The sequence below is a fragment of the Oryx dammah genome, unplaced genomic scaffold (genome assembly GCF_014754425.2).
Source record: "Oryx dammah isolate SB20612 unplaced genomic scaffold, SCBI_Odam_1.1 HiC_scaffold_11, whole genome shotgun sequence".
NCBI classification, from domain to species: domain Eukaryota; kingdom Metazoa; phylum Chordata; class Mammalia; order Artiodactyla; family Bovidae; genus Oryx; species Oryx dammah.
The window spans coordinates 4,781,315-4,925,493 of NW_024070195.1; positions in this window are offsets into that span (position 1 = coordinate 4,781,315).

A 144,179-nucleotide genomic window follows, 5' to 3' on the forward strand; every position below is an offset into this window, starting at 1 on the left:
GTTGCTCATTAAAAAAAAAACTTGACAATTTGATTTTGTGAAATGGAACCCTTCTCTAATCTGCTGCTGTCCTAGTCAAGTTTTAAATCTACAGTACCTGAGGATACAAATTAAACGTCAAAGGAAATTAATTTGTCCAGTGGAACACGAACCGGCTGATTTTCTTTTCTGGAGCAGGCCTGACAGCTTTCTGTCTGTCATCTTGGCATCTGTTAAAACGAGCTGCATGTGCCAGAAACCGTTACTGTATCAGATCGCTCTTAGCGGTGCCTGTCTGAAAAGGTTCAGTTCTAGAACTTCACTTTCTATAGCAGAAGACGCTGGGATCTTAAACCCGTGTTTAAACCCATGTTTCATCGCCATCAACCGCGTGGTAAATAAGGTGATCCAGGTGAGTGCCTGCTGTGATATCGAGCACGAAACTCCCACATCCACGTCTGTCTTGCATTTATCCCAAGGGTTCATTAAGCCATTACTGTGCACCAGCCCTGAATGAAGCGCTAGGGCCACATGGACAAACAATAGCTCCGGTGTAGGAAGCCTTGAGGGAAGAGGCTTGAAGACAGGATTAGAATTGTGTGGGAAGAATAAAGAATCGTGTGGGAGACAAGGAGCAGACACAGAGAGAAAGGCAAGAGAAGCCCTGCCTCTGGAACTGGGGAAGGTCAGCGAAGGGCCCCTGGAGGTCAAGGTGTCTGAGCTGAGACTGGAGGGAAGAAAAGGTGCTTTTTAGGTGACAGGTGAGACGGAGCGGTGGTGCAGAGGTTGGCGGGGTTGGGGATCTCACAGGCTGCTGCTCACCTGCTCAGTTGTGTTCGACTCTCTGCGACCCCGTGGACTGTAGCCCACCAGGCTCCTCTGTCGATGGAATTCTCCAGGCAAGAATACTGGCATGGGTTGCCGTGTACCTCCTCCAGGGGATCTCCCTGACACAAGGATCAAGCCTGCATCTCCTGCTTGGCAGGTGGATTCTTTACCACTGAGCCAGCAGGGAAGCCTGGGATCGCACATACAGAGGCTGTACATTGAGCAGAACACTATTCTTACAGGAGCTGTTCTGGGTCAGTGGGGGAGAGGGAAGCTGGGCAAGCAGGCAGGTGTCTCGTCAACTGCGTTAAGAAATCTTTGCTTCAAGGGAACCTGCTTACAGTATTGGTGGGAATGTAAATCGGTACAGCCTCCGTGGAGAAGAATACGGAGGCCCCTCAGAAAACTAAAAAAGAATTGCCACGTAATCCAGCAATCCCCCTGCTGGGCATATATCAAGAGATGAGTGGATAAAGATGTGGTACACGTGTACAGAGGAACATCATTCAGCCACAAAGAGGATGAAGTAACGAAGCATCGCTAATGGGTGAGCCTCAAGATGATCATACCCGGGAAATGTCCTGGAAGCCTAGTGGTTAGGACTTGGCATTTTTTTTTTTTTCACTGCCGAGGACCTGGGTTCAATTCCTGGTCGCAGAACTGAGTTCTTGGAAACCGTGCTGCAGCCCCCCACCTCACATCGCCCCTGACCCAAAAAAGAGAGATACAAATGAACTTATTTACAAAGCAGAAACAACGTCACAGATGTAGGAAACAAATTTATGGTTATCATAAATGGGGATAAATTAGAGGGTCACATTAGGGATTATAATAAATTAGAATAAACACTACTATGGATAAACAAGTTCCTACTGTATAGCACGGGAAAGTGAAGTCGCTCAGTCGCTCAGTCGTGTCCGACTCTTTGCGACCCGATGGACTGCAGCCTACCAGGCTCCTCTGTCCATGAGATTTTCCAGGCAATAGTACTGGAGTGGATTGCCATTTCCTTCTCCAGGGGATCTTCCCAACCCAGGGATCGAACCCAGGTCTCCCGCCTTGTAGACAGACGCTTTACCGCCTGAACCACCAGGGAAGTCCGTACAGCATGGGGGACTATATTAAATAACCTTGTAATAACCTACAATGGAAAAGGATATGAAAATGAATGCATGTTCATTTATAACTGAGTCACTTTGCTGTACATCAGAAACCACCACAGCATTGTAAATCAACTATACCTCACTTGCTGCTTGGAATTCCATAAATGACCTGGCTGCCTGTATATTAGTCTCAGTTTTTGCTTTAAATTAGGCAACTAAAACTCATGTTTCTCTACTTTGTTTGATTTCATATCAAACATCCTCCCAATTGAGAGGCATTTTTCAAATTCCCTTAAAGTTTGTGAACAAGAATCTCCAAGGAGGTTTGCTGTCTTTGCTCTTGATTTGTGGGCTCTCACTAGCTTGGAGCTCTTTCCAGGCTCTCTGGTGTTAAATTAATAACAAATGATGTGGAGCTGACAGGTAGGTGAAGATATGGGGAGCTATGATATTAAAAAAAAATCTCAATCTATTATGTAGCACAGTGTGCAACACTTTGTCAGGTTTTGCCTGTAGGTATCCTAATTTTCCTTAAATATTTTGCTCACATCTTTTGAGCCCAGAGGGTGGGAACACAGCCCCGAGCAGCTCTCTAACAGACTCGCATACATGGGTGTGATCCTGAATACTGAACGGTGCCAGTGTGGGGGATTATATGAAACCGCACTGAATAAAACAAAAACGATAACTGTACTTTCTTGGTGGAGGAATTGTCTGATTTTCACCGGAAGTTATAAGGGGTCCTATTTTGGATCCATTTCAACATTATTTCCTTACCAGCAGAGCCATCCGACTCTGACTGCCCCAAATGAGTGCACTCCTTGTCATCATAAGCATTGAAGCAGTGCCAGACCATCTACCGAGAGGTCCTTGGAAATGATTCTCAGCAAGAACGCAGAATATTGACAGAATTAATTTGGCGGTGTTTCAACTGAATGCATTCAGTTTGTTTCGTCTATTCAACTTCAGTGCGATCTTTCTTTAAAAAGAGTTAATAAGGAACATTTCAGACATACACACAAGTAGAGAGAGTAATATGATAAATCCTCATTGATGATCACACAGTTTCAACACATAAAATTTCTTTTGAGAAGTGCGTTTGGGTGAACTCCGGGAGTTGGTGATGGGCAGGGAGGCCTGGCGTGCTGCAGTCCATGGGGTTGCAAAGAATTGGATATGACTGAGCGACTGAACTGAACTATGAAAAGTGAATGGAGAAACTGATGGATAATGTCTGAGGGTTCTATGACTCCATTTTATAGGTAACGTTTGCCTCCCTCTCTTGAAGGGTCATTCTCTCTGTATTCAGTTCAGTCACTCAGTCGTGTCCGACTCTTTGCGACCCCATGGACTGCAGCACACCAGGCCTCCCTGTCCATCATCAACTCCCAGAGCTTGCTTAAACTCATGTCCAATGAGTCGGTGATGCCATCCAACCATCTCATCCTCTGTCATCCCCTTCTCCTCCTGCCTTCAATCTTTGCCAGCATCAGGGTCTTTTCCAATGAGTCAGTTCTTCCCATCAGGTGGCCCAAGTATTGGAGTTTCAGCTATTTTAAAAAAAATATATTTATTTATTTGGCTGTGCTGAGTTTTAGTTGCAGCACACCAGATCTTCAGTTGTGGCATGCAACTTTTAATTTTGGCACATGGGATCTAGTTCCCTGACCAGGGATCAACCAGCCCCCATGCACTGGGAGTGCAAAATCTTAGCTACTGGACCACCAGGGAAGTCACTCTCCATATAAGTTGAAAGAGAAGAGTTTGATGTGTGCTCTTCCTGAGCTGTCCTTCTAGCCATTGGCCCTCTTCATCTCTTCTCCCAGCTTCAGTTTGCTGTGCTTAGTCGCTCAGTCACAGCCGACTCTTTGCGACCCCATGGACTGTGGCCCGCCAGGCTCCTCTGTCCATGGGGATTCTCTAGGTAAGAACACTGAAGTGGGTTGCCATGCCCTCCTCCAGGGGATCTTCCTAACCCAGGGATGGGACCGAGGTCTCCCTCATTGCAGGTGGATTCTTCACCATCTGAGCCACCAGGGCAGCCCCACAGCTTCGGTGTGGACAACGATTATTCATTTCTCTGCTGACTGCAAAAAGCATTGCTTGCTGCCGTGTGCCTGTGGAGTAAGGGTGGGCAGGCTCCACACCCATTTCTGCCTTCTTCCTTTGTTTTCTTGCACATGGCCTGAAGGGTCAAGGCAACAACAGTAAATTACAAGTGAAAGAAGCCTAAAATTATGTTGCAAATTTGTTTCATTTGCTTCAAGAACTGGTCTGTATCCCAGAACCTATGCCCTTCCATGGAGAATGTTTGGGATACCCTCATGGGTATTCCCAGATCCTAATCTCATTTCTGCCACCCAGACATTTATGCAAGTGTGCAAAGGTACTCCCCTCCCCGCAACTTTTAAACTTCCATGATGTGGCTGTCCATCGACCTCCCAGAAAACTCCATCCTATATGCCCTGAGATTGGTCTCTCTCTTCTGACTGGTGTATTTCCCTGAGACTGAGTTATTCAGTCTAGGACACGATCCCAAGGGGAAGGGCTCCAGGAGGATCCTACATTTACACGGCTAATTCCATGGAGGGATTCCATACGGAGGCTCCAAATTCAATACTCACCAGGTGTCCGCTACACGTCTTTACTCTCCATTTTGTCTAGAGAGTCGCTGCTAAAGCATATACAACGATTCATTTCCTAAGGCTAAACTTGCATCCTGTAAATGTAAGGTGTAAGCTGTATAGGGGAAACAAAAGGGCCACAAATTTGCAGCCAGCAGATCTGCCTTAATCTATAGACGTGCTGGTTTATCCAGCAGGATGTTGAACTGTACAGTTTCAGAGGATAAATTAGTAGCCAAATGTTGAATTAGTAGCCAACATTTAAAATCAAGAAATTTTACATAAAAATCCAGATTTCTGGCTTAAAAAAATTATGTATTTATTTGGCTTGCATTATCTTTGCTGCTTCGACTAGGCTTCCTCTAGCTGCTGTGCGCGGGGCTGCTCTTCATTTCGGGGTGCAGGCTTCCCGCTGTAGTGGTTTCTCTTGCTGCAGGGCATGAGCGCAGACTCGAGGCACACGGGCTTCAGCATTGCAGCACTTGGGCTCAGTAGCTGTTGGCACACAGGCTTAGTTGCTCTGAGGCATGTGGAATCTTCCCCGACCAGGGGTGAAACCCACGTACCCTGCACTGGCAGGCAGATTCTCTCTTATGCCGCCTGGGAAATCCACACACCCTCTCTGTCCTGAGTTTCTCCCATCTCCTTCCATGAGTCCACACTTTAATGCCTCCACAGCTGTGGCAGGGGCTCCTAGTATCTGCTATTAGAGACATTTGTGTTCAAAAAAGGTGAAGACACACAGCAGTTACAGGTTGGTAAAATTCTGGAGTTCATCTGGGCATGTGTGGCCAGGTCCATGATTAGGGTGCAATTCCGATGCCTGGGAACGATTCCCAGCAGCTCTTGGCTTCACCCTCTGAAATAGGCTTCCTTTTCCATGAAATGTGCCCTTGTTTGAAGCTGAATAATTTCTCAATCTAGTTTCTAACCATAGAAATCTGAGCATTCAAAGGCATTGTTTCATGTTTACTGTCTGTGCTCTCAATTCAAGTTAGTGTAATTCCTTAAAAAATTCGTAGTTTGTGTGTGTGTGTGAATTCATCTGTAATCCCTTCCATTATCTAAAAGAAACACTTGAAATCTCTCAACTAAACCTTTCTGCAGCTTAGATTGCCTGTAAGGCAGCGTCTGAGGAACTGAAGCTTTAAGACTCTTAGATTTGTCTATTTGAAATGAGTGCTGCCTTATGCAGAGAAGGTGATGGCACCCCACTCCAGTACTCTTGCCTGGAAAATCCCATGGACGGAGGAGCCTGGTGGGCTGCAGTCCATGGGGTCGCTGAGTCAGACACGACTGAGCGACTTCACTTTCACTTTTCACTTTCATGCATTGGAGAAGGAAATGGCAACCCACTCCAGTGTTCTTGCCTGGAGAATCCCAGGGACGGGGGAGCCTGGTGGGCTGCCGTCTATGGGGTCGCACAGAGTCAGACACGACTGAAGTGACTTAGCAGCAGCAGCAGCAGCTGCCTTATAAGATCTTCACAAAAGGTTTACAATCACATCCTTGGCTTCATCTGTAGACAGTGATTTCCTGACATACTTTGGGTTTAATTTTTGTCTGAAAGGCGTTTCTTAATCTTAGCATGGTTTGCTACTTGGAAAGCTGGCAGGAGAGTTTTATTTTTGAGCCTAAGAAGTCCTGATTTCTTTGTATCTAGCAGTTCTTTAGTTTACTGAGTCTGAGTCTGTTTCTTTACTCACCTTCCCTATAGTGGCAAATAGAGGCAGGCAGTGTCTTCCATACTCTGCTTGGAAGTCTCCTTAGCTAGACTATCCTTTTCAGAAGTACACATTCTACTTCCACGTTCCCATAGCCACGGTGTTACTGCATTGTCAGCTACGGAGTTGCCCCTTTCCTCTGGTCTCCTAGAACATTTTCTTTTCTTTTGAGCTCTCACCAACAGTCTCCTTGGGGCCGTCATCAAGGTTCTGCCAAGTCTCCCTAAGGCCTTCAGGGCTCCTACCAAGCTCTCAGGCCTGAAAACTGGCGTATTTCTAGGATTTAGTTGGGGGTAGCATCCCATATCCAGGGATCCAAATCCTTGGTCGTGGAGACCTCAGTTCAATTCAGTCGCTCAGTCGTGTCCGATTCTCTGTGACCCCATGGACTGTAGCACATTCTTTGTGACCCCATGGACTGCCTCCCTGTCCATCACCAACTCCCGGAGTTTGCTCAAACTGATCTCATCCTCTGTCATCCCCTTCTCCTCCCACCTTCAGTCTTTCCCAGCATCAGGGCCTTTTCCAATGAGTCAGTTTTTCCCATCAGGTGGCCAAAGTAATGGAGGTTCAGCTTCAGCATCAGTCCTTCCAGTAAATGGGGAGAACTGCAGGACAAAAATTCACTCACAGCCCTTGAATTTCCAAAATAGGTGATAAATAAGGCAATCACATAACCATTATTTTTCTGTCATACATTATTTATGAGGATGGCTTTCTTTAATAGTGTTAAAATGGTTGGTATTTGTTTTTAAAAAAAACCAGCAGCACATTTAAAACTTTTTATTACAGTATAACTTGCCTACCAAAAAGCTCACTCAGCATAAACACACAACTCAGTGAAATTTCATCAATAGAACACACTTGTGTAGCTCTGACTTGCATTTTCAGCTCAAAGGCAACATCACCTGTATCCTTATAATCCTTCTGGTCAGGACCTAGCCCAGAGTAACCACCAGAGATTAATTTTGCCTGTTTGTTGAACTTCATATAATCATGTAATAAGCACTCTTCACTCCCTGGTGGCTCAGACGGTAAAGTGTCTCCCTGCAACGCAGGAGACCCGGGTTCATCCCCTGGGTTGGGAGGATCCCCTGGAGAAGGAAATGGCAACCCACTCCAGTATTCTTGCCTGGGAAATCCCATGGACAGAGAAGCCTGGTAGGCTACAGTCCATGTGGTTGAAAAGAGTCGGACACCACTGAGAGACTTCACTTTCACTTTCAAGCACTCTTTAAAAAGTACTTTCACTGTTTTATTGAGGCCTAATTGACACACAATAAATTGCATATATTTGGAGTTACAGTTTGATGGGTTTTGACAGATGAATACACCCATGAAATCATCACCACGATCAAGATAATTAACATATTCATTGCCCCCAAAGTTCCCTTATCTACTCTCTCCACCACCCTGACGTCTCCTTTCCCCAGGTCACCACGTTCTGTCATCACGGATTAGTTTGCTTTTCCTAGAATTTTATATGAGTGGAATCATACAGAATGTACTCTTTTTTTCTGGTCTTTCATTGCCCATCATTATTTTGAGACTTGCCCACGCTACTGTGCGTATCGATGCGTGCGTGCTCAGTCGCGTCTAACTCTGCAGCTCCATGAACTGTGGTCCACTATGCTCTTCTGTCCATGGGTTTTCCCAGGCAAGAATACTGGGGTGGGCTGCCGTTCCCTCCTCCAGGGATTGAGCCTGAGTCTCTTGCGTCTCCTGCGTTGGCAGGCGGATCCTGCGCCACTACTGGCAGATTATATTAGTGTTATTGTCCTGGTGTTACTATTACTCAGTCCTACCCACATGGGTTGCAGTGTCTCCCGTACGTGAGGATTATATGACTACTTCTCTGCCCGCAGACGTCAGGGATGCACATTTGGCTTATTTCGGTCAATGCCTGGTGAGTGGAAGCTTGAAGAGCCACTGTGTGGTTTTGTCTTAGCTCTTTTCTTTGCCACTAGGTTGCTATGTCCCAGACACGGGGCATTTCTTCAGCATGAATCTGAAGGCACGTTAAACAATTGCTGACCTACAGCTTAAATGGATAACGAGCAAGAAATCATTGTTATTGTGGGCAGTAGTTACATATACGCACTTCTTCATATGTGAGAAAATCAACTAGAAATACTGAGTCATTGGTTGTGTTTTTATAATAACACATTCCAATTGCCAATATCTAATTCTAGTGTCTAAATTTTTAAGGCTTCTTCCATTTTAATCAGCCTTCTTATTCTTTCTTTACCAGTATATTTCCTTTTGGAGAAGGAAATGGCAACCCATTCCAGTGTTCTTGCCTGGAGAATCCCATAGACAGAGGAACCTGGAGGGCTACAGTCCATGGGGTCGCAAGAGTTGGACACGACTCAACGACTAAATCACCATATCTCCTTTACCTTTAAAATGAGTTTACCTTGAATCAAGAAAGAAATTTCACAGCATTCTAAAGCAGCTCTACTCCAATAAAAAGTAGTTTAGAAATAACAAAAAAAGAGAGAGAAATCATTCTGTGAGTGCCTGCTGCTGTTGCTGCTAAGTCGCTTCAGTTGCGTCTGACTCTGTGCGACTCCATAGACGGCAGCCCATGAGGCTCCCCCATCCCTGGGATTCTCCAGGTGAGAACACTGGAGGGAGTTGCCATTTCCTTTTCCACTGAGTGCCTAGGTTATCTCATTTAATCTTTGCTCATCCAGTTTCTCCTCTTCAGAACACTGTTACATTATAGACAGTTGCTTCCAAACTCAGTTGGTAAAGACTCTGCCTGCAATGCAGGAGACCTGGGTTAGATCCCTGAGTTGGAAAGATCCCCTGGAGAAGGGAAAGGCTACCCACTCCAGTATTCTGGCCTGGAGAATTCCATGGACTGAATAGTCCATAGGATCGCAAAGAGACGGACACAACTGAGTGACTTTCACTTTCCAAATTGTGCTCTGTGAATCCCAAGAATATTTTTTCTCCTCCACTCGGCTCCATGCTGTGAATTAGAGACATGATGCTCAGAACCTTCTTCCAACCCTCCTCTCAATCATCTGTACCTGCATTCTTGTTCTGCTTCATCCACAGAATCTCCTGTATGGCTAAAAAAAAAAAAAAAAAAAAGCAAACAGTAGGGTTAAGGAGCCTTCAGCACCACGCTAAAATTCCTGCCCAAAGCCCTCTTTCTGGTAACCCAATAAAAGGGGTCTAACTAAGATAGACTCGACTCGGTTCTCTTATGACCATTCCCCTGAATTGTTCATTTTCTTGTATTTCTGTGTGTTCTCTGTCGCTCAGTTGTATCCAACTCTTTGCAGCCCCATGGACTGGCCCGCCAAGTTCCGCTGTCCATGGGATTCTCTGGCAAGAATACTGGAGTGAGTTGCCACTTCCTACTACAGGGGCTCTTCCTGACCCCAGAAAATGAACCCACATCTCTTGCATTGGCAGGAGGGTTCTTTACCACTAGCGCCATCTGGGAAGCCCCATTCATGCTGGGCCTGGGCTAGTTGGCAAAATTGTAACTCTCCAAAAGAGTCACTTTTTGTCTTAATATTGTCTGAAAATCCATCTCAAACTGTGCTTGAATTCCACTCTATACGTAAAATCCATTCTTGATCTACAAAATTCATGTACTTTATTTGGGCTGATTATTATACTTGTTGTCCCTGGAAGGTTTTAAATTCCCATTTCTGAAAGCTTACTTCTACATTTGTTGTTACTACCAGTTATTGATATTACCTAGGTGGAAGAATCATTATAAAAGACACTTTGAAAATCGAGTTATTGTGCAGGTGTTGAAAAATACCTTTACCCGATGATTCTTGTCTGTAGCTGACTTTTAAAGGCTTTCAAGCCTGTTCCTCCCTGGCTGGGCTGTTGTTTGGGAACTGACCAGCTGATGTCACTATGGGACCGTGAATGCAGGCATGGTTCCCAGTCCTTGGCTTAGAGGAACTTTGGACTGGCATCTTGGCAGCCTTGGGAAAGATAACCTCCCCCCCACCCAGTGCCAGCCTCCGCCCAATCTCCTCTCTCCCACTGCCTGCGTAGTTTATAAAATTGAGAACGAGCTGACAGATTTAATTTTGATGGAGAATTACCTGTAGGCAAGAGGGCAATCAAACCCATACTGTTAAGGAGAGGGGGCTGAGATAATGAATCTATTATCTCTGTTTTGTGAATGGTGAGGGTCAGGCTAATAATCCCTCAGTTTCTTCTTGCTTCCGCTTTCTTAGGTACAACTAACTTGAAAAGTGAAAACTGAAGTCGCTCAGTCGTGTCCCACTCTTTGCAACCACATGGACTGCAGCCCACCAGGCTCTTCCATCCCTGGGATTCTCCAGGCAAGAGTACTGGGGTGGGGTGCCATTTCCTTCTCCGGGGGATCTTCCCAAACCAGGGATCAAACCTGGGTCTCCTGCATCGCAGGCAGACGCTTTACCGTCTGAGCCTCCAGGGAAGCCCTGCAACTACCTTAGAATGACCTCTAATGGGGATTAACTGGGTGGTGTATTTTCCAGACTTCTTATTTGCCGTGTCCTTTTCTGTGCCTGCTCTTGATCCCAGCTGGACTTGAGATTTCAGATCAGTCTCTTGGTCACAGTTTTTTGCAAATCTTGGAGGTGAGGTACAGGGGGGAAGGTTAGGAGTAAGACCTAATAAGAATCTTGAAAATTTCTGTAGGTAGAAGGTATTTATGCCACTGTTTGCTATCATGCACAGGCTCTCAGAGGCCACAGATAAGCCTTCCCGAGTTTAAAGGTTAAAGTTGTATTAAACCGAAACATTACTAATCAATTATACTTCAATTAAATGCACACACACAGACACATATACAAAACAGTTTATTTGGAATCATAAAAGTGCACACAGTTGCTTAAAACAAAAAAATAAAGTGTTTGAAGGACAGACCTGCTCACTTGGGGTCACTAACTGTGTTCGCTACACTGGTCCATTCAGGCTGCCATAATAAACATCAGGACTGGGTGACTTAAGCAGCAGAAGTTCATTTTCTCATAATTCTGAAGGCTGGAAGTTCAAGATCGAGGTGGAGGAAGGTTCCCTTGGAGGGCAGGACTGGTTCCTTCTGAGGCTCCTGTCTTCCCCAGCTTGTGGATGGCCATCTTTGCCCTGAGTCCTCACATGACCACCCCCTGGGCTTGTGAGCATCCAGCCTTCTGCCCCTCTGTCTGCACTTCCTTTTCACAAAAGAACACTAGTCAGATTGGATTAGGACCCACCCTAAGGACCTCATTTTAATTTAATCACCTTTAAAGACCCATCTCTAAAGGCAGACACATTCGGAGGTGCTGGGGGTTTAGTACTTCAGCAGATGATTGGGGTGGGGGGCACCATTCAGTCCATAACGCCTCTTCCACCCCCTCTCTGGTCTAGAAATGAGCTGAGCAGTCTGAGATGTTGATTTATTTGACTGAAATATGTTCCCTCGCTGCTGCTCTCTGATTGTGGTGCGAGGGCTTCTCGCTGCGGCGGCTTCTCCTGTTCCGGAGCACAGACTCTGGGCACGTGGGCTCGGTAGCTGTGGCACGTAGGCTTACGTGCCCTGCAGCACGTGGGGTCTTCCCAGAACACAGACTGAACCCGTGTTGCCAGCATTGGCAGGGGGATTCTTAAGCACTGGACCACCAGGGAAGTCCCTCTCTCTCTTTTCTTAAAAAAAAAAAAAAGTGTTTATTTATTTGGCTGTACCGGGTCTTACTCTCAGCATAGGAGATCTCCGATCTTCATTGCAGCCTGTGGGATCTAGTTCCCTGACTCAGGCCCCCTGCATCGGGAGCACGAGTCATAGCCATGGGACCATCAGCGAAGTTCCAGCAAAATCCCTTATTTTATGCCACGGGTTGGTGTCCAGATCATTATGCAGACTGTAAAAAAAATATATATATGTATAAATCATTGTTATAAATATATTTTATATAATAAAATATACTATAAAATATAAACTATAGTATATAAAATTTATAAATTTTAACAAACATTCATAAATATATACTAAACTATAAAATATCAAATTTTATTTCAAAAGAATTCTATTTTAACTTAACTGAGAATTGTATATATGCTATGGCTTCTTTTCTAGCCACATTCCATTAAAAAATAAATTATGATATAAAAATATCTCAGTGAGTTAGTGACTTAAAAATTAAAACACATCCATTTAAAATGTTGTCAACTGGCTCATCACTGCTGTAGATCTTATTATTGTTTACAATTATGCATGGCCCTTCTGGGGGTGGAATCCTAATCTCCCATGTTCATGTGACATGGTGTGGACAATAAAAATGACCAGAAGGCACATATGATACTTTAAGACACTGAAATGTGGGAGATATTTTGTTACCCAGCATAACCTCATCTGATAACTATAAGTCTATGATGTCATAAAATAATATTATACCAAACATGGGATTTAAAAATATCTCAACTTTGCATGACAGTGGAAAACTTAAAAACAATAATTAATTTGGTTTTTATCCAAGTGATTTCTGGATGAAAATGGATACTTCCTGGGCTTTTAGATAAGAAAACTGAGGATGAGGGGGCAGCCAAAGAGAAAAAGGAGAGAGGACTTTCTCCAGATGGAGATCTGATCCGGGGAACTTGCCTCTCAGATCTCTTCTTATATTTGACCTCTCTGTCTCCTTTCTCCAATTTTCTATTTCACCTTCATTAAGCTCAGTGGGAGACATGTTAAGAACCTCCCTTCAAGATGAATTAATTCATTACTTTCCAATAAATAGATTGAGATGAATTGAGCACCTGGACAGTTTTGTTTTAAGATGCTTATCAACTTGAGCTTGTGCAAGTTCTGTGCAGTATGCAGGGAGGAAACTCTGAAACTGGTTGAAAGGAGCTTGGATGACATCATCATGTCATTTTGTGACACCGAACAGAAAACTCAGTAAAAGTCTACAAAACTCATGCAAACAAAAAGTTTTTTTTCTTAAGTAGCAATGTATCAATATATTTGTCCTATTTATGGGGCTGTAACATTTAGATTCTGTTATCTAACTGGTGTCAGTATGCTCTGGATGCTGTTTGTTAAAATTCCCTTCATGTTACTCTTTACCATCTTATGTGTGTTAGTTCTTGATAGTGATTATCAAAGGGCTCCCCTGATGGGTCAGATGGTAAAAGAGACCCATGCAGGAGACTCAAGAGATGTGGGTTCAGTCCCTGGGTGGATAAGATCCCCTGGAGAAGGAAATGGCAACCCACTCCAGTATTCTTGCCTGGTGAATCCATGGACAGAAGAGCCTGGCAGGATACAGTCCCTGGAGTCACAAAGAGTTGGCTACCACTCTGTGCGCGCGTGCGCACACACACACACACACACACACACACACACACACACACACACACGCTCGGTGATTATAAAATGCTTCCTCCTTATTTTATGCTTTTTTGTTTCTTTGCATGCATGCTTGTGCTATGTTGTTTCATCTGTAGAATGCTACTGGAATGGTTATTGAAGGGAGTAGCAGCTAAAGACATAGGTTTATGTCATGTGACAGGGGCCTGGTTCTTATGATAGCAGTAACTGTGAGTTTATAAAGCAAGGTCTGCACAACTGGCACATTGATCAGAAAGACAGGGAAGGTGGGCACAAAAGAGGCCAAAACATCTATTGCTGAAGAATCAGCAAAGAGGATTTGGGATCACGATTCCTTACATAAGGAGAAAGGCTTACTGTCTTTGCTGCAAATGTCACTAGTCTCAGAAAATAAAATAGTAGATTAGAGGAATGATGTTTACTGCTACATGTTACTTATAATTACCTAAATTTATATGGGAGATTGAATGGTTTCCTTAAATTCTTAAGAGGGAAGCCTACAGTTAAATTTATGAAATGGAAACATGGTCTCCAAGGAATCATCTTTCCCATATCACAGAGAAGCAGGTTTTCTCCCAGAGATCTTGCTTTCCATTGTCTTTCCATTTTAGATATTCCATTTATTTATCTATTTACCATTGTCAAACTATTTCAAGCAGTTTATGAATACTGGGTCTATAGATTTTTCATAAACTGAATACTGGGTCTATAGATTTTTAAAAAAGCAACCCTGCATGGTTGTGGCATGAGAATTAAAAATGAGGATCCAGGCTTTCCAAACTGCTGCCTTATTCAATCAGCTTTAGCCCCTCAATGTATGCACAGAAGGTACATTAGTATAATTTCAAATGTTAATGGAATTTGCCTAGGGTTCTCATCCATAGATGAATACAGCCAAATGCTACCTTTAAAAGGAAGAAAGATTGAAGGCAAGAGGGTGACAGAGGATGAGATGGTTAGATAGCATCCTGGACTCAATGGATATGAATCTGAACAAACTCTGGGGGGGGGGGGATAGTGAAGGACAGGGAAGCTTGGCGTGCGGCACAAAGAGACAGCAGGACTTAGCGACTGAATAACATCTTGCAGTCAATTTTTTGGTCTCCCACCCCCCAGGCCAGACCCTGCTTAGCTTTGGGATCAAACAAGATTGGGCACATTTAAGGTCAATTCATTGGAATGCCTGTTGGGCTGGCTTAAGGGGGTCTCATAGTTTTTACTTACAATCCCCTAGTGGGGTTAACTATTCAATCATCTATTTTGTCTCTCTCATTAGCACTCACCCTAGTCACTCAATAAATATCCATTCTCTTTCACTTTTTTTTTTTTCTGACATACTCTTCAAGAAACCCCTACATTGGCCTCATAGTAAATGAAATAGAATGAATGAAGAATGGGGAAAGAAAGAGACAAAGAGAACAACAAAAAAGAGTAAAGGAATGGTATCAACACAATATGAAAGTTAGTACAGAAGCACAGCTTTAGTTAAGATGATTATTTGGGATTGTGCTAACGGAAAGAATTAACTCAGGGTTTAAGAAAACGAGTTGTGCTGACTTCCCTGCAGTCCAGTGGTTAAGACTCTGTGCTTTCACTGCAGGGGTGTGGGCTTGATCTCTGATTGGGGAGCTATGATCCCACATGCCTCATGGCACGGCCAAGAAAAATGATTGATTGTGCAACACTCATTGAGCACCTGTTAATTGCCAGGGACTAGGATAAGCCCTCGGAGAAGGCAATGTCACCCCACTCCAGTACTCTTGCCTGGAAAATCCCATGGACAGAGGAGCCTGGTAGGCTGCGGTCCATGGGGTCGCTAAGAGTTGGATACGACTGAGCGACTTCACTTTCACTTTTCACTTTCATGCATTGGAGAAGGAAATGGCACCCCACTCTAGTGTTCTTGCCTGGGGAATCCCAGGGACCGGGGAACCTGGTGGGCTGCCGTCTATGGGGTCGCGCAGAGTTGGACACGACTGAAGCGACTTAGCAGCAGCAGCAGCAGCAGCTGCAGAATAAGCCCTAGGGTTATATGGTGAACAGGGTGATTCCAGCCCTCTTGAAGCTCAAATTCATGTGGGGGCACAGACACAAAAATAATGATCTCAAATAAGATATGCTACAATCAGTAATAGAGAAGTGTGCACATTGGTGAGTAAATGGTTGATGTCATTACTCTAAAAGGTTACTTGGATTGACACCTATGAGCTCCCATAGTTTCTAACACATTACGGGGAATTTCATGCAATACTTTCTTCCCATGAAAATTCCTTCCCTTTAGATGGACAGGTGGGATAATTCATTGCTCAGTATCAGAATCAATTACTTTGTCTTCTATCGAAATTACCTGAGTAGTGAGGCAAAAATGCTCGAGTATCAGGGAAAGCCACATGCACGTAATTGCCTCAAGGGCTGAGAAATTTTATCATTTATGTTTCATTCTGTAGCAAAACAAACAAATGCACAGGAGACCAAGGCTCAAGTGGAGCGTCTCAGCCCTTTGCCCTCTAAAATAAGCTGGCATCTCTGATGAGAAGGTACAGGCTGGAAAGAGGTCCCTGTCGCTCACAGCTTTAAGCGGATCTGACAGTTTCTTATTTAGAGAGAATGTGTTCTACACTTGACATGAAAAGTTTTGATGACTCATCGCCCTAATTATCTCCTACTCTCTGGGAGAGTGGCATCTACAATCCAATTCCGGGTGACATATTTCTGCCTTTCTTGGGATTATCAGTCTCTACTAACTGGTCATCACATGAAGGCAGCCTGCAAATACAACCTCCAGAGTGGTTTAACGAGGTCCTGATCTACAGCCAACTTTCTGTTGAACTCCCCCCATCTCCGCTTCCGACGAGAAACATCAAATAATGCTTCCCTGGAAATAAATGCATCTTTGTTAGAGATGTCAGGTTAGGGGTGCCTGGCTTCTGAAGCTGGCTGAGGCATGACTCCTTTCCTAGGATGGAGTAGAGGGCTCACTGAAGCGCTTAGAGCAATTATTCAGAGCTGCCTGTCAGGGCTCATCAGCTCCGACTGCCTGATGGAAGAGGTAGCCCAGCCCTGCCTTCTCAGACCAAGTTCTGCTATCAGATAGCATCTTTGCCTCCAGCATCTCCTTAGATGCACTCAAGTTTCAAACATTTATTGGCACAACCTAACTTTCTCATTTCTCTGCTCTATTTTGTAGTCTTCCTACTCAGAGGGGGTCATCTGAGGCTTATTATGATTTCGTTTTCTTCTGCAATTTCTCCTTTCCCCCACCTGACATTAGATTGCTGAACTTCCTTGTGATAAAGCAAGAGTTTTTCTGAGTTACAGAAAATTTCTCATTTTCTTTCACCTGGCTAAATCGTGCTGAAGAGCCGGTAAGTCTTTTAGGGAAACGTGGTGTCTCTGAAGAGGAAAGACACTTGAAAGCCATAGGAAAATGGCTTGTGGAAGTCACTGGAGAGGAAGGATTTTTCATCAATCACGGTGAACCTCGTCAGCATCTTCATCCTCGCCATCACCAACATCAGGGCTTCCCTGGCGGCTCAGTGGTAAAGAATCTGCCTGCGAACGCAGGAGGTATGGGTTCAACCCTGGGTCGGGAAGATCCCCTCTAGGAGGAAATGGCAACCCGCTCCAGTATTCCTGCCTGGAGAATCCCATGGACAGAGGAGCCTGGCGAGCTACAGTCCCTGGGGTTGCAAAAGAGATGGACGCGACTCAGCAGCTCAACAACAATCACTGTTGTCATCGTCTCAATTAACAGCATCTTCGCAGGACCCTCCTTTTCACTGCCATTAAGTTCTTATGTGAAGCAGCGTGAGAATGCCATAAAAATGGAATTAAACGTACAGTCTTGCTTCTCTAAGTCATCCAATATAAGGGAACTATGATTCAAACAAATATTAAAATAAAATATGAAAACAAGTGAAAAATAAATAAGAGCTTGGATTACAAAAATAACTGAAACAGTGCTTTTACATATAACACTTCTTTAAAAAAATATGAGAAGTAAAGGAAAGCTGCGAATGCTGTGTGTTTCATCCAGAGCTGCTGCTGCTAAGTCACTTCAGTCGTGTCCGACTCTGCAACCCCATAGACGGCAGCCCACCAGGCTCCCCTGTCCCTGGGATTCTCCAGGCAAGGACACTGGAGTGGGTTGCCATTTCTTTCTCCAGAGCAAGGTCACGAAAATATTTTTACCCCCTCCTCTTATTTGTCAGAGAGAGAATTAGGAAAGAGGTGGGATATTATTTTAGGAATTACTTTAGAAAAGTCTTGTCTTGCTTGATAGGGTATTTCAGCTCTACTAAGACTTTCACTAAAATTATCCTCGTAACTTTTATAAAATTAGGAGTATTTTGTTTGATTCCTAATAATAGTAATGAGAAGCAGTATTAAGACTGGGATAGTCATTTCCTTGGTGATCACAAGTAGCCCTGGATACATGACAAGGTGTTTGACTTGATCTGGGTAAGTGAGAGATTTCTCTCCTCTTGATGATTTCTGTTTATCCTAAGTTCAGTTCAGTTCAGTTCAGTCATGTCCAACTCTTTTCGACCTCATGGACTGCAATACGGCAGGCCTCCCTGTCCATCACCAACTCCCGGACTTTACTCACATTCATGTCTATTGAGTTGGTGATGCCATCCAACCATCTCATCCTTTGTGGTCCCCTTCTCCTCCTGCCCTCAATCTTTCCCAGCATCAGGGTCTTTTCCAATGAGTCAGCTCTTTGCATCAGGTGGCCAAAGTATTGGAGTTTCAGCTTCAACATCAGTCCTTCCAATGAACATCCAGGACTGATCTCCTTTAGAATGGACTGGTTGGATCTCCTTGCAGTCCAAGGGACTCTCAAGAGTCTTCTCCAACACCACAGTTCAAAAGCATCAATTCTTCGGTGCTCAGCTTTCTTTATAGTCCAACTCTCACAACCATACATGACTACAGGAAAAACCATAGTCTTGACTAGACGGACCTTTGTTGGCAAAGTAACGTCTCTACTTTTTAATATGCTGTCTACCTTGGTCATAACTTTTTTTTCTAGGGAGCAAGCAGCGTCTTTTAATTTCATAGCTGCAGTTACCATCTGCAGTGATTTTGGAGCCCCTAAAAAAAAGTCTGTCACTGTTTCCACTGTTTCCCCATCTATTTGCCATGAAGTGATGGGACCAGATGCCATAATCTTAGTTTTCTGAATGTTGAGTTTTAAGCCAACTTTTTGACACTCCTCTTTCACTTTCATCAAGAGGCTCTTTAGTTCTTCTTTGCTTTCTGCCATGACAGTGGTGTCATCTGCATTTCTGAGGGTATTGATATTTCTCCTGGCAATCTTGATTCCAGCTTGTGTTTCATCCAACCCAGCATTTGTTATGATATACTCTGCATCTAAGTTAAATAAGTAGGTGACAATATACAACCTTGACATACTCCTTCCCCAATTTGGAACCAGTTTGTTGTTCCATGTCCAGTTCTAACTGCTGCTTCCTGACCTGCATACAGATTTCTCAAGAGGCAGGTCAGATGGTCTGGTATTCCCATCTCTCTCAGAATTTTCCACAGTTTATTGTGATCCACACAGTCAAAGGCCTTGACATAGTCAGTAAAGCAGAAATAGATGTTTTTCTGGAACTCTCTTGCTTTTTAGATGATCCAGTGGATGTTGGCAATTTGATCTCTGGTTCCTCTGCCTTTTCTAAAACCAGCTTGAACATCTGGAACATCTGTACTTAGTTATCCTAAGTACCGACTGATTTTGGAACTCACTGGACGTATTTCTTATTTATGGTCCAGCAATCACATCAAACAGTTACCTCTTACGTAAATAACAAGGTCCTACTGTATAGCAAGGGAACTAGATTCTATACCTTTGATAACCTATAATGGAAAAGAATCTGAAAAATAAAATATATATATCTGACTCACTTTGCTGTACATCAGAAACTAACACCACATTGTAAATCACCTACACTGCAATTTTAAAAAAGAGTTGAGAAAAACTGAGATGCAAATTCGAATTGGGTTATTTATTATTAATGTTGTTGCTATTATTTGTTTTTTTTTTTTTTCTGAAAAAAAAAAGTTACCCTTTACCTTTCTGAAATCAACTTGTTTCCCAGTAGAATTGAAAGCAAGGTCCTGTGTCCAGTACAGATCTGAGAAAATGATAATTACACATGAGATCTTTGCTCACACTATTTTCCTTGTTGCAGATCGCTTTGGGGTCACCATCATTTACTAAAATTTGCTTTTTCATTCTGGTCTGGCCCCTCCATGGGGAGGTATTTTTTTTAAACTAAAGTCCTCCTAGTTTGGGGTTTGGGACGGTGGAATGGTTCTTCTGAATTCCCAGAGTACTTACCTTACAAAGCAATGATTACTTTTTTATCAGGTTCTCCTCCCCCACTTCTTCTTCTTTTTATTTTTTTGGTATGAATTCTCTTTCAGAGTCACAGGACTTGGTGGAATAATTTCATCTCACTGAGCTTTAGCATTCCCATCTAAGATATGGGAGCTAGGAAGAGTAGCTTCCTGACCTACCCCACAGGCTGTTTTGAAGCTAAAGATGAGATAATATGTATTGAATGGGTGAATGAAAGTATGTTGAAAAGTATACAGTGCTATGCAAATTTAAGTCCGTAGGTAAATAGGAGTGGCAGATCTCTTAGACTCCACCCAATCCAACTGACATCCTTGATGGTAAAGGTCATCGGGCTGGTTGGAGTGGACGAGCCTGGTTGCAGGTCTCTGGACTCAGCCTGGGGTGCTCTGTTTTCCTCCCTGCTTCTCTTACTAGGTGGGGCCGTGCACTCACTGGACACTGAATAATTGTTCGGTCAGTAGACAAAGCACAACTTGGTTTCAACACAGGGCTGTTAAGAATTGATAGCACATCCTTTCTTGAAAGTAGAAGAGGATAGAAAGTTGAAGGATCGGCAGTAAGGCAATGAGAGTTTGGTGCCTGCAAGAGAGGTGGGGAGAGGCAGGGCTTCGGAGGACCGAAGGGAGCATGGAAGGGGGGAGGCTGGCCGCTGGGCCCATGGCGGCGAGTTTTGCTGAGTCTGCATGTTAGCCAGGTGGGCCTGGCTACTTCAGTGGGTAGGGAAACCTTGTGCGGATTGACTGACTGATTGATTGATTTTGAAGCTTTTTTTTTTTGATGTGGATCTTTATTGAAGTTGTTACTGTATTGCTTCTGTCTTATGTTTTGCTTTTTTTGGCCACGAGGCTTGTGGGATCTGAGCTCTCCAACCAGGGCCTGAACCTGCACCCTCTGCTTTGGAAGGCAAGGTCTCAGCCACTGGACCACCAGGGAAGTCCCTGTTGTGTGGATTTATGCTTGGTTGGGAAAAGTCACTTTTCTCCTCCTGATAGTCCACGACTTTCCACTGTGTGACCACGCACATCATCTACTGTCCAAAGGGTGAGTGACTTCTGAAAGGAGCTACCTGCAAGCTTAGTAGGTGATTTTAAGCAGTGAGGTCATTATTGGTCTTAGTTCGTGCTGGGGGAGATGGGAGACCAGAAGTCAAAGGGCTGGGGTGATGGCCATTTTCGACATCAAGCTTGGGGCAGAGGGATGGGCTTGAGAAGGGCAACTGGCGAATGAATGGCCATCTGAAACAGACAAGACAGGGAGCAGGTGCAGCTGAGTGAATGTGGCTGTTCTGGACCAAAGTGCATAAAGATTGGAAAACTGGCAGGCATTCCTTTTACGTCAGCCTGGTTCACTGCTGAGCGGGCTTGGTGAAGCGGTCCAGCTGGTCATTCTGGATACGAGCACTGAAACTTCCCAGGAGGAGGGGCTGGGAAGGGGCTGGGGGTGTCGAGATAAACCTACCTGCATTTTTCCTTGGGAGATTGCTGGGGGAGCCAGAAGCTCTGTCTCATTGCAGGTGAGCAAACTGTCCCGTCATTCCCGCTGCCTTCAGAATACAGCTGCTCCTTCCTTGCCGCTCACGATAGAAGGGAAAACATTTCTTGGAACCAACAGAGGGTTCAAGTTTCCCCCTGTGCACTAGAGGTGACTGGAACAATGCTGCTGTTCTCCCAGAAGACAAAAAAGTGCCTGCCGCCAAGCTTCTGAAATTAAAGGTGTGATGCAAATCTACCAAACTGGAAAGCAAACACTGATGGGAGGAGACACGGCCACTTCTATCCTGGGTCCCGCTGTTTGCTAAGAGACAGAATCAGTCTCTTAATGTTTCAACACATTGCATCAAAATCCCTTTGGATTAGCAGATAAAGGTTCAGCTTTTGACAAATGGCACGTTTGCTCCTGTGGTTAAAACAAACAAAAAAACTTTGCCAGTGGTCACCTCATCATTTTGGGAGGTTTAGACACCCCTCTATCCCCTTCGTCTAGAATGAGCAGAGTCCTCACAGGTGTGCAGCCTCACTCAGCGCCATCACTTGTGATAGCAGCAGAATGGTGATGCTTGTGAGTGGTGGGATTTTACAGGCCCGGGGCTCAGGAGTCAGAGTTACTGGCTGGTCTAATTGCTTCATCACGCAGCAAGCTGATCCTAGCCACCATGCAAAAGTAAGAGACCTTGGGGGTCACTGCCTCTCCCCAGCTGTATTTTAACATGCTGTGCTTAGAAACAGCACCCTTCACAGCTTGGTGAGGGAGAAAGACATTTGGTTCATCAGAAGAGAGAAAGTCCAAACCAATTGTGAATGACTGAAGGAGTGCCAGGCATCCTGCCAGTGGTATGACCACTCAGTGTGATGTTTCAAAACCACCTGTGTAGGGAAAAGACGGTTGAGTTGGTAAGCTTCACAGTAGACTCAGCCTGGGAATGACAGCCTTCTTATTGCTACACAGTGAGAGGATTTTAATGTGTGATATTTATGTGGTATCAATTTTAGAGCTATCATACAATAGCTCTGGCAGGCAAGTTTTCTTTTCTTTTTTTTTTTTTTAATATTTATTTGACTGCACCAGATCTTAGTTGCAACGTGTGGGATCTAGTTCCCTGGCAAGGGATCGAACCTGGGTCCTCTTAATTGGGAGCATGGAGTCTTAGCCACTGGACCACCAGGAAAGTCCTCAAGTTTTCTATTTCTGAAATTGCTTTTGGGCTTTGGCTGTATACAATATTTGCCTAAGTTAAAGTTTTTCCTGAGTGGAGAGTTGGAAAGGTTTTTTTTTTCTTTTTTGGTCTTGCCATGTAGCTTGTGGAATCTTAGTTCCCTGACCAGGAATTGAACCTGGTCCACGGCAGTGAAAGTACCAAGTCCTAACCACTGGACTGCTGGGGAATTTTAAAAAAGCATTTCTAAATGGTGTGAAGTTTAGACACGCCAGGGTTATTATTGGTTCTCCAGAGAGACGGAGCCAACGGGATGCATTTCCATAGGGAAAGAGATTTATTGTAAAGAACTGGCTTATGAGATTATGGAATAAGATCTGCAGTCACCAAGCTGGAGACCCAGGAAAGCCAAAGATGATGTTCTAGGCTGAGATGGAAGGAAGAGCTCATATTTCAGTTTGAGTCTGAAGGCCGGTAAACGCCAACGTCCTGGTTCAAAAGCAGCCAAGCAGGAGGCTTCCCTGTAACTAAGAGGAGGGTCAACCTTCCTGTTCTGTTCAGGCTGCCGCCTGATTGCCATACCACACCACCTGTCATTGTGGTTTAGTTGTTAAGTCGTGTCTGGCTCTTTGCAACCCCATGGACTGTAGGCCGGGCTCCTCTGTCTGTAGGATTTCCCAGGCAAGAATACTGGAGTGGGTTGCTGTTTCTTCCTCCAGGGGATCTTCACAACCCAGGGACTGAACTCGTGTCTCCTGTTGGCAGGCAGATTCTTTACTGCTGAGCCGCCACACCATATCTTAAAGATTTTGGAAAAGAATCCTATTTCTTTCTACAGTAATAAAAGCACATTCTGTGGAAATGCTTGACACTCTATGAGATTCTAATTGTTAGCTCATGCCTTGTTAAGTTATCGATTTTATAGCTCAAGGCCCCAAATCAAGCTTGTTCTTTCCTCAGTCAGCTTTGAATTCAATGACAGTCGATCCCAAGAAGACCTTCAAGAATGTCAGTTCGCATGTGAGCACTTTCCTATTCAATAAAACTTTTGCGTTTATTCTGATTGGATTATAGAACACGGCATAGAAGACATACTTCCTTTTGCTCTTTTGTTTTTGTAGGGAAGGCAAATTAGCAACTGCTTTAGTGATAAGACTGCCAACCTCATAACATCGCTCTTGAAATCGTCTCCATCTCTTTCCTGCCTCAGTGTGCCGATGACAGAGACAAGGCTGTTGATGGAGAGCCTTTCAGAATGCCGCCCACATACTTCACAGAATCATGGCTGACAGGGTAATATGCTATATGTTTTCCCAGTGACGTGGAGGTTGGAAATGGAAAAGTTAAATATAAATCTTCATGGAAGTTTCAGTAATTTTTAATAATTTGTTCTTTTGTCGCTTGCATATGTGAATGATATATTTGTCCTAGAGCAATGTGAATTCATTTCCCCACATCTGTAATATCTGCGGTAAGCTAAATTAAAAATGCATTTGTACTTGTACAGTTAAATGATCATATTTAATGAAATGTCAGAGATGAATCTTAGCAAATAGTCAGGAAATTATTTTAGAGGGTGCAGCATTTCATTACCAGCAGTCAGGGAAAAGCAAAGTGATTAAGCAAATGGTTTACTGTTCAAAGGTGATGATGGCTGTCCAGGAAGAATGGAGAGCCAGGGTGTGGGGTTGATAGATGCTGGCTTTCCAAGTCTTTGTCCTTTCTCTTTTCCTCCTCGTGAAGTCCGAAGGTAGCTCACATCTGGAGTTTTGGAAGTTTTCTCCATGGAGGGAGGAAAATGAGCCTCCAGAAGGTAGAAATGAGGCATGAGAATCTCACATGAGGTCTCCACAACCCGACATTAGCAAAATTAGGAGGCTCAGATTCACTGAATGAGAACAGATGGAACTAGTCAAAGAATGACGAACTATGAAGACCACAGGCTCTTCATCCATGGGGCAGTGGGATGTGGAGTGGAACTTGGAGGAGGCAGGAGGTCAGGAAGCTGTGCCGGGTATCAGGACCGAGGGAGAGCAGAGAGGTGTTAACACACAGCGGGTCAGAGCAGAGAAGGCGGGGTGCGTGAGTAGGCGGGGCCTGATGGGAGGGCCCTGAGTGACTGACAGGGGGCGGGGCCATCGGGTGGCCATGGAGACCTTCCTTGGTCACCAACACGGGGTCACACCCCCCACACAAGCAGCTTGGCATGCTGGCAGGCCAAGTACTTAAATAAGAGTTATCACCTGCTCTGGTGGGTACTAGAGGTTGAATTGCGTCCTCCAAAAAAAGTGTGTTGAAGCCTTAACCCTCAAGGCCTCAGTCAGATGAGGTCATCCTGGAGAAGGGTAGGACCTTGTTATGTCTGTGGACTTTCCAAGGAGACGTCGGGAAGGCACAGAAGGAGAAGGCCGGGTGATGATGGACAGAAAGTGAAGCGAGGCGGCTGCAAGCTCAGAGTGCGGCCCCACTACAAGCCAGGAAGACAAAGGACTCACCCCTGGAATCCTTCAGAGAGAGCCAGGCGATGCAGACATCTTGATTTCAGACTTCCGGTCTCTAGGACTGTGAGCCACTATGGTTCTGCTTTGTTTTTTTAATAGATTTATTTTTGGTGGTGCTTGGCCTTCTCATTGTGGTGGCTTCTCTTGTCGCGGAACTCCAGAGTTGTGGCTCACAGGCTTAGTTGCTTCTCGGTGTGTGGAATCTTCGCAGACCAGGGTGGAAACTGTGTCCCCTGCATTGGCAGATGGATTCTTAACCGCTGGACCACCAGGGAAGACCCCATTTCTCTTGTTTTTAAACTATGCAGTTTGTAGTACTTTGTAATGGCAGCATTAGGAAATGAATACAGTGGGTAGGACACAATTCTGAATGGCAGAATGAATAAGCTATGCTTTTTAGTCTTGCATTTTTTCTTAAGGCGATTCCGTTACATGCCATTAGCATTTTGTTTTTGTACTGGGACCAGGTTGAGGTTAAGTCATTTTCCTCAGCTGCAAACTGTAAGGAGCTGCCAAAACAGTAATTAAGATAAATAATATTCTAAGACAATATATTTTTAAAATTAATGCAAAAAATCTATGATGAACAAAATATTAAAATTTTGAAGATGGGATCAGTGTTATTGATTTTTCCTTTTGCCTCAATATGGTCTGGCATGGCACTGTCATCAGTATCTGAACAACACAAGTTTAAAAATGTTTATAGTGAGGAACACAGATGTAAACAGATTCACATAAAAAAGCACTGTATTTTGATTTTATCTCAGGCAGACACCAGAAGAGATCACAAGGTAGAGGCATGATGTCTTAGGTTAAACTCACTCTTTTTCATGTGAGTTCTCAGACAGTGGGAAGACCAGACGAACGACACCATGTAACAATGAGAACCTGGTGAAGCATGTTTGAAATAGGAAGTCTGCCTAAGAAAGACATGCTGCTACAATCCCGGTAGCAAAGGGAAGTAGATCCTTCGGCCTTTACCACGTGACAGTAAATGACAGCATCGTAAATAAAGTTGGAATGACTCCTGACTTATACTTTTCACATCGTAACATGGAAGTGCTTTGCTATTGTTACAAGTACATTACATGTTGGTCTGATTATGTCCCAGGGAGAGCTGACAAGAAGCGTATTCTGGAACAGAGAGATGCTGGTCTATGTATGGTTGTTGTTGTTGTTGTTGTTCAGTAGCTAAGTTGTGTCCAATTCTTTGTGACCCCATGGACTGTAGCCCGCCAGGCTCCTCTGTCCATGGGATTTTCTAGGCAAGAATCCTGGAGAGGATTGCCATTTCCCCTTACGGACCCAGGGACTGAACTCGCGTCTCCTACAGACAGGCAGATTCTTTACCTCTGAGCCACCTGGGAAGCCAACTTTACATATAACGAGACTTATTCTCTGCCTTGACCTTAGTTAGGAGTCTACCATTCATGCTCAGGACGACACAATGGAGCAGAAGAGTTTGGTTCCAATTAAACAAGATCGTCGCTCATGGCTTTCAACAGCTGATGGTTGAAATTAGCTGATGGGCTCAGTTTCTCATTCTTCGGATGTTGTAAAGGAAAAGTCTGTGGTTTTGTCTTTTTAGCTGAGCCATGTGGGTTGTGGGATCTTAATTCCTGGACCAGGGATTGAACCTGTGCCCTTGGCAGTGAAAGCCCAGACTGTTAAACACTGGACTCCAGGGAATTCAAGAAACATATTATTTTTGATTCACGACTTTAGTATAGTCACATTTATTTATATTTTAAATATTGATGATATTTTAAAATTTAAAAAACCCCACAAAATTTAAAGAGATCATAGAAATAAATTTTCAGAAAACTGGATATTTTAGTTGCATTTGAAGTGTTGTTTATATGACTGCTGAACAAATTAGGAGAGAAAAATTCAGTCAATTCACAAGTGTATGCAAAGACAGGTGATATTTTGACATTTCCCACTGTTGAATTAATGAAATAACCAATTGCTTTGATTTCTCTTACACAGAGCCCCAATGCTGTCAAGAACTTAAAAGGGGCACAGTTAGCTTTATTTGCTATTTTACAGGAAATGAGGGGCCACAAAATATTGGGAATATTGAAGGCAGTCATTGGGAAACTTCTTAAACTTCCTTGTAAGCAGATGCAGATGCCTTTAATTACACACAGAGAGTAAAATGGAAGGCAAATCTTTGCTTCAGGGAATTTTCTCATTTATTAATTGAGCATAGATAGTTCATATAGGTTTTTCTTACAATGCACATTCTTTGTTATTGATTCATTCTTTCAACAAGTATTTTTCAAGCTCTTGAGCTGTGCCCAGGAACAAGATGCAGATGGATACTTCACCCTTAGAGAATTCACTTGGGGTGATTGAACTGAGAGCCATGATTATATACTCAATGTGAAGAGTTTCCAGAAGGCCAAAGACCAGGTAGCTCAGAGGGCAGGCGGTCGTCTCTTGTGCGCAGAGGCAAGGCTTTCCGGGAAAGATGGTGTTAAACTTGAGCTTTGAAGAATGAGCAAGATTTGGATATTTAGGAACCGAAAAGGGCACTTCAGGCAGAGGGCACCGTGCAAGCCGAGCCAAGGAGAGGGATGAGAGCCTTGAAGGGAGCCCTTGGTCTGAGTGGGAAGCTGGATGGAAGGAGGGGTGGTTGTGGAGGGAAGCTGGAAGTCATTAAAATTAATCTAGTTCCTGCTTAGTTTCTAAAAAACTTTAGCTAATATCTGTTTGGCCACACCCATGTGATAGATACAGTGCCTGATGAACTATGGACTGAGGTTCCTGACATTGTACAGGAGACAGGGATCAAGACCATCCCCATAAAAAAGAAATGCAAAAAAGCAAAATGGCTGTCTGGGGAGGCCTTACAAATAGCTGTGAAAAGAAGAGAAGCAAAAAGCAAAGGAGAAAAGGAAAGACATAAGCATCTGAATGCAGAGTTCCAAAGAATAGCAAGAAGAGATAAGAAAGCCTTCTTCAGTGATCAGTGCAAAGAAATAGAGGAAAACAACAAAATGGGAAAGACTAGAGATCTCGTCAAGAAAATTAGAGATACCAAGGGAACATTTCATGCAAAGATGGGCTCGATAAAGGACAGAAATGGTATGGACCTAACAGAAGCAGAAGGTATTAAGAAGAGGTGGCAAGAATACACAGAAGAACTGTACAAAAAAGAGCTTCACGACCAAGATAATCACGATGGTATGATCACTCACCAAGAACCAGACATCCTGGAATGTGAAGTCAAGTGGGCCTTAGAAAGCATCACTACGAACAAAGCTAGTGGAGGTGATGGAATTCCAGTGGAGCTTTTTCAAATCCTGAAAGATGATGCTGTGAAGGTGCTGCACTCAATATGCCAGCAAATTTGGAAAACTTAGCAGTGGCCACAGGACTAGAAAAAGTCAGTTTTCATTCCAATCCTCAAAAAAGGCAATGCCAAAGAATGCTCAAACTACCACACAATTGCACTCATTTCACATGCTAGTAAAGTAATGCTCAAAATTCTCCAAGCCAGGCTTTAGCAATATGTGAACCGTGAACTTCCAGATGTTCCAGCTGGCTTTAGAAAAGGCAGAGGAACCAGAGATCAAATTGCCAACATCCACTGGATCATGGAAAAAGCAAGAGAGTTCCAGAAAAACATCTATTTCTGCTTTATTGACTATGCCAAAGCCTTTGACTGTGTGGATCACAATCAACTGTGGAAAATTCTGAGAGAGATGGGAATACCAGACCATCTGACCTGCCTCTTGAGAAACCTATATGCAGGTCAGGAAGCAACAGTTAGAACTGGACATGGAACAACAGACTGGTTCCAAATAGGAAAAGGAGTACATCAAGGCTGTATATTGTCACCCTGCTTATTTAACTTACATGCAGAGTACATCATGAGAAACACTGGGCTGGAAGAAGCACAAGCTGGAATCAAGATTGCCAGGAGAAAATCAATAACCTCAGATATGCATATGATACCACCCTTATGGCAGAAAGTGAAGAGGAACTGAAAAGCCTCTTGATGAAAGTGAAAGAGGAGAGTGAAAAAGTTGGCTTTTCAACATTCAGAAAATGAAGATCATGGCATCCGGTCCCATCACTTCATGGGAAATAGATGGGGAAACAGTGGAAACAGTGTCAGACTTTATTTTTCTGGGCTTCAGAATCACTGTAGATGGTGACTGCAGCCATGAAATTAAAAGATGCTTGTTTTTTGGAAGAAAAACTCTGACCAACCTAGACAGCATATTAAAAAGCAGAGACATTACTTTGCTGACAAGGTAATAGTCCATCTAGTCAAAGCTATGGTTTTTCCAGTAGTCATGTGTGGACGTGAGAGTTGGACTGTGAAGAAAGCTGAGCACCAAAGAATTGATGCTTTTGAACTGTGGTGTTGGAGAAGACTCTTGAAAGTCCCTTGGACTGCAAGGAGATCCAACCAGTCCATTCTGAAGATCAGCCCTGGGTGTTCTTTGGAAGGAATGATGCTAAAGCTGAAACTCCAGTACTTTGGCCACCTCATGCGAAGAGTTGACTCATTGGAAAAGACTCTGATGCAGGGAGGGATTGGGGGCAGGAGGAGAAGGGGATGACAGAGGATGAGATGGCTGGATGGCATCACCGACTCGATGGACGTGAGTTTGAGTGAACTCCGGGAGGTGGTGATGGACAGGGAGGCCTGGTGTGCTGCAATTCATGGGGTCGCAAAGAGGTGGACATGAATGAGCGAGTGAACTAAACTGAACTGAGAGCCAGACATCCTGGAATGTGAAGTCAAGTGGGCCTTAGGAAGCATCACTACGAACAAAGCTAGTGGAGGTGATGGAATTCCAGTTGAGCTCTTTCAAGTCCTAAAAGATGATGCTGTGAAGGTGCTGCACTCAATATGCCAGCAAATTTGGAAAACTCAGCAGTGGCCACAGGACTGGAAAAGGGGAAAGAGCATGCTGGTCAGGAATACAATAGACGGTTTGATGGCTTTGTCATAGTTGCTTCTCCTTCTGTTTTTACCCCTCGGTAATTATCCTAATATCTGGTTTGTACTACCATCTCAAAATGCATAATTAGGTTTGATGTTTTTACGGAGTGACTGCTATGTACAAAGTGCTGTCTAGGTGTCCTAACTAGTGCAAAGAGTCACTATCATGAAGATTTAAAGACAGTGATGACTATGTGAGTGAATGAGATATGGAATATCTTGCTTCCTATTTTCTTTTTAAATATTTATTTGGCTTCACTGGGTCTCAGTTGTGGCATGTAGGATCTAGTTTCCTGACCAGGGATCGAACCCAGGTCCCCTGCACTGGGAGTACAGTCTTAGCCCCTGGACTACCAGGAAGTCCCACCTCCTGTATTTTTCACATAGGTGCTGGCTCCTTGAAATAACATGCACAGCAGTCCTCATGTTAAGCTGGAGAAGAGCCAGATGGTAAAGAAAAATGAGAGTGAAAGTGTTAGTCGTGTCCAGCTGTTTGGGACCCCATGGACTGTAGCCCTTCAGGTTCTTCTGTCCATGGAATTCTCCAGGCAAGAATTCTAGAGTGGGTTGCCATTCCTTTCTCCAAGGGATCGAACCCGCGTCTCTTGCAATGGCAGCCAGATTCTTTACCATTTGAGCTACCAGGGAAGCCCACAACTATGGTAGGTCCTTGGCAATTCATAGCACTACTTACTGCTGATACTAATGGTACAATGGGTTCATCATAAATCCTTAGAATTCCATTTTATTATGGTCCAATTAAAGTGTATGCCATGGAGCTTGGATGTCTGACACTTGCTAAGGGCCCATGGATGAGGCCAGCACTGGATAGCATGCCTTATGGTGACTGATATCCAGATATTTCCATAAATAACCCTTATTTTGGCCAATCTTAGAAAGAGTATAGGGAGAAGAATTATATTGTTATTAAGGAGCCATCTTTCCTCATTCTTGCCAAGTTCTTTTTTGGCTGGCTCTAGTGATTAGGGAGAAGTTGAAAACAGTGATTTTCTAATCCATTATTTAAGGTTGGAAAAGCATAGCTATTATTATAAATTTATGTTAGGAAAATTAAACAAAATGCTTACAGTACAGAAAATTAAGCTTAATGAAATTTCCTCATCTGAAAGGAACGGGCTGAGGGTTGTCTTTATTTGGCTTTGGTGACTGGAGCTGGTAAACAGTTCTTTTTCCCATCCTAGGGTTATGTTGGTTTGTGGGGCCTTGAATTTTTATGTTTCTCTTAAAGTTTCTTTTGTTTCTTAATGTTTCTTTTGTGTTTCTTTAAAGTTCTCTTTCAGAACTTCCCTGGTGGTGCAGTGGATAAGAATCCGCCTGCCAGTGCAGAGGACGCAGGTTTGATCCCTGGTTTGAGAAGATTCCTTGTGCCTCGAAGCATCTAAGCTGGTGCACCACGAGTGCAGAGGTGGGGCCTCGAGCTCAGCAAGAGAAGCTACTGCAGCGAGAAGCCTGTGCGCCGCCATGAGGAGCAGCCCCTGCTCCCTGCAGCTAGAGAAAGCCTGAGTGCAGCTTTCACGAAGATACAGTGAAGCCAGAAATAAACCCAAAATTCAAAAAATAAAAAAGGGAAATTAATTTTTTAAAGGGCTGTGTTTTCAAAAAAAATATTGTTGAGTTTTGGGTTCAGTTCAGTTCAGTTCAGTCGCTCAGTCGTGTCCGACTCTTCGCGACCCCATGGACTGCAGCATGCCAGGCCTCCCTGTTCATCACCAACTCGCGGAGCTTGCTCAAACTCATGTCCTTTGAGTTGGTGAACCAAAGAATAAACTTAATTCTTTGGGTAACTTTGCATTTTCTGTGAAGACCAGGAGTGGACAAAACTGATTCTAGAATTGCTGAAAAACCCAGGACTTTGCAAGTTTTAGATCGAGGGCTGTATTCGTTTCCTGTGGCTGCTATTAACAATTTTTCACTATCTGGGTAGCTCAAAACAACAGGTATTATTCTATCACTGTTCTGGAGGCCGGAAGTCTGAAACTGATTCATCAGGAGAGCCCTGCTCCCTACAGTCTCCAGGGAGAATCCATTCCTTCCCCTTCTAGTGGCTCCGGGTGTTCACTGACCAGATCGCTGGCCAGATCACTCCAGCCTCTGCCTACATGGTCACATTGCCTCCTCCTCTTGATTCTGTTTCAAATTTCCCTTTGCCTTTCCTTTTTTTTTGACTGTGCCACATGGCATGCGGGCTATTAGTTCCCCAACCTGGGATCGAACGTGAGACCCTTGCACTGGAAGCTAGGAGTCTTAACCATGGGGCTGCCATGGAAAGTGAAAGTCACTCAGTCATGTCCAACTCTTTGTGACCCCATGAACTATACAGTTCGTGGGATTCTCCAGGCCAGAATACTGGAGTGGATAGCCTTTCCTACTCCAGGGCATCTTCCCAACCCAGGGATCAAACCCAGGTCTCCAGCATTGCAGGCAGATTCTTTATGAGCTGAGCCACAAGGGAAGCCCAAGAATATTGGAGTGGGTAGCCTATTCCTTTTCCAGCAGATCTTCCCAATCCAGGATTCGAACCGGGGTCTCCTGCATTATAGGCGGAATCTTTACTAACTGAGCTATCAGGGAAGCCCAGACCTCCAGGGAAGTCCTACTTTTTCTTATAGGGACACTTGCCATTGGAATTTGAACCCACCTGTGTAATCCAGAATGATGTCTTCATCCTGATATCCTCAACTTTATTGCATCTGCAAAGACCCTTTCTCCAAATAATGTAACAGTTCACAGGTTCTGGGGATTCGGGTATGAACATACCTTTTTGGGAGCTTCCATTCAACTTACTACCATGGCTCTCAAACTTGTTTTGAACTGTAGGAAGAAATACTGTTGCAACACAACCTAGCTCCCATGTATCCCGGGAAACAGAATTGTAACAAACAGTGCTTTCTCTTACCAGAGGGAGATGCAATCTGTTCCATCTGTTCTATAACACCACATTCCACTCCAACAAAATCCTGTTTGGTGAGCTACTAAATTGATCTCATGACCAATAATGGTGGCTGCTGCTGCTAAGTCGCTTCAGTCGTGTCCGTCTCTGTGCGACCCCATAGACGGCAGCCCACCTGGCTCTCCCGTCCCTGGGATTCTCCAGGCAAGAACACTGGAGTGGGTTGCCATTTCCTTCTCCAATGCATGAAAGTGAAACGGGAAAGTGAAGTCGCTCAGTCGGGTCCAACTCTTAGCAACCTCGTGGACTGCGGCCTACCAGGCTCCTCCGCCCATGGGACTGAACTGTATTAAATTCAAGTTATCAATATTTACTGACATCTTTCCATGTACCTAGCATTGTGTTAGATATGAGAACCACAAAAATGAATTATTTAAGCCCACACCAGGCATTCCTTAAATTTTCTTCTATGTTGCATCATAAAAATTGTATTAAATATATATTCTTAATCACCATTTTCTTTACAAAGGTAAATAGCTGTTTATAAGTGGACCTTCAGGCCCACTTATTTACTTTTCTCATGTTTTCTTAAGTATTGAAAATATGGTGTCCCACTGAAGCACCTAAATCCATGCCTTATAAATTGTTTTCAGAGGGTTTCCAAGTAATTAGAGGGAAGCTATTTTCGAGATGATGTTAATCTAAATTTCTCATAACTGTGTGGACATTTTAAGCACTTTGCTGAAGAGACTGCAAGTGTAGAAGCAGTGACAAAAAAAAAATCTCGCTTCCATTTCAAGCGAGTGACGTAAGAGAACTAAAACCCATGATTAAGAAAAATGAAATTGTATAAATTATAGCAGAAATGCCTGTCATCACCCGTATTAGCTGCTAAAATGCCTCCAGGGGGTTAGATTAGAAAAAGAAAATTACTTATCTGTAATTCTTATTCTCTTTAGGTAGCAATTATAATAGATATACACTCTTGGGTGTAAGTCATTGGTGTGAGAACCAGGAGTAGACTAGAAGTCAGCTAAAGAATTATAACCCTCAAGGAAGATGCACCCTGGGACGTCAAGGGCAGGATGTATATAGAATGTCATTGCCCCCAAATGTCATTCCTATCTGACCATTGGAAAGAACTGGTGAATTTAGTCCCTTGGAAGAAAAGAACGACTGAGCAGATCTATTATTATTATGCTCATATATTAAATGTATAAAGGTCTAGCCCGAGGCAGAATTTGTGAATTGGGTCTACTCATTTTCTCTCTGTGACTCTCTGCCTATTTCAGGAATCCAATACCTTCTTGCCATCTCTCTCACTCTGCTCTTAGCAAATACCTCATTCAACTTATTTACACTGAAGCCCAAACGTTCATTTGGGAGGGAATCAGGACCCATGGGCTTGGTGCTGGCTTGGTTACCAGATTATTCTCTGGTAGGTGTCAGGGGAACCCTGTCACCTCTTTGGGCTCCAACATCCTCCTTAATACCATAAAAGGGTTGAACTAGGATGTGTAATTTCTAGGAACAGTTTCATTTTCATGATTCTTGGTGAAATGACAGGCTAAATGTTAGGCTAATTTTAGGGTAACGTGTTAGGCAGAAAAAAGTTACTGGTGAATGTGGCATTGAAACGTGAGTAGAACTGAGGACTTCCCGGGTGGTCCAGTGGTTAAGAATCCGCCTGAAATATAGGAGACACAGGTTTGGTCCCTGGCTGGGGACCTAAGATCCCACATGCCGAGCAACTAAGTCTTCCTGCTTCTGATGAACCGTGTCCACAAATACTTGGGGACATCATTCTACCATGCTTCAGATTCCACTCCGAACTTCTTGACTTAGTTCTTCCTTGAAAAGAAAGAGCTTTTTCTGGGAATGTTTCTGGTAAAAGTCTCCTATAGGGTGGCAGGAGCTGTGTCGTGCCCGTTTCTGCTCTAGTTCTGTGCATGGCGCTGAATTAGTGCTTGTTTATTGAAGAGATCATAGCTCGTAGCTTCCTGGTAATAAGGACTTCGATGAGGTGCTCAAACTTTATCCCAATTCAAGAAAGCTCGAAAGAAGCAACTATGAGCAGTGATGGTCTATCCTTCTTTAGTTAAAAAATAAAAGTCTGACAGTGGTAGTCAACTTTGGCTGAGGTTTGTGATTCCATTGAAGTTTTAAAAACACAGAAGTCTCCTGGATCCTACCCATAAGGATTCAGTTTCACTGGTCTGGCATCAAGATTTTTTTTCAAATTTCTTTAGATGCTACTAATGGGAAGCCAAAGCTGAGAGTCACCAGAGAAAGAAATAGAACTCACTGTTACTATCGAAGTTGTCTGGATAAAATCCAGGACTCAGTTAAATCTGATAGCTGATGAATAATTTTAGTAAAATTCTGTATACCAAATATTGCTTGGAGCATACACAAGCTAAATAATTACAAGTTTATCAGAAATTCAAATTTCACTGAGTGTCCCGTATTTTTATTTGCTGTATCTGGCAAACCTAGTTGCTATAAAATTATTCCTCACAGGCTAACCTTGTTAGAATCTGTCTGCAGTGGCGTTTATCCCTGCCTGTGACGTCTGTCCTGTGCAGTTACAACCTAGCTGTGCTCAGATCCCTCCAGCTGCTTGTGCAGCCCTAATTGTTCCTGGAAAACAGCTTTCTCAGAACTGAAACTCCTGGTGCCGATACAGAAAAACTCACTCAGCTTCACAGGGTGTCAGCTGTAAGCAGGCAAACCTAGGAACAAGCCACTGAAACGGACTTTGGAGAACTGCACGGATGATGAAAGATGGAGAGACTGATCCACCGTATCAACACTTTATCTACAGCTCAGCTGAAACCAAAGGTGAGAAGGATGAGCACCTTGTTTTACCTGTTCCCCAACCAGACCAAGTGAAGTAACTTAATTGGGTTGTTCCCAGTTAGAATGTGTCACAGATGACCAGTGTGGAGAAAGAAGCTCTGCCCCTTGCCCATGCCTGCAGTGCACAGACGGCTGCACTTTCCACAACAGCGGAGTTGGTCCTTCACTTCTCAGCTGGGCAGGTGGTGCTCTTGAGGCCTTGGGAAGGTTCTAGAAGGGTAAGGCCTCTCACTGGTTTGCTTCTTCTGTCTTCTTTCTGTGTTAATGAGATTTACAAGTCCACTTATTGATCTTTGGGCTCTTGGGTTGAAACTCACCCTACTGGGAAACCATTACGTTTGCAAGTTTTAGGGTGGGGGAGGGATTCCTGGCTCTATTGCTAGGCACTGAAATGCTTATTTATTCTCAGTTTGGAGAGATTATGCTGTCTTGGAACCAGAAGAAGTTGTATTTCTTTTCTTTTTTTTTGGTTGAACCATGTAGCTGTCGGGATCTCAATTCCTGGACTAGGGATCAAACCAATGCCCCCTGCAGTGGAAGCTTGGAATCTTAACCACTGGACCACCAGGGAAGCCCCCAAAGGTAAATTTCTGAATAAGCTGGTTGGTTAGGATTGAGACAGAATTCATCATAAGAATGACACTTTTCCAGCACGTTATCACTTTCTTATAGCTTTGCCTCTGATCCTAACAATGGCTCTGCTGGTTGATCTTTTAAAAAACATATGGATTCCTAAGTCATTCTCTTATCAACTCTAAGGCAGTGAGGCTGGGGCAGAACCCAGGCTCTGTAGTTTCAAGACCAGCCTTTTAGAAAATTAGTAGAGACTATTGTATCTGAAAATGATTTTTGACATTTTTAAAAATTGGAGTATAATTGATATTATATTAGTTTCATGTGTACAACATAGTGATTCAATACTTTTTATATATCACAAAATAATCAGCATGATAAATCATGTTACCGTCTGTCAGACAAAGTTATTACAAAGTTATTGACTATATTTCTTATGCTGAACATAACATGCTGTGACTTATTCATTTTATAACTGGAAGTTTGTACCTTTTAATCTTCCTCACTCATTTCATCCATCTCCCCACCCTGGGATTCTTGATTAAAGTTCTAGAAATCCCAGATGCTTTGGGGAGCAGCAAGAATAAATTTAAGTGAAAAAATTTACTATCTCTTTTGAAAAATTGTTGATATTTGCAGTTCACTTTAAAAATCATGTTGGAAGCCTTTAGTAAGTATAACACAAGTGGTAAGGTGGAAATGTGAAAGTGGATTAATTGATTTCTTCACTCCTATCACTTTTGGGGTCGGAGACCAATTGAGGAAGATTCTCTCTCTCTCTCTTTTTTTAAATAAATTTATTTATTTTAACTGGAGGCTAATTACTTTACAATATTGTAGTGGTTTTGCCATACAGGGACATGAATCCGCCACGGAAGATTCTCTCTTTTAGAATTTGTTCAATTTAATCCATTTACACACTGAACATTGACTGGGTATCTATAATGTATCAGGCACTGTGTTAAACTCTTGAGGTATAAAGCACTGAATGAGGCTTGTTCCTTGCCTTTGAGAGCCTCATAGTGTATTGGGCAGACAGGGCTGTATGTCTACAGATTCTGCTAAACATGATTTATGAGGTAAGGGGCTTCCCTGATGGCTCAGCAGTAAAGAATCTGCCTGCTAATCCAGGAGATTTGGGTTTGATCCCTGGGTTGGGAAAATCCCCTGGAGAAGGAAATGGCAACCCGCTCCAGTATTCTTGCCTGGGAAATCCCATGGACAGAGGAGCCTGGTGGGCTACAGTCCATAGCGTCGCAAAGAGTCAGACTTAGTGAGTAAACCACCACCATGATATAATGCGGGTATGAAGTACAGGGTGTGGGGACACAGAAGGGGGAAGATTTGGCTCTGCTGGGTCAAGTCAGACTTGAAAGGTGACACAGGGTCTTGGCCAGGGTTCTGGAGGCTCGTGGGTCTCTGGCTGTGCTTGGTGTTGCGTTGACAACTTCGGGTCCCTTTCCCTGCAGAGTCCACTCGCTCAGAATCCAAGTGAGATGGTTTGCTGCCTCTGCCTGCTGGGAATGCTATGTATATCAAGTCCTTGGGAGAGTCTGCAAGTGAAGTCAGCCTCAGCCGAACCAGAGGGGTTCTGTCTGAGCTTGCCTCTGCGCCCCCTTCCAGGAGAGGGTGGGAGGAAGGCAGTCTCAGGGTGGAAGCTGGTAGATCTCACACCACACTTCTTCAGGCTTTAAAGACGCCTGCTCGCATCTTTGCAGCTCTGTTCCCAGGTGTGCAAATGTCAGAGAGACTGACGCCAGCGTTCAGTGACCTGTGATCACGGCTCCTTCCAGCCCTCGGTCATTCTGCCCTGCTGAGCTCATTCCATGGATGATAACCCCACACGGAGAGTTTGGAAAGGACACCAGGTGAACCTCACCTGCTCAGATTAACTTCGAGCTTCTCTGGAGCCTTCATGGCCCTCAGTCCTATGGTTTGCTGGTAGAGCTCCCCCCTCTCTGGTTTTATGCAGTTTTAACTCTTTTTCTCTCCACTGGCACTACCCCTCCTCTCTCTCCCTCCCACTTTCCTGCCCCCTCCCCACCTCCCAAACTGAAGAAAACCAAACCGCTTGTCATCCTTTGCTGTGATGGCAGCCACTGTAAATAAAGCCAGGGAGCAGGCAGGACCTGCAGGAGAGGGGCGAGGTCACAGAAGCTGCCTTTTGACCCTCGGTTCTGTCTTCTCTGGACGTCACAGGAGCGGCCTCTTTCCTGCCCCCATGGCTCTTTGCTCTTATCCTTACCTTGGGCAATATTTCTGCTTTTACTGGAAGAAAAAGCAGAATGCTGAGCAGCTCTTTCAGCTCCCTGAAATGCAGAGCAGCTCATTCAGAGGCTTGTGTCTGTCCAGCTGTGTCTGGGTCCCCTTTGTCCCGACATGGAGAGAGGAGTAGGGGAGGATGGATGGGGGGACACCAAGGCCGGAGGAGAAGTGGGTTTCTAAGGCTACAGCCCTGAGCAGGGTTTCCTCTCCCAGCTCTACGACCCCGCATCTCCATGGTAATGGATTAGCTTGAGAATGTAACTTCCTATTTTGGAGTCGTCAATGATCAAAAATATCAAAGCTTTTGAAGTCTGGGCTCCTCTAGAGGAAAAACGATCACTAATTTGTGTGACTGGATGCTTGCAGCGAAGCAGAACCTACCCAACCAGGGCTGCTGGATTCTGATCCCAGATGCCCAAATAAAATGAGAAAATCAACGTGGAGAAAAAAATGAACTGCCCTTTATGTGCCAGAATTTTACCTACTTGTCTCATTTGGATATACGCTCACGGCTTTCTGGGGCTTTCCTGGTGGTTCAGTGGTAAAGAACCCGCCTGCCAGGGCAGGAGACGCAGGTTCAGTCCCTAGATCGGAAAGATCCCCTGGAGGAGGAGATGGGCAACCCACTCCAGTGTTCTTGGCTGGAGAAGCCCATGGACGGAGGAGCCTGGCGGACTACGGTCCATGGGGTCGCAGGGAGTCAGCCACAACTGAGCGACTGAATAAGAACAAATGGTCCTCTGAGGGGGTGTCCTTCTGTGACAGAGGCCGAGAGAGGGTTCCGGGACTTTTGAGTGGAGCACAGGGCAGAGTCGGGTTTCAATCTAGGTATGACTGCCCGGCTACTGAGCTAAGAAGAAGGGTTGCTGTCCTACTGACTTGGGGAAGCAGGCACATTCGGTTCTAATGGGAACAGTTTATACACACTGAAATCTGACTGCAGAGTTATTAGGTATGTCTGAACAGAAATGGCACCCGATAGAGAGCGGGTTTATGCAGGAAACACAACTGATATAAAGACTTCGGTCTTCCCTCCCTCCTTAACCTCCTGGAGAGCACAGGGAGCTATGCTCAGTATTTTGTAATAACCTATAATGGAAAAGGGGCTTCCCAGGTGGCTCAGTGGTAAAGAACTCTCTTGCCAATGCAGGTGGCAACCTACTCTAGTATTCTTGCCTGGGGAATTCCGTGGACAGAGGAGCCTGGCAGGCTACAGTCCATGGGGTCGCAAAGAGTCAGATACGAGTGAGTTCACACATACATACATATACACATATAATGGAAAAGAGGATAGACAGATAACTGAATCACTTTGCTGCACACTTGAAATGAACACAAATTGTAAATTAACTGTACTTCAATTAAAAAAAAGAACATATGCCAAATTGTAGTCATCTCTCAATATTGGTTGTGGGAGTCCAATGAGAATCTCCTTATAATTTCCTAGCACATTGTTAATTCAAAAGAATTTATATCATTAAGATCATTAAACTCTGTTTATTTGCTATTGACTATTAAAGAGAATGCTAATAATTTAAACTTTCTCTCTGATCCTGCAAAAAAAAAAGGTTGATGTGTCCCAGTTCATTTTATTTTCATTCTCGCCTTTTTAAAAACTGGAGATCCTTATCTTCCAATAATTTTTTCAAGTTTTCAGTTGTTGAAAAGATACCATTTAATTGGGTGAAAAGGCTTTCAGGTTAAGTGAAAAGTTTTTCAAAACATTCATAATACTGTTTTATTTCGTGTCGTAATTATTTAAAAGGTGATATTTACACCTCCATTCCCCTGGTCATTTTCCCTGTGTCAGTAAGTGAATGCAGCCTCGTGAACACGGTTCACAGAAGCAAATATGTTTGGCTGTGTCAGATTCCATTGTTTTCCAGAGAGCTTCAGACGAGGAACATAAAAAAAGGTGACAGTTTCAGAAGCCACTAAAATTTTACACTTGGCTTTGTGGGTTGGATTAATGCATTTTAGCACAACTCCATAAGAAACCCTGGCCGTTCTTCTGTGTGTCTGTCACAGCTGTGAAAACTCCCACTACGTCGGCCTCTCTCATAAAGAGTAAGTAGATTGTAAAACCGTTTATAGCCTTTATAAAAATATTTTGACTATTTTACCCAACTACCTGAGTAGGACACCTGATACCAGCCTTTCCAGTCAAGCCTTCGAGAATCCAGGGGAGGGTTGACAAGAGACAAGTCTCTCTTTTATTAAAGTGACATGAGGGTCACGTCTGTCTCGTCAGAGCAGAGTCTCCGCGGTGGGGAGCATTCCGCAGTAGAGGCAGATGTTAAACTGAAATGCTGCACACCTGAACTTTATATTTAAAAAAAAACTTTGAAATTTAATTTATTTTTTATTCTTTGGCCATGTGGTGTAGAATGTGGGATCTTAGTTCCCTGACCAGGGATTCAACCTGTGTCCCCTGCATTGGAAGCATGGCGTCTTAACCACTGGCTCGCCCGGGGAAGTCCCCAAAGAATAAAATTTTAAGTCCCTTTGCTTCTCATGCTTTATTTCCAATAGCTTCTATAAGGGATTCTGCTCCTGGCTCCCACCTGAGAGAAGCCAGGCATTTTATTGAGATGGTGTCTGCACGACTATCAAAGATTAAGGTGGTGTCTGCAGGACTGTGTATCAAAGGAATGTAGAAGCCAACACGCTGTATAGGACAGGCCCAGGGATGCCCTATCCACATCCTGAGCCTTGAAAAGGTGTCCTTTTCTCCATAGGATTCAGCCCCTCGGGGCAGCAGCCTGGGCCTCCGCCCTGCTCCAGCCCCGACGGCCGAGCACCCTGTGAGCACGTGGCCGGCCTTGGCCTTGCACATGTCCACCCTCATGCAACTCCTCCTGCGCCCTTTTGTCCCAAACGCTTGTGTGTTTACCAAACAGACCTTACTCTTAGTGCCAGCCAGAAATCCAGAAGCCAGTTCTTATTTCACGTATATGGACAGAGAGCTGCTAAATACAAGTGGATGGTCTCCAGAGCATATAGGAAAACAGAGCTGCAGCAACCAGCCCAGGAAACCCATCCATTATCTGCAGTGGTCAGCCCTGGCTGCCAGCCTGCTGTCTCTAAGACAGGTTTATGTCAGACTACTATCTCCAGTAATAATCCAGGAAGCCGAAAAATAACCCCTGTGACGATCATCCCCAGAGGGTCAGGACTGAGTAACTGATGGCTTCCCTAATTTTTGTCCCCACCTCCAACTTAGAACCAAGCCAAAAAAACCCAAATTTGCACCCCTACCCAATCACAAGGGATGCCACTTCTTGAGAGCCCATCTCCAGCTTCCCCAGCCCCACAGCAACGGGCAAAACTTTAAAGAGCCTGAACTTGCCGCTGCTGCTTATCATCAGGCCTCTCCTTTCTCGGTGCCTGAGGGTTAATCACACAGCTAACAAAGCAAGGACGCTCTTGAGAGGGTCCATAGAAAATTCATCTTATTCACAGGCTCTTGGTACCCCAACAGCAGTAAGAATTTGGGACAGAATGCTAGTTGTTGAAGGGTCTTGTCCTAACTATGGGGCTTTCCTGGTGGCTCAGATGGCAAAGAGTCTACTTGTAGTGCAGGAGATGTGGGTTCAATCCCTGGATTTGGAGGATCCCCTGGAGAAGGGAATGGCAACCCACTCCAGTAGTCTTGCCTGGAGAATCTCCTGGACAGAGGAGCCTGGCGGGCTACAGTCCATGGGGTTGCAAAGAGTTGGACATGAGTGAGCAACTAACACACATGCTTGTCCTAACTGCCACTTCATCCGGTAGCTTCTTGACCAACGGTCCTCGGGGAACAATGTACCTCGTGTGGGAATTTGGGTTAGTAGAGTGGAGGGCTGGACAGGGAGAGAAAGGGGAGAATGATGGATGATGAGGGGAAGGAAAAAGGAGGGGAGTCGGGGAGAGGACAGCCAGCCTGGAACCCCAGTTCCCATTGGAGTCTCTCTGGATCTTGCAATTGTGGGGATGGTAGGAGTCTTTAGTTTAGTTCTGGAAATGACCTGAGTCACTTCCGGTGCATAACCAATGGGAAGGTCCAGAGGAAGCTCTAAGACCTAAGGGATGGTCTGGTAGATGAAGGTGAAACACAGTTATTAGAGCAAAGAGCTACTTCTTTGGGGGGAAATCCCTGAGAAGACTTAGGCTGATGCCTTGTTTATTGGGATCATCTTCCCCCTCAAAAACACATGAGTCAAACACCACTTGGCTACAAAAAAGGATGGACTAACGCCATTTTTTACAACATGCATGGACCTAGAGATTATTGTACTAAGTGAAATAAGTCAGAAAGAGAAAGACAAACACTATATGATGTCACTTACACGGGAGATCTAAAATATGACACAAATGACCCCATCTACAAGGCAGAAACAGACTCACAGACGTGGAGAACAGACTTGCGGTTGCCGAAGGGGTGAGGGGTCGGGGAGGGACGGACTGGGGGTCTGGGGTTGGCAGCTGCAAACCATCGCAGATAGAAAGGATGGCCAGCAGGTCCTACTGACAGCGCAGAGAACTATATATTCAATGTCCTGGGATAAACCATAATGGAAAGACTATAAAATAGAATTTATATATGCATATATATAACTGAGTCACTTTGCCGTAGAGCAGAGATTAATACAGCACTGTGAATAAACTATACTTGTTTAAAAAAAAGAACTTTATAAAACCACCCACAAGTGTCCTTTCTCCCCATGGTCTAGATGGTCGTATGTCCAGACGATGCCTCATGGAATGGCCACTGATGTCTATGAAGGTAGACGCTGCCAATAGACTCCCTTGAAGATTTGTGAAAAGGGGCTCAGATGGAAGGTTTATGGTTGATATTTCCTTCTGCTTATAGTTTTTCAAGATAAAATTCCCTGAAAGCTCATATGGTAAAGAATCTGCCTGGTGTGCAAGAGACCTGGGTGCGATCCCTGGGTCAGGAAGATCCCCTGATGAAGAAAATGGCAACCCACTCCAGTATTTTGCCTGGAGAATCCCATGGACAGAGGAGCCCGGCGGGCTGCAGTCCATGGGTTGCAAAGAGTCGGACATGTCTGAGCAACTAAAACTTAACGTTAGTTTTTCAAGATAAAATTAGAAGATAAAATTCTGACGGCCTTAAAAATCAATTTTTAGTAACTTTATATTTAAGACCATTTGTAGATTTCCCTTCTGTGTATTTTCTTTCCTTGAGCCCATTTTTATGATCCTCTGAAGCTTGAAAAATAAAGCTTGGAATGACCACCTCCATCTTTCACTTGAGATTGTGGTGATCTTTTTGTTAGCATGGCCTCAGGCTCCAGCAATGTGGCTGTGATAAAGCAGCTTGAAAGAGAGTGAGGTTTTATTTAAATACAAGGCAGGGGACAGCTCCAAGTGTGATGACTATTTTTCCTGACTGGTAAAGTCTGTTGGAAGGACCGATGCTGAAGCTGAAACTCCAATCTTTTGGCCACCTGATGTGAAGAGCCGACTCATTTGAAAAGACCCTGACGCTGGGAAGGATTGGGGGCAGGAGGAGAAGGGGATGACAGAGGATGAGATGGTTGGATGGCATCACCGACTCACGTCCATGGACAGGGAAGCCTGGCGTGCTGTAATCCATGGAATCACAGTCAGACACGACTGCGTGACTGAACTGAGCTGAAAGTCTGTTGGGTTTTGGAGGAAACAAGCGATGACTATCCTTTCCCACATGGGTTCTGAATCACTTGAGACAAAGGGTCTGATAAAGGTCACCCAGTAGAAAGCCAGAAGGAAAATTTTCTGTTTTTCCTCTTTGAATTGCATGAGCTTAACTAGCCAGTTGTGTGCCGGCGAGCTGGGGACCTGTGGGCCTCCTGGTAGGTACAGGCTGCTTTCTACCTGGGGAAGAAGGTGCGGGGGCTGTAGGCAAGTTAAGACTGAGGAAATGAGCACAGACGGGGCTGAAACGCTCAGGACCCCTCCCTAAGCTCCACAGGTAGATGTCACTCCTTCTTTCGTGGGACTACTGAAAGGGAGCTCAGGTTCCCCCCAAATTCCAGAAGGCTGGAAGCCCCACCTTTTGGGGGTTCATCAGGAACATTTCCAGGGGAAACCCCTAACCCCTGCAGCTTGGCCCCGGTGGAGAGCTGGAAAAACCCATGACAGCTATGGTGGGTCTACCTGAGCAGGCACAAATTCAGAGGGATTCTCAATGATTCTAAATTCTGATCCTGGTGGAGAATGAATCAAACGGGCATAGTGTGGGTATAATTTCAAGGTATTTTTTGGCAGTGCTTAGAACAACTTAGGGAAATGAGATTTACCAGATAAAATGGACCAGTATTTTATTTTGGAGTTCCATCTTTATTCCATCAGTGACATGAGCATTTACATCCAAATACATCTTGTTTTCTTTTTAAAAAGTTTTCTTGAGATAAGACTCACATATCAGACAATTCACCCATTTAAAATACAGAATTTCAGGATTTTATTACGCTTAAGGAATTGTAAATTCACCACCACATTCGGTTTTAGATCATTAAAGAAGTATGTAGCAATCTGAAATTTATTTTAATTTTTTATTGGAGTATTATTGCTTCATAATATTGTGTTAATTTCTGCGGCACAGCAAAGTGAATCAGTTACATGGATACATATGTCCTCTCCCTCTGCCCCCCACGTCCAGGGCAGGAAGAGAGACACAGGCATAGGGAGTGGACAAGTGGGCACAGAGGAGGAAGGGGAGGGTGGGATGCACTGGGAGGTGAAGTTTCACATATATACACCGTGCTGTGCTCACTTGCTCAGTCATGTCCGACTCTTTTTGACCCCATGGACTGTAGCCCACCAGGCTCCTCTGTCCATGGGATTTCCCAGGCAGGAACAGTGGCGTGGGTTGCCATTTCAAGGGGGTTTCCCCAATCCAGGGTCGAGCCCAGGTCTCGCACATTGCAGGTGGATTCTTTACTGTCTGAGCCACCAGGGAAGCTCAAGAATACAGGAAAATGCAAGTCACTCAGTCATGTCCAACTCTTGGCGACCCCATGGACTATACAGTCCATGGAATTCTCCAGGCCAGAATACAGGAGTGGGTAGCCTTTCCCTTCTCCAGGGCATCTTCGCAACCCAGGGACAGAACCCAGGTCTCCCGCACTGCAGGCGGATTCTTTACCAGCTGAGCCACAAGGGAAGCCCAAGAATACTGGAGTGGGTAGCCTATTCCTTCCCCTGGGTACCTTCCTGAATTGAACCAGGGTCTCCTGCATTGCAGGCAGATTCTTTACCCCCTGAGCTTACCAAGAAAAAGTGAAAGTGAAACTTGCTCAGTCGTGTCCGACTCTTTGTGACCCCATGGACTGTAGTCCATGGAATTCTCCAGGCCAGAATACTGGAGTGGGTAGCCTTTTCCTTCTCAGGGAATCTTCCCAACCCAGGGTTTGAACCCAGGTCTCCCACATTGCAGGCAGATTCCTCACCAGCTGAGCCACAAGGGAAGTCCGAGCTTACCAAGAAAGCCTATAAATATGGTACCATGTGTAAAATAGAGAGCTCCTGGGAACCAGCTGTGTAGCACAGGGAGCTCAACTTGGTGCTCTGTGATGACATAGAGCTTTTTGATCAGCCCAAGACAGTGCTCCCCTCCCCTGAGTGACCTCCTCTCCAATTCCCTCCCTCTTCCTGAGTCTCAAGTTACTACCAATCTACTTTCTGTCCCTATGGCGCACCCTCTTCTGAACATCTCATACAAGTAGAGTGATTACAGTGTTTGTCCTTTTGTGTCTGACTTCTTTCACTTTACAAAATGTTTTCAAGATTCATCCATGTTGTATCATTTATCAGAATTTAACTCCTAAAGGAAATCAACCCTGAATATTCATTGGAAGGACTGATGCTGAAGCTGAAACTCCAATACTTTGGCCACCTGATGTGAAGAACTGACTCTCTAGAAAAGATCCTGATGCTGGGAAAGATTGAAGGCAGGAGGAGAAGGGGATGACAGAGGATGAGATGGTTGGATGGCATCACTGACTCGATGGACATCAGTTTGAGCGAGCTCTGGGAAGGACAGGGATGCCTGGCGTGTTGCAGTCCCTGGGGTCAGAAAGAGTTGGACATGGTTGAGTGACTGAACTGAACTGAACTGAGCTCCTTTTCAAGGCTGAGTAATATTCTGTTGTAAGTGCATATCACATTGTGTTTATCCATTTATTCATGAACGGGACGCTTGAGCTATTTCTGCCTTGTGACTACTGTGAGTAATGTTGCTGTGAACGTGTTGTACCAGTGTCTGCTTGAGTCTTGGCTTTTGATTCTCTTGGGTGGAACCCTGGAAGTGGTATGTGTTCTTAACCGCTTGGCAACTCCATTTGGAACCATATGAGGAACTGTCATGCTTAAATTAAACGACATACTTTTACCTATGATTTTAACTGTGTAAAAAATAAGTGAACAACCTTTCAAATCTCCATTCATCCCTCTTGCTTTTCCAACTGGGCGATATTCACACGACGCTGTGAAAACCAGACTTAACTATCTGCCCTGCTGCCACTAATAGAAAGGAGGAGAAAATGTTCAACTTCTGTAGAATAAAAAGCAAAACAGGAAGGGAACTTCGTTGCCAAATTCCATTACAAATGGATGGTGTCTTTTTGAGGAATACTGAAAACCCTTCAAGTCCGGGAATATTTATGAAGCCTTGAAGCCTGGCTTGCTCAGCAATGCCAATGCACAGCAAAGAGTTTTAGAGTTTTGAAACAAACCCCCCAAGAAACCCTCATGGAACCTCCCCAGGAAGCCGGTCTTTCCTTATCTTGCTCCTTGAATCATTTATTTAAGCGGCAATAATAAAAGGTGTCAGCAATTCAGCTGTGAGCTCTGGAAGATTTCTGTGCTCATTGACCTTTAAGCATTTGCGTCTTGACAGGTGAGCTGTTGGTAACGTTTCCTGTGAGATATGGGGCGGCCAGGGGTCAGGCATGCTAATGATAAAATTACCATTTACCTTTTACCTCGGCAGGCCTGGTGCCTGACATTATAAATGTAGGTAACCTTTCACCTGAAGCTCTCTTTTTTTTTGCTCCACGAGAGACTGTGGGGACGAACACACTTCTGGAGGCAGATGACTTATGGAGGGGAAAAGACTGAATTTAGTGCGTTTTTCCCCCTCTTGGGCTTCTTTTTGGGAATGCGTTGTCCTCTCTCAACCTGGTTAGAACACTGTCTGTCCTTGGGGGGTGGGCTTGGGGAGCAGGGAGGAGGCGTGCTTTGTCATCCTCATCTCTTGACATTTTTGAAGCATGGCGGTGGTCCGTGTTCTTTCTCTAAAGCTGCAGGTATTAATGAGGTTTTATTGGTGGCCTGCTTTCATCTGGAACATCAACCCCTTCCTGCTGATTCCAGTAGAGTGGCATTTCACTGCTACTGGAGACGGGACACGGTTTAGTAATTAGGGACTTGGTGGCAATTTATAGAGACCCATGCTTCTAGCTGGTGCAAAAGAAAAGACAGAGGAATGCTGGTAACAGGAGAGACCCCTGGCAGCTCAGCTCAATTGGAGAAAGTTAAAGGAAAATGATGTTAATGCCCATTTCCCGGGTTGGCGATTTGATGCGGTAGAAGCTGTTTTTTCACATATTTATTGATTAGTCTTTAAGGAGTCTTGGGATGATCTGATTCTCCATAAGTAAGTCTTAGCGACATCTTTGAAGACTCTGGACTGGGCTGAAATTGAAGTCAAAATCCTTTATTATCAGAGAGTAAGATTCATTTTTTGGGTATCATTTTAAAATTAACTTTCATTGGGGTATATTGGATTTACAATGTTGTGTTAGTTTCTGCTGTATAGCAAAGTGAATCATTATACATATAAGTATATCCGCTGGGTTTTAGATTATTTCCCCATATAGGTCATTACAGATACTGAGTAAAGTTCCTTGTACTCTACAGTAGGTCCTTATTAGTTATCCATTTTATATGTAGTAGTGTGTGTATGTTCATTCCAATCTCCCAATTTATCCTTTCCTTCCCATTCCCCTTTGGTAGCCATAAGTTTTTTTTCTACATCTGTGACTCTATTTCCGTTTTATAAATAATTTGATTTGTATTTTTTTTTAGATCCCACATATAAGTGGTATTATATGACATTTGTCTTTGTCTGACTTACTTCACTTAATATGATTATCTTGGGGTCCATCCATGTTGATGTCTGACCCTATTTCATTCTTTTTTATGACTAATATTCCATTGTTGACCATGATGTCTACTCCATTTCTTCTAAGGGATTCCTGCCCACAGTAGTAGATATAATGGTCATCTGAGTTAAATTCACCCATTCACCCATTTAGTTCGCTGATTTCTAGAATGTCGACGTTCACTCTTGCCATCTCCTGTTTGACCACTTCCAATTTGCCTTAATTCATGGACCTGACATTCCAGGTTCCTAAGCAATATTGCTCTTTACAGCATCGGACCTTGCTTCTATCACCAGTCACATCCACAACTGTGTATTGTTTTTGCTTTGGCTCCATCTCTTCATTTTTTCTGGAGTTATTTCTCCACTGATCTCCAGTAGCATATTGGGCACCTACCGACCTGGGGAGTTCCTCTTTCAGTATCCTATCATTTTGCCTTTTCATACTGTTCATGGGGTTCTCAAGGCAAGAATACTGAAGTGGTTTGCCATTCCCTTCTTCAGGGGACCACATTCTGTCAGACCTCTCCACCATGACCCGCTCGTCTTGGGTGGCCTCACAGGGCATGGCTTAGTTGGACTGCAAGGAGATCCAACCAGTCCATTCTGAAGGAGATCAGCCCTGGGATTTCTTTGGAAGGAATGATGCTAAAGTTGAAACTCCGGTACTTTGGCCATCTCATGCAAAGAGTTGACTCATTGGAAAAGACTCTGATGCTGGGAGGGATTGGGGGCAGGGGGAAAAGGGGATGACAGAGGATGAGATGGCTGGATGGCATCACTGACTCGATGGACGTGAGTTTGAGTGAACTCTGGGAGTTGGTGATGGACAGGGAGGCCTGGCGTGCTGCAATTCATGGGGTCACAAAGAGTCGGACACGACTGAGCGACTGAACTGAACTGAACTGAATATTCCATTATATAATATATGTGTGTGTGTGTACAAGATTCATTATTGAATGTTTATTCTCCAGTGAGTTGAGAGTTGGAGGGCAGAAGAGGGAGAGAAGTAGTGAAAGAAAGGGGAAAAAAAGGAAGAGAGAGAAATTGAAAAGAAGAAGGAAGATATGAAAGGAGGGAAGAGGAAGGAAAGGAAGGAAAGATCTTATTGGTTAGATTTCATCTGAAGCCTGTTCATAGCAGGAAACGCAGGTCTTTGCATCATAACGAGAGGAAGCGCTCCCTGGCCCTGTGAGGGGCCCAGGAGGATCATGGGGCTCCCCTAGTTCCCACCTTGGGAGAGAAGGGTGGTCAATGAAGAGCCAGAATCCCTGGCCTCTGCAAACGTGTCCACCACTTAGATAGTCTCTCTAACACTGCCCACATGACTTCAATGACATTATCCCGGTGTTTATAGGAAGAATTTGTAAATAAATAATGACAGATACAAACCCGAGCATGCCTGGCTGCTTAATGTGTTCATTGTCCTATGGAATAAACCCTCAGCCACAAAAATCTCATTATGGATAGGTTCCAGGAAGGAAATCCACATTTTGGGGACCATTTGTAGCATATTCACCTGCAAGCTGGTGCTAATGAAATTATTCTCATGTAATTAGATCTATTAAGTAATGTCCCTGGTTGTTCCCATGACATGGTTGGACTGCTAATTTTCATTCTTTCCAGGCATGGAGAGAATTCTCACTGAAGAGCTGTGCCCCAAATAGCCTCAGAAGCTTGCTGATTGGGGAATCCTTGCTGCGTGGAAGGAAGGGCCATGGTGTCCTCTTCCAGATTTAGTCTTCCCGCTCTTCAGCGCACAGGAGAAGTGTTTTGCTGCAACTCTGAGATCAGGTCCAGCATGTTGACCTCATGTTGACCTCATGTTGACAGGGTCCCAAAGGAACCTCACTGAGGCTGAGGGAACTGACAGTCATGTCTCAGCTTATCACATGGCATCGCCTGGTCTGGCTTTATTTTCGAGTCAGCTCTGACTCGAGAGACCAGAATTCCAATAAGAATCCCATCGGTATGAGAGAAAGGCCTTCCAACATCCATCCATTCTTCCTTATCCTTTCCTGGGTCTGGAGTGACATGCAGCAAGACAGGGGTTCGGTGTCAGATGTGACTCAAGGCGGGACCTCCTGGCCACGGGGAGTGGGGACTAGAGCCAAGAGTCCCTGACCTTGGTGGGGAGTTCTTCTTTTTCCCTTTATACGGTTGAACCTTGGTTCCAAATTATTTCACTCATTTTACTTAGAAAGGCACCCTCATCTTGAAAAGACCTGAAGTCAAGACTTTCTCCTTGATGGCAAATCTATGTAATGGCGTGGGAGAAAGAGGATTTCAGAGAACCTGAATCTCATTCATGTCTGCTGCTCTGACGGCTCCGTGCCTCCCTGGACCTGTGTGTGTTGGATGCAGTTGGGTTTGTCTGTAGCAGCTGTGTTTGTGGACATCTTCCCTCAGTGGAAGGGGGCAGAGGCGTCACACAGCCTCAGCAGAGAAGAGGATTTTTCTCAACCTAATGGAATGATGTCTGGCAGAACAAGGTAGGTTTCTAAACGCTTGGAGATGATGCTGTTTATTCCTAAGAATCTTATATTCCAGAGAGAGAGGGGGGAAAGGGTGCGGGGGCTGGGGGGTAGGAGAGAGAGAGATACAATTTTTTTTAACAAAGAGGGTTTCTAAAATATATTTATTTATTTTAGGCTGTGCTGGGTCTTCAGTGCTCTGCGGGCTTTTCCGAAGTTGTGGTAAGTGGGGGCTTCTCTCTAGCTGCGGCGCCTGGGCTTCTGATTGTGCTGGCTTCTTTTGTTCTGGAGCACAGGCTGGAGTGCTCGGGCTTCAGTAGTTAAGGCCTGTGCGCTCAGTAGTTGCACATCTCAGGCTCTAGAATGCAGGCTCAGTAGCTGTGGGGCACGGGCTCAGTTGATCCATGCCTTGTGGGATCTTCCCGGATCAGGGGTCAAACTGGAGTCTCCTGCATTGGCAGGCAGATGCTTTACCATTAAGCCACCAGGGAAGCCCTCAGCTTAGTTCTTTTAAGAAGCATTCAAAGCAGAAGCTCCAAAGGATCTGATCCCTCCTGTGTCTAACTTGGGTCATTCAGGGGTGTTCGTAAACCAGAGTGAGTGTGGTTAGTCCTCCCGCCCACCCGGGAGACTATTTGGTGTCCTCCTCACCATAGGGCTTTCACTCGGAAACGAAGAAATAAATCTAAGCAAAATTCCTTATTCTTATCCAGCAGCCAAGACTGACCCTTCCACTCCAAAGGGTAATGCATTTTGTAGATTGAGTGGGAAACTAAATAGGCACCCCTCTTCAGGGATGTAGATACCTTTGCTTCAGAAAATGTTTATTGATTCTGTAGCTTTTTCAGAACAACATTAATCATGCAAAAAGGCATTGGCATGAGACTGGGAATCCTAGCGGCAGGAGGCAAGGGAGCTGACTTTCTTTTTACAGTCAGACTTATGTCAACACAGTTCTGAAACTTAATCAATAGTCAAACAATGCAAGTGACAGGTTGATCATTCTGGTAGAGACCAAAGCGTATAAGATGCTGTACAATTAAAACAGAAACAACACATAAGACGTTTTATTTGACATTACTTGGAGTTCTACCAATCCTATCACAATTCATCTTAGTCCATCAGCCTGTGGACCTAGGAAGATAGAAGTTACAGGAAAATGAAGTTTAGCCATTGTGTTAGAAATACAAACTCGAGGGACTTCTCTGGAGGTCTAGTGGTTAAGACTCCATGCTTCCACTGCAGGGGGTGTGGGTTTGAACCCCTGTTGGGAAACTAAGATCCCACACGCTTCATGGTGGGCCAAAAAAAAAAAAAAAAGAAGAAGAAAAATATAAACTTGAAGAGTGGTTACCACTATTTCATCTCCAGTTTGTTAACAAAAAAATAAAATTATAAATTCCATATCAGTTTCAAATAGACTGAATAATACATTAGGTTCCTAATATCTTGATAATAAAGTACTTTTACTTTTAACATTGTTTCCATTACAACCTGGTTTTCTTTTAGCTCATTTTTCTTAATAAATTTTTACATAATTTTTTTTGGGGGGGGTTCCCTCATAGCTCAGTTGGTAAAGAATCTGCCTGCAATGCAGGTGACCTGGGTTTGATTTCTGGGTTGGGAAGATCCCCTGGAGAAGGAAATGGCAACCCACTCCACTATTCTTGCCTGGAGAATCCCATGGACAGAGGAGCCTGGCGGGCTACACTCTAAGGGGTTGCAAGAGTTGGACACAGCTGAGCGACTAAGCACACACACATATATAATTTTTATACTAAGTATTTTAATATTAAGTTTTAGCCTTGTGGTTTTCCTTTTATAAAATGGGCTGTTTTTCTACTTGCTTCTCAATAGTGTTCTTCTTTTTTTTTCTTTTTTCTTTTTTGAGTTCTTGGTAAGTTGAACCTTGCTGTAAGCTCCTGAGCCTTCAGTAAAAGAGCTTAGGGGTAAACAGGTAGGTAGGTCAGGGTTCAAATTCCTGTCTCTGCCTTTTACAGGCTGCCTGACCTGGGCAGGCTTCCTGGCCTCTTGAAAGCTCTATTCAAGTGTGAAAGGGGTCCTTGAGGAGCCTGTTAGGGTGGGTGTGGGGAGAAAGTGAAGGATGAGGGGGCCTCCTGTCACCTCATGCTGTTCCTTATTATTCCCGTTATTACTCTACTGGACAAGCTCTCTGTTATTCAGAATTGTTCATCTGTAAATGTTTGTCACAGAAGAATGATGCATCTCCCTAAAATAAGTGACATCCAAAACGATCACAAGGCATTGGAAAATTCTGAACTATCTTGAATCCTTTTTTTTGTTTTGTGTTGGCTACACCATGTGGCTTCGGGGAACTTAGTTCCCTGACCAGGGATCGAACCTGTGCCCCTTGCAGTGGAAGTGTGGTGTCCTAACCACTGGACTGCCCGGGATTCAATCTTGAATTCTTAGAGGAAAGTGATATTAGGGACTGTATGATTATTTGTGGTGGTTTTTGTTTAGTTGCTAAGTTATGTTTGACTCTTTGCGACCCCCGTGGACTGTAGCCCGCCAGGCTCCTCTGTCCATGGGATTTCCCAGGTAAGAATACTGGAGTGGGTGGCCATTTCTTTATCCAGGGGATCTTCCTGACCCAGGGATCGAACTGGGGTCTCCAGCATTACAGGGAGATTCTTTAAATTCCCTGTCTGAGCCACCAGGGAAGATCCACCCTCTACCCTTTAAGTACTAAGCTGCTTAAAATATCATTCTGCTTATTGTAATTTGATGTGTGAGATGCTGGCAGGTGTTTACAATTCAGATCCCACTCCTAAGAGATTCTCGTTTGGGGCCTGTTCCTGTGATTTCCTTATGGACGCCTGAGATCGTTAGGTAAAATGCATATATGTGCTCAGAGATAAACGCTTATCATCATCACCTCAGTGAAGCATTTACCAGCCCCGACACGTTCTAATGTCCTGGCTGCTCCAGCAGCTCCTCCCCCCGGCCTTGTCCACGGTGGTCCTCCTCCCCTCTCCCTCTCCCCACATCTCAAAATTTCCAAGTATTGCCCCCATCAATCACTAGAATTTAGCTGGCAGCGGGGAAAGTGGGGGAGGAGGGGTTGGCTGGGCAGCAGAATCATTATCCAAATACCTCGTTCAAAAAAAAAAAGTAGGGGGGTGGCGGGAGATAATGGCCTCTTTGTGTGGAGGGAGAAGGCAGAGGGGAAGGGGGTAGGGGCTCGCTGACACTTGGACTCAAGCTGTTTTCCAAGAGGCTGATGGTGTGCGTGGTGGCAGCTTACAGAGGGGTGCTGCCTGCCTCACGAAGGAAAGAGAAGCCTCCCCTCAGGCTGGACCTCTGCACGCTGACTCTGCCGCTGTTCTGCTCCCTTGCACCGGCTCACCCTTCTCCTGTGACCCCTCGTCTGGGTCGCTCACACGAATCGTGTCGCTTCTAGGGCGCAGTCCAGGGTTCTTGGCATGATGCACGCGGTACCTCACCTCTGCCGCCTGCTTCACTTCCCGCTTTGATCCTCACCCCCAGCCCCACTCAGTCAGGGTATCGACGTGGATCAGGAACACGCGTTTTCACAAAGCTCACCAGGCAGCCCTGAGGCCTCCGAAGCTGTCCTTGCAAACGACTGTTCAGAAGCTCAACAAAACGCCATTCAGGCCTCTGTTTTTCTGGAATCAAGTCTCAGGAAGGGAGGCATTAGAAGGTGTTTCAGTTACCAAGTCCCCTTGGTCCAGGTCCAAGGCAGAATCCTGTTATGGTTAATTCTGCACAAAAATTTTGTTTAGAGTTAAACTGCAGGATGTTATTGTTGCTCATCCCTCAAAAGATTGTGTGTTTGTTATAAGCCTGTGTGCTAAACCAGTGACATCATTCCACTGTCTCATTTCTGGAGCCTCCTACTTCCTTACGCCCACGTCAAGTCTTAATCTAAGAGGAGGGGAACATGGAAATAATAGAGGGAGAAATAAGAATGAAAAGACTTCCCCACAAGATTATATGGCAAACTAGCAAAAATGGGACATATGGATATCCAAAGCATCAGTAAATGACTTTCATATACATTTTCATATAATTTCATTTGGCCATATCAAATTTGAAATTTTTAAAACATAAATTTTAACAACACTGGAATATGCTTATGGTTTAATATGGAAAATACAATTCTATGCAAAATGTTAAAGGAAATTTTGGGATGCAAAATAGGTTTTGTAATATAACCTTGGTTGTATAAAATATGCATGGAAAAAAAAACCTCATAATATTAAATTCATACTGGTTCTCTCAGGTGTTGAGATATTGACTTTTTAAATTCCATTTTCCTTATGCCCGAATCCTTTCCAAATTTCTGAGTTAACACATATTACTTTTGGAATTGGGGAAATATAAGCTTATTTGGGGGCTTCCCTGGTGGCTCAGTGGTAAAGAGCTTGCCTGCCATGCAGAAGACTCAGGCGATTCAGTCCCTGGGTTGGGAAGAGCCCTAGGAGGAGGAAATGGCAGCCCACTCCAGTAATCTTGCCTGGAGAATCCCATGGACAGGAGAGCCTGGTGGGCTACAGTCCATGGGGTCGCAAAGAGTCAGACACAACTGAGGAACTAAACAACATCAAGCAGCTTACTTTTATGATTGTCATTGTTAAGACTGGAACAGAAAAAGGCACGACGGTGACAGAGAAGTTGGCAAAGGTGTAGGAGGGAGGGAGAGGGAGAGACAAGAGAAAGATAAAGAAAAGGGGGATGAGAGGAAACAAGAGTAAGGCAAGAAGACCGCTGCACATTTTGCTTCAAAACCTGAGGAAGCACACATTATTTGAATTCCATCTTCCAGCTGGGACTTCTGATTTCTAAGCAGCCTAGAACTCTGATCAGAAGATACCACGAAGAGACAGCTCTTCTACAGTTTACTGGTGTTCTTTACAATGACACGTGGTGGAAACAACAGCTTCTTTTTACCATCAGCATTGAAAGCACCAGTGAGCTCCGGGCCGTTACTTTGAAGTCCTGGGCATGTTGATTAATGAGTCACAAGCTGGCAGAGCTCCAGCCTGTCAGGAATGTGTTTCCTATGTCCTTTCTGCTGCTTTCTGCTGTTCAGACGCTTCCAAGTCAATCGTGAAGGCCATGAGGCTCCGACCCTGCCCACCAGTGAATTCTCTGGTCCCCAGGATGAGTCCAGGACCTGGCTGTTGCTGTAACCACCCTGACCTGCAGAGAAGCTCCAGACTCGGTGAGATTGGCAGTTGGATCAGACCATGAATATGCAGAAGGCAGGAGGGAGGCAATGACTACCCAACACATAATGACTGAATTACAGTTTTAAAATGGAATGAGTTGGATAGTTATTATCAGTGTAATTATTCATAAATGTGCCTAATTATTCATAATTATTCAGAAGTATATTGCTTCCCTGATCGCCATAAGTGATCTCGTAGGCCAATTACAATGCGACTCTGGTCACAGGGCTCAGGAGTGTTGCCCCTTCTGTCTTGATGTGTCCGCACGTGGTCTCTGGCCTGACACCGTGGGGAGCTCTTTGTGTCGTTGGGCCCTTTAACTACACACAACAAATCCGCGGCTTGAAACCCAGCTGATTACCAAGCCCCCCTCGCCTTGCTTCCCCGTTTCCGGTCCCAAGCTCCTCTTGTTTGGGTTCAGTCTGTTCCTTCGAGGGCCCTCTTTGATGCTGTTTAATTAGGGCTCTCTTATTGTCACTCCGGCATTTGACATCTTAATAGCATTGCAGGGCACATGGTGTGAACCGGGGCAAGAAGGGAGGGACCCCTGCGTGGAAGCAGAGAAGCGGAGAAGCCGGAAGCCTGGGCCACTTGGCCAGCCTGCAGAGGGTGAGCCGTTAAGTGAGAGCTTTCAGGTTTCTTACAAATCTAGAGACCCTCTCAGGTAGACAAAGGCAGTCCCCTTAACTCACTGCCTCCCCAGACACCTGGGACTTCTGGGAATCATTTCAAAATAAGGCAGCCTAGGAGAACATTTCCAGTTTTTCCAGAAAAATTTCACATTGACCCGGATGAAGTAAAGCACCGACGTGGACTCAGGCTCTCAACTTGCTATTTGGGCCGAGGTCCTCATGAATGCAGACTTCAGAGATGAAGGCACGGCTCAATTTCTTCTTTTTTTTTTTCTCCCTGGAAAACATTACAGCAATTACCATATTGTGGGGCAGCATGATCAAGTGCAAATTAGCATATAGATTAGTTCTGGGGGGCAGGGAGAAGGAGAGGTGGGTTAAGATCTCGAAAATCATGTAGAGTTATGCAGCACAAAGAGGCACGTGCAGAAATCTTCCAGGTTCTGCTCTACCTAACACTGTGTACACGTGAATGCCTCTGACAGGGGTCAGCGGGCAGTTTCTAAGGGAACTAGGACAATTCGGTTCTGACTGTTGCTGAGATGAGACGAGGGACTGGGCGGTATAAGAAGCTGCAGATCTGTTTGGTAGATTTTTAAGACTTTTTTTTTTTAACCAGCTTTTTGCTCCTGATTTTTTTTTCAGTAAGAATAGCCTCTAATTAATTGGAATCACCAAATTCAGTTTTTATGTTTTGTCTGAGAAATGAAAATGGTTAAATTTTGACTGACGGGGTGAAAAGAGGGACACAAAAAAAGAAAAGAGTATAATTTAGAACTGAGACTTCTGGGGGAAATGTGCTGAAAGGTGGCGGGCAAAAACGAGGCAGATTAAATTATTGCCTTCTAACCTAAAAATAGAAAAGCAGACTGATTGGAAAACAAACACCTATAGGACCCACCTTTTCTTTCTAGATTCTCTAACAACACAGGAGATCGGTTCAGAGTCAGTTACTCCATCACCTCCACGCTCAACGCTGGCAAAGGCACCACCATCGAAGTTTCTGCATTTTGAAGAAATGGTACCGGTTATGGCACCCCACTCCAGTACTCTTGCCTGGAAAATCCCATGGGAGGAGCCTGGTAGGCTACAGTCCATGGGGTTGCAAAGAGTCGGACACGACTGAGTGACTTGACTTCACTTTGACTTCACGGCTGCTGTGGAGCGGAGTTCAGAGGAGGGACAGCGCTGTGAGGATGCAGTGGCCAGGATTACTTTTGTGGTATTTGGGAACCACCTTGGCCACAAGGGTACGTGGAACATGAATCATTATTTAAGAGGACACTGCAGCCAGGGTGATGGACAGGACTCAGGGGCCGAGGAGCCATGTGTGAGGAGCCTGGGCTGGCAGAGCAGAGGGTCTGTGCTGAGGTGGTGGGAGGTAAGGATAAAACAGGGTAATGAAACCCAAGGCAGAGATCAACCTCTTTCATTCTTTGCAATCTGCTTAAAGTGAAAGTGAAAGTTGCTCAGTCGTGTCCGACTCTTTGACCCCAGGGACTATCAGTCTGAACTTCTCCAGGCCAGAATCCTGGAGTGGGGAGCCTTTCCCTTCTCCAGGGGATCTTCCCAAACCAGGGATTGAACCCAGGTCTCCTGCATTGCAGGTGGATTCTTTACCAGCTGAGCCACAGGGAAGCCCCTGCTTAAAAGGATCTAGTAATAACCACTTTGAAAAATTACTATATGATAAAGAAATCAGTTTTTTCTTTCTGAATTTCTGGCACATAGTAGGCAGATGACAGTTGATTCATTACATTAATGAGTTAATGTAACTCATCAACTGTAAAATCAGCTCAGGATAAACAGCAAGGTCTACTGTATAGTACAGGGATACATGTATATCCAGTCTCCTGGGATAAGTCATAAGGGGAAAGAATATGCTTGTATAAAAGTATGTAATATGTGTGTGACTGAGTCGCTTTGTTGTGCAGCAGAGATTGGCACAATATTGTATGTCAAGTACACTTCAATTAACATAAAAATTAAGGGACTTCCCTGGTCGTCCGGGCTTTCCTCATATCTCAGACGGTAAAGAATCTGCCTCCGAGGCAGGAGACCCAGGTTCAGTCCCTTAGTTGGGAAGATTTTCCCTGGAGAAGGAAATGGCAGCCCACTCCAGTATTCTTGCCTGGAGGATCCCATGGACAGAGGAGCCTGATGGGTCCCAGTCTACAGGGTCAGTCTCAAAGAGCTGGACGGGACTGACTGACTTTCACTCTAGACTCCCTGGCAGTCCAGAGACTGCCAGGACTCTGCATGTCCTCTGCAGGGGGCATGGGTTTGATCCCTGGATGGCATCACCGACTCAATAGACATGACCTTGAGCAAACTCCAGGAGATAGAGAAGGACAGGGAAGCCTGGTGTGCTGCAGTCCATGGGGTTGCGAAGAGTCAGACATGCCTGAACAACTGAACAACAATAACAAGGGGAACTAACATCTTGCATGCCAGGAAGCATGGCCAAAAAAAGAAAAAATAAAAATTATCATAATAAAAACATGTAAAAAAAAAAGCACTTAAAACAACAACAAAAAAACCAGTTTACAGCCGGTGTGAAGCATGCAACTCTCTCCTTTCTTATCACCAAGAAACAAGTCAAACATATTTTTAAAAATAAACACAGTTCTTCTTAAAAATAATATCCCTCATTGGCTATTCTGGTTGGGAGCTGGCTAAGATTGGGACATGGAAGAAACTTTCCCAGCAAAACAGAAAAACAAAAGACGTGTGTGTGAGCCAGTGAACAGGGAAGATAAGCCAGAAGGACCTGCAGGGAGATTTCTTTTCCCCCAAAGACTCGAAAGGATAAAAGCCAGAAGAATGTGCTCCAGAGCCTGACCAGTCAGCGTGGCTACAAAGCAGAGCGGGTTACATGGCCTGTGATGGCTGGAGCCAACACAGCACATTTCACGGCCCATTAGGTAGATCTGACATGAGTATGAGCAAGTTCTGGGAGTTGGTGATGGACAGGGAAGCCTGGCGTGCTGCAGTCCATGGGGTCACAAAGAGTCGGACACAACTGAGCGACTGAACTGAACTAGGTAGATCTGAAAACTAATCTGGTCCCAGGAGGTTTTATCAGTAGTTTTCTCAAAGTACGGATTGCTTGACAAGACAGGGTTGGGGTAGGGGCATGAGATAGCCATCTGGCCACGTGAAATTTGGCCTGCCATCCTGGGTACCAGCCCAGTGACACACACTGGCCCTAGAGACCCCATCAACTGTGCACCCCAGGGGCCTCCAAAGACATCTGGGTGCATTCTGGAGTCTCTTTCCTACTCAGTCTCCAAATGCTGTGAGAAGCTAGTTAGGAAAAGTACAAGGTCTTTGGTCTTGGACAAAAGTAGCTGAGAGATAGTAGGTGCTCAAAAAATATAGTGAAGAAGTATTTGTTGAAAGAATCTTCCCTTTTGTTCAGTTTGAAACACCAGGTCCTATGGCTTTTATTTCCTAGACTGTCTCTCAATATCTATTTTTCAACATTTAACACAGCTATTACATGCTTTTTTTTTTTTTAATTTGTTTACAAATGAAATGCCTGATTCTCTCAATTAGATTGCAGACTGCTGTGGGATGGAGGCCTTCTGGTGGTTCTTGTCTCTCTCACAGCATCCAGGGGAATGCTTTGCTCACCACCTGTGTGTGATCATTAGTGACAGTGGAGGGCAACTCTGGTCCGATAGAATTGCTACTCCATTAGCAATCAGAAAATCAGGCTTGTTTGTAATCTCACGGGCAGCGTAAGAGTAAGTAAATTATAATCTTTTGGAGCCTCAGTTTGAGCATATGTAAAGTATGAATAATAATTCGTGTCCTTCCTGTAAAACAGGGTCAAATAATTGGATTTGTTTTAAGTTGTATATTTAAATAAATAAGTAATAGCCAGAGTATATCCATCACTCTCCATTTCCTAATGGCATGTTTATGCTCAGTTGCTCAGTTGTGTCTGACTCATTGTGACTCCATGGACTGTAGCCCGCTGGGCTCTTCTGTCCATGGACTTCCAGGCAAGAATACTGGAGTGGGATGCCATCTCCTATTCTAGGGGATCTTGCTGACCCAAGGATTGAACCCACGTCTCTTGCATTGGCAGGCAGATTCTTTACCACTGTGGCACCTGGGAAGCCCCAAATGATTGGATTTGTAAGGATCAAATAAATTACTGTCTGCTAAAGTGTTCCAGCTACTTCTTAAAGCTATGATGGTACGCTATGATGTACACAGACATCACTCTAAGGAAAGTGGGGGATTCCTGGAGTACAGAAATGACTAACCCATTACTAACTGGTAATTGGCTGGTGATGGGTTAGTGCTGGATTTGGGACCCGTTGGTAAAACTTAGCATGAGGGGGACAAGACCGTGCTAATAAACATTGGAAAACTCACCCAGTGGCTAACTGAGCAAACTGTTCATTTCTCCCTCTTCTTGCCCATCATACTTTATGTTCCCAACAAATTCAAGAAACTCCTTGAGACGTTCTCATTTTCATTTTTCTAGTTAGAGCCTTTTCTGTTTAAAGAAGTCCCTTTAACATTCTTGTAAGGCCTGCTTAGTGGTGATGAACTCCTTTAGCTTTCTTTTGTCTGGGAAACTTAATCTCTTCTCAAATTCTAAACGATAATCTTACTAGATTGAGAATTCTTGGTTCTAAGTTTTTTCCTTTCAGCACTTTGACTATATTGGGCCAGTCTTTCTAATCTATGGTATTTCTTTTTTAAAATTATTTTTTATTGGACTAGAACTGATTAATTACTCTTGCCTAGAAAATTCCATGGATGGAGGAGCCTGGTGGGCTACAGTCCATGGGGTTACAAAGAGTCGAACATGACTTCACGACTTCATGAGTCTTACCAAAGTCATCATACATTTATTTATATTTAGCTTTAATAAAGGCTTCCCTGGTAGTTCAACTGGTAAGGAGTCCGCCTGCAGTGCAGGGGATACTGGTTCGATCGCTGGGTCGGGAAGATCCCCTGGAGAAGGGATGGGCTACCCACTGAGAAACATCTACTAATTCCTTGAGTTTCAAGAAGCCTTATTTTCCCATCCTAGTCCTTTTGATGGCATCTTTTTTTTTCTTTCTTTCTTAAACTTTTTTATTTTAGACATTTTCAAACATACACAAAAGTAAACAGAATGGTCTGTTCTGTTCCTATTTACTAATTATCCAGCTTCAACAGTCATCAACCTTCACCTTTTATTCATCTGGTGTCCTGTCTCATCTTCATCCTTCACCTTCCAACCTTCCATCTCTGAGACCAACTTAACCGTATGAGTCTTACAGTTCCTTTTTCAAACTCTTGCTAATTATTTAATAGTACGTTGCCAACAACCTTCGCTCAGCCCCGATGGAAGAGGCAGGCTCTAATTCGGTCTCTGGTTTGCGAGGCTTCCTGCTAAACCTAAACCCTTAAGCTATGTTCTTGCAGTCTGGGACATTAGCAAGATCTCTCGATTGAATTACAGAATCACTTTCCACCAAGGAATCAGTTTTGTAGAGTACTTAACACTGAACTACAAGAGGAGACACAGGAGTAACGGGCCTTCTCAGTAATGTCATCTTTTTTTTTCCCTTCTGTAAATCAAAGGCGGTATTACAAGACCTTCAGCTTTGGGGCATGAGTGGAGTCAGAAGTTTACAAGAGCTGGAAATAGCCCTTCAGATGATAGCATTTTTGTTCTCCTGCAGGTTTATTCTTTTTACCTGTAGTTAATATGAGTCATTGAGGGATCTGAGATTTTTCTGTGATTTGAACCTTTTTTTTCTGGGACACAGATTCAGGAGTTTCGAGGGACCTACAGGCTGAAACAGTATCAATGCCCTCACTCCATTCTGCTTCTGCCAGTGACCACTCCGGGGGCTCTCTGATGCTGCCTGTATTCAGCAGGGCCTCTGCCCTCCAGCTTGAGGATCGGAGTTTATAGGTCACTGCGGGCTCTGAGACAGCCTGCCCTCTCTTCTGGGTTGACTCTGGCAGTGCAACAAAGAGAAAATCAGTGAGAAGCTCAATCCTCAGGAAGCTCCTTGGGCGACAAGTGGCAGGCCAACTGGTCCAGGGGGAGCTCAAGGCAGGAGGCTGGGTTTGCTTCCCACCTGGGGTTCGATGACCTCCCTCCTTTCATCACGGGGGTTCTGAACCTCAGAGTGCCAACCCTCTGCTGCCTCTTGTTACTTCTAGACAAGTGTGAATTTTCTGAACATTTTCTCAAAGCAGTACTTAACTGCATTTTACTTTTGTTAAAAATCAAACTAGCGTAAGATTGCCTGTCAGTGTGGGAGCAAAGAGAAGAACTAGAGAAAAGGGGGAAAAATGAAAACTTGTAAATTTGGGAACCGAAATCTTATGTCTCTTTTGGGGGAGAGAGGGATAACGAAATCATTCTATGCCCTGATTGTGGCACTGTTTAAACACATCTATTCATATATTAAAATTCAAAGTTCATCTATTCATGTATCAAAATTGAAAGACTTGTACATCAAAAGAAAAAAAGGTCAATTTTACTGTTATAATTTAAAAAATAAAATAGTTAAACAGGGAAAAAATAAAAATTCTAGGCTTGTTCAAGTTCGAAAGTCAAGAAGCCAGTGGGTAAATACTGAAGATTCTGAAAAGAAAGTGGGGAGGAGACGGCACCTGGGGACTGTCAATCATTTTTCATGTTGTTTAAAAGTTTTAAAAAAGATTTAAAAATTCTTACTTATTACACAAATGGTTTTGTAATGACAGAGATTATAAAAAGTTATCAAGAGTCTTCTAACTATGATAAATCCCCTGATTTGCATTTAAGAAATCCTTTAGGGACTTCCCTGGTGGTCTAGTGGTTAAGACTCCACACTTGAAATGCTGAGGACGTGATTTTGATCCTTGGTTGGGGAACTAGGATCCCGCATGCCTAAAGGTGTGGCAAAAGAGAGAGAAAGAAAGAAAGAAAAAGAGAGAAAAACAGAGAGAGAGAAGGAAAGAGACAAAGACAGAGAGAGAGAGAAAGAAAGTCCTTTCGGCTCAATCTCTGCTCTTCCCTCCCTTCACTTTATGCAGAAAAAAAAATTCCAGTGGGAAACACCCACTGAGACTGCTCACATCATATATTTTTCTTTTTAATGAATATTTCATGACCAGTTAACCAGCAGTCTGTTATCCTTCTAATAAAGAAAAAGGTGTTATAACCAATAAAATATATTTATTGCCCTCATTTTAAAGTCTTAATTAAGGACCCATCCCTCATGAAAATCTTTCTTAAAATACCATCGGAAGTGCATGAACAAGAAGGAAGGAAGCTGTGGCATACTGAAAAAGAAACGTGTTCTTTCGTGGTTAGCCCATGACGTGTGTGTCTTGGACCAGTTTGTAAATCCATGCAGTATTAGCTTGTTTTGGAAGAGATGGTTCTGTAAGTAAAAATATGAATGTTATTTGCTCTGTGGATTTTATGTGTAGAATGCGTATGCTATAGAATTTGAGGAATTCAGAGATCTTTGCTTTTGTAAACTCAATGTAAAAAGATAATGCTGCTTTGAGTTCAGGGAGTAACACGTGAGTTAGGCAGGAGTTTCTGAGTTAAGCAGGAACCCATGTTAAGAAAAGGAGTTTCAGGCTAACAGTATGGTCTTCGGTGGGCGTAATACACTGTTCTAGAGTCATGGCTTGTCGTTCTTGCTGGACTCTTTAAGTTGTAGGTTCCAAGCGTTGGAATCTGTGAAGCTGATTTAGCTACTGGAGTATGTGCAAGATAGCTACAGCTAGAGAAAGACCTCTGTGCATACACTCTGAGGTGGCTAAATATTAATTAGACCAGAAGAAGGGAACAAATTCTAGACCAAAGGGCTTCTCTTCCTTTGCGCACTTAGAGCTCTGGGTTCTACTCGTCAGAGAAGGTGGAGAAGATGGGGGACGATCCAGACACTCTTACCTTCAGGAGGGTTGGGTTTTGTACTAGAATCTTCCTTAGCTTCTCCTGTTCCGCCAGTTATCTTGAGACATCTTATGCTACGCAATTTTAGATTCAAAAGTAGATAAAATCATAGGTTCACAAGTAAAATGGAGCCTTAGAAATATTCTACTTAACTTCTTAGAAAAAGAAGGGGTAAGGAGTTTAAATGAGAGACTCCCGTGTTGGTTCAGCGGTCAAGACTTCTGCCAGTGCAAAGGGTGCAGGTTCGATCCCTGGTCCGGGAGCTAATATCCCCGTGGCCAAAAAAACCAAAATATAAAACAGAGGCACATTGTAACAAATGAAAGACTTTAAAAATGGTCCACATCAAAATAAAACCTAAAAAAGAGTTTAAGTGACTTGCTCAAGGCAGCATAGCTAGCAACTCAGCAACCGGGTCTAGAGTTCACCTCATTCTGCCTTGTGATCATTTTGGATCTGAATGAAGCAGAAGTCTCATTCGTGTGGCCATTTGATCAAAGGACATTAAAAGTTCTGTGTAAAGTGCTATTTAACTGACTACTAGTTCTTCATCAACTGGGGTAAACCCCGAATCTCTTTGTTATACCCCAGGGAACAAAAAGGACACCCTTTTCAATAAAGTTAGAAGCATATTTCCTTTTAGGCGGGAAGGATTATTTCTAAGGTATGATGACAGTCTCTGTCTCTGAATCTGAATTAGTATAAATGGGCAGTTCTGTAAAAATACTTGAAGAATTGGAGTGGCTTTGATGATTTTGGCAATTAAGTCATTTCATAAATGTTGGAAAAAATCTGCTGAAATCTTTACAGTGTTCAGAATGCTAACTTGATTGTATCCATTTTTCTTCTTCTAGCGTATATTCACGTTTCTGAGTAGTTAGTATAAATGTATCATAATGCGTATGTGTGCGGTCGTTCAGTCGTGTCCGACTCTTTGCGACCCCATGGGCTGTAGCCTGCCAGGCTCCTCTGTCCATGGGATTTCCCAGGCAAGGGTAGTGGAGTGGGCTGCCGTTTCCTTGTCCAGGGGATCTTCTCACCTCAGGGACTGAGCTCGCATCTCCTGCATCGCAGGTGGATTCTCTACCTCTGAAACACAAGTGTGGACTATTAAATACCAGTCGTCCTTGTTTGAGTATCCTGAAAGGTAAAACAATTTCTCCAGTTGCTTCTGGTTCCACATAAAGATTAATCAATGGGCTTATTTTTGTTGGTATTTCTGCTCGTTGATGCGTTCGTATTTTGTTGGCTCAAAGCTTAATAAAAAAGCAAAGCAAAGTCACTTGCACTGATAGCAACGAGTCTTAAAGCTGAGAAAGCACTTGTAGATTCATATACATTTATGATGCTAAATTGGTTTTGGTGAGTGTTTAGCATAAAAAACTAAACCTAACATCTTCCAGAGGTGGTTTCTTTTTTCCTGCCCTTGGAGGGTTAAAAGAAGGCAGAAGTGCGCCACCTGGTGCTTGAGGATGGATTGGCATGGTAGACGCCCCCAATCCTATTATAACTGAATTTAAAGCGTACCAACATTTCCTTAATGACCAATTCTTGCCTCCTCAAACATGTTTTTCTTCGTGTCAAGAGTACTTAGCAGTAACCATTATCTTGTTTGACATTCAAAACATTTTCTAAAAGTAAAATGAGTAATCACTCTGTTGTGCTTCTCCTAGCATGCCCATGAACACTTGCAGTTTGAGTCACACCAAAAATGATATTTAGTTAGATTCGGATACTACCAAGGACTCAGATATGCAGTGAAGAGGACTAAAGAGCCTCTTGATGAAAGTGAAAGAGGAGAGTCCAAAAGTTGGCTTAAAATTCAACATTCAAAAAACAAAGATCATGGCACCTGGTCCCATCACTTCATGGGAAATAGATGCGGAAACAGGGGAAACAGTGGCTGACTTTATTTTTCTGGGCTCCCAAATCACTGCAGATGGTGATTGCAGCCATGAAATTAAAAGATGTTTACTCCTTAGAAGGAAAGTTATGACCAACCTAGATAGCATATTCAAAAGCAGAGACATTGCTTTGCCAACAAAGGTCCATCTAGTCAAGGCTATGGTTTTTCCAGTGGTCATGTATGGATATGAGAATTGGACCACAAAGAAAGCTGAGCGCCGAAGAATTGATGCTTTTGAACTGTGGTGTTGGAGAAAACTCTTGAGAGTCTCTTGGACTGCAAGGAGATCCAACCAGTCAAACCTAAAAGAAATCAGTCCTGAATATTCACTGGAAGGACTGATGCTGAAGCTGAAGCTCCAATACTTTGGCCATATGCCATATATATATATATATATATATATATATATATACACACACACTTTATATATATAACCATATGCTTTATATTTATATATATAATGTAATATTTGGCTCTAGCTTTTCAGAGGCCTTTGGTTAAAAACAGTTAACACTTTTATTTAACCTGTCCTACCCCTTAGGATCTTTGAGGTTATGGAGGCTTTTAAATAGGTTATAATCCCAGAAGTTACTGCATACATTTACATTCTATTTAAGTAGAAAATGAAGCAAAAAGACACTGTTAGGTAAAGGATAAAGTTCATTAGCCTGACTGCCGAAAAATATTAATTGTGAATAATGAGTCTCTTTTGCATAGGAATGTAAAATAGAAAATAAGATTTGTTTCTGGTTTTGAGACTTTGATATTCTTTGTTCTGAGGTCGCTTCATCTTCTTCAGTCAGAGACAATATCTTGTTAATCTATCTCCATTTCTAAAATAATGGCATTAGTGAAATGTCACATCAAGGGCATAATTCATTATTATATTATAGTAAGTCCTTCCTGCCATCTTTTTTTGAACAAAGCAGGATGATTAAACGTCGCTAGTGAGAGGCGCCCACAGTTTTTGGTGCAATCTTTGGAAGCAGGTATTACCCCTCAATTAGCTATGTGGAAGCAGTTGTCCAAAGTCATTTTGGATCAGAGAAGCCATCTTCTGGTTTCTCTGTCCTCAGTTCAGTTCCGTCGCTCAGTCGTGCCCGACTCTTTGCGACCCCATGAACCGCAGCATGTCAGCCTCCCTGTCCATCACCAACTCCCAGAGTCATCTTAGTTTTCTGAATGTTGATCTCGGTCACAGTCCTGGTCATTTCCATGGGCTGAGCGATTCTCTCTGGGACATTCTCGAGGGGGCAAAAGCAGAGAGCTGCACGGGCTTTTACCCTTCTGTCTCAATGAGATTTATTTCCGAGTACATTTACATATGTTAAGTGAGTTTTGTGACTAACTAGCTGTAAGACATTTTGCAAATTGTTTGACATAGTTGGCCTCAGTCTCCTTATTTGTAAACAAGAGAGAGTAGAACTATACGCTTTCAGAGGTCCCTTCCAGCTGTAAATGTCTGTCATCCTACGAAATGCTTCTTAAAGGAACATTTTAAAAAGTCTAGCTTATCAAAGCGTTAGAAAGTACTTAGCTATTTTTATGGTTTGGATCAAAAATATGAGCTGTCACTCCTTGGAAAGCTTTATTACCTCCACTTCTTGGCAAAGGCTGAAGTTTAATATCATTATGGTACCCTGTAATGAGGATTCCCTAATTTAGGAAGGCATTCGTGATAATGATCACTTAAAAAGATCACTGATTTGAGAAATGGTTCAGGTCTTAATGGGTGCTGAGAATGAAGGCTGAGTGATTACTTCTTTACTGGGCTGTGTTAGTGTTGATATTTGTTCTGCTAATTGTACTTAATTTACTGTGAAGTTTTTTTCAGAGATTTCTGTTGCTGTGAGCAATGGTGCTACTGGGGCTGGGCATTGAACTTAGAGCCCTTATTCCTTGACTATCACATAAACCGGTCCATCTTAAAGGAAATCAACCATGAAAATTCACTGGAAGGACTGATGCTGAAGCTGAAGCTCCAGTACTCTGGCCACCTGATGGGAAGAGCTGACTCATTAGAAAAGACCCTGATGGTGGGAAAGATTGAAGGCAGGAGAAGGGGGCAACAGAGGATGAGATCGTTGGATGGCATCATTGACTCAATGGACATGAGTTTAAGCAAACTCTGGAAGATGGTAAAGGACAGGGAAGCCTGGCGTGCTGCAGTCCATGGGGTCAAAAAGATTTGGACACTACTGGGTGACTGAACAAAGACAACTTTTTAGAGGGAGTGACCTGGAGGTAGCCTAGGGGTCTTGCATTTCCTTCACACTGCTTCTTCGACACATCAGCAGTTCACCCATCAGTTTATGAAAACCCAGGAGTTGGAAATGTTGCCAGTGGTTCTTGCAAAAAAGACCAGATAGATCACTATTCCTCAAAGATGGGCATTTCACACTGGGATGCAGAGGGAAGTTGGGAGGGAGGGAAAGTAAAGGTTGAGAATGAAGGGAAAAGAAAGAAAATCATCCAGATGAAAAAGCTATGAGGAGCCTTCGCTCTTATAGAAAGCTTGGCAGAGTGCTGGGTTCCCTCCAGGACTGCACCTGGGCTCAGGGAAGAGGACTGACCTTGGGTGTCTCTCTCTCTTTTTTTTAATGAGGTGTTTTGTTTTGTTTTTTGTGGCTTACCTGTTAGCTCAGCTGGTAAAGAATCCACCTGCAATGTGGGAGACTGGGTTTTATCCTTGGGTCAGGAAGATTCCCTGGAGAAGGGATAGGCTACCCACTCCAGTATTCTTGGGTTGGGAAGATCCCCTGGAGGAGGGCATGGCAACCCACTCCAGCATTCTTGCCTGGAGAATCCCAGGGACAGAGGAGCCTGGTGGGCTACAGTCCATGGGGTCAGAGTTGAACACGACTGAAGCGACAGCGTGCACACACGCATAGCCAGTTAACAAACGCTGCCGTGAGCGTTTCAGGTGAACGGTGCAGGGGCTCAGCCACACACACAAGGATCCATTCTTCCCCCAAACTCCCCTCCCATGCAGGCTGCCTCATAGCAGTGAGCAGAGACACCCGTGCTCTACCATAAGTCCTTGTTGGTTATCCATTAAAATGTTTCTTGATCGGAGTAGAGCAGGTTTTGTCCTCTATTTTCTACCTACCCCCTGAGGGTACCTAAGGAATCATGAACAAGAAGCTCCATCAGATATAATTATAATCCTGGGAGTGATTGGATCGACACATTGCCTTCACGTTTTCAATAGCTCCCTTGCTCTGTTAAGGCCCTCGTCCCCTTCCGTCTGGTAAGGAAAACTAAGCCACAAATCAATGGCTGGTCTCAGAATTTAGCTTGCACGTTTTCTCCAAAGACTGTGTGAGGACTGAGGAATAAAACAATTAATTTCACCGGACTCAGGCGAGTCATCTGATCTGAAAACCAGGTGTCTGGTCTTTCCACGAAGATGGATGGCCGGTGTGTCAGCCAGCCCCGGCTGAACGTTCCTGAGTAATTAGGAGTCATTTCATTGGCAGATGCCTACCCAGCTCACCTTGCAGAGCTCTCGAAATGTCTGAGCCAGAAGCTGGCCCGCCCCAGCAAACCTCCGCAGCACTGCCCTGTAGGACTTGCTGACATGATGCCATGACATAAAGGCAGTCCACAGAACTGCCGTCCACAGCCCCAGGCCCCAGGCTACCAGGCAAAGGGGTGAGTGTTCGAAGGTTAAGCTAAAAAATATGCTTTTAATGATATCGTGTTCCTGGCAGATCAAAAGCATCACGATAAGATAAAAAGTTCCAAAAGGCCTTTCCCTGCACAGTGCATTTGACCAAAGCTGCTTTCATGATCTCGCTGATGGAATTCTAAAAACCATTTTTAAGGGTATGATCCTAAGTGTTAAACTTGAGCGGGTTTTCCCTCACCTTTCATCCCGTGGAGACGTGAGCCATTTGGTGGGAAGGTGGATTATTAGCAGGGGAAAACCAGTGCTTTGTGGTCTGTGAGGATGGACTGATCTGGGTCTGGAAGCGTCTGGAAATGTTATCTGGGTGCCCTGGCCATCTGACAGGGTGTTTATCTCTTTCAAGTGCTAGGGAAAACACAAAAGCAACAGCCAGGTTGGGAGAATTTAAACTTTGCTCAAGCCACATCAACTTCATGAGGCTTTCCCAGAAAACTTCTCAGCTGGAATTGAGGGGAAGGAGGAAGATGTGAGCATTTCCCGAGTGCCCGTTACATAATATGGGATTCCTAGGGGCACAGCGGTAAAGAATCTGCCTGTCAAAGCAGGAGATGCAGGATTGACCCCTGGGTTGGGAAGATCCCCTGGAAATCATTTCCTGGGGAAGGAAATGTCAACCCACTCCAGTATTTCCTGCCTGGAGAATCCCATGGACAGAGGAGCCTGGTGGGTGACAGTCCGCCGGGCTGCCGAGAGTTGAACACAACTGAGTAACCAAACAACAAATTACATAATCTGTGTGTGCCGGGGCCTCCAGATGCATGATAACATTTAATCCCTAGAGTATCCTTGGACATGGTTATTATTAATAATCTGTTCTCCCGCTGAACTTTATTTTTATTTTTAAATATTACTCTATCTGAGAAGGATCTTTAGTTGCATCTTGCAAACTCTTAATTACAGCATGTGGGAATCTGCATCTAAGGGATGGGACCTGAGCCACCTGCATTGGGAGCGTGGAGTCTTAGCCACTGGACCGCCTGGGAAGTCCCTGAACTTCATTTTTTTAACCATAAACATAGCCTTTATTTGGAGAAGGCAATGGCGCCCCACTCCAGTACTCTTGCCTGGAAAATCTCATGGGCGGAGGAGCCTGGTAGGCTGCAGTCCACGGGGTCGCAAAGAGTCAGACACGACTGAGCGACTTCACTTTCACTTCTCACTTTCATGCATTGGAGAAGGAAATGGCAACCCACTCCAGTGTTCTTGCCTGGAGAACCCCAGGGACGGGGGAGCCTGGTGGGCTGCCGTCTATGGGGTCTCACAGAGTCGGACACGACTGAAGTGACTTAGCAGCAGCAGCAGCATAGCCTTTCTTATAAACATCCCTGTGTACAGCTTGTAAGCGTCGGCCTTCACCTTTAGGCCGGGGGCCTAGAGAACACAGACTCTGTCCCTTACTCAGCTGCTATTTACGGCCCTACTCTGTGCTGCCCAGCGTACCTACTTGCTTGATGTGAGCCATCTCCTTTCAGCTCACAAAGACGCGGGGGGTCTGGCTTTGGTTTGCTCACTTATATAAAGATGAAGAAATTGTCTGAGGGCTCGCGTAACCCGCTTATCCTCGCCCAGTCGGTCGGTGGCAGAGCTGAGACTGGAACGCAGGTCTGAGGGTGTCCCGGCCACGTTTCCGTGTGGCACTCGCTGCCTCTAACCCTGGAATCTAGTGCTGCAGTGTTTGCTCAACTGATTGCTTGTGTGACAAGTGATCAAGTTTTCCATCAGGCCACCCTGCCTTCCAGGCTCCCATCACTCTCTTACCTATTTGACTTAAAAAATACTCACAACCTAGAAGTTGAGAGCTATGTTTTACTGGGTGGGCATTTTTAGGACTTCAAGCCCAGGAGGAGGCGTCTCTATTTGGCAAGTGCTAGAGTCTGGGCTCCCTGAAATCATCCCTTTGATGTACGCCTAAGCTATCTGGAGCTGGCATCCTGTGTTTTCATGTCCCGAGGTCCCTCGGGGCTCACCAGCTTGGCTTCAGTGATGCCTGCAATCGTTGATGACCGTGACATCCTTTGTCTACTGATATGGCCAGAAATATTCCATTTCTCACACCCGTCATTATCATATTAAAACCTCCTCAAAACATCCAGCCCACCCTCTCCAAACCCCCAGGAAGAAGTCCTTGTCTTATCAAGTGTGATTCAGCGACCAGCAGAATCAGCAGCATTAGGGAACTACGTAGAAAAGCACATTCTCAAGGCCTTCCCTTAGACCTCCTGACCTGGAGTGCGACTCAGCAAAGTGGTCTCGATCAAGCTTTCTAGGTGATTCTTATGCCTCCTGAGGCTCAGAAAGCACTGTTTTAACTGGTCTCTCCATCTGGGCATGAGTCATTCAATCATTCTTTCAGAAAGCTGCCAGTGAAGTTTTGAAACACACACAGCATCATCATGTCCATAATTCATGGCTATTATATAGGACATTTCCCGAGCACAGTCCTCAGGCATGGAATCCTCTGCAGGCTTCTATTCAGGCACCTGCAATTTTTATTTTTTAACGAATAATTCATTTTGGCTCTGAGGGTCTTTGCTGCTTCTTGGGCTTTTCTCCAGCTGTGGTGCTTGGGCTTCTCGCCGCCGTGGCCTCTTGTTGCAGAACATGGGCCCTAGGGCAGGAGGCTCAGTAGTCGAGGCTCAAGGGCTTAGTTGCTCTTCAGGATGTGGGCTCTCCCTGGGCCAGGAATCGAACTTGGGTCTCCCGCATTGGCAGGCGGATTCTTTACCACTGAGCCACAGGGAACCCTACAATTTTTTCACTCGAGGGCTTTGCTAGAATAGCCATGGGCGCTTTGTGGGCTGGTCTTACTCATCTACAGAGCCCTTGTACTGAGCAGTCTGAAAACTGTTCACTGAACAAATGAAGTGGACTGCTAAGTCACGTGGTGTCATTTTCTTGTGGCAAGTCTGTTAATCCGTTTGATGAGTTTAGAAGGATGAATTAAAGTCCAGTTTTCGGACATTTTTTGATGATTGATTTTTCCTCAATTAAATAGCTGGGAGTTGGGAGGATGATTACATGAGTAAAGCCTGTGGTTAAAGGCGATCAACAAACATAACCCATACTCCAGTTAAAGGATGTGTAAGGATGAGGCTTGCTGGTGACCCAGACAGCCCGCTGCTTTGCAGGGAGGCAATTCTTCTTTCGCTGGCAGTGTGTTTTTGGAACGAAAGAAGTTTAAAAGGTATGTTTCCTCCTCTCCCACTCCTGGAGTTTTGGTTGGAGGCCCCAGATTACAAATGTACCATTTCCACGTGCATTATTTTTTCTTCTTTCTCCCTTCCAGAATCCTGAGACTGGGGCTCCTTCCCCAGCAAGGCAAGGCAGAGACTGACAAGAGGCGGCTTTGAGACTGCTGAAGAGTTCATTTTATGGATTCACACGCTGAGGCTGATAGCGTTTCAGTAATTTACCCAGTAAATTTCCCTTGGTTATAAGAGGTGGGGCTGGGATTGAACTCAGAGAATTCTTTTCCTTTGTAACACTGATTGCCCAAGATAGGGGTTCCCCAAAGTATGAAACTCAGGAACAACTGAGAGCTTTAAAAAATACATGGATTTCTAACTGCCACCATAACCCTAATCAACTAGAATCAGGGGTGTAAATTAGGAGAAATTATATTAAAAAAAATGTTTGCTTATCTGTTTGTTTGTCAAATTCTGATGCTCAACCCTGCTTGGGAAATGTAGAATCAGGCAGACCTCATATTCAGAAGGATCTGAAGCGGCTTCAGGCAGTCAAGTGGGTACCTATGAACTAATGTAGTGGTTCTCAGAGGGTGGTCCTTACACGGCAGCTTCAGCATCACTTGGGAACTTGTTAAAGATGGCAGGGCCTCATCCAGAACTACCTAATGAGAATCCAAGTGGTACCTAGAAATCTGTGCTTGTAATCTTTCTGGGCGATCCCAACGTTTGCTACAATTTGAGAAGCACTGATGTAATTGGTGACTGTGAGAATATACCTGTTCTAGGCTAGAGAGGGACAGATTTCTAAGCTATCATCAGTCATTTGTAGCTGAGTGAAAACGAAGTGCCTGCTCTGCTGAGGGAGGGGAGGGCTGAGCAGAGAGGGTCAGGGTGGGGTTGCAAAGGGAAGCAGGTAACCAGGACAATCTCCACGCTGTCCCAATTCTGCAAGCCCTGCCTCTGCTAGCTTTTGCCTTTCTTCTAAGAAGTAAATGTCAAAACTAGTTTTCTTTGAAGGCGACATAGGTATTTAACACCTCAAACAGCTGGAGTCCCACTAAAAAATAGGGGTTTTATGATGTGATAATTCACCTCCCTGGAGTCAGTGTGCTTTGCCTGGGTAGAATTTGACTAGCTAAATTTGGGTTTCAGAAAGGAATTCTACCAAAACAATTTTGTGCTTTTCTGAAGGCAAATCAAATTGACTTTTAAATTTTTAATTGGAAAATTAAGTTCCTTTAGGCTCATTGCAACTCTGAAAGGATGGGCCAATTATTGGTCAATAAAACAGTGTGACCAGGGATCCCTGTGGCTTACAAACAGTACACGGAAGCCTCTAATCTTCCTTTTGCACAGCATAAAATGAACATGTTAATTCTTCCTGCATTTAAAAAGATTTAAATGAAAATTCCCTTACCCTTCATTTAAAAATACTGAAGTGATTTTCTTCGTGTACCAATCACGTGTTAGCCCAGCAGTAGATCCTGGGGAGTCAGGGATGAACAGACAAGGTCCTTATCCCCAGGGAGCTTCTGGTCCAGTGAATAGCTTGTGGCCACCAAGACGTGTGTACCCTGCGTGCTCTAGTCTTCATCAGAGATCTTTCTGCTCAAGCTCTGCTGGATGGTACATGATTGCCCATACGGACCAGGTCTCTGCCCCCTAAGAGTATCAAGCCCTGATATCAGATCAAGAGAATAACAATCCCTTTGGGCAATTAAAATAGAGGGAATTTAACATAGGGGGTGGGTTACACCGGTAATGAAAGAGTTGAGGGTACAGACAGGCACTCAGAGATTAACAGCAGGAAAACTGGGCTGAAAGGACTCAGGGAAAGTTGACGTTATCAGACTCTACCAGCTGGCTTTTTTGGGTGCTTTTAGAACCCCAGCGGGGGTGTTTTGGTCCCTGCCGTGGGCTCCGTCCTCATGGTGGACTCCACACTCTCCGGCTGACCCTCAGTGTCGGTGGTGCCTACTGTCCCCGCCCCGGAAGCCGCAGGCCCGCCCATGTGTAGGATGTCTTCCGGTGGTCCCTTCAACTCTTCAGAAATAACCCGAGCTCCCTGTTCAGGCTGCAAGCTTGCCTCTTTCTCTGGTGCCAGGGGTGGGGCTGGGCAAGCTGACCGTGTTTGCTTCTCCAGGCTGTGTTGATTGGGTGGTGATGAGCTGACTCATTTGAAAAGACCCTGATGTTGGGAAAGATCGAAGGCAGGAGGAGAAGGGGACGAAAGAAGATGAGATGGTTGGATGGCATCACCGACTCTTTGGACATGAGTTTGAGCAAGCTCTGGGATTTGGTGATGGACAGGGAGGCCTGGCATGCTGCAGTTCATGGGGTCGCAAAGAGTCGGACACGGCTGAGCGACGGAACTGAACTGAGCCTTCCGGGGAAGGTATTGACCTTGGTTTCAACAAGAGCTGAGCTGAGAGAGGAGACCCAGATGGGAGTCGAGTCTCCAAGCTCAGGTCAGTCTTCTGCCAACGTCTCCCACTGAGCAAACCTAAGGAGAAACGAGGGGACTAGAAGCCATCCTCTGCCGGATGGAGCAAAGCAGAGGAAGTGGGGACTGGGTCTGAGAGCTAATATTCCAGTCAGGGGCACACCCAGCTGTCCCCCTGCTGGGAATTCCGGCCAGCTGGGTCAGAATAAGAAAGGTTTATTTTTATTTATTTATTTATTTATTTATTTTGCCATATTGCCTGGCTTGTGGGATCTTAGTTCCCTGACCAGGGATAGACCTGCCCTGGAAGCAGAGATTCTTAATCAGTGGGCCACCAGGACAGTCCCAGCAAGAAGGTTTCAATGAAGATCCATCTCACTCCTGACCACTCTCAGGGGGACGGAAGGGATGACAGAGAGCGCCCCTCCCAGAAAGCAGCTGGGACACAGAGGTCAAAGCTGTGCAGAGGTGCAGTCCCATCAAGGCCCCTTTCAGATATACACTATGGAGTATTACTCAGCCATTAAAAAGAATACATTTGAATCAATTCTAATGAGGTGGATGAAACTGGAGCCGATTATACAGAGTGAAGTAAGACAGAAAGAAAAACAGCAATACAGTATACTAACACATATATGTGGAATTTAGAAAGATAGTAATGATAACCCTATATTCGAGACAGCAAAAGAGACACAGATGTAAAGAACAGACTTTTGGACTCTGTGGGAGAGGAAGAGGGTGGGATGATTTGGGAGAATGGCATTGAAACATGTATACTATCATGTAAGAAACAAATCGCTAGTCTAGGTTCGATACAGGATGCTTGGGGCTGGTGCACTGGGATGACCCAGAGAGATGATATGGGGAGGGTGGTGGGAGGGGGGTTCAGGGTTGGGAACTAAAAAAAGAAAGAAAAAACAAGACCCCTTTCAGAACCAAGCTTCCTGGGTTCTCTGCTAAACCTCACTCTCAACTCAATTTTTAAAAATGTTTTCATCTTGCAGCAGTGCTTAGAATCTGCCCTCTGCTCTCAGAAGGAGCAGGTCTGACAGTGAACCCTTTCGGGTATCCATGTCTGCGTCGATTGGCCTCTTAGACACTTAGAGAAGGAAGACTTAGCTCAGAGTAATCAATGGCAAGCCTTGTGGAAAAAGCAAAGAGATTTTGGGCAAAAGGGTCCTGCTGGGACCCTCGATGGGCTCCTTGCCTCACCAGCTGTACAGAGCTCAGCACAGAGGTTGCATCTGGGATCATTTTGCCAGGACGATGGCTAGCTAGGTATAATGACATCTAGGGACAGTACTGCTTAAGGACCAGTTTTTTCCCCCCAATCCATTGAGGATTCATATTTTTATGAAATATATTTTAAAAATTGCAATAGAAGAAAAACACACAAAACAGCATTTGAATATTTTTTGTTAGATTTGACTGGCATAGAATTACACCATCCAGTTACACTGAAAGTTGCTAAACTCTTTCTATTGGGCACCTACTGTTACGGACAGATTCCTGTCCCCCCTCCACACTGGCTCAGAAGACGCCAGCGGAGATGGCCTTTCTGATCGTAGGAGGGTGCTCTCCGGGAGGCTCTTTCTTCCCACTCCTGCCCCCTGACCCATGAGTGTCTGGAAATGGTGACAAAGGTTTAAGAAAAAGCAGGCTCTGTAGATCAGCAAGAACCCAGAGGGAAACAGCTCTGAGGGGCGCACTTAGCAATAGCCGAGCGTGGGGCTAACGCCTACACCCCGGCTCGGTCGGGTGGTCTCTCTTCCCCACCTGCTTCATTTCATGTTCTTTCGATGCTGAGAACTCGGGAAAGGCAGCAGACATTTCTAAAAATGACAGTTATCTTCAGGGAAAGGAAAATGGCAAATATGAGACAAAAAAAGTATGAAGTAAATTTTTCACCCTGAAGGGCCAGGGAAATCATTAGAGTTATCTGACAGCCTCCGTCTCCAGGCGTGTGACCTGCCTTCTGGCTATCTCATTGCTATTTATATGAGCCGGGATGTCTACCTAGCGCCTGGGTTGAAATCAGGCGGGATCTATGGGAACTCAGATATGGCCCAGAGTGACAGAAACCTGCAAACCCTTACATCTGTCTTTTGAAATTCTGGATCCCACATTATCCACCTATAATTCGTAATTAGTTGCTTTTCTCCCAACACACATGCCCACAAAGGCACACATACGGACACACAAATACAGACACACAGACACACACAGACCCACACACACACATGTTTTATCCTTCTCTCCCCCAAAACATCACATTGAGCAAAGTGAAACTTTAGGAATTAGCTGTCATTCCTATTCCATAAGATATCACGATACTAACAGAGTGAGTATTGACAGAAAGTAAAATAAAAATAGCTGCTCTTTGCCTCAATCTTCAATTGAGATATTCAAACAGATTTTGAAACGGGAAATTCAAAATTCTCTTACTTATTTTTGACACTTAAACCTACGAAATTTCTTCTTTAAAAAGCTGCCATTACTGAAATGTTATTAGGGTAATATGAGTAAAGTTAAAGCATACCGGTGGGAGGGGCGTGGAAAATCATACCAGTGGGATATACAGTCAAATACAATTCTGCCCGGCCAAGCGTTTCTTCCCGCTTGAGAGATCAGTTTTCTCTGATGCCCTTTATTAAAGTTTAAAGCAAGTGTTGGCTTGGCAGGAGGGAAAGGGTTTGGGAATGAGCTTTCTTGCGGTTGACCTTTAGGGGCTGTCATGCTGCCTGCGGTATTGTTATTAAGTTAAGCAGGGTGTGGTTCTGTTTGTGAAAAAATGTTAAAAACAAGAAAACCAGAAACAGAAAACCCTCACCCCCAAATCAGCCCCCACATTCATCTCTCAAGAGCACCCCGTGTTTTTGATCACATACCCCTCTTGGTGTGTGTCCCTGTGTTTGGAGTGAGAGTTTGATCAATTGTTCCGCTGGCAGCTAAAATCCCATCATGTGTGTGTTTCTCAAAGAGAAGCTTAACTATATCTTCTTTGTATCATTTTGGCAAATGATTCTTATCACTAGGACTCAAAAACCTGCTCCCACAATCTTTTCACAAGTTAAAGTTTCTCCATTTCAGCCTTTAGCATGATGAAAATGAATCTGAAAACCCCTGTACCTATTAAAATTCTTACTCCTGCCAGACATCTGCTTTCCCTCTGAAGATCACATCATCTGCTTTTTGACTAGGTTGAGCATTTAAGACCTGAAAACTGTGACCCCCGTTGCCTAGCAACCAAGAAACTCCGGCCTGAGCCCTGGTGGGTGAGATGAAAAAAGGTCCGTGAATGTGGCAGGCCTGTCCTTATCAATATGCTACCATGGCAGCTACTTTTATTTCTTTCTAGTAATATATCATAATAAGTTTTGTAGGTCTTTATACTGTGGTTCTCCCTTTTGAATAAAAGCATAACTAAGACTTGAGGGGATGTCTGATATAACAGAAAATGTAACCATAAAAAAAAAAAAAAAAAAAAGCCCAGAATAGAAATCATCTAACTGCTGAGTACCCTGCCGAGCTGCCCGAGGCAGCTACACATTTCCATTGAGTTATTTTATGATCAGGCCAGTATGTTATTGAAATATTATCTCTTTAGCCTTTCTCATTCTGATAAGAAATGACAGGCTCTCAGAACAGTAATACATACAGAGTACAGAATATGGGGCTATGGACAGAATTCAGCTGGGGTAAAGCATACTGGCTTTGGAGAATTTCCATTAAAACTGATCATCCTTGGGTTGTATTTTCAAATCGGGCACAGTCCACATTCTAACGTCCGCTTTAATTGTGATGGGAATTTGGAGCTCTGCGGATGGTTCCACCTAGACCAGTTTATTGAACAACATTAAAGAAAAAGCGTGCCACGTTTTCACCCAACTCATTTACGATACAGTTTCTGTAGCAAAGACTGAAATGCTGCCTGTTTGAGATGCTTAGGTAACAGCTACAATTGGGCTTTGAAGTCATTCATGAAAGGAGGGTAAGGAGGCATAATCAGGAAGAGAAACTTTCAAATGAAATATTCAGAAGGGGGTCTGATTTAGAAATATCGTGGAAATGGTGTGTGATCCATAAAGCTTTGTTACCTTCTAAAGCTTTCACAGGAGGAAAGTTGATCTTATCACTGTTGACTTATTGATTCTTTGTTGTTGTTTAACATGTAAGCCATCCCATATCGACAAACCCAACATGTTCATATTTCGAGATGCTGCCGGCAATGCAGGAGACCCAGATTCAATCCTTGGGTCAGGAAGATTCCCTGGAGCAAGGGAATGGCTACCAACTCCAGTATTCTTGCTTGGAGAATTCCAAGCAAGACAGAGGAGACTTGACGGCTACAAAGAGGTTGCAAAGAGTCAGACATGACTGTGTGACTCACATTTTCACTTTCAAGGGAGACATGAGCCTCTATGTCTGGCTGTAGGAGTGTGTGTCTGTGCGCAGTAATTCATTTGTGTCTGACTCTTTGTAATCCCGTGGATTCTGGTCTGCTGGACTCCTCTGCCCAAGGAATTTTCTAGGCAAGAAAGGAGACTTGGGGTTTATTCTCCGTTCTGCTTCTATCAACCCCGTGGCCCGAGGAAGGTGGGGACTCTTAGGGACTCGGCACTGCCCCCTAGAAAAGAAGTTGAACTGTGCAGCTTCCAGCATCCGTCGGCTCTTTCTTGTGTTTCTTTTACCCTCTATCAGCTGCGTTTACTCTCTGTTCTCTCTTTTATCACCATGTGGGCATGCTCTGTCCTTCAGTCTGACTCTTTGCAACCCCATGAACTCTAGCCCACGAGGCTCCTGTGTCCATGGGATTTCTCAGGCAAGAATACTGGAGTGGGCTGCTGTTTCCTCTTTCAGAGGTTCTTCAAGATACACATAATCACATTTTTGTTACTCAAAATACGATACCTATGTAATTTTGATAATCACTGCTTTGTATGTTTTCGGACTTTCTGACCCTCTGACAAATGACATTTGAGAGGGACAGAAACCGAGGTGCTCCTAATGACTGATCCTGGGGCTGTAACTTGATCTGCCACAAACCCGAAGTGAGCATTTTCCTCTGTTCAGCCCAGTCTCTGTGTATGTATGGGATCCGTGACTGGTTTGCTTTCTTCTTCTTTTTTTCTCTCTTTCTTTTTTCTTTTTTCAAAGAGCAATAACGTCGACGCAGCTGTTGCCTCCTTTCCTACAAATGCTGCACAGTGAATCATCTTAGCCTCTCTGTAAAATTTTAACTTAATGGAGTCCTGGCATTTCTGATGAGACGAGGAACTTAATTTTATAGAACAACCTATTGAACAAGCTGTTCTTGGACATTCCCATCTCAACTAAATGTTAAAAGTATTAAAATTCACATTAGCGCAAGAGGAAATTTTGCATGGGTAATCCTTTAATACAGTGTTTTATGGCTCTATTAGCTGCACAGCAGCTGGTGACATGATGAATTTAATCCATTAAAAAATTCAGGAAGAGGTTTAAAAGTCAGCTTTTTAAAACATTATCTTGCTACAAGGAAAGGAAACTTCTCCTCGGGGCCAGAAGTGGGCTGGCTTCACACTGAGGCAGGTGTGCAAAACACACCTGCCTGACAAACGCACAAGCTCAGAGGCTGGCTCCCAGAGAGGGGTTAGTGTGATGGTGAGCCAGGGCTCAGGGTGGGGGAGCCAGAGCAGGCGGAAACAGCTGAGCATCTTTGACTTATGTCTTCTGCTTTCTCCTTGCTTTTCAGAGAAGGTTTTACGTGGATAGTAAATGATGGTGTTGTTTTTAGATGGGTGCGGCATTTTTGTGTTGAGGTCTGTATTTCTGTAAAATCAGAAATTCCCTGGGCCTTTAGTGGTATGATTATTTATCTGACGAGGGCATAAGTAAGAAAAGATTTTTCAACCCTTGCTATAAATAAGCGTCTGCCAAATCCCTTGGGTATAAAAGCTTTGGTGCAAGGGATCCAGGGGCTCACCTTGAAGAGATGTTCCTGCTTGGTACCTCTCGAGGGCATTGGGAGGGAGCCTGGATGCAGTGCAGTGAAGTAGCATCTTGGATGGCTTAGTAAGTCGGGGACCTGCCTTGGAAGTAGATGGATGGCCCTGGCGTGTCTTAACCACTAGCCTTAGCATCCTTCATTTTTCTTTTCCAAATTGTAACTTGTTTTCCCAAAAGGAAAAAAAAAAAGACATTGTCCCCCACTACCAACAGAGTTTTCAAGTTCATAGGTAGGATTAATTGTTCTCAATGTCAGGAGAATTTCTTTGCAACAAATAGGTATTTCTGAGCAGAGACAATAACAGGTCACCTTGGATCCAATTGCCTGATATTTGTAAATAATTTGTTACTATATTCCACCCTCATGAACTGAAAAATAGGGCGTTTTGCCTAAAGAACTCATTTATACAATTCCCAAGTTCATGTAACTTCGCTCACGTTATCTCCTCACTTAGCAGAGCTCGATATAGGAGGGGAATTGCTATTCTTGCCGTGTAGCTAGTACGGATCATAAGAGCAAAACCAAATCCACTTCATCTGCCTTGCAGGAAATCTCTAATGGTCCCTACAGTTTCAACAAACCACCAGGTTGAAAACAGCGATTGTAGCTATTATATTCTCGAGTATAAAAATTGGTTTGTTTTTCTTCTGACATAAAAGGCTTTACCTTTCTCGAGGTGCATGGGTTTCTTGGGTGAGAAAGGCCCTTTCTTCTGTTCTAGGGACAGAGACAAGAACATTCTAAAATTCTTATTTTCTATAATTCTTCCCTCACCCCACCTCCAATCCTGCCTAGAACTGACTTTCTCATGGCAAGTTTAGTGTATTTAGCAAACAGTTGAACTTCAGAGCTGCTGGCTGTTAGCATGGGTGACATTGATCTGATGGGATCTAATCCTGTGTTTGAGGCTGACTGATTGAGACGCAGCCCCGCCTCTGGACCACACCCCCTCCAGACCACACCCCTCCAGACCACACCCCCTCCAGACCACACCCCCTCCAGACCACACCCCCTCCAGACCACACCCCCTCCAGACCACCCTCTGCTCGGACCCCCTCCCCGGATCGATCCCGCCCCCCCGCCGGAGCTCCCACTTTGAACACTTTTGCAAAGATGTCTTTCACGGGTGTGTGATAATGTGTTTTATTTTCCAATCTATGTGGTTCCTGGTGACTGAGCCTGTTGTGAGAAGGGTTATGCAGTCTGAGAGCTCGACTAATGACACTGCTTTTTTTTTTTTTTTTTTCTACATAAAACACAAACTCCACTAGAGTGATTTCCATATTGAAAAAAAAAATGCATAACCAAAATCCAGCCAGTAGTGTCATTGTTGCTGTGCACGTTTCCATGTCTATACTTAAATTTGCAGAAGCAAGAGAGATTCTGGTTCACATATCAGACGTTATAGTCAAGGGTGAAGCAAATGCAGAAGAATCAGAAGGGGAGGGGCATAGGCATTTTGATGGAATTTGGTGTGTTCCTGCCATTTCCAAAGAATTTAAAAATGAGAACAATTTGTGTTTCTTGGTGATTTGATGGATTCCCTGATGGCTTGGATGGTAAAGAATCTGCCTGCAATGCAGGAGACATGGGTTCAATCCCTGGATTGGGAAGAAGCGTATGGCAACCGACTCCAGTATTCTTGTCTGGAGAATTCCTTGGACAGAGAAGCCTGGTGGGCTATAGTCCATGGGATCACAAGAATTGGACATGACTTAGTGGCTAAACGACTACTACCATGATCCTTAAATCTTTGCCGCAGGATGGTCCAGGTGAGCCCAGCTGGGGTGGTTGGTGTGTTATCGGCCAACGCTGGCTTCTAAGAAACACCACTCAGCCATTCCCACCTGCTCAGTTTCCCCCACTTCACAGGGGATGCTCTGCAGTTAGACTCGCTCCTTGCCTGGTGTGAATGAGCTCTAGACGGCCTCTGTGTATTGACCCTTGCATTCTTTATTTCTTTCCGGCAGGCTGCGACCTGTTAGCTCAAAAGCCAATCAACACCAAACTCCAATTTTTACATGCCAGTTATTTAACAAATCACCTGGAATGGTTTTAGAGTCTTTATTGAATTTTTAAAATAATTATCAAAGATTATAATTGTACAATATTGAGAAGTATAGAGGAAAATACAATGATTAGAAGACAGTTGCTCTCCAATATTGCTTTAAAGTCTTTATTGAATTTGTTACATGTTGCTTCTGTTGTTTATGTTCTGGCATTTTGGTGAGGAAACCTGGGGTCCTAGCTCCCTGATCAGGGATCAAACCTGTACACCCTGCATTAGAGGTGAGATCCTGACCACTGGCCCACCAGGGAGGCCCCCCGAACTAGCAGAATTTTAGCCATGTAGAGACCGCCTGCTCTGCCTACCTCGGGAAACCTCACCCAACAACCGGTACCTACTGCAGTGATATGACCCTAATCGGTGATGCCCTCTGAGCTCTCAGACCCAGACTCACCCCGTGCAGCTGGGCGCCATCACCCAGACACCGAGCCCCTCTTCTTCCCGGGGGTCCCTCGTCTTCTTCCCCTTCTGAGCCTTGCCGGCATGTTGTGTGGGCCTCCCCCACCTGCAGCCCTGCCCTGGCGCTTCCTGACAAAGCCTCGGTGCTACGGCGGGTCCCAGGGTCGTTCCTTGGCCTTCCCTGATGGCTCAGTGGGGAAGCATCTGCTGGCTGTGCAGAAGACACAGGAGGTTCGGGTTCAACCCCTGGATCAGGCAGATCCCCTGGAGAGGGAAGCCCCAGATTCCTCAGCCTCCTGACCTCCACCTCCTCCCCTTCCTTCCTCTTCCTCCTTCACGATAAGAAAGCAGTCTTAGTTCCTCTGGGCTGAGAGCAGGTGTACAGAGCTTAAGGAAGGCTACCAGAGTGTCCGTGACTTAGAGTGAGTTGATGAACAGTTGACCACAGGATCCCACGGGACCGGCTGCCGTAGGAACTCCCATCTGAGGGACTTCAGGTCTGGTCCCGGGGAAGCTTCAGTCTCGCCGGGTGGATGGTACAGCTACACACGGCTTGCCCCGACCATGTCTTCCTAATTCAGAAGCTGGTTTCCTCCTCGGTTCTGCTGACGTTCTTTGCTCCTGCAGGTTTTGACTGACTCCCTGCGGTATGGCTGGCCCTGTTCGAGCCGGGATGCAGCGGAGAGTGGAACAAAGTCATGACTCAGATGATGGTGAGGGGGCGTTCCAACCGGAGCAGGAGGGAAGAGAAACCCCACTTTTTCTAGCCCCAGTGGACTGTGGGGGAAGGAAGAATTAGAGGAACATGGGGGGTTGCAGGCAGGCACCCCTCTTGCCAGCACTCAGGCCTGTGGTCCTCAGAGTCCTCAAGTTCTCTTTGGTTTTTAAAGAGATTTTAACTTTTTTAATTAAAAATTTTATTCATTTTATTAAATTAAATTAGTTTTTAAATTTAAAAACTTTTAAATTAGAATTGTACTTATTTAATTTTTTTTACAATATCTTTGTTTCAGGTGCATGGCACAGTAATTCAGTTATACATATGTGTGTGTGTATATATATATATATAAAATTATATATTTTCCTTATAGATTGTTACAAAATATTGAACATAGCTCCCAGTGCTATACAGCAGGTCCCTGTTCATTTTCTGTTTCCGTCAAGTTCTCTTGGGAAAAGCCTGAGGAACGTGGGTGGGCCTGGTGACCCGTTTCTTTAAGCCTGGCAGAGGCTACAGTTCCCTGAGCATGAGTTCTGGCTATCCCAAAATGAATTTCCAGGGATCCCGGGAAGTGATCAGGGTTAAAACAGGACTCTGTGGACGGCTTTGCTTGTGAAACACTGCACGGTCTCACGAGTCAGTGTTTCTCCAAGTTTCTTTGCACACGGATGACCTGGGCGTCCTGGGAAGATGCAGGTGCTGAAGCCGCTGTGGGACCCGAGATTCTGCACCTCTAACCTAAGCCTGAGAGATGCGGTTCTGCTGATTCAGGAACCATATTTTGAGGAACAGAGCTTGTGAGATTCTGCCTCTTAGTCTATGAAAGGTGCTAAGAAACGCCCCACTAATTTGCTGAGTTTTATTTGTCTAACAGTCACCTACCAAGCTATGCAGGGTTGGAACAGTGATGAGCGCTTTCAGAATAGAGTTTAAGAAACATTTCATGAAGAGCCTCACGGCGCTAGCTGCGTCATGAATCCTGTTTACTGTGTGTGAGCGTGTGTGCTTTGGATATTGTGTGAGTGTGTGTGTAAGTGTGTCGCGCAGGTTGAGGGGGAGGTGACTGTTTGCACAGGTATCTGCAAGATCATTTCCCAGACTGCATGGGAGCCTCTCAGAGCCTTGTCGACTCCTGATCTAGAAGTGCAGTCTGTTCCCTCCTTCCCACCTGAACCTGTGTGTGGGCGACTGTCTCCCCAGGTGGAGCAGACACAACCTCTCCCCGGGTGGTGAGGTTCTCAAAGGCAGGCGTCTCCACCCTCCAGGATCTGATGCCTGCTGACCCGAGGTGGAGCTGCTGTAATAATAATAATAGAAAAATAACATGCACAATAAAGTTAATGTGTTTGAATCATCCTGAAACCATACCTCTCACCCCGCTCCGTGGAAAAACTGTCTTCCACGAAACTGGTCCCTGGTGCCAAAAAGCTTGGGGACTGCTGCTCAGAGGTGATCCACTTCCCACCTGCTCTGTCTCTGACCCATCATCAGTCTCCAGGTGAGATGAGAGCAAAAGTGGGGAAGGGAGGGGGTGCATGGAGATAAGGGGGGATAAGGGAGAGGGAGGGGAGGTGGGGGGAGGAGAGGTGCCTGAGGAACCCAGCTGTTCCAGCACCCAGTGGTTTGAATCCCCAGCCCAGACACTCAGCTGGAGTCAAAAGCTTTCGAGATGACCGCAGTCAGATCTCAGTTCCAGCCACACGTGGGTTGCAAGCATGTGAGAGACCGCCAATGAGAAGGGCCTAGCTGAGCCCAGTTGGCCCCTAGATTCATAAGCCAAATAAATGATGTTTCTTGTCTTAAGTCATTGCGGTGAAGTGATTTTATGCAGCAATAGTGTGTGGAGGAGTCCAGATAATGGAGATTGGATTGAGGAGTTGTTTTTTTGTATTTACTTATGGCCAAAGAAAAACTGGGTACACTCTCTGTTTGAGCTGAGATAGAAAATGAGTTACTCTGAGCACTTCCTGCGGCTGGAGTTCTCCTCCAAAGCCTGGGCAGCCTCTCTGCTCAACCCCTTCCAAGGATGAGCACATGTTCTGTGGAGTCAAATGACACATCGGATAAACAGGCAGATACCCATTAAAATGAACGAGTGTCAAAACTTTTTCATGCTTATTTGTTATTAACGACAGAATGTGAAGGTGCAGTTCGAATAGTTTGTTATTCTTTTACGTTTGTGGCAATATATTACAATTTATGCCTCGGCTTAGAAGTTGATTACAAGTTTTATGAGACTGAGTGCCTGTTATTGGCAATCTTGATGTTTTCTTTTCTCCTGTAACATGTCACAGACAATGGATTTATATGCAGTCAATGATTTTTGTTTTATATCATTTCAATAAAAAAAATCAAAGAAGAAAGTGTGGAGTGGGGAGCAAGAAGGGGATAATGAAGGTTACATTCGTCATATGGGAGGATTTAAAGTATATTAATAATATGTGTTCTTTCTGGCATCCATTCTCAGAGCACTTTATATTCTTTGCAAGAGACAAAACAACAAGTCATCAGGGACTTTTTATAAACACAGGTGGTGCTTATTAAACTGAGAAATAAAAATTTTACACTCCTGATGATTAGCCTAGACAAGTTTTCATGAGCTCCTGCACTTTCGGAAAACGGTGCTTATTTTCTTTCCTACTTTCCCCCTCAATTCTGATGACTTTCATTCTCTATGAACAGCTTGAGTTAGTGGTGCAGTGATACCTAAAATATTTTTGACAGATTTTTGAGGCAAGCTATTAACAATCTATTTTACAACGATCGTCATAGTAAAATACCGCACTCTACAAATTTTAACAGACGTGGCCATGAACCTCAGTGCAAATAAGACTTCATATGTGAAGAGAGAATTAAGGTTCACATTGACAAATATTTGACTAAAAAGAGGAAAATTCAACTTGCCTCTTCTATTTGTCATTGTTGCACATTGCTTGTGTGATTTTTTTTTCTTAAAGTGGCCTGAATTGATTATTTTATGATTGTTTCAATACATATGGAGGGCAAACCCCAAAAAACACAAAAACAAAATTGAGTGGATTCTGTGAAATACTGGGGACAAAGCACACGAAATTATTGTGCAACATTTTCATTTAAAGAAAGCCTTACCTATTACAACTGAGGATACATATTTAAATGTGCAATGAGTATTTGTAGTAACATCTAAAAGCATAGGGATACACATTAAAAAAATTAAGATCCAACAAAAATTAAGATTTCCCCAACAAGGGGGAAAACATTCATAAACAAAATGGAAACACATCTCTCATTACACACGGTAGCTACCAATTACGCTTATCTTTCATCCTCAGTCCTTTTCAAGGTTCACTTGAAACAGAAACTCACTGTGTCCACGAATAGGAATAACTCCTTACCTTGAACTGCTGTGGCTTTATGTTCTTCTGCTTGAAGGATTTCTCCAGTGTCTTAGTTCACAGGCATGGCAGCCTGAGGATTTAATACCCCTAGGAGTGTCTGTGGATACATGCCCTCAGTGGGACATTTCTAAGGCATGATATAAATATCTTCTCAGAAATGGAGCTCTACTCTCTCTAGTAGCTTTAAATCACTAATGAATTAATCCTTATTTTTTTTTCTCCTGCCCAATATTGCTATCTTCACTCTCTCATGTATGCTTCCCAGAACCACATCTTAGATAACTTTTTTTTTTTTTAATGTGGACCATTTTTAAAGGCTTTATTGAATTTGTTACAATATTGCTTCTGTTTTCTGTTTTGTGTTTTGGGCCTTGAGGCATGTGGAGTCTCAGCTCCCTGACTGGGGACTGAACCCACAGCCCCTGCATTGGAAGGCAAGGCCCTAACCCCTGGACCACCAGGGAAGTCCCTCAGATAACTTCCCATACCAAGTACTTGTTGAGGGTTGGCTTTCAGGAAAACCGAAACTATAACACACATTGCCTTAAAGTAATATAAAGAAGACCAGTATGTCTCAAAAGTTACCAAATGTGACTAACACACTTTGAATAAAATGTATAGCTTGATACATTTTCATTATTAAAAAAGGAAAAATATAAGATATAAGCCATTCATTAAAAAAGTAAGAAAATATCTAACAACCATACCTCGGAAACACAGAGATAAGAAAATTATACCAATAAATACACATGCAAAATAAAAATTTATTAGCAAATTCAAAATAAAATTAGTTATAAGTCCAAGAATTTGTCTTTTGGAAAAAACAAAATCCAACAAACGTGGAATATCTGGTGAACAGTAACAACAAAACAAAAATGAGGACAGACAGTAATGTAAGAAAGGGGTTATTACATCAGCTACTGAGAAAAAATAATAATTTAAAGAAGAAGCTACACATGTTTATGGTAAGAACTTGAAAACCATGGCAAGATAATTTTTAAGGAGAATGTGAGTGATCATCATTAACTCATGAAGTAGATATCTGAATAAAATCATGAAGGAAATTAAAAATATTTTCCAAGAATTACTTTAAAAATACTCTAGGGATGCATTATTTTAAACAACTTCTTTTCAGAATTTCAAATCCTTGCTCGTTTATATGCTACACAAGCCATTTCTAAGCATAGGTGAGGAGCTTTTTAATTTCTTTTATAAAAATAGTGTAAATTTGATTCCAAAATGTAAACAAAGATAAAAAGGAGAAAAAAAACCACTGAACAGTTTTTCTTCTGAATATGCTTAAGATAATGAGAAATATCTACAATTAAAAGAAATACTTTCAGTTCAGCTCAGTTCAGTCACTTAGTCACGTCTGACTCTTTGTGAACCCACAAACCCAGCACGCCAGGCCTCCCTGTCCATCAACAACTGCCAGAGTCCACCCAAACCCATGTCCATTGAGTCGGTGATGCCATCCAACCATCTCATCCTCCGTCGTCCCCTTCTCCTCCTGCCCCCAATCTTTCCCAGCATCAGGGTCTTTTCCAGTGAGTCAGCTCTTCGCATCAGGTGGCCAAAGTACTGGAGCTTCAGCTTCAGCATCAGTCCTTCCAGTGATGGGTGTATGCTATTACCACTATCCATTTGTGTTGTTCTGAAAGTTCTAGCTGTTAAAAATAGGACAAAAAAGTATCGAAGAGGAAATCTGTTTGTTATTGAGGGAAAGAAAAGAATAAAACACTATTGTTTGTAGATGGCATGGTTGTCTTTCTAGAAATTGCAAGAGATCCACTGAAAAACTTTCAACACTAAAAAGGTTAGTTAATGGATTAATTAGGTAGATGGCTCTTGTAACAGAGACCTCAACTATCATAGATTAAATAAGACAGAAATTTCTTTTCACCTCTTACAACTGTCCAGGGCTTATTGGTAAAGAGTAGCAGAGCTGGGAATTCCGTGGTGGTCCAGTGGTTAGGGGGCTTCCCAAGTGGCACTAGCGGTAAAGAACCCGCCTGCCAATGTAGGGAACATAAGAGATGCAGGTTCCACCCCCAGGTCGGGAAGATACCCCGGAGGAGAGCATGGCAACCCACTCCAGTATTCTTGCCAGGAGAATCCCACGGAGAGAGGAGCCTGGAGGGCTACAGTCCATGGAGTCGCAAAGGGTCGGACACGACTAAAGAGACTGGCACATGTGCCAGTGGTCAGGACTCTGTGCTTCCCTTGTAGGGGGCTTGATTTGATCCATGGCAGGGGGACTCATGCCAGCAATGTGTCCAGAAAAAAAAAAAAAAAAAAAAGAGTAGCAGAGCTGCTTGGCTCCTGTGATTAAGAGCCCAAGAGTCCTTCTATCTTGTGTGCATTAGTCCTCCAGAGCAGACATGGGGAAACATTCTCTGAAGTGGGCTGGGAAGTGTTTCAGGTTTTGAGGGTCTGTATAGTCTGTCAGTTTTTTCTCCTTCTTTCCTTCTCTTCCTCCCCCTCCCTCCTCCTACTCCTCTCATTTCTTTCTTTCCTTTTTTTTTTTTTTTAAATTAATTTATTTTTATCTATTTGTCTGTGTCAAGTCTTAGTTGCAGCTTCTGGATCTAGTTCTGAGACCAGGGATTGAACCCGGGCCCCTTGCATTGGGATCGTTGAGTCTTAGCCACTGGACCACCAGCAAAGTCCCTTGTCTTTCTTTTTACAACAATTTAAAAGTTCAAAACCATTCTTAACTCACAGACTACGTGAAAATCAGGCCACAAGTCACGTTTGGTTCACAGGCCATAGTTTGCTACTTTCTGTTTTATAAATGATATTATTTACTTCTTCCTGGTTAAAGATGACTCATCGAGTTTGTGTTCCAGGATGAAAATATGAAGCTTTCTTTCTGGAGATGACCTGGGAGGTACACATACACTTCATTCACGTGGCCAAACCTAGTCACCAGCATACGTACAGCTCCCTGGGAGGTTGGCAAATCTGAGCAGACATGTGACCAAGACAAAGGGAAGAACATACTTGGGTGGGACAACTATAAATTTGACTTACTGGTTAGCGTAAGAGGTAAAAAAACCCAATACATTCCTGAATATACATAATTACCCATTAGAAAATATAATAAAAAATGATCTCTTACAGTAGCAAAATATCTTTAATTATCTGGAAAATTTTGAGCCAGAAATGTTTAGGATCTACCTAACGAGAATTAAAATTTACGTATCATGCAAAATTGCTTTAGTCGTGTCTACCTCTTTGCAACCCTATGGACTATAGCCCACCAGGCTCCTCTGTTCCTGGGCTTCTCCAGGCAAGAATACCGGAGTGGGTTGCCATGCCCTCCTCCAGGGGGTCTTCTGGGCCTAGGGATTGAACCTGCCTCTCCTGCATTGCAGGCAGGTTCTTAATCACTAGTGCCACATGGAAAGCTGCCCAAATTTATATATCACGTACGTTAAGTCTCTCCAGTCAAGTCTAATACTTTGCGATCCCATGGACTCTAGCTCACCAGGCTCCTCTGTCTGTTGGGTTCTCCAGGCAAGAATACTGGAGTGGGTTGCCATTTTCTCTTCCAGGGGCTCTTCCCGACCCAGGGGTTGAAGCCACATCTCATTATGTCTCCTGTACTGGCAGCTTTGTTCTTTACCGCTAGCATCACCTCGTAAACCCAATTTATATATCAGTGAAGGTCAAATTTGACCAATTAAAGGAAAAATAAATACAATACAAAGGGAGAGACATTTAAAATATGTATGTTTTTTTTTCCTCAAATTAATTGGTAGGTTTAATGTAATACTCATAAAAATTCCAAGATTAACTGTGTGTTTGACAAGATGATTCTGAAATGTATGATGATTCAGAAAAATAAATGGGAAAGAATTCCCAGGAATAAAACAGAAAATAAGTGAAATGAGAACTTGATCTACTTGATATCTAATTGTCCATCAAACGGGAATTCAGAAGAGAAAGTGCAGTTGAAACCATGCCTGCTGGAATATAGTTGAACCATGCCTTCTGAATGTTTTTAGGTCACAGAATTTGGAAAACGGAAGGTCGTAATTCAACCCCTTTCTATATGACCTTAAGTAAGTGATGTAATCAATCTGAGTATTGATTTTATCTTAAAAGTAAGCCAACAATACATATTTCACAGGGGTTTATTAAGGATTAGAATTTGTTCTGTACTGCTTCTCTACCATCCTACGAAGTTGGAGTAAAAGACCCCATATAGAGGGTTGCCATGCCCTGCTCCAGGGTTTCTCCCTGACCCAGGGACTCACCTGTGTCTCTTATGTCTTCTGCATTAGCAGGCACGTTCTTCACCAGTAGTGCCCACCTGAGAACATGACTCAAGCTGTGTTAAATGCTATATTCCTGGCATAGGCATCACCTCAGAGTGTAACCCACGATGCGGATGCTGAACGGGGAAGTCGGCATGACCTTCTCCTGACTGGCTATGGAATTGCATATGGCTGTTTACTTAAGGAATGATGGTCAGTTTGGGGAAAGAAAGCTGTCCTGAATTTTAGTTTTGTTTCCAGCTGCATGATATTGGGCACTTGGCTTAGTTTCTCTGTGCCTCTATTTCCCTATCAGTCATAATTCAGATGCAAATGACGACAGTAACAAGCTACAACAAGCAACTTACTGGTCCTTTGCTCTGCACCAGACGCGTGGTGCTCATTTTTTAAAAGTTGTATTTCTTTTTTTAAAAAAACTGTTTTGTGTTGACCTATAGCTGATTAACAATGTTATGATAATTTCAGGTAAATAAGGAAGAGATTCAACTCTACATATCCATGTATCCATTCTCTCCCAAACCCGCCTCCTACCCAGGCTGTCACAAAACATTGAGCAGAGTTCCCTGAGGCACCAGCTGCTTAAGATATGTTAAATCACTTAATGCTTCACACACATCTTAGGAAGAGGGCATGGCAACCCACTCCAGTACTCTTGCCTGGAGAAGCCTATGGGCAGAGGGGCCTGGTGGGCTACAGTCCATAGGGTCGCCAAGAGTTGAACACGACTGAAGTGACTTAGCACGCACCACCACCATCATGGTTATTATTTGTACTTTGCAGATAAGGAAACAGAGATAAAAAGATTTCTACGACTTGCCAAAAGTCACGCCGCTATTTAATGAGGCCAATGCGGGTACCACTATGTATGTATGTAGGTATGGTATAGTCCTCAGTGAACAATTATTGAATCTGGGTTTGAAGAGATGACTGAGAATATGGGGCTCATCTTATAGAGGCAGTAAATGGAAGATGGATACTATCTGTCCTTGTTGAACAATCTTTATCGAAACAAAGGCTCAATGCATCCTTGAGGTCAGAGACTATGTCATTATTGTCACTAAAGCATCTAGCGGGTGCCTAACTCTTTATCAGCTTCAATAAATATCGACTAACTGCATTCTTTAATAAGATCTTTGATCTTCAGATGTCTTTGATAATCCTGGGTTTTCCTAGAGTTAAAAATTTAAGATGTGAAAGATACTCCACAGTGAAAAGGCTTGTAGCCATAAACCAATGTTTGTCTATTTTACAACCTTTCCTATTTAAATGGGACTTAGAACTCATGAGTTTGTAAGGAAATAGTAACAGCCTGAAATAAAGACCATGAAACTCCAACTCACTCTGAATCAACAAACATGGCTTGAATGTTTAGGAGTTCAGTTCAGTTCAGTCACTCAGTCGTGTCTGACTCTTTGTGACCCCATGAATTGCAGCAGGCCAGACCTCCCTGTCCATCACCAACTCCCAGAGTTCACTCAAACTCACATCCATCGAGTCGGTGATGCCATCCAGCCATCTCATACTCTGTTGTCCCCTTCTCCTCCTGCCCCCAATCCCTCCCAGCATCAGAGTCTTTTCCAATGAGTCAACTCTTCTCATGAGGTGGCCAAAGTACTGGAGTTTCAGCTTTAGCATCATTCCTTCCAAAGAACACCCAGGACCGATCTCCTTTAGCATGGACTGGTTGGATCTCCTTGCAGTCCAAGGGACTCTCAAGAGTCTTCTCCAACATCACAGTTCAAAAGCATTAATTCTTTGGTGCTCAGCTTTCTTCACAGTCCAACTCTCACATCCATACATGACCACTGGAAAAAACCATAGCCTTGACTAGATGGACTTTTGTTGGCAAAGTAATGTCTCTGCTTTTTAACATGCTATCTAGGTTGGTCACAACTTTCCCTCCAAGGAGTAAGTGTCTTTTAATCTCATGGCTGCAATCACCATCTGCAGTGATTTTGGAGCCCCTCAGAATAAAGTCTGACACTGTTTCCAGAGTAGTAGCTGATTATTTTGCAGAATTCTGGTTCATGTGTTTTATTACAGATATGTGTTGATACTAGCTTCACACAGTTCAGTGAAATTTTAAATTTCAGCAAAAATGATAGATTTAAAAACAAATGTATACTTTTCTTGCAGTATTTTCTCTATGATGGCTTTCAGTTGTAAATCAAATGTTTGAGTTATGACAATGAAGATAGCACTTTTGTTTTAAAGAGTTTTATAGGTTCACTAAAGTTAATTTATTTTAATCTTCTCTCACACTTTTGGCTAGAAACTGCTTTATGATTATAGAGGTTACCAAGTAGAAATGTCCCATAAAAATACAGTTTTCTTGGGTAGACAAAATGATTTGAAGGGCAAAAATAAAGCCACTGAAAGCAACAGATATTTAAAAATGTTTTATTGCAGAGGTTTGTTTGCTAGCGTAGATGGCGACTCTACTGGGACTGGGTTCCAGTACTTGGTTGTGCCATTTTAGACTCTCTCATCTGTAACTGTGTATGGTTTACTCATCACTGGTAAATGGGGTGTCCATATGAGGTCACCCTACTTTATCAATGCTTGTAGAGACGAAAGCTTCAAGATGAGAAGAGCCACTTATGTTTCATAAAGTCAGCCATCTAGAATGGATCATGCCTATCCCTGAGTTAGAAAATCTTTTGCAAAATCTTGCTATAATAAAATCTATCTCATTTTATCAATTCACAGTGTTGTTCTGAAAATGAACAAGTATAACTTTTTGTGCCCCATCCAACTGAATTATGCTTCTTTGGTAAAATAACTTTCCTCTTTTACTGTTTGTACACATTTTTTTTTCTTGACTGTCTGATAACATTTGCACATGGGAGTATAAATTAAAAAAAAAAAAGCAGCAGAATACTAGTGGAGAGAGAGTGCGGCTAGGAAATAATTCCTGCACTTTCTGCATGAGCTTCTAGAATCATCCCCAAATAGTTGTTTGTGAGCCTACTTTTTTGAACCTAATGGAGACGGGAGATGAAAGGGTGAGGCTGCTGCTGCTGCTGCTAACGTGTGGCTTTGCCGAGGTTATGGCTTGGTTGACTCGCTTCCAGGAGGATGGAGGGAAAAGTGTGCAAGCAGCCATTCAGCCCCTCACTTGTGAGCTAACTGGGAATGGTTTCTGACGATCGTCCCTGCCTCCATCAAGGGCATGTCTTCTATGTAATGAGCACGCGGGGAGGCAGGCATGGCTCAAGAACAAGGGTTCCATTTGCAGTCAGCCACAAATCACATTTCATTTATCAGGCCCTACAGATGACAGGATATCATTGAATCCCCAGAGAGCCATATTCATTAAAAAGAAATCTTAAGTAATTACAACAATTAATTGACTTGAAACAGTTTCTGGTGGATAAGGTTTACATAATTCATTTGCCAGACAAAACAAGCCTGATCAGGCCTGGAAAAAGCTATTTCCAAGCCTTCCTCTATCTGACACTGTGTGGTCCTGGAAAGCGGGGTTACCTTTTGGAGCTCTCCCTCCCCCTCTTTTTTGGGGACAGGCAACAGTAGTTTGTAAAGTGAGAAATGAGAACCTGAAAGAATTTGATCAACTCAATTTGGGGTCCTTGAGATGGCTCTGAAGCCCTTTTTTTACTTACCATTGTTTCTAAAACTGATGAATGAACATAAATATGGGTTGGATCAGTCATGAACTCTGAGTTTGTGGTTTTGAGGAGGGAGATATGGATCCAAGACAAGGCTTTCCAGAAACCTAAGAGATGATTTGGGACAAGGTCAAGGCTCCTTCCAAGAGCACTAACATCCCCGAAGTAACTTGCATAAATAGCTGCTCTTGTCAAAGTAATACTTTGTCAACATTTTCAGTGATCAGTCATAAATTCTTTAGCTCAAAGTTTTTAAAATGTGGGAATAAATTTGGAGAAAGAGAGATCAAAGAAGAGCTACAGCAAGCAATTTCTTTTGTGCATGGTGACATAAAATTTTCTAACCACCTGGCAACACTGGCAACATGGTACAACCATAGTGTCAGGCTTCTGCTGAATCAGAAGCTATTTTTGGAGAAATGATTCAGAGGGAGCAGATAACAAGGAAATATCTTATAATACAATGCAAGGTCGTGGTTGGGGCGTTAGGAGAGGGAATGCTGGTAACTCTCTGGAAAATAAGAAGAAGAAGGAAAAAAAGCACAATGCTATAGAGGGTTTGAGATGGCTATATTTTATTGCATGGCCCCAGACAAAGTTGCTAATGCTGATATGACTCTCAGGGGCAGGCACTCAACTCCCAAGAGTCTCTGAAGTTGACTTCTCCTCAGTCAAGCCATAGACTGGCCGCCTCCATATCCTCGTAGAAGCTTGTTGAGGTGAATCTCCCCTGTGGTGGGGAGGGGGCTTCCATGTGGCTGGAAGCTCTAGAATTTCTCATCTGGGGAAGGAAAGAGGAGTCTTCTGACCTGTTCTCAAGAAGGACATCTTGGGACTTCCCTGGTGACCCGGGGGATAAGACTTCACCTTTCAATGCAGGGGGCGCAGGTTCAATCCCTGCTCAGGGAGCTAAGATTCCCACATGCCTGGGGTCCAAAAACCAAAACAAAAAACAGGAATAATATTGTAACAAATTCAATGAAGACTTTTAAAATGGTCCACATTTAAAAAAAAAAAAAAGAGCATTTCTCCTGGGGGCTCCAGATCCAAACAGCGGTGTTTGCCTTCTGTTGTCAGATGGGCCTTCTGGTCATCCCAGGGGAGGGATGAGCCAATAAACCTACCTTCTCTTACTAGCTTGGGGGAGAAAAACGCTGGGCCTGGGTCGCCTTCCCCTGTTGGTGGGGGAACTTGAGACACCCCATCCTTATGTTGTCCCTCTGGTCCTGGGCTCCAAACCAAGTGGCTTTTATATCATTCCCCTTTCAGAATTCTCTTCTGCTTGCTTTTTGTATTATTTATGGATTTACAGTTATATTTCCTGGAGATGAGCAGGTAGAAAGGGGTCTGTGCTATGGATAGACTTCAAGAAAATAATTTCCATGCCACCTCCTGGGTCTCTGAATCTGGAAGTAATAAGGCAAAGACACAGAGGCTGAGCCCTGATCACCTTGGGAGCATTAGAAATGGAACAGGAGAAGAGAGCTTGTGTGACGCTTCTGGACGGGGGTCCTGGGAAAGCAGGGTTCTGTATACAGGGATGAGACTGGCAAGGATTACTTTGCCAGTTTCGTGGTTTTGAATTTTGGTCCAAATTACCCCTGTTATGAGCTTTATAAGCTTTTCATGAAGCAGAACAGGTTTAATGAGGGAAAGGAGAGTTCAAGTCTTCCAATTTATAAAGGAGTTTGAGTTATTCAATATCCTACAAGAACTCTGCAAGCGCAGTAATTCGGCAAATAAATGTCATGATTTGCAATAAAGTGTCAATCTTGAGAGGCTAAAAAAATTTTCCCAGGGAAAATCCTATGGATAGATTTTTAAAAATAATTTCAAGCCAAAGTTTTTTGTTTTTTAAGGTTCCAACATTATTTTAGATAATATTCTGTGCCATTTAAATGAGAAAAGATGGATAAATAAATTCATGTTTGCCTAATATTTCTATTTGAAATCATGCATCAAAAATGTCACAGGGTCCCAAATTTGATGATCTAGAGAGATGAAACCAAAAACACCGTTTTCAAAAGTGGAGAGGCCTGGTGAACACACAGCAAGGTGGCATCTGCAAGCCAAGAAGAGTCCTCACCAGATATCAGCCCCTTGACCTTGAACCTGCCAACTTTCAGAACTGTAAGAAGTAAACATCTTTTGTTTTTTAAAAAATGTCATTTTCTGTTTCTGGTTGTATATCAAGCAGTATAGACAGCACCTCCCAGTTAGCACTTTGTCATCCTTAAATGGACAATTAATTATTTGAGACGCAGGCAGTTTTCAGAGTTCAGAGTCAAACATGTTCCAGAAGGTCTAGGTCAGAGGTGCAGTGGGTGACTGATGGATTTGCTGAGAGAATATGAGAAAAGCCCAGCCTCCTGGGTCCCATCCCCTGAAAACTCTGAGTCAGTTGGTGAGGCCCCTGAAGGTATGCATTTTTCTGAAGTTCTCCAAGCAATTACATTGATTGGCTGCATCTGCTAATCACAGCTTAACTGAGACACTGGTACATTTCCTAGAAGTGATGGAATCGAGAAAAAAATAAAAAAGAAGCCCTTACCCAGGATAACACTTGTTTCAGGGAAAGCCAGAAGGGCAACGGGAATATGAACTTTGGAGTGAGGGCCAGCACTACAAAGAGGGAGAATGAAAACCCAGAAGCTGTGGGCGAGCACGTGAGGATTACGCACATCATGAGATGACTAGTGTGTAAGAAAACGCACGAAACATCGTTGGGCTATCTGCCTCAGTGAAGATAAGCCCTGGCGAGGGCAAGACGGTTTCCTTCAAACATTGAAAGGATGATTTTGAAGAGAAGTTGGGCTTGCACTTCTTTGGATGAGGAGTCTGCGTCTTCAGCAAATTCCCACGTGATTCTGGGGGAGATGGTCCAAGGACCTGGCTGGGAGAAGCAAGCCGCTGGAGCTCTCCTGGTTATGGGAGAGGTTTAGGTGCTTGAGGATGAATAGAGCTGCTGGGAGGACTTCAGTAAGGAACCAAAGGAGTGGAAAAGCAAGGGATGGAGGGAAGGAAGGAGGGAAGAAGGAAGACAGGGAGAGAAGAAAAGAGGAAGGAAGACAGGAAACAGGGATGGAAGGAAGGAAGCAAGGGATGCAGGAAGGAAGGGGAGAGGCAGGGTCACTCTGAGTCCTCAAGGCAGCTTCTGATTCAGCGAAGGTTGTCTGACTCTCTGCACTAAAGCTCAGTCATCTGGAAACAAAGGCGAGAAAATGAAGCAACATTAACTTGAAATCGGAAAAGAGAAGGGCAAGTAGAGTGAGAGGTCAAGGGGGTAGAGGGAGTTTTGACTGTTAGTGGGAGCGGGTTAAAATGCAGGGTTTCGGCAAAGGGATTCTGGATTTGGAATAGTTCCCACTTTTCATGGCCCATGGGCTGAGGAGGGAAAACTCTGCCCCCCTCAACCTCCTGAGCCAGTTGTCTGACTTTTGCCTAGGATGATGGCTTCAAACTGTTGAGTGGAGTGTCAGAATCTGCAGGAGGGCCTGTTAAGACACAGTTGCTCCCCAGTGTTCATCACAGCACTGTTTATAATAGCCAGGACATGGAAGTGACCTAGATGTCTATCAGCAGATGAATGGATAAGAAAGCTGTGGTACATTTACACAATGGAATATTACTCAGCCATGAAAAAGAATACAGTTGAATGAGTTCTAATGAAGTGGATGAAACTGGAGCCTATTATACAGAGCGAAGTAAGCCAGAAAGGAAAACACCAATACAGTATACTAATGCATATATATGGAATTTAGAAAGATGGTAACGATAACTCTGTATGCGAGACAGCAAAAGAGACATAGATGTATAGAACAGTCTTTTGGACTCTGTGGGAGAGGGTGAGGGTTGGATGATTTGGGAGAATGGCATTGAAACATGTATATTATCATATGTGAAATGGATCGCCAGTCCAGGTTCAATGCATGAGACAGGGTGCTCAGAGCGGGTGCACTGGGATGACCCTGGGGGATGGGATGGGGAGGGAGGTGGGAGGGGGGTTCAGGATGGGGGACAGGTACACCCATGGCTGATTCATGTCAATGTATGGCAAAAACCACTACAGTATTGTAAAGTAATTAGCCTCCAATTAAAATAAAAATAAATAAATAAATAAACATAACTAACCCCCCCCCCCCCAACACACACACACACAAGTGCTGGACCCATCCCCAGGGCTTTGCTGGTGGCTCAGTGGTAGGGAATCTACCTGCAATACAGGAGATCTGGGTTCGATCCCTAGATTGGGAAGATCCTCTGGAGAAGGTGATGGCAACTCACCGCAGTATTCTTGCCTGGAAAATCCCACGGGCAGAGGAGCCTGGCGGGCCACAGTCCACGGGGTCGCGAAGCGTTGGACACGCCTGAAGTGACTGAGCACGCTAGCATCCTGGGAGAAACAGCGACCCAGGAAAAACCAGGCTTCCAGTAAGTTAGCAGTCTTGGAGAGAATGAAGGCTTGAGAAACACATCCACCAGAGAGGCTGCTAAAGTGCAGAGTAGATGAGGCTGGGTTGCAGTGAGCTGTCTCTGGGCGAGATTCCCGGCATCCTTACAGGGCTGGGGGGAGTTGGGTGGAGTCTAAGGTGTTTTCCAGCAGCTGTGGACATCTGTATGGGCAGATCACACTTATCCATCACTAGTTACTTACTCTTGGCCTCCTGTACACAGCTGACTTTGTCAGCGGAGAAGGCAATGGCACCCCACTCCAGTACTCTTGCCCGGAAAATCCCATGGATGGAGGAGCCTGGTAGGCTGCAGTCCATGGGGTCGCTAAGAGTTGGACACGACTGACAGACTTCACTTTCACTTTTCACTTTCATGCATTGGAGAAGGAAATGGCAACCCACTCCAGTTTTCTTGCCTGCAGAACCCCAGGGACGGGGGAGCCTGGTGGGCTGCCGTCCTTGGGGTCGCACAGAGTTGGACATGACTGAAGTGACTTACCAGCAGACTTTGTCAGTGCTCAGGGCAGTTTATTTCTCTGTGACTGAGAGGGGCTTTGGGTCAGGTCTATATTGGGTGGGATTGGTGTCCTGAGAAAGAATGAATGGTTTGCAGCAGAGGCCTTTAGCGAAACCTGATGGTATAAACACTGTATGGTTTTTCTTAAAGCCTCCTGACGTCCCATGGCTTGTAGGGTAGGACCTAGAATCTGTAATATCACATGCAGAGCCTTTCATAACGTGTCTCTGGAGTGTCTCCTCCAAGAAGAAAGCTCTCCTTCCTTTTCTTGACTTTTTCTCACAGTGGATGTACCCTGTTTCCTCGCCTGCACCACGCTTTATCCAGCCTCGAGGCTGCACACGTGTTAAAACATTTTTCCTCTTGCTTCTTTTTGGCATGTGGGATCTTAGTTTTGTAACCAGGGATTGAAGCTGCATCCCCTGCTTTGGAAGCACTGAGTCCTACCCATTGGACCCTAGTGGGCTCCTCTTGCTTTTTGAGCTAACTTGAGCTGATTCTTCTACTATTGCTTCAGTGTCTGTTTGAGGAAAATGCTCCTCACCATTAAACTCGGGCACCTTTCCCTTCCTCTTTGACAGCATGCCTCACAGCTCTGATTCCACATTTACTGGAACTTTCCACGTTTTGACCACAACTATGGAATGGTGGAAAGGTGACCCGTTCATCTGGGTTGCTCCAGGACTCCCCTGGTTTTACAGCTCCAAGTCCTATATCCTGGATACCCTCAGCCCCAGGAAAACCAGGATGGATGATCAACCTTGTTCACACCATCCCCCAGATCCAGGGCTTAGCTTTGTGATGGGAAATAATGCTGTGCTCAAAATATTTGCATTAAACAGAATTGAATGATGCTTAAAGTGAGTAAAAAGGGAATCATCTTTTACTCTCAATAACCTTATGACCTCAACAAAATATTGCTTTGAGAAGGGGAGAAAGATGGTGAAAACTTACTCAAAATGACTTTGGGGGTGTGATCCCAATCTTTCACCTTGAAAGTCATAAGATGGATTTAAGACTGAAAATACATGGTCAGAAATGAATGAGACCGGCCCGCTGAGAACGGGGCTTGCGTTCATCATTTCTTCATTCCTTCAGCAAGCAGGAGTTTTTTCCTGCCTGTCCTCTCCATACCCCCAGCCCCCACCAGGTTCACTAGCAAATACTATTCATTTTCCTGAGAGTTTTCAGAAATTACCTAATCAAATGCAAATACATTGCCAGGACATTACCTTAAACTCTGTCAGATGCAAATCTGAAGTGGGGAGAGGAGGCTTACATGGAACCCCAGGACAAGGAGGACTCCTAGGTGGCCTGGGTTAGGCTGTGTGACATCCTGTTTCTATTTCGATGTCCCCTCTTCACTCACATCCCTGGGGACATGAGTGTCTCTCTCAGTAAATGCCTGATCTGTGCTCCTGAAGAAATGAAGGGCTTACAAGGAACAAAATGTCCTGAGTCACTCAAGTAAACAAATCCAGTAAGTCCCCTATAAAATCCTTTGTAATTTTAAACAGACTCTAGACTGCTTTCAACTGTGGAGAAGTATTTATGAACACGGCACATTGAAGAGACAGCATCCAGGATTTCCATCTTCCAAACAAGAAAATTGGAAAGCATGTCCTGGTTTCCACTGAGACGGAGTAAGGGCAAAAGCTATTAGGACAACTCATCTTCTAGAATATTAAAAACACCCTCGCACGCTTCTCCAGGTCAGAAGAACAGGGACCTACCCGCTGGAGAACAGCGGTAAGGCAGGGCCTCTCAGACAGGTACGTGGTACCCAAGCCACTGCTCGTGAAGACAAGAGGTTAAAGTGGAGAGAAGGGAAACCGAAGTGTTTCTCTGCGGACCGTGATCCCTACTTACTTCTCAAAGGATGTCGCTACTTCAGACTTTGGGGGAAAGCTGGAGAAGTGAAGAAGATTTTGAAAAGAGTCTGGAGTCGAAACAGAAAGATGCTCCAGAGTGGTTTTCATCCACTCAGAACCAATTCCATTCACGGAATAGGAGCGTCCTTTTCCTTTACTTCCCTCTGCTCAAACAGTGATAGTGGGGTGACTGGAGTGATCTTCAAAGCCCTCTCAACCCAGCAGCTATCTCAGAGACGTGTATCTGTCACAAGATGAGCTTGCGGGCACAGAGTGGACCGCACCAAGCCAAACCCATCAGTGCCCTTTCTTTCCTGGTTCCCTGTGGCTATGTAACAAATTGCCCTGGAATGTCAGTTGTGGAAAACAGCCACCATGTTATCAGAGTTCATGGGGGCCAGGACTTCTGGTCGGGTTCCGGGGAGGGCTCGCCGTCCCGCTGGGCATCAACTGTGGTCACCTGGTGCTGTGTTCAGTTGCCAGGTGGGCTGGTCTGAGGATCCAGGACTGATGCGTTGATGGGAGCAGTCGGCTGAATCACGGCCCCCGAGATATCCAGGTCCTAATCCTTGAGAGCCGTGAATGTCACCTCACATGGCCAAAGGCACTTTGCAGGTGTAATTAAACAGAGAATCATCAGATGGGGAGATTAGCCGGGATTACCTAAGTAAGGCCCTACATGTAAGCAGAAGTGTCCTCACAAGGGGCGGGGAAGTCTGACTCCAGAATGAGGCTCTGGGAGAAAGGAAGCAGAGTCCCACATGCTGGGTTTGCAGCTGGAGGAAAGGGACCAGGCATCAGGGATTCGCGGGGATACAGCTCTGGAAACAGATTTGCCTTTAGCGCCTCTGGAGGGAGTGAGGTGTTGCCAACACCTTTTTTGTCCAGTTTTGGACTTCTGACCTCCAGTGTGACAAGAAGTACCTGGTTTGGTACAGCAGCTGTAGGAAACTCGTACACCAGGCATGGTTGGAAGACTGATACAAATCAACTGCGAGCCCTCTGTGGCCTCTCCAGGGAGGGGCTGGTCCCAGGGCTCCTTCCATGGCAGCTCAGGGACTCAGGAGGAGGTTCCCAGAGGGATGCAAGGCTCAGCACAGAGCCTGCCCAGATCCAAGGGGGGCATGCCTGGTGTGGGCAGGACACTCTGCTGTGTACGGTAGCCCCATAACTGTCACGGATTCAGCTCACTGGCTCTCACTGGTCCACGGTCCTTGGTCTGATGGCCCCTCGTCTAGGAAGGCTTCCTGAATGCCAGCCAATGTAGCTGTGTGGTTGTCTGCTAGGAAAATTAATGGAGGAGGACAAAAGGAGCCAAGAAGACAAGTCAACTGTCTTTTAAGGGTCTTTCTAGAAGCTGTTGCTTTCCGGGTGGCTCAGTGGTGAAGAATCTACCTGGCAATGCAGGAGATGTAGGAGACATGGGTTCAATCCCTGGGTTGGAAAGGTCCCCTGGAGAAGGAAATGGCACCCCGCAACAGTATTCTTGCCTGGAGAATCCCATGGACAGAGGAGCCTGGTGGGCTACAGTCTTTGGGGTTGCAAGGGTCAGACATGACTGAGCACAGAAGTTGCTGCCCACCACTGCCACTTTCACACCTGGCAAACAAACTATAAGGGAGTGAATCTTTCATCTGGGTGAACAGGTGCCTGGTAAAGCCAGACTTTCTACTATGCAGGAAGACAGGAAAAACCGTTAGTGGCTAGAACTTTGGCATCTGAGCCACACGCCATGCCTAGAAGAGAGATAAAAACATGGGGATCAGAAAAAAAGAATGAGTCGATTTCTGACTGGATTTTAGTATATGATACAAACAAATTTATATCATATACTAAATTTATATCATGTACTGGGCTTCCCTGGTGGCTCAGATGGTAAAGAATCTGCCTACAATGCAGGAGACCCAGGTTTGACCCCTGGGTTGGGAAGATCCCCTGGAAAAGAGATGGCAGCCCCCTCCAATATTCTTGCCTGGAGAATCCCATGGACAGAGGAGCCCGGTGGACTACAGTCTTTGGGGTCGTAAAGAGTTGGACACGACTAAGCAATTAACACATAAACAAATTAATGTTAGCATGTAATGTTTCCAAAAACACATTAAAATCAATTTTATGACAAATATCACAAAACAACTTTTCCCTAAAATCTTTTTCTAGTAAAGTTAGGATATATCTTATGTTTCTTCATGTCTTATATTTGGGCAATGATGGTAATTATTTCATTGAATTTGCTACCTCAAATTTAGGAAGTAGATAACATTCTACTAATACCAAAAGGGTGAGTTAGGTTGTTCAAGCTCAGAGACAGGTCTGAAATCCAGATGAATCTGCCTTCAAAACCCGTGTTCTTAATGTTCCAAAATATTTCATGTTTCCTCAAATTAAGCCAAAACTTTTGGATTTTAGGAAAGAAATAATCGTAATCTGAGGGACTTATTTCTTCCTGCACTAGAACATTGATTGGTGGTCAGCAGAGGTAATTCCAAGCTGAAGAAGAGAGAGGTGCTGTACTATAAAGAAAAACTACAAAGAAATACCGGCCCAGTCAGAATTTGTGTAACTATCTAGTAATTAGGGATCCTGAGTCCTTTCAGCAACACAACAGTAGGTTCTACTTGAATTTGTGTTACAGACTGGTGGGCAGTGGGTGTAAACAGTGTAAATTGAATTTTCCATGCTTCTAAGTCCTATAGTAGATTCCTGAATGCAGAGCAGATGGGGAAAATAAACTTGGACCATTTGTATCTGTCAAAAATTGAAGGGGGGGGGGGTGAAATCCCCAAATGGAAACGCAGCTTGGCTTCATGTTAGAAGAATGTATTTTTTAAAAGATGATACTCAAAGAAATTTGAATAACGAAATGTTATTGGGTGAAAGTGGGTAAGTACACTGTTGGAATACAAGGGTCTCCTAGGAGACAAGCGTTATCCTTCATTTCCGTTCTAATTTAATCAGATATTCCTGTGGTCAAGTCTTCAATTGAGAGGGTGCCTAAAAGCATTTTGCGCCCAGGTTTCATCAAGAGTAGACGTGAGTATTGTCATGACAGAAACATATACATACTGTTTCTATGCCCAGAGGTTTCCCCACAGTTCCTCCCCTGTACGATGAAGCAATACAGAAGAGATCGTGAGTGAAGCATGCCTCTGTGGCCTTGATACAATCTCACCTGATAGAGCGTCTGCTCTTGGCAGCTAGGTCTTCTAGCGCCATCTTAGACATTTGAGTAACTTGTGGCCAACAGCCAGCTATGTTCACATAGAAACTTCAAAACAAGTTCTAGTCTGAGCTGAAAGTAGTGGTGTGGTTTAAAAGATCAAAGTCTCAAACTTGAGGATTCAAGTAGAAGAACAGTGAAGTTCAACACTACCTTCTGCCCCAGAGAAGGCAGTCAGACATACTTGGCTGTGCTGTTGGAAAACGGGAAAACCATCTGTGGACCACTGAAATCTGAACACTGAGGGATATTAACCTCTGAATCCCTTAAAGCCCTAAAGAAATCATCTGTCCCCAGACGGGTGACTTATTCTCACTGGGACTTATTGTCAGGTACAGTCACTGGATATACAAACTACACCTCCGGAATGCTGTGGGGTTTACCTTTAAAACAGATTTGAATACAAATTCCCAAGCTACTACCAGTCAAGAAATCATTAACTGTGTATTGCTGCTTATTTGTGTTTCTTGAGCTATGATGGAGTGCTGTTGATGACTCGCTATTAAGGAAAAATACTGAGTATATAAGGGGCATTTCTTTATTCCCCCCAGCTTTATTAATATATGATTTTATTGACAAATAAAAGTTGCATATATTGAAAGTGTACAATGTGGGAGCCAATGGTGTAAGTCCTGGAGCTGAAAGGTCCAAGAGCCAGGAACAATAAGGGCAGGAGACAATGGATGTCCCAGCTTGAAAAGAGAGAGAGTTTGTGCTTCCTTTATCTTTTTGTTCCAACGAACTGGGTGATGCCCAAGTGGGTAGGGCGGATCTCTTCACTCAGCCCATTGAACCAAATACTCATCTCTTCCAGAAACACCCCACAGGCACACCCAGAAATAATGTTTACCAGAAATCTGGGTCTTCTTTAGCCCAGTCAAGCTGACTCATAAAAGTAACCATCACAGTAAGCATGGAGTAGACTATTCATCTTATTCATCTTATAATTAAATGCTTCTACCCTTTCACCAACATCTCCCACTTCTCACCCATCTGCCCCCAGCCCTTACTGACCACCATTCTACTCACTGCTTCTCTGAGTTTGACTTTTCTTTTTTCTTTTTTAAGATTCCATATATAAATAAGATCAAATAGTGTTTGTCTTTCTCTGTGCAGATTGTCTCATTTAGCATAAGGACCTCCAGGATCATCCATGGTGTCACGAATCTGGGATCTCCTTCCCTTTAAAGACTGAATAGTATTCCACTGTATGTATACAAAACCTTTTTTATTCATTATCTCTAGATGGACATTTGGCTACAATGAATCAATTCAGTTCAATCACTCAGAGTGTCCGACTCTTTGCGACCCCATCGACTGCAGCACGCCAGGCCTCCCTGTCCATCAGCAACTCCCAGAGCCTACTCAAACTTATGCCTATCAAGTCGGTGATGCCATCCAACCATCTCATCCTCTGTCGTCCCCTTCTCTTTCTGCCTTCAGTCTTTCCCAGCATCAGGGTCTTTTCCAAGGAGTCAGTTCTTCACATCAGGAAGTATCAGAGTTTCAGCTTCAGACTGATCTCCTTTAGGATGGACTGGTTGGATCTCCTTGCAGTTCAAGGGACTCTCAAGAGTCTTCTTCAACACCACAGTTCAAATCTTCAGTTCTTCAGCACTCAGCTTTCTTTATAGTCCAACTCTCACATCCATACATGGCTATTGGAAAAACCATAACTTTGACTAGATGGAACTTGGTTGACAAAGTAATGTCTGTGCTTTTTAATATGCTGTCTAGGTTCATAACTTTTCTTCCAAGGTGCAACTGTCTTTTAATTTCTTTTAAAGGCTAAAGTTACCATCTGCAGTGATTTTGGAGCCCCCCCAAATAAAGTCTGTCACTGATTCCACTGTTTCTCCATCTATTTGCCATGCAGTGATGTGACCAGATGCCATGATCTTAGTTATCTGAATGTTGAGTTTTAAGCCAACTTTTTGACTCTCCTCTTTCACTTTCATCAAGAGGCTCTTTAGTTCTTTGCTTTCTGCCATAAGGGTGGTGTCTTCTGCATATCTGAGGTTATTGATATTCCTCCCAGCAATCTTGATTCCAGCTTGTGCTTCATCCAGTCATCTGCATCTAAATTAAATAAGCAGGGTGACAATATACAGCCTTTATGTACTCCTTTCCCTATTTGGAACCAGTCTGTTGTTCTATGTCCAGTTCTAATTATTTCTTCCTGACCTGCATACAGATTTCTCAGGAGGCAGGTCAGGTGGTCTGGTATTCCCATCTCTTGAAAAATTTTCCACAGTTTGTTGTGATCCACACAGTCAAAGGCTTTGGCATAGTCAGTGAAGCTGAAGTAGATGTTTTTCTGGAACTCTCTTGCTTTTTTGATGATCCAGTGGATGTTAGGGATGTTGGCAGTTTGATCTCTGGTTCCTCTGCCTTTTCTAAATCCAGCTTGAACATCTGGAAGTTCATGGTTCACGTACTGTTGAAGCCTGGTTTGAAGAATTTTGAGCATTACTATACTAGCATGTAAGATGAGTGCAACTGTGCGGTAGTTTGAGCATTCTTTGGCATTGGCTTTCTTTGAGATTGGAATGAAAACTGACCTTTTCCAGTTCTGTAGCCACTGCTGAGTTTTCCAAATTTGCTGGCATATTGAGTGCAGCACTTTCATAGCATCATCTGTTAGGATTTGAAATAGCTTAACTGGAATTCCATCACCCCCAGTAGCTTTGTCCATAGTGATGCTTCCTAAGTAAGGCCCACTTGACTTTGCATTCCAGGATGTCTGGCTCTAGGTGAGTGATCACACCATCATGGTTATCTGGGTCATGAAGATCTTTTTTGTACAGTTCTTCTGTGTATTCTTGCCACCTCTTCTTAGTATCTTCTGCTTCTGTTAGGTCCATACCATTTCTGTCCTTTATTGAGCCCATCTTTACATGAAATGTTCCCTTGGTATCTCTAATTTTCATGAAGAGATCTCTAGTCTTTCCCATTCTATTGTTTTCCTCTATTTCTTTGCATTGATCACTGTGGAATGCTTTCTTATCTCTCCTTGCTATTCTTTGGAACTGTGCATTCAAATGGGTATATCTTTCCTTTTCACCTTTGCCTTTCACTTCTCTTCTTTTCTCAGCTATTTGTAAGGCCTCTGCAGACAATAATTTTGCCTTTTTGCATTTCTTTTTCTTGGGGATGATCTTGATCCCTGCCTCCTGTACCATGTCATGAACCTCCATCCATAGTTCTTCAGGTACTCTGTCTGTCAGATCTAATCCCTTGAATCCATTTGTCACTTCCACTGTATAATCATAAGGGATTTGATTTAGGTCATACCTGAATGGTCTAGTGGTTTTCCCTACTTTTTTCAATTTAAGTCTGAATTTGGCAATAAGGAGTTCATGATGTGAGCCACAGTCAGCTCCTGGTCTTGCTTTTGCTGACTGTATAGGGCTTCTCCATCTTTGGCTGCAAAGAATATAATCAGATTTTGGTATTGACCATCTGGTGATGTCCATGTGTAGAGTCTTCTTTTGTGTTGTTGGAAGAGGGTGTTTGTTATGACCAGTGGGTTCTCTTGGCCAAACTCAGTTAGCCTTTGCCCTGTTTCATTCTGTACTCCAAGGCCAAATTTGCCTATTACTCCAGATATCTCTTGACTTCCTACTTTTGCATTCCAGTCCCCTATAATGAAAAGGACATCTTTTTTGGGTGTTAGTTCTAGAAGGTCTTGTAGGTCTTCATAGAACCGTTCAACTTCAGCTTCTTCAGCATTATTGGTTGAGGCATAGACTTGCATTCCTATGATATTGAATGGTTTACCTTGGAAATGAACAGAGTTCATTCTGTCCTTTTTGAGGTTGCATCCAAGTACTGCATTTAAAACTCTTTTGTTGACTGAAGGCTGCTCCATTTCTTCTAAGGGATTCTTGCCCAAAGTAGTAGATATAATGGTCATCTGAGTTAAATTCACCCATTCCAGTCCATTTTAGTTCACTGAGTCCTAAAATGTCAATGTTCACTCTTGCCATCTCCTGTTTGATCACTTCCAATTCTCCTTGATTCATGGACCTAACATTCCAGGTTCCTATGCAATATTGCTCTTTACAGCATTGGACTTTATTTCCATCACCAGTCACATCCACAACTGGGTATTGTTTTTGCTTTGGCTCCATCCCTTCAATCTTTTTGGAGTTATTTCTCCACTCTTCTCCAGTAGCATATTGGGCGCTTACTGACCTGGGGAGTTCCTCTTTCAGTATCCTATCTTTTTGCCCTTTCGTACTGTTCATGGGGTTCTCAAGACAAGAATACTGAAGTGGTTTGCCATTCCCTTCTCCAGGGGACCACATCCTGTCAGACCTCTCCACCATGACCCATCTGTCTTGGGTGGCCTCACATGGCATGGCTTAGTTTCATTGAGTTAGACAAAGCTGTGGTCCAAGTGATCAGATTGGCTAGTTGTCTGTGATTGTGGTTTTGGTCTGTCTGCCCTCTGATGGATAAGGGTAAGAGGCTTATAAAGGGAGTGAAGTCACTCAGTCGTGTCCGGCTGTTTGCGACCCCATGGACTGTAGCCTACCAGGCTCCTCTGTCCATGGGATTTTCCAGGCAATAGTACTGGAGTGGATTGCCATTGCCTTCTCCAGGGGATCTTCCCAACCCAAGGATCGAACCCAGGTCTCCCGCATTGTAGACAGGCGCTTTACCATCTAAGCCACAAGGGAAGAAGAGGCTTATGAAAGCTTCCTAATGGGAGAGACTGACAGAGGAGGAAACTGGGTCTTGTTCTGATGGGTGGGGCCATGATCAGTAAATCTTTAATCCAATTTTCTGTTGATGGGTGGGGCTGTGAATAGCACTGAATAATACTCAGTAAGGGGAAGGCAAAGGCACCCCACTCCAGTACTCTTGCCTGGAAAATCCCATGGGCGGAGGAGCCTGGTAGGCTGCAGTCCATGGGGTTGTGATGAGTCGGACACGACTGAGCAACTTCACTTTTCCCTTTCATGCATTGGAGAAGGAAATGGCAACCCACTCCAGTGTTCTTGCCTGGAGAATCCCAGGGACGGGGGAGCCTGGTGGGCTGCCGTCTATGGGGTCGCACAGAGTCGGACACGACTGAAGCGACTTAGCAGCAGTAGCAGCAGCAACAACAGTGCAGATGTCTCTTCAGTACAGTAATTTCATCTCCTTTCGACATATACTCAGAAGTGGGATGGCTGGATTGTATGGTAGTTCTGGTATGTAAGGGCTTTCCTAGTGGCTCAGATGGTAAAGAGTCTGCCTGCAATGCAGAGGACCTGGGTTTGATCCCTGGGTTGGGAAGATTTCCTGGAGAAGGGAAATAGCAGCTCACTCCAGTGTTCTTGTCTGGAAAATCCCACAGACGGAAGAGCCTGGCAGGCTATAGTCCATGGGGTTGCAGAATCAGACACAACAGAGTGACTACTACTCTGTCAGTCATATGGTAGTTCTAGTCTTAATTTTTAAAAGAAATTCCATCCTGTTTTCCTTAGTGGCTGTAAAAATTTACATTCCCACCAATAGTGTTAAAGAGCTCATTAGGGAGTGTGTCTTAACCATAGATTCAAGGAAATAGTTTCTCTTTCCTTCTAAGTAAAGACTGTCACATGTGATCCTCAAGGCTGGAGAAGCATAAACTTCCGTGTGTGTGCTCAGATGTTCAGTCTTGTCTGACCCTTTGTAGCCCTACGGACTGTAGGCCACCAGCTCCTCTGTCCATGGAATTCTCCAGAAAAGAATCCCAGAGTGAGTTGCCATTTCCTCCTCCAGGGGATCTTCCCGACGCAGGGATCAAACCCGCGTCTCCTGCATTGACAGGCGGATTCTTTACCACTGAACCACCTGGGAATTGGGAGAAAAATGGAGTCACCCAGGTGCTTATAAGCTAGAGAAGGAGAGAGACTTGAAGGAAAGGTTGAAGCCCTGTGATGTTGGCCTCGGAAGAGCAGTTCGTGGCTCCATGGGAGTTGACGGAAGGGCGTTTGACTGCGGGTTCCATGGGGAAGGTATGAGGATCCGAGAGCTGAAGAGAGAGACAGAGGAGAATATATTGACGAGACAGAGCTGTTGGCGCAAACCCCCTGATAGGGGGCTTCTCCCATAAACATCCCATCTGCTGAGGCAGCCTCTCCTTTTCCTCTGTCCCCGGGGCTGTGTGCCTATCTCATTCCCTTCCTCTTATTTCAGGGGCCTTCCAAGAGAACTCGGGGTAATGCTCAGGACCACGTTACCCAGACCCTGGGGTTTCACGTTCAGCTTTCTCTCTGCCCCCACGCAGGCCTGAGTCCATTGATGATCCCCCTCGGGAAGCAGGGGACCGCTCTTGTGCTAAGCACCAGCTCCCTGAGACCGTCTGCCCCCAAGGGGATTGTGCCCCCACATCTGGAGATGGTTCTGCTGTGTGTGATTTGTTCCCAAGTCTGGAGACGTGTTAAGGAGGTTCCCATAGCACGTCCTTCCCCGTGTGTGTGGTTTCACAGGGTTGCATGCTCTGCGGGGCTGAAGCAGCAATGAGACCAAAAGATCGAAGGATGCTCTTCTATTTCCTCTGTAAACAACACTTTAATAACAGCAACCTCCCACCCCCCACACTTCCTGTCTCTCTGAATCTTCCTTGAATCAGGGCATGTGGGTTGTAGATGTTTACTGAAAAACTCAGAGTAACCTCTGGGCAGGTCTTCCTCTTAATCCACAGCGAGTCTGTCTCCTATTATCTCAGCCCTGGTGGCCTTCTGGACGGAGACCTGCCAACGTTGAAGAGGAATTCTGAGAACCGTGGAGGGCTTCCCATCCCCAGAAGAATGGAAATGGAGACAGCACATTTTGGACCAAATCTATCCAGGAAAGGTCCATGAGAGGAGTCAAAATGTACAGGGGACCACACCCGACCCCTTTGGCAGGTGAGATCCACCCTCCTAGATGCGGGACACGCATCTTCCTCCTGGATAGTCAGCAACAGGGATGGGGAACAATCAGCCGGAAAGATGGGCGTCTCCAGGGTCTCGGTCCCCTGGGTCAGGTCAGCCTGGAGCTGGGAGAGAGTCTATGCGGCTGCTGAAAAACAGGAGTTTGTAATGGAAATGCCGCCAGACCCTTTAACAGGGCCTCACTGGCCAGAGCTGCGATCACCTAGTAAATAAGGTGAATGGTCTCTGCTTATCTCATTTCACAGCCGAGCTGTGTATTGCCAGATAAATCAAATCAGGGTGAACGGCTTCATCTAATAAACTGGGTCAACACATAATGTATTTGTTCAGGTTCGCACTTTCATTGATTCTCATTTGATTTCAGAAGAGATATTTCAGCTCCTGTTGGAACGTTTTTAGGATGCATACTTTCTTCTGGGAAGGGGAGGCTGAGAGGCTGGGACACAGCTGGGTTTTTCTTTTTTCCCTTTTAAATAAATTAAGTTTTCTGATTCTTGGAAGTTCTGTTTTCCATCTTTATGCTTCAGAGAAGGGGAGGGGGCCATGGTAGGACCGCTGGGGGAGAAAGTGGAGAAGCAGGAAGAAAGAACTCCAAGTCTTCATCTGCATTTCCCGAGAATGTTTTAGTGATGTTTGCTAATGTATCATTCATTAACCATCAGCCACTATGAAAAACATAATCTATCTCGCAAAGTGGACATTATTATCGCATTAAATCATTTCACAATATACCTGAACGGTTCCACATGAGAGGCCTGGCCTGCCCCAGCCCAGATGCCTCCGGGGCAACTCTTCAGTGGTAATGAGATACGGGGTCTGTCTGTGATGAATACGATATTACTCGTGTCAGTGGTTGCGGACGGCACCCAGAATATTTCTTCTTACAGATTTTTTTTTTTCCTTTTTTCTGTAGCAAAGGAACTCAGGCAAAGCACTATTAACCCAGTAAATGAAGCTCTAAAGATCACAGAGTGTGTCCATTAGGAGACGAGACAGTGACTAATCCAATTTTTCTTGCAGGAAGAGACCCTGATGCTCTGGAACCATCTGGGGACGGCGGGCCCCGCATCACATACAAGGCTCTGCGCTCGTCCTTTCTGGCCGTCTCTCTCTGCCTTTGTTTAAGGACAATTATGGCACCATCCCCTGCTCTCCCTAGAGCTCCTCTTACCCAGAGCCTCTTTGAAGGTGATTAAAAGAATGTCCGTTGATAGAAGATCTAGCAAAGAGTGTTGGGTGGGGGAAAGAAGAAAGGGCCCTTGGTAAATCTTTCCATTTCCCATTTATCAGGACACTTTCTGAGGGTTCAGATATGTTTGGTAGTCAGGCTGGAATCAACAAAAACGTACCAGGGTTTACTTACCCTCTGCTCCTGTGAAAACGCATCGAACAGTCTTGCTTCTTGGGAAAGAACCCATTTTATCTCTCACTAGGGCATCCACTTATTTCTTTTATTCCTTGAAACACTGTTTGCAGGGGTGAAAAAATTTTTTGTACAATGTTGTGTTGGTTTCTGCTGTACAACAACTCGAATCAGCCATGCTGCTGCTGCTGCTGCTGCTAAGTCGCTTCAGTCGTGTCCGACTCTGTGCAACTCGATAGACGGCAGCCCACCAGGCTCCCCCATCCCTGGGATTCTCCAGGCAAGGACACTGGAGTGGGTTGCCATTTCCTTCTCCACGAATCAGCCATATGATACGTATATCCCTTCCCTCTGGAACCTCCCTTCCCTTCCCCCACGCCAGCCCTCTAGGTCATCACAGGGCCAGACGGAGCTCCCTGTGTTACACAGCAACGTCTCACCAGCTATCCAGTTCACACGCGATAGTGTATCTATCTTGAGGCCACTTTCTCCATCTGTCCCCCTCTCTCCCTCGCTCTCTGGGTCCCAAGTCCGTTCTCTACATCTGCGTCTCCATCCCTTCTCTGCAAGTAGGTTCATCAATACCATTTTTCTAGATTCCATAAACATGCTGGCATTTGTTTGCAATGTCGGTGGATGAAAACAAGATTCCAGATTCCTTTCACCTAGACAGTCAGGGAGAGGTGTTGAGGGGACTATCTTGAGGACCTCGATGAAAATCTAAGCCAAGTGGAGATGCATTCCATAACTTTCCTCTAAATCGGCTCCTCTTCCTTCCCTTTAGCACAAAGGTATGTGCCCACGCGCCCTGTGCGGCACACTCATCGCTCACAGAGTCCTCAGCCCAGCTAACACGTGTCACAGCAAAGAACAAGTCTAACTCCATATAAGGTCTGCTCCTTTAACCTTTGTATTCCATTGCTTTCGCTTCAAGAATGTTGCCTATGGCCTCAGATAGACAGGGCGTCTCGTCAAGGCTCTGACCTTTAAGTGTATGGCACTTTTCCATTCATACAGAGACAGAAAGTTGCAGAACACAGAAAAACATTTGTCCTGTTGGAGCTTTACAGGAAAACCCTGACCTGATCTAGGAGGACAGCTGCAAGAACAAAGAGCATCAAGCCATTTGCAACAACCAACCCGCACCTGGCCTTTAAGCCGACTTTGCTGAAACCCTAGGGCATTTGGGGCTTTCTAGGGGTCACAGACCAGCCCTTCTCTTTGCATGGTCCTGAAATGAACATTTTCCTCCTCCAAATTCTGATGTTTCGGTATTGCTTGGCCTCATTCTGCGTGGGGCACATGAATTTGTGTTCAGTAACATAAATACAAAAACAAGCAAAAAGCCACAGACTCTCCCCTTCGAATAGCCACACAGAAGCTGCACTGCCGCCCCACTTACAACTGGATTCCAGTCTGGCTACTGTCATATGTAACTAAGTGTGGTGGTTAATTTTTTTAAATGATGGCCCTACATCAACACTTCCCAAGAGAACCTCAAAAATACATTCCCCGAAGAGTAGCCTGGGGAGTCAGAAAATAGATCTTCATCCCCCAGGTTTGTTTTCTGTACTTAATCAATTCAGAAGGACTGGCTTAATTTTCCACACTGGCAAATGTAGTTTGAAACACCCCCTTTGAAAGTCAAATTTATAATATTTCATATTACTCTGGTGTATCAGCTCAGGTGATGTGGAAAAATGTAATTCTGAAAACATTTTGGCTTACTTGGGGTCTTTAGACGGGACAGCGTAATATGAGTCATGATTTTGTATCTAAATGTATCTCTACTTCCCTTCTCACGCTGAAATGACTTTATAGATTTTATTAGTTTCAGTGAAATTTATTTACATTGAATGAATCAATCAATCTCACCCCGCACCCCTGCTCACTCGCTTCTCTTGTTTCTCTCTCTATTTTTTCTCATTTGACTAGAGACCAGTTGATGAGGCATTTTACTGACAATACCCCTATTATTGATACCATGGTATTTACCATTTTTTTCCCAGAAAGTATATCTAGGTTTTCTGTATTTTATTTCATTGAGAGATATTATTTAATTGTAACTAATACAAGAGCATACTGTCCACATCTTTAACTGAGATCTAACTGATAATGAAAAATAAACACCATCCCTTTCTTCTTGAAGTTTTCACTGCAATGTGCTTTTTTGGGGGGGTCTATTTTTTCTTCTCTTGCCCCAATATTTTATTATTCCTGGATTCATTCCCCCCCAAATATTAGTCCAGAAAATGTTCATTGATATGGATCAGAGTATTCCTGGATTTTACTGTTTATTTCCTACAATTCCCAGCAAAGTGGGAATTGGTACTGAGGAGGCACTAATAAAATTGTTGATGTGAAATAACTATGCTGCTGCTACTGCTAAGTCACTTCAGTCGTGTCCGACTCTGTGCGACCCCATAGACGGCAGCCCACCAGGTTCCCCGTCCCTGGGATTCCCCGGGCAAGAACACTGGAGTGGGTTGCCATTTCCTTCTCCAATGCATGAAAGTGAAAAGTGAAAGTGAAGTTGCTCAGTCGTGTCTGACGATTAGTGACCCCATGGACTGCAGCCTACCAGGCTCCTCCGCCCATGGGATTTTCCAGGCAAGAGTACTGGAGTGGGGTGCCATTGCCTTCTCCTGAAATAACTATAAATGTCTTCAAGTTGATTTTCTAGGTTCTATCTTTCGCTGGTGAAGAATGTTTTAGGCAGGGCAGCCAAAGTTACCGTTACTTTAATTCTCCACACGGCTGTTCACAGTGTTCCATAAACTGCCCAGAAGGTGTGCTGTGTAGAGGGCTTACTCCACGTAGCATCACCCCAACACGATAGACTCCCAACTGCCCCCATGCTGTGCTAAACCTGGGCCTCCTACCTGTAACTCACCTTTCCAAATTTGCTCCTACTTGTGTACATTTCATCAAGGCCCTTTGCCAGCCCTGCTTCTTAGAATCTCTCTCTGATGACTACAGACTACATTGATTTGTCCTTTTTACACTTAACTGCAAGGTAAGTAGAGTTAATCCTATGTCTGTACAAGGAAGCTCAAGCTGAGAAATGTCGTGTGATCTGGCCAAGGTTTCAGGGCTCATGCAGGATAAATGGAGAAGCTGGAGTTCAAAACCCAGGTCTGGGGACTTCTCTGATGGTCAAGTGGTTCAGAATCCGCTTTGCAATACAGGGGATGCGGGTTCATTCCTTGGTCAGGTAACTAAGATCCCACGCAGGCAACAACTAGAGTCTGCGTGCCTCAGTGAAATACCCTTCATGCCACAGCTAAGATCTGACACAACCAAATACAACCAAACAAAAGCACCCTTGTTCTTTATTAAATTTAAACCCTGTCCATTTAAAATTTTGTGTGCTGCCTTCCAAAGTAGAATACTGAAGCACGCCACAAATAACCTCCTTTGCAGCTGACTTCTGTTAATCATGAAAATTAGCTGGACACTTCCCCAAAATTGTGTGGCCTGAACCCCTCCCCCAGAGGTTTAGAGTTAGGTATGAGCTGGGATCTGGGCATTAAAAAAGCAAAGTCACCCAGTGCTTCTGAAGTGTAGCCAGGGCTGAGGACAGCAGACTGACTAAGCAGAGACTTTCGTGTCCTTGTTCAACGCGCTTCGACTCTGCCAAGTGGTGCTGTGAGCGTCTTCCGTTCTCACCTGCAAGGAGAAACTGAGTGTCGGGTGCTTTGCTGCATTCATGATAAATGTCTATGAAATTCTCTCTGATTCCCAGTCCAGCAACACAATCAAAAAGAAAATAAGGTTATTCGGCATGACTTTATCTTAGTGAACTCATATTTGTTTTATTGTTACATGCATAACTCAAAATTCACCATTTTAACCATGTTTAAACATACAGTCGAGGCATCAAGTGGGCTCACCATGTTGTACAGACATCAGCACTACAATCTCCAGAGCTTGTTCATCTTCTCCAGCTCTGAAACTCTGCACCCATTAAACACTAGCTCCTATAAAAAGGAATAAATAGAAAGCTCACTTGAACAGAGTCCGGCGAGCGTGGGGGCACTCTCATGCCCTGTGATGGAAGCAGAGCGCAACAGGAAGAGGAAAGACTCCTCTTCTTTCCTGGCAAGGATTCTACCAGTGAAATGCCATGGAGCTGGGACTTCCCTGGTGGTCCAGTGGTTAAGACTTCGCCTTCTAATGCAGAGGGTGCAGGTTCGATCTCCAGTTGGGGAGCTAAGATCCCCCGCGCCTTGCCTCATGGCCCAAAACCCAAAACATAAGCAGAAGCCATCATATAACGAATTCGATAAACACTTTGAAAACGGTCCACACACATACACGCACACCCATGCATGTTTATGCACACATCCATGCTCCCAACTTCCTCTTCTTTCTATAAAAGCAAGTCTCTCCTTTGCACTGTGGGGACTTACACACACCACTCAACACGCTTACAGACTCCAAGCTGTCATTCTCTCCTGATCCCAAAGAAGCCCATCTTTGCTGGAAGAATATCTGGCGGCCTATCTGTTTCACTTCCATATTCTCTCTCCTGCCTCTACCTAGTCACTAGGAAGCACCGCTCCACTTCCTGTCCTTATGAGTGTGGCTACCCTAGGAGCCGCACATAAGATTAACGCAGTGTTTGTCCTTTTGAAACCGGCTGGGACTTGGGACCTTCTGTGGCCGTGCTCACACCTGGACAAATGTGTTCTCCAGCAACAGAGTACAAAGAAACTCTAAGGGACCAAAATTAACTGCCTGCACGTGTGGTTGGGACACCTTACGCACAGCAAGACACAGAAAGCTCAAAACCCGACTTCCATTTCTGCAAAAGCAGGGCACTGGGCATGATCCCTGCACACAGCACCTCCAAAAGGGTGGGCAGACCTAAGCCATGCCTCTGGCCCAACCCACAAATTCGTCCCAAGAAAACCTCCCTTGAATTTCTCCTCTGGCCTCTTGTAAATTTCCATTGATCAATGAATCCAAGAACCCAGGTCAGTAACACTGTTTTGATCAGCTTATTTCCTTTAGCAAACTTCTTCCACTTTCATCCATCCTGGAGCTCATGCTTGTTTCTAATAATACGTTTATTTTCATATGGGATCATTAACTTTGGAGACCAGAAATCTGTTACTGTTTCGTACAAATTATGTGCCCCTAAAATTACTTATTGAATTTAGTTAAATGGAATTGGATAACATTAGAATTACCAACTCGTATGGTTTCTCACATGGATTATTTCTTGGAACAGAAAAATAACACTTTTGTTGGTGTCTGTCTTTGGGTATTTGTTCCACTTATCACATTGTCCACAAATTATCTATAGAAGTTTTGTAAATTATCAGTCAATTTCTTTCAGTATCGTTTAAAGTCATCTGTCTGTCTTGGAGTCCTGGGTCTGTCTACAGTACAATTTCCTCGAATCTCTCTGAGTTTAAAGGGCATCGTCTGGCCCTGGGCATTTGCCTTAGGCTTGGGGACTTTCAGTTTTTAAAAGGGGACAGTTTTGGGCAAACTGGGGTGAGGGGGTCACCCTACTTGTCTGTTGTACTCTTACAGCAAGCCTTACCAAAGAATGCCCATGGAATGCAAAAATGCCACTTTCCTCTTAGGCCCTGGAAAGGTGAAGCCCTCTGTCTCAGGATCTCACAGTCTGACCCCTGTGCTCTTAAATGGCAGTTGTAAAAATGATAGTGCTGTAATGTCTGACAATTTTAAAAAATATTTTTTGCCAGCAAAGGCTTAGGTTTATTTGTTAAAATGCATTAAATGTGCACCTCCCCATCCCCAACCACTTAAAAGCCTTTACTTTTTTCACAAACCTTCAATAACTTCCAATTACTGAAGTCACAAATGCCCTATTTTACAAAACAATACTCTCGAGGCCTGCACGTTTGCCTCACTGACTACCTGGAAAAGACTCTGTAGTTAGGAGAGCAATTTAGATTATATTTCATTTGGAACTTCATTCCTACGGCCCTCGAGAGCAGCTATGGGTGTCTCCACACACTCTGTGGGTGGTCTTTCCTCTTACATGTTGGAGGCTGGCAAGCCTATCTTCCGTGCACTGTTGTGAGAAAGAAATCTTGCAATTTCAACAGAGGCATATACAATGACCCACTCCCCAGCATGTGAATCTGCCTACATCTCATTGATTGCACCCCTCTTCTTGCTGGTTAAAATAGAAAGTCTACTCTTTTTTTCTTTTTTCAATATTTATTTGGCTGTGCCTGGTCTTAGTTGCAGCATGCAGGATGTTGAATCTTCATTGTGGGCATGGAGGATCTAGCTCCCAGCCCAGGGATGGAACCTGGGCCCCTGCATTGAGAGTGTGGAGTCTTAGCCACTGGACCACCAGGGAAGTCCCAGTCTATCCTTTCTTTAAATCCAGCTTCTTCTCAGGTGCTTTGGAAGCTGTTTTCTCCCGCCTTCCAGGAACTTGGAACCCTTTCTCTCTATTTTGTCTGAAACACAAAGCAGAAGTTGATCTTGGGGGATTTAAGCAAAGGCCATATATTGGCAGGATTTCAGAAAGTCACAACAATTAATGGGGAAGCTGGAAGAATAAGGCTGACAATGGAAAGCACAAGGCGACTCCAGAGGGTCAGGAAGTTGAAGCCATGGAAATGGGCTTGTAGCAGGAATTTCAGCTTGCCATGGATGCCTCCACTGGTACCCTGGGACTTCCATTTCTTTTGCTCTGTGTTACTCTTTGAAGTGAAGACAGAAATGGCAACCCAGTCTGGTGTTCTTGCTTGGGAAATCCCATGGACAGAGAAGCCTGGTGGGCTACAGTCCAAGGGGTTGCAGAATCAGACACAGTTTAGTTCAGTTCAGTTGCTCAGTTGTGTCCGACTCTTTGCGACCCCATGGACTGCAGCACACCAGGCCTCCCTGTCCATCACCAACTCCCGGAGCTTACTCAAACTCACGTCCGTTGAGTTGGTGATGCCATCCAACCATCTCATCCTCTGTCGTCCCCTCTCCTCTCGCCTTCAATCTTTCTCAGCACCAGGGTCTTAAACATCAGCAGCTAAACAACAACAACTCTCTGAAGAGCCAACTTTACCGAGAGAGTACCTATTAACCATCCCCCAAGCATGACGAGTCTAAGAGGGAAGATCTGTCCAGCCAGCTTCCACAGTGAGAGACTGATCTGTTTCTGTCTCTCCGGCTAAACAGGAGCCCCTGGAGCGCAGGCCGGGACAGCTCTTATTTCTCTCCCTGTAGGCATTCCTGACACAGCTGGCTGAGGGGAGCCGAGGTGTCCCGAGGCTGGTATTAGTCTACTGGGGAGCGGCGCTGGGTCCCAGGGCAGCTGGCTGAGGGGTCCAAGATGCCTCAGAGCTGGTATCAGCCTGCTGGCAGGTGGGGCTCAGAGGGTCTCAGGGTAGTGCCATGTCACTGGTGGTAGAGCGGGGCTCCTGGGTGTCTGGGTACAGGGCTCTGGGGAGGGGTGTCTCAGAGCAGGTGGTCAGGGCCGGGATCTAGGGTTACCGAAGCTCGTGCCAGCCTGCTGGTAGTCAGGCTGGTTCTAGGAGGCTGGGTCTAGGTCCTGGTATAGGAGGCTGCAGAGTTATGGTTGTCCAGGGGGTTGTGTTTGTCCCCTGGCGGGTGGAGGGGGTCCCAGGGTCTCTGCTGGGGGCCTGTGGCCTTGGGTCTAGTGCTGGTGCACTGGTGTGCAGAGCCAGATCTGCGGCCATCTGGTGGCCAGGCCTGGCTCCCAGGGTGTCGCACTCACCAGGAGGCCGGCTCCAAGGCCGAGAACTGAGGCGCGTGGAAGGGGCTGCACTTGGGGAATAAGGTCGAGGAGGATGAACCGAGGCAGGAAGCTGGGTTCTGGCTGTGCCTCTGCCCTGAGTGGCTCTGTGACCCGGCCACTCACTCAGTGCCCCGGAGCCTCTGCCACACCTTCACCCGCGCAAACCTGTGATGGGCTGAAGAAGGCAATGGGCAACGGAAGAGCAATCGCTAATGTGGAGTAAAAATTTTGAAGAAGAAATAGCTACTGATAAGTTTCTCATGAATGAGCCTTTCATTTTTGGTAATACGCACCAGAAGCTTTCCAACTGGAGTTTGCAGCTGGAGGTTCGGTAATAAGAGATTCATTTTATTTCAGAAAGGAGGCGTAGAAACGAAGCAGAAAGGCAGAGAGCCGCTTTAAATTCTGCCCTCGTTGAGTCCTTTAGCTCACACTAGAGAAAAGTTGGAGAAGGAACATGGAATTGTGAAAAGTAAAAGGCTACAGAAAATAAAAATTTATGAGCTCAGTTTCTAGAGTGCTCTCTCCCTTCTTTCTCTCTGACTCTTCCGCACACACTCAAAAAACAAATACTAATAGATGTTCATGTCATTTAATGGACACATAGCCTGAAAGAAATGTTTATAATTCTGACCTCCGTGACTCCAGTAAGATCAGTTCTTTAGTGTTTAATATTGTTTCAGAGTTTGTGCTGTTAAATCAAAAGGTTATCTATAATACATCTGGTGCTAGTAATGCAAAAGAACAGGGGTATTCAAAAGACATTTATTCATTATTAATACAGATAATAAAGGACCATTTATGAGGCTTCAGATGAGATTTTTTATCATCAAAAGCTTAAAAAGGGAAATTTATTTTTGCTTCAGAACAGACATGAGAGGTGTCTGTAATGCGAAAAGTGAGAGTCAACACAGGACTGTCAGATTCACTGTTTCTGAAGAAGGCTCATGCTTTGTAGCAACAGATTAAAAAGAAAATCAAATTTGGGGCTTTAAATTTCTATTGACAGGGACCTCTTGATTTATTCTTGGTTTGTCCTTTATCAAGATGTCAATGTTCTTTGCTTTTCTTTCTTACATTTGTGGCTGTTGATGGCGTGTGTAAATTGGGTGAAAGAGAAGAATTCATCAAAATGTTGAGAAATGTTGGCAATTAAACAACAGACCAGGTTAGTCGCAGAATTTTTACATACTAATGAGAGTTACTTGGCTTCTCAAGTTGTGCTAATGGTAAAGAACCCACTTACCAGTGTAGGAGATATAAGAGACACAGGATTAATCCCTGGGATGGGAGGATCCTCTGGAGGAGGGCATAGCAGCCCACTCCAGTATCCTTGCTTGGAGAAACCCACGGATCCCTGGTGGGCTACAGTCCATGCCTTTGCAGAGTCAGACTCGACTGAAGTGGCTGAACACCCACACTTGCAATGAGTTATAAGTCCAACTTTTCTTGAACACCAGATGTAATAAGGGGAAGCCCTGGTGGCTCAGTGGTAAAGAATCTGCCTGTCATGCAGGTTCGATCCCTGGGTTGGGAAGATCCCCTGGAGGAGGAAATGGCAACCCATTCCAGTGTTCGTGCCTGGAGAATCTCACGGACAGGGGAGCCTGGTGGGCTGCAGCCTGTGGGGTTGCAAACAGTTGGATGCGACTGAGTGCCACACGTGCAAAAATGAAGAGGAGGGTGTCTGGAAAAATGCGCTGTTTTGGAGGAGGGCAGTATAACCTTGGGAGTCTTGGAAGGGCTCTCAGATCTGGAGCAGAGCAGCATTGGAATTACTTCGTGTATGCTGCTGGCACTGCTCTAAGGGGAACTTAGCATTTTTAAAGGAGTTGGGGGGATTTTCAGAATTTCTCTCACCTCAACTTTGTGAATAAGCAGCAACCTACCAATTCCCCAGCCAAAGCTGTAGTTGGAAACTTGTTGGATTTATTGGAATCCACACAAGTGAGACATAGAGAGTTGAGGATGCTTCTTACAGTACCAGCTACAAATCATAGTTGAATAAATGAAGGTATCTTGTTAGGTCCAGGTATCACAGTTGAAGTGACCTTGCACCAAAGGGTGGTGGGCATATTTCTAAAGGCATTAACTCATTACTAATATACAAAGTTAAAAGCCATGTGTGCGGGCTTTAAATGGATTATCTTCATTAACACAAGAAAAAGGACGAGGTATGGGCCAAATGGCCCCAGATTACCCTGGTTTCGATATTAGCTAACCATTTCAGGACTAGAAATTAACTCAGTAAAACCTGCTTCATTAGGGTAAAATAGCATTCAACACTGGGGGCCTGTCCCTCACTCTATCTCAGAGACTTTGGGCATCTAAACGAAACGTCAACCTGAGTGTCAAGCAGTGAGGAGAAATGTGCGGCTTACAACTATATCATCAATATCATTCCAATTGTTGAATGAGTCCTACTGAGAAGCTTTTGTGTTGGATGTAGGATCTTTTTTTGTCGTTTCTTACTCACTAAGTCATGTCCAACTCTTTGTGACCCCCTGAGCTGCAGCACTCCAGGCTTCCCTGTCCTTCACTGTCTCCTGGCATTTGCTCAAACTCATCTCCATTGAGTCGGTGATGCCATCCAACCATCCATTCTCTGTCGTCCCCTTTGCCTCCTGCCCTCAGTCTCTCCCAGCATCAGGGTCTCTTCCAATGAGTCAGCTCTTTGCATCAGGTGGCCAAAGTACTGGAACTTTAGTTTCAGTATCAATCCTTCCAATAAATATTCAGGGTTATCTCCTGTATGATTGACTGGTTTGATCTCCTTGCTGTCCAAGGGACTCTCAGAGTCCTCCAGCACCACAATTCAGAAGCATCAATCAGCTATAAGTATACATACGTCCGCTCCCTCTTGGAGCTCTCCCCCGCCCCCTCCACTCACCATCCCAACTCTAGGTCATCACAGAGCATTGAAGAAAGCTCCCTATGTTACTTCAGGTTCCCCCTACTATCTGTTTTATACAAGGTGGTATATATACATCAATGCTACTCTATCAGCTGCAAAGCTCATTCTTAAAAGAGGTCTTGAGATCTATCTAGCCCCAATCAGGAGGCCACAGTTTGAGGAAGACCTGGCTTCCATTTCTGCTCTGGCAAGCTGTGGTCCCATAGAGAGCAAGCTTTGGGTTGGCATGGAACTCTTTTTTGATCCCCACAAAATCCAAAGAGGTTTTGTTGTTGTTTTGGCCACTTTCAAAGTCTTTTCTCTGGTCCCCTCGGGTGACTGTCACTTGTCCCCAGGTTGTCTTCTTCCTCTAAAACCCTGCTTGCTCTGAGCAAAAAATCTCATAAGCTCCTTCACTCAGGGATGTAACTGACAGAGAAAAGCTTATCTGTGAGCCTCCTGGAAGCATGCTAACCTGCTGACCTTGCATGATACAGACAGCAGGTAGGTGTGTTAATCACCCAACCAAGTAAATGCCACTCTAGACATCAGAACAGTGGGTGGTACAGTCTCTGTACTTGTGCATCCTGTTCACGGTTTGGGGCCATGGAGGAGGTTGACTAAGCAAGCTAAGCCTGGGTGGATGGGAGGTTTAGCAGTGATACACATCCTACTGATTATAAATCCTGATCTAAATCATGAGTAACTGCACCAGTGGAGGTGGTAATAATTCATCTATAAAATTCCTTGTCTTTGTAATACTGATGGGTGCAGCTGATGTGGTCTCGCTGAAGAAAGCAGTATTCAGCATGTCTGTATTAACTCTTAGGTTCCAGTGAATAATAACAGTATTTTTTGAAAAAAATCTATTACAATTAGTAAAGGCTTAAGCTTGCTCCTTGGAAGGAAAGTTATGACCAACTTAGATAGTATATTCAAAAGCAGAGACATTACTTAGCTGACAAAGGTCCGTCTAGTCAAGGCTATGGTTTTTCCAGTGGTCATGTATGGATGTGAGAGTTGGACTGTGAAGAAAGCTGAGCGCTTAAGAATTGATGCTTTTGAACTGTGGTGTTGGAGAAGACTCTTGAGAGTCCCTTGGACTGCAAGGAGATCCAACCAGTCCATCCTAAAGGAGATCAGTCCTGGGTGTTCATTGGAAGGACTGATGCTGAAGCTGAAACTCCAATACTTTGGCCACCTCATGAGAAGAGTTGACTCATTGGAAAAGACCCTGATGCTGGGAAAGATTGAGGGCAGGAGGAGAAGGGGACGACAGAGGATGAGATGGTTGGATGGCATCACCGACTCAATGGACATGAGTTTGGGTAAACTCTGGGAGTTGGTGATGGACAGGGAGGCCTGGCGTGCTGTGGTTCATGGGGCTGCGAAGAGTCGGGCACGACTGAGTGACTGAACTGAATTGAACTAAGCAAAATGAGAATAATACTTTCATTATAAAAATACAGCATGTTTTATAAACATTAATGGAATATCATTTTCCCCCTTCTCTTTCTATTTCCACATAGTTATTCTCTTTGTTAAGGACTCAATCTTCTTTTTTGCCACTGACATCTCTCTGTCAGCTTTAATTGATTTTCTTGACAGCATTTTCCTATTTTGGTCCTTCTTCTGTTGTTCCATTTTCCAGATGCAGTCCTGTTTTTTATTTACTCAGAGCTTGTCTTTTTTTTTTAAGCTCTTTACAAAATCACATCAATTGTTTGCCCATTCCAGAGAAATTGTAATTTGCAGACTTAATTAGGATCTCCTATGATTCTCCACATTTCAGGATTTTAATACGTACCATTAGAACAATGGAGTCCCCAGATTTCTTAGTTCTCCTAAATTTTCTTCTTCAAATCCCGCTCTTCTATATAGTTATAGTTTGTTAGAACTCGTCTTTCTAAAAAAGTCTGGAAGAAAACCAGATAAACATTATTACTCCATCAAAGTTGCAAGCTCATCCCACCCCATCATTTAGCATTGCCATTTCAAGTTTTTTAAAAAGCAAATACCAAAACTCATTTGGATGCTGTTTTTATAATAAGAAACCATGTTAATGATAACATATGTTGTTGTTTTAAGGGCCCATTTTATAATGAAAAGAATATACTCGTGACTGTCTTGGGGGTTTAATTCATGCAATTCCTACCTCGTTATGTACTAACTGTTTATTAATCAGCCTGACTACATGGTCTGTTTTTATTCACTTTGATTTCTTGTGTGTTTAAAGTTCAGGGTTTAAATTTTTGGTGCTAAAATTGAAGACAACTGCTTTTAGTTGTTTGCTTATTACTCCAACCAGGTTTCTAAACATTTCCAGGCTGCAAAGGGAATAAAGAAGAGAAAAAGATGGACTTAATATCTTGTCAACACATTTTCTTATTATATAGGGAGCCCTCTGAATGGACAAATTAGACTCAAAGTTCTGTTGGAGATTACATTGTATAGACATTTGCCCTGCAACATAGATTTAAAAAAAAATGTTGGGAGAGAATGGGACACAGCGTCTGCGCATGTGTGCTGCCTGCTAATTTGCTTCAGTCGTGTCTGACCCTTTGTGACCCCATGGACTGTAGCCCACTAGGCTCCTCTGTCCAAGGGATTCTCCAGGCAAGAATCCTGGAGTAGGTTGCTGTGCCCTCCTCCAGGGGACCTTCCCCATCCAGGGATAGAACCTGTGTCTCTTACGTCTCCCGCATTGGCAGGCTGGATATTTACCCCTAGTGCCACCTAATATCTGTGATTCAGAGAGATCTCCTGCCACCCTCCTTATCCAGTGCTATCTCATTTCCTACTGTTGGACTTAAATGATTTTGGTCTTTAAGAATTCCTATCGTGCTGCTGTTAATGTAGCCTATTTTCATCCAAAACACTCAGATGCAAGACGTCTCCTAGGATTTATTTCTTTAGTTGAATTAATCCACTTCCAGTTTATCCTGCACAGCTGACAGATTTATTAATGGAAGTCCTCTATGTTGGTTGGGCTTCCCAGGTGTCGCAGTGGTAGAGAATCTGCCTACTAATTTGAGAGATTTGGGAGACGTGGGTTCCATCCCTGGGTCAGGAAGATCCCCTGGAGGAAGAAATGGCAACCCAGTCCACTTGCCTGGAGAATCCAGTGGACAGAGGAGCCTGGAGGGTTACAGTCCATGGGTTTGCAAAGAGTCAGACACAGCTGAGTGACTGAGCACACACATACGCGGGGTGAAAATTTAGGAGGGGGTGCTCAAGCGTTGCAGAACTTTTGTTATTGTTTAGTGCTAAGTCTTGTCCCACTCTCTTCAACTCTCTCCTAATCAAGTCCCATCACAGGGGGCCTGCTTGAGTAGCTGCAGCTACTGGTTTTCACCTGCCACCTGTCACTTGCCCTTCTTTATACTTGTAGAAGGGCTTATTTACTCCCAATGTTTGGAGGTACAAAATATTTTCTTTTATTTTGCAGCCATCCATGCAAATTTTCTTACCTGTACTTGGTAAGATGACAATAGTACACGTTCAGTACAGTTTAATTTGTCCCTTAGCCTCATTTAGTCATTCTAACAATTTAATTTTCTTTTACTGAAGTATTGTTGATTCAGGGTGTGTGCTCATTTCTGGTATATAGCAGTGTTTAGTCATACAAACATATATTCTTTTCTATATTCTTCTCCATTTGTGGTTTATCACAAGATACTGAACATAGTTCCTGGTGCCAGCCAGTAGGACTTTGTTGTTTATCCATTCTGCACACAACAGCTTGCACCTTCTAATCCCAACCTCCCAATCCTTCCCTCCCATACCCACCCTCCCCACTGTCAAGCGCAAGTCTGTTCTCTATGTCTATGAGTCTAACTGTTGTTTTTTTTGGTTGTTGTTTTAAAGGTTTAGTTCAGTTTGGGCTCAACTGGCAGTCTTTCAGATTCTGCTCTGCTGTTCTCCAAGGTGGCGCATAGCGTGTGAGGTTTGGGGAGGGGGCTTCACGGCCTCTTGACTCTGGTGGGAAGGACTGCCCAGCCTCCTGCTGAGCCCTGGTGCATCTCGGCTGGCACCCGCTGACTTATGTTTGATGTGCTCCCATCCTGTCACTCTGCAGTACACACCAGTGACATAGGGGGCTGATAATTGCAGGGCCTAATGTTTCTCAAACTTGATCAGAGCCTGGCCAGCTGGACTCAAACATTTGCCAGGGCTGGAAGAAGACTCCCGTGATACATGAATATAAATATAAATCAAGTTAGCACACTTTTACGTATGTTCTATTCCCTTACCTTGACAAGTATACCTTCATAATAACAAAATTAGGAAATGTTTAAAGCTTTCGTATGTCAGAACATTGGCAAAACATTGGAGACGAATTTATTTATTACTATACACGTGTCTGAGTGTTCTCTTGATGGATTGGTGATACCTGGATGACTAATAAAAAAGAAATACCTAATTTAACATATTATTGCACATTCATTTCTTAAATTTATTTTTTATTTCATTTTGGCAGAATCCTTAATAATGTCATGATCAAGATTTTCATAACTTGGTTCCATTTATAGCAATGCCAAATGAGACAACCTTTCCTGAATCATTATAATTTCAATATATTTTCCCTTTGTTGCAATTTAGAGAATTCTTGCTCTGCTGAGGGCGTAGCAACCAGAATGTCAATAAAAATCTTAAAGCGATATTTGATTTGGAATGAATCCATGAATTTTACAAATGTTCAAACATTGCAGTGAAGTTGTCTATGGTAAAATTGTTACTAAAGACATTATTATAAATTATTAAATTTCATCATCTAAATATTACTCCTTATGTTATCATGATTATCAACATTTCCTTAGATCCATACAGTTTATCTTACCTTTTTTATTTCAGGTTTTCAATTATGAATGTATTCTTAGAAATAAAAATAATTGTAAGCTACTCATTATATCCAATTCTTTCTTTTGTGGAGGTTGTACCTTGATCTATAATGGCCCAAAAATAAACTGTAGAAACAGTTTCGGGATTGTACTGTGCTAAGTCGCTTCAGTCCTGTGTCCAACTCTTTGCAACTCTATGAACTGTAGCCCCTCAGGCTCCTCGTCCATGGGATTCCTCAGGCAAGAATACTGGAGTGGGTTGCTGTGCTCTCCTCCAGGGGATCTTCCCGACCCAGGGATGAATTCACGTCTGTTCTGTCTCCTGCATTAGCAAGCAGGTTCTTCACCACTAGGGCCACCCCGGAAGCTCCAGTCTGGAGATTATTTCTACATAAATCTGCTTCCTAATCGAGGCAACAACTTTCTACATCAGTCCCAATCCCATCCACCACATATCTCACCCCAGCAGATGGATAACTTGGGCTGACAAGAGAGAAGGGCTGTGTGTGTGTGTGTGTGTGTGTGTCTATAAAGACAAAACAAAACGTGGAGTTTATTTTCCCAGATGTTAACAAACTCCCTTAACAAACTTACTAGATCTAAATACCCTCTTGTTTAAGCAGAGCATGGTTAAATGTGAAGTTTAAAAGAAAGCATCATGGTAAATTCCCTTTTTGTTTTTATTCTGTTACAAATATTTTCTAATTTTCCTTGTTATGACTTCTTAGATACACCCATCATTTAAAAGTGGACATTTAATTTCCAAATACATGGGGTTTAAAAAGTATCTTTGATTTTAATGTCTCATTTAAATTCTTTCTTCTCTGTAATCACCCTCTGTGTTTCTTTGGTCTTTTAACTTTATTGAGGCTTTCAGTGGCTAAATCAAAGAGCTCTCTTAGTAAATGTCACACTACATTTGAAAATATAAGAGTTATTTTCAAATATCTTTGGTATTGATTTCTAACACAATCCCATGGTGATAAGAGAACAAACTCTGTATGATTTCAGTACCTTTAGACCGTGAAATTTTTGCATCTTGTTATATGTCCCCAGATATGTTCTAGTGTTTCCTGGTTTATAGTATATGGGAACTTGAATAGAATTTTTATCCTACTATTGTGTGAAAATTGTATAAATGTTAATTGTGTTGCAGTGGTTAAAAAAAGAAAGCATCATGGGACTTCCCTTGTGGTCCAATGGCTAAGACTCTGAGCTCCCAATGCAGGGGGCCCAAGTTAGATCCCTGGTTCAGTTCAGTTCAGTCGCTCAGTTGTGTCCGACTCTTTGCGACCCCATGAATCACAGCACGCCAGGCCTCCCTGTCCATCACCATCTCCCAGAGTTCACTCAGACTCACGTCCATCGAGTCCGTGATGCCATCCAGCCATCTCATCCTCTGTTGTCCCCTTCTCCTCCTGCCCCCAATCCCTCCCAACATCAGAGTCTTTTCCAATGAGTCAACTCTTCGCATGAGGTGGCCGAAGTACTGGAGCTTCAGCTTTAGCATCATTCATTCCAAAGAAATCCCAGGGTTAATCTCCTTCAGAATGGACTGGTTGGATCTCCTTGCAGTCCAAGGGACTCTCAAGAGTCTTCTCCAACACCACAGTTCAAAAGCATCAATTCTTTGGCGCTCAGCCTTCTTCACAGTCCAACTCTCACATCCATACATGACCACAGGAAAAACCATAGCCTTGACTAGACGGACCTTAGTCAGCAAAGTAATGTCTCTGCTTTTGAATATACTATCTAGGTTGGTCATAGAGTAAGGAGTAAGGAGTCCAAGGAGTAAGCATCTTTTAATTTCATGGCTGCAGTCACCATCTACAGTGATTTTGGAGCCCGCCAAAATAAAGTCTGACACTGTTTCCACTGTTTCCCCATCTATTTCCCATGAAGTGATGGGACCGGATGCCATGATCTTTGTTTTCTGAATGTTGAGCTTTAAGCCAACTTTTTCACTCTCCTCTTTCACTTTCATCAAGAGGCTTTTTAGCTCCTCTTCACATTCTGCCATAAGGGTGGTATCATCTGTATATCTGAGGTTACTGATATTTCTCCCGGCAATCTTGATTCCAGCTTGCGTTTCTTCCAGTCCAGCGTTTCTCATGATGTACTCTGCATATAAGTTAAACAAGCAGGGTGACAGTATACAGCCTTGACGTACTCCTTTTCCTATTTGGAACCAGTTTGTTGTTCCATGTCCAGTTCTAACTGTTGCTTCCTGACCTGCATACAGATTTCTCAAGAGGCAGGTCAGGTGGTCTGGTATTCCCATCTCTCTCAGAATTTTCCACAGTTGGAAAAGATCCATCATGTGGCAATGAAGACTGAAGATCCCACATGCCTCAACTAAGACCTGGAGCAGCCAATAAATAAGTACATATTAAAAAAAAAAGAAAACCTCTTTTCTGCCTTGCACCTGGGTCCTAGCCAACAATGCTAAGAGATAGATACTTGCCTTTGTTTAACTGGGATTTCCATGACCTGTTCTTTCTCCACTATAATTTAATGGAAAGTAATATTTGGAAAACATCTGAGTTTTTTTCTTAGGTTTCATGTTTAATTATACTTAATTGAAATTTAGCATCAGGATACATTTCTGCCTTGGAAGAATTTCTTTCCCTTTTTCATGGTAGCATCAGAGTCACATCACTGATCACTTAATTATGACCTCCTGTGGGGGAAATCCTAATGAAAAGACTTTAGAGTACCAAGAAGCTTGTTTTGGATTTGAACGCTGAGTCACTCTATTGCCAATCTGTTTTTTTAAAAAAACGGATCCCCTAACTAAATTTCTCCCCTAACTAAATCTTTCCGTAAAAGATCTTTGGAGCTCCCACTCCCAAAAGAGATTTGTGTGGGAAGAAGACATTTCTACATCAACCATGCTTTGCTTTCATAATAACACCTAATTGTAGATCCACAGACATTACAAATCAGATACAACCAGAAGGAGCGCTTTAAATTACTTTGTTTTTCCAAGTCTCCTTATTAAACTGAAAGTTTGTGTACAGCTTCCTCACTCAATAGGGGCCCCTCTTTCTTTCTGACGAGGCAGAAGAGGCTGGCACCAACCACCCAAACCTTCTATCACTGCCAGTCCCGTGCCTTCTCAGGTGTGACTGGCTCTGTGATGAGCCAGAGGGTGAGATTCAGGAGGGAGGTTCAGGAGGGAGCGGAGATGTGTATACATACAGCTGATCTACTTCCTTGTACAGCAGAAACGGACGCAATATTGTAAAGAAACTGTACTCCAATAAAAAAATTATTGTGAACGTGATTTTCAACTCATCTCTGTCCACTCGACTCAGTCTTCTCACTGCCTTTTGTCCCTACAAGCGATATGTTAATACATCTCATAAATGCACTGCTCTTCTCAGATGTAGAACATTCTCCCACTGAAAAGACAGGGAGCTAATTAACGCAGCCCCGCCAACAGTGAGGGCTGCCGCCCCCCTGATGCACGTGCGGGCACTGCGAACAAGAAGTGACCGTTTACAGAAAGCACGGAACTTCAGGAGAGCTTGTGAACGCAGGGGGCAGGCTGAGACGATGCGGGTCACCATACCCTGAACCTTGCCTTGTCGGAGTAAACACTGCTCTGCAGATCAGATGGGAGGTGGTATGGAGCACCGCAAGGCTTTACCATCACGGGATTCTTAAATATTCATAAGAGAGATTGATATGGGAGGCAGGGAGAGAGATTGAGGGAAAAAAAAAGAGAGGAAAACATGCCTGCCCAAACCATTAACACAGGCAGACTGCAAGCTAACTCGCTTATGACCTACATAGATGGTATATCATGTTACATCATCCTGAAGACATTTCAGATTTTAGAAACATTTCAGGAAATTTAAAAGTCCAAATCTAAAATTTATTTTCATGCCTTTACAAAGATTGGCAAGTTTGCAAAAGGCTGTGATCTTTTATGAAATGAAGATGAGGCAGTCCCCTTTCTATTTTTATTAAGGACAAAAATATGGGAATTTCTATTTTCTCAGGGTAAGATTTATTCTGGATGAAAGTGTATTTTTTTAAATCATGAGTACACACATGACTAGCTTTCCAGGAATCCATAGAAGAAAATGAAAATTCATTTCTTGCCTAATTGGAAAAAATCTGTTTACGGTTTTAAATGACCAATTGTGTATCTCTGTGTTTTTCAGTAATTTTATGACTTGAGCACTTTTATCTTGAATATTCTTCCCCATATTGGCTTTGAATTAAACCCCAGTGTGGGCTTCAGAGTCTCCAAATATTCAATTATTGAACAGCTTTTATTGTGACAATTCTACATATTTTTAGCTTAAAAAAAAAAAGCTCTAGTAATCTTCAGTGTAGAATTTACATTATTTAACTCTCAATTGACGATATAGGTTTGTAAGTTCCTTTTTAATTCTTGTGGAAAGCTTTTGTTAATTTTGAACTATGTCCCAAATACTCCAAAGAGTGAGCTAAGGAAATGAACGGAGGGAGACTGGTGACACAGGGGCCCGGAAGCCCAGCTCTAGCGGCTCCGCACGGGCGCCCAGCAGGACTGCTCACCTGGCACCTCTTAATCAGGCCGGAGAGATGGAGTAACTCTGTTTAAGCAGATAGGACATCCCACTCCCACGTGGAAGGGTGAAAACTCGGGACATTTTTTACCTCTTGGGACTTCATTAAATAAGGTATGCCATTTGGTGTCTTAAGTTTAAACAATAAAACTGTGAAATGACTGAATTAAAGTTAACGATTCAGCGATTTTTTCCCTAATGCCCAAAAAAAGGTAGTGGGAGGAAAGATAGCAAGAGATAATAATCAAGTCAGCATACAGGATGGAGGGCCTTAGTTTCCGTCCAGAGGGACTACCATCTTTTAACACAGTCACTTAAAAATACATGCATTGCTACATTTTTCATTAGCCTTAATTTTTTCATCAATCATGTTAATTTATACAGAGGGCACTTAATAATAGCTAATTAACACTTATGACTTTTGAAATTAAAAGACCTTTGGAGAGATTAGCGCTGATTGGGGAAAGGATTTTTTTTTCTTCTCATTTTAGAAAAGGATTTTTTTTTTTTCTTCTCATTTTAGAAAAGAGAAAGAGCATTAAGGTATATTGAGAGGAGATTCCATCTTCTGCTTCTCTGATCGTCTGGCAGGGGATAATGATGCTGGTCTACATGGGCCCTGTGATATCCTTTGACACAGCCCCAGAAAAAAAATATGCTGAACATTGTTAGTTTCAAACTAAATAAATCAAAATTCAGGACAATCTTTAAACAGATTGAGACCAAAATGAAATTTATCAATGACCAAAAAATAGTCAGAAATAAAAAATAATAATCAAGTGTAGTTACTCTTTTGGAATAGAAGAAAGCATAATAAAAATAAAAATCTACTAAATTGAAAATAATATCGACAATTTTATGGAGAGACAAGCTGCACAATTACCTCATCAATCCACAGAAGTGTCTGAGTTGTTTTTTTTTCTGTCACATTAGTCACTGTGCTTGCCTGTATCTTTCCTTTGTGTTCTAATATTTCAGGTCATGCTCTCTGCATAAAGAAAGCAGATTTGAAGTGTATCTTTTTTTTAATATCTACAAAATGCTTTTGGTTGAGTACTTATTTTATGTGATTAGGGTGTGGGTATATGGGTGTGAGTATATATACATGCATAAATATACTATCAATATTGTATGCTAATATTTCATATGTAGTATTTGGGTATATTTACAGCATTTTATATCTGTATTTATAGACATACCTTTCTATACATAATATTTTAATTTAAAAATTTTATCCACCAGTAGATGTCTCTCTTCCCTGACTGATGGTTTATCTCTAGGATTGCTAAGGTTTTCACCAAATCTGGTTTTTGTATGAATATTGAAATTAAGGTTTTCAATCTAACGTATCTTCCACCCAATCTGTATTTTCAATGCTTATCATGTATGGCATATCCTTCAACTGCAAATGCTGCATAGAAGCATTTTAACTATAAGATTACACAATGGATTCACATCTCTCTCAGATACTTTTAGTTTCACTAAAGGTCTACGTGGGCCTCTGGTGGCTCAGAGGTAAAGAATCCACCTGCCATGCAGGAGAAACAGGTTTGATCCCTGGATCGGAAAGATCTCCTGGAGAAGGAAATGGCAACCTACTCTTGCCTGGGAAATCTCATGGACAGGGGAACCTGGTGGGCTACAGTCCGAAGGGTCACAAAAGAGCTGGACATGACTGAGTGGCTAGACAACAAGTACCTGGGGCTCAGGATGTGAAACAACTTTCTCAAAGCACTGAAACTAATGTCAGGCCAAGTTAGAGACAGACGAGTATCATATGATGTTGCTTATATGTGGAAGTGAAGAAAATGATACAGATAAAAATGAATTTATTTACAAGCAGAAATACTCACAGACCTAGAGAATAAACTTATGGTTACCAGTGGAAGGGATGGGGGTGGGAGGGATATACTGGGAGTTTGGGGTGGACGTGTATACACTACTGTATATAAAATAGATAACCAACAAGGTCCTACTGTGTATCACAGTGAACTCTGCTCAACATTCTCCAATAACCTAATGGGAAAAGGATTTGAAAAAGCATGAATACTTATATGGATACAAGTGAATCACTTTGTCAACAAAGGTCCGTCTAGTCAAGGCTATGGTTTTTCCAGGGGTCATGTATGGATGTGAGAGTTGGACTGTGAAGAAAGCTAAGCGCTGAAGAATTGATGCTTTTGAACTGTGGTGTTGGAGAAGACTCTTGAGAGTCCCTTGGACTGCAAGGAGATCTAACCAGCCCATCCTAAAGAAGATCAGTCTTGGGTGTTCACTGGTAGGACTGATGTTGAAGCTGAAACTCCAATACTTTGGCCACCTGATGCTAAGACCTGACTTGTTTGAAAAGACCCTGATGCTGGGAAAGATTGTGGGGAGGAGGAGAAGGGGATGACAGAGGATGAGATGGTTGGATGGCATCACCGACTCAATGGACATGGGTTTGGGTGAACTCCGGGAGTTGGTGATGGACAGGGAGGCCTGGCGTGCTGCGATTCATGGGGTCACAAAGAGTCAGACATGACTGAGCAACTGAACTGAACTGAACTGAATCACTTTGCTGTACACCTGTAACTAACATACCATTGTTAATCAAAGATACTCCAATATAAAATAAAGTAACTTCAGGGGATGTATGAATCTAAAAGATGTGCAATTAGAACAGGGATTAAATGTATTTCTGAATTTTAACATCTACTTGAAAATTGTACAAATTGATCTTTATGTAAGGAGGAACATGATGGCTTAATTTAGGGAGAGCCTTTAGTTTACTATTCAAAAGACAGAAGACATTTCCAAGTTCATGTGCTGTATCCGTGTTCATGGCAAAGTGTTTAGTGCAAGCTGTAGTCAGGGGAGAAAGTCCACACACATTGAAAAACTAGTCATCCTCATGCTGAAAATTTTCTTCAGATAGATTGTATTGAGGCAAACACTGAATCCTCTTGTGCCTTGACACTCTTTCCCCGTTTTCCTCATTTACTACTTCCACTGTCTGTGTGCTGCTCGTGGGGACTTGGTCTCATCTGCTGTGTTATCTTTTCTCATCTACTCTGTTAATTTCTTTGTGGAGTCCTCTTATCAAATATTGTATGTAGTGGTCTCTTAATGGCATCTTTCTAAGCCCCTCTCCCACCCTATCAGTGGGAGCTGATATCATTTAGAGCTACTCTTGGTAGGACTAGAAAAATGAGACTCACCTTTTCATTCTCTTCCAGGACAGGTGCAGCAGCAGCCAACACTACTTTCTCTCATCCTATATTCATTTGGTAAAACCTTTTGGTATGAATGCACTCGAGGGCTTGTCTATTTCGGGTCATAGTCCCAACAAAGGTCCACGTAGTCAAAGCTATGGTTTTTCCAGTAGTCATGTACAAATGTGAGAGTTGGACCATGAAGAAGGTTGAGTGCCAAAGAATTGATGCTTCTGAATTGTGGTGCTGGAGAAGACTCTCGAGAGTCCCTTGGACTGCAAGGAGATCCAACCAGTCCATCCTAAAGGAAATCAACCCTGAGTATTCATTGGAAGGACTGATGCTGAAGCTGAAGCTCCAATACTTTGGCCATCTGATGCCGGGAGTTGATTCATTGGAAAAGACCCTGATGCTGGGAAAGATTGATGGGAAAAGGAGAGGAGGAGCGCGGAGAATGAGATGGTTGGACGGCATCACTGACTCAAAGACGTGAGTTTGAGCAGACTCTGGGAGACAGTGAAGCATAGGGAAGCTTGGTGTGCTGCATTCCATGGGGTTGCAAAGAGCTGGACACGACTTAGCAACTGAAAAACAATAGCAACAAACTACCAACAAAACACAGCACATGGGATATGGTTCTAAAGTAATTAGAGTTTGAGAGTTTTGAGAATTTTATTACAATCCTTGAGAGCGGCACCATTCGGTACAGTGGCCTCTAGTCATAAGTGGCTCCTTATGTTAATTTAAAACTCATTTCAGCAGTCATAACAGACACATTTCAAATGCTCAGTAGCCATGTGTGGGTAGTGGTTACCGTTTTGGACAGCACTGAGATCGAACATTCCCATGATCGTAGTAAGTTCTGTTGGACAATGCTGCTTTAGGTAACTGGAAAAAGCCATCTGGAGTTCCAAAAAAAGAAAAAAAGGAAGAGTGGTTATGTGATCCATAGCCTTGAACTCTAGAAAAGAAGTCCAGCGGGGCTGGAAGAAACTGCAGAAATCGTCTGAGGTGGGCCATGTGGTTTTACAGACTGAAGGGCTTGGGGCGGGGGGTGGCTGGTGACTCATCAAAGCCTCCTGATGGTTTCTGTCAGCTACAACCTGGCGCTTGCCACGGGCACTTGCCATCTACCTCTGCAAGGATTAACTCTCGTGCTGCTGCAACTGCTGAGTTTCAACACGCCCTGAAAGGAGTTCAGCAACGAGGCTTTCTGAGCTCGGCGGAGAATCGGCAGAACAGGTATTCAGATGGTTAGGTGTCTTTAGGAGCCGATTTTATGAGCCCGATTCTTGCATCTCCTCATATCTAGAAAAGAACTAACATCCTTCATGCTGACGACTGCTCCTTGTGACCAGCAGAAACCTTTTGTAGAAAAATATGTGCATGTTTGCGTGTATTCCCCCCTTCAAGTCAAAATCACATATATCCTGACCTTCCCCGCTGCCTCTTTGGAGCAGCTTCTCAGAGCTATTTCAGGTGCTGCCTCCTGGACTATGATCCTCATTTTGCCCCAAATAGAACTCAGCTCACAGCTCTCACAGTGTGCATTTTTAAAATGTGCTTTTCCTCACAATGTGGCTTGTAATAAGTTGTGTGCTAATGTTTGAAAAGTTAACACAATGTTAACATAGTAAATTCCTAGCTTATCGTCCTGTTTTTCTCCATCACCAAGCTCCATGAGAATCTGTATTCAAGCTTCCTTCTCTCTTCCGCTCCTGTACACTGGCATCTCCTGACATATAGCTTCAGCCCAGAGTAATGTTAGGGCTTCCCTGTTGGCTCAGTGGTAAAGAATTTGCCTGAAATGCAGGAGACATGGGTTTGATCCCTGGGTCAGGAAGATCCCCTGGAGGAGGAAATGGCAACCCGCTCCAGTATTCTTGCCTGGAAAATCCCATGGACAGAGAAGCCTGGCAGGCTACAAGTCCATGGGGTTGCAAAGAGTCAGACATGACTTATCGACTAAGCAACAGAGTAATGTCACCAAGTTCAAGCTCCTACTGCTCCCTGCCCGACAGATCTATAAACTGAGAGTTAAGTTTTAGGGGCAAGGATCAACAACTTTATATGGAAAGCCAGCTGACTGAGAAGATGGTGAACCAGTCTCCCCAAGAACCATCTTCTTGGGGTCTGGACGCCAGTTTCTTTTATAAAACAGAGTGGAGAGGTGAGGTGGTAAATGAAACAGGTCATATTTTTCACTCAGTCCTGTCAGACTCTTTGTGACCCCATGGACTTGTAGCCTGCCAGGCTCTTCTGTCCATGGGATTCACATGGCAAGAATACTGGAGTGAGTAACCATTCCCTTCTCCAGGGCATATTCTGGACCCAGAGGATGAATCAGGGTCTCCTGCACTGCAGACAGATTCTTTACCACCTGGGCCACCAAGAAAACCCCCCAAAGGCCAGAAGTTGTTACAAATATTTCCTGGTTTCAGTCAGACTTTGGAAGAGATATGCTAATTCCTTCTTCCTTGCAACCATTCACAGGTGAGCTGAGTCACAATGCTTCCTGCCACCTGAACAAAGGTATTTCAGGCAGGGGAGGCAGGGTCCCCTGTGACAGGCCACTGTGTATAACTGAAGCTATATCCTTCAGTGAGGCACTTGTAATGGAAGCAACAGGAAAAGAAAGTTAAAGTCCAGGAAACAGATCCAATATGGAGTCAGGTTTGTTCTTCCCTATGACAGTAAGTCAGTAAGATTTCTCTGCCAGAGCCATTGCTAACACCTTAGCTGGGACTTCCCTGGCGGCTCAGCGGTAAAGAATTCGCCCGCCAATGCAGGAGGCGCGATTTCCATCCCTGATCTGGGGAGATCCCACATGCCTTGGAGCAACTTAAGCCTGGGCACCACAGCTATACAGCCTGTGCCCTAGAGCCTGGGAGCCACAGCTACTGAGCCCCCTCGCCATAGAGCCTGTGCTCCACAAGGGAAGCCACCGCAACGAGAAGCCCGCACCGCGACTAGCCCGGAGCCTCCCTCACCACAACTAGAGGAAAGCCCTGCAGCAAGGAAGACCCAGCACAGCCAGAAACAAAAATGAAAAATGAAATGAAAAACAATAACACTGTAGTCACTAAATACAAAGGCTGTTTATTATTTTGTAGTCTGCTCCTTGAATTCTATTTTTTTTAAATTTATTTATTTTAATTGGAGGCTAATTACTTTACAATATTGTATTGGTTTTGTCATACATGGACATGAATCAGCCACGGGTGTACATGTGTCCCCCGTCTTGAACCCCCTCCCACCTCCCTCCCCACCCCATCCCTCAGGGTCATCCCAGTGCACCAGCCCTGAGCGCCCTGTCTCATGCATCGAACCTGGACTGATGATGTGTTTCACATATGATAGTATACATGTTTCAGTGCTATTCTCTCAAATCACCCCACCCTCACCTTCTCCCACAGAGTCCAAAAGTCTGTTCTTTACATCTTTTTCTCCCACAGAGTCCAAAAGTCTGTTCTTTACATCTTTTGCTGTCTCGCATATAGGGTCTCTCTTGCTGTCCCACATATGGGGTCTCTTTTGCTGTCTCTTTTGCTGTCTCGCATATGGGGTCATCGTCACCATCCTTCTAAGTTCCATATATGTGCGCTAGTATACTGTATGGGTGTTTCTCTTTCTGGCTTACTTCCCTCTGTATCACAGGCTCCAGTTTCCCCACCTCATTGGCGCTGCCTGAATTCTACGTTTAACTCGGGCACACTGAGCATGGCCGCTGCACGCTCCGTCTTTTCTCCCCCTGCCCTAGCCCCCGCTGCACTCCTCCTGGGTTTCCCTCTCTGGTTCCTATCCCTTCCTCCCCTCATGTCCTAAACAGGGCCATTTAAGAACCTGCTGTTTTCCATGTTACCATTCTCCCTAAACTCTCTCCCTGGGCACTTTCGCCTGATATAGAACTTCGGCTCATGTCCATGTGACTGACTCCCCACGTGCATCTCTAGCTTTGATCGATCGTATTATGAGCCTGAGTCCCAAGGCTGCTCCCTCACAGGAGACTCACATTCATCACCCACTGAGCCCTAATGGTCCTCCTTCTTCTCCAGCCTTCATTCTTCCTAAGGCATCCTATTTTTATTAAAGACACAGTAATTCTATGAGCTACCCAGAATTGAAGCCGTAGGGCCATCTCTGCCTCCTGCGGGTGACCAGCCATCCTGGCTTGCTCAGGAGTGAGAGATTACACAAGAGCAGCACTGTTTGTGCTGAAAATACAAAAGCTCCTGGTAAACCCACATTGGTCATCTTACTTGCTCTTCTTTCGTCTCCCAGAACTAATCAGCCATCCCTCTACTCCATCTCCAGTTTCATCTCTGCTGTGATGCCCACGCCATGAATAATGGAAGCCATCACCCCTTTTTCTAGGAGCGATGGCCTTTTGAGAGCAATGGAGCCATTAAGAAAAACATAATGGTGTGTTATTTTCTTCACCCCAAAAAGGTGGGAAAGGGGCATTGTTCAAGCCCAATGTAGGGAGAACTTTTTACAAAAATTCTGTAATTTTGCCAGTTGCCTCCCAAGTTTTCCATAACCATGTAATTAAAAGAATTAGGAGAGAGTTCTGGTCCTTTCTCATTCAGATGCCTCACCTCATCCTCTGGTTTTCCATGATTTATAATGCCATGGACACGTTCTGAAAAACGGGTTATTGTATGTTTATAGTTTAGTGGAGTTGTTTTCTATCCAGGAAGGCTGGAAAGAAATAATTGTCTTAGAATGCACCTCTCACCAGCCTTTCCTGGGTAGGGTCCAGCTAGTTTTAAGATGGATGTCATCCCTCTCCTCTAAAGTTTCATTTTGTATATGCAGCTTTCACGGTATCCCTCATTTCCTTATCTTGCGTATTCCGCATTCTTCTGCCCGCACCTGTCTTTGGCGCTCTAAATCCCTTCTTGAATTTTTCCTCCTCTCTTCAGTGCTCCAGGTGGAACCCCCCCGGGCTCAGTCCTGAGTGCCTGCCTCATTGCGTTCTGCGTGTGCTTTTCAGCAATGTTACCCTTGTCCCTAACTTCCATTAATGACGATGAATGACCACACTCAAATTTATCTCTTCATTCCAGAGTCTTTGATGCTAAGACCTATATATATTACAGCTTGTGTGACTCAAGCCATCCTTAACTTGATATTCATCTTCACTTGACTATCACATGGCATCTCAAATTTCACAGCTGTAATGTTGGATAGTTCCTTCAGGATATTTTGCTATTCCAGTGATTGCAGCTCAGCTAATGACCCCACCATTTACCCAGTTGCTTGTGCCAGATGCTGACCATCATCCTTTCTCCTTCAGTTTGTTTGAAGTGCTGTGGATTCTATCGCCTGTAATGTATCTTGAATCCTTATCTTCATCCCGACCATCACAATCATCTCCCATTTACTGAGAAACACTTTCTTTGGTTACTCAATGGAAAGTAGACTTTCCATGCATATTTCTAATAGGAACTTAACCTTTTCTTTGTAGAATTTACCCTTATCTGTAGCCATGACCTGTGTGATTATGAGTGTTTTCTTTTCACTGTTGGTTCATAAACTCTGCAAGCATAGGAGTTATGCCTGCTTTGCTCACAATTGCATCCTCAGCTCCAGCCCAGCACCCACAACAAGCATTTGTGGAATGAGTGAATTAATGAATGAGCTATACAGGAAGTTTTTCTTATTAGTATTTGCCTATCACTGAATCATTGTTGTTTAGTCACTCAGTTATGTTCAACTTTTTGCAACCCCATGGACTGTAGCCCACCAAGCCCTTCTGTCCATGGACTTTTCCAGGCCAGAATACTGGAGTGGGTTGCCATTTCCTTCCCCAGGGGATCTTCCTGAGCCAGGG